Consider the following 144179-nt stretch of genomic DNA (forward strand, 5'->3'; position numbering starts at 1 on the left):
GGTCATGAAGAGCTGGACATAACTGAGACAAGTCACAGCACGATATGTCAGCTGCAGTAAATGCAATTTACCCACTGAAGAATGACCTGCAATTCTAGCTGTCTAACTAGAAATGGAATATTCTACCATGGAAAGGAGGCATTAATGGGTAACAAAAAAACTAGTGCCACTGATTTGCAAATATCTCACAAATGAGGCAATTTGGATATAAATTTAAAATGGCAACACAAAATTTGCTGGATATAATCAAAAGTATATTTAGAAATAAGTCTTATGTACAGAAAATTCATAAAACAGAATTTTAATTCCTATTATGTTTTGCTTAGACTTTGCAAAAAAAAAATTGAGTCAAAGTTCAAACTTTCATTTGAATCCTTATAATGAACGTGTAAATACATATTTACAAGAGAATAGGACAGAAAAATAAGCACACTGAGACAAGTTCAGTCTTCTCACTACAGCACATCATTTCCATTTTCCCTTACTTGAATGTGAAAGATTTGTACATCCACAAGAATATGATACGCTGTGATAACACACACAGTAAGATTTCTTTTTAATAAACACAAGTACAGTAATTCAAATTACCATTATTCACATATACAATCAATGTTTCACATATACAATCAGTCCATTTCAAAGATTCCTTTAGAAAAACATCCTGATCCGGTAGGACTGAACTTTAAAAAATGAAAATACAGTATACTGTTTCTGTACATTTATGTGCATTTCCCCTCGACATTACCAACAGGGAGTCATTTAATCTTCATTATTCATAGCCAACAGGTAAATCACATTTCATATCACATGATGTACGTGCCATCTTTGTAGTACTTCATGGATTCCATCTGTTTTGTCATAGCAAGCACGTCATGAAATCCTGTACTTAGGCCAGACATGTGTTGAAAGTATGCCTCTTTTTCCACCTGGACTGTCAAATTGTTCACTCCAGCATCTTTAAGTACTCCGGTAACCTGATTATGATTACAAGAAATTGTGAAAGTTTTAAATTAGGAGATGGCATATTAGGATGTTAGCATCATTTCCTGGTTATTTATTAGCTTTCTAAGGCTGCCAATAAAGTTAAACAACTAAATTAAGTCACAGTTAAGTCTTTTAATATCTTTCAATACTATGGTAGTTATTTTGAAATTCATGCAGTTGTCCCCTGACTTCCTCCCCTCCTTCAGGCCTTTAGCTAAAACTACTTAGGAACTCAAGTCTAAGTTGCACAAAAGTAACTTTTCATGGTGAGATGATAACACAAGTAAGATGATCCTGAGTAAACTGGTGAGCTGATGCAGTCAAAACAAGCAGAAAGAAAACGATGTTCGCAACGACTACAATGCAAAGAAACAACCCACAGAAACTGAACGTCATGGAGCCTCAAAAAGAGATGATGAGATTTGCCATCAGCCCAGAGTGATTAGTGTTCTGGAGCTTCCTCCCCACCACTTTTTAAAATAAGAGATAGCTATTTGGGAGGCCACTGGTGAAAGCAGAGTGGGAAATGTGGATGATGGCAAAACAAAACTTATCGATAAATTATTTAAATAAAAAAGACTGCATGATAATACTAGAATTCCTTGAACATTCTTCATATCCTATCCATTCTCTTTATCTTCCCTATCTCAGAATAAGTATTAAGGTTACTTGATCTATCTGAGCCCTTAGAACCACCTTTCCTCACCTTTTACAGGGTTAACCCTCGCTGCTCCACTACTTCCTTCCTATTTATCTCCAAACATGCTCAATTCTAAAAGGGCATTCCCTTGAACCCTTCTACCCCAATCAGTTCCCATCTCATCTCTCTATTCCCTTTCACAGCCAAACTTCTTGAAAAAACAGTTTACATTGGATGCCTCCACTTCCTCACCCCTGTAAGAAGGGACCTTCTCAAAGCAGAGTTACTGCCCTTTCCCAGTGCTCATCCTCTCTGACCAGCCCCTGCTTCTGGAGTTTCTCCTCCTTTGGACCTCCAGATTCCACATATCTCTTACTTTTTTCCTACCTCTCTAATTACTCTTTGCTTTTTCTTACAGCCCCATTAAAGCAGATGTTATTGAGAATTTTCTCCTTGGCCTTTTTTCTCAATACTTGTTTGCTTGGCAATTTCATTTATTTTCAAGCATCCGCTCCCACCTGCAGACTCCAGATGCACTTCACCACTTCTACTTTTCTTAGGACATCTTTTGAGCGGTGCAGCTAGCATTAAAAGTCATTATCCTTCCTGCAAAACCTGTCATTTCTTTGGATTACTATTTTTTAAGAGTGATATCATCGTTTGCATAGTTCTCAGTGTTCATAGTACCATGGAGCTGGAATCCTAGAGGGTCTTAGAGGTCCTGTCACAGAATACTTTCACTTTACAGAAGAGGAAACTGAGGCCTACAGAGGTTAAGTGACTTGAATGAGGTATTAAGACCAGCAAGTAGTGAATACCAAAGTTGGGATTTGAACCCACTGACTCCAGAACCAGTACTCTTTCCACTGTACCTTGAAACCTCCTAAACTTCCTCAAAGACCTTCTCATCTTCACTCTCTCCAACTCCATATCGAATTTTTCTTGTGGATTGTCTGGTCATGTGACAGGTTCTGCTCAAAACACTTCAATGGCTTTGAGATGAGGAAGTTCAAACTCCTGGACACAAGGACTTTCTACTCCCCTTCCCTTTCCATCTTAACTGGAATTCTCACTATTCCCAGTAGATGTCTAACATTAGCCTGTTTTCATTCATGTCTTTGTTCATACTTCTGCCTACTACTTGTGGATTCCTCGGGTAAAGTCTCAGGAAAGCAAGGAAGGCATCTTGTTAAAATGCCTCGCACAGCCCACTATACAAAGACACATAGGTACACACTCTGTGTGTTCTTAACGAAAGTTTGCTGAACTGAAGGGGGAGAAAACCCTTCCTACTCAAGATGTGACTCATTAGAATTAATATTAATTTAAGAAGACCATCTAGGTCCATGCATATGAAGAAATCCCAATGACACACCAACTTGTAAATGGGAGGGGAGTCTGCTACCAACTTCCAATAGGGAAAACCTGGAACAGGCACATGAGAACCACAGCCCACTCATTCTCCAGACACAGACTTTCTGTACTGTACACTGTCATTATACTAGCTCATAGGTTTAGCATTCTGTCACTGTCATGCCTTATTTACCTAACAAAACTCTAGTAAACTGTTCAGATAAATGGAATTTGTCTCTCTAAACATTAACTTTTAAAATATTTTAGTCATATTTAATGGAAATATCTGAAATACAAAATATCTCTGAATACATTAATACAGAATTTAAACTTTTATTTTGACAATATTAACGTTATGAACATCAACTGACTATGAAGTAAAGTTCTAACCTCTATGCTAAGTGGAGCTCAGAATGTCGGTTTCAGTTCCCATGTCTACGTACATTTTTTCTCATCCCTCCACTGTCAACTGCCACTTCTTGCTATTACTATCACCTTCTAATTTGTTTTTAATCTGTTAGAAAACCAGGCAACCAAAATTGTATGAATAACAGGTGAAAACTGAATTTCATGAAAAGTCTCTCCTGTTAAGTGGTGGAGGGTGACTACTACTTTAAATGTTAAAACTCTTTTAAAATTTATTTCCAGATTTGTGCCTGTTTTAGGAATCCACAGCTACCAGAAAATCTGACCTACATATGAATGGGGTATTACTGTGTGCTACACATCAGCTCAGAATATAAAAACGTCCTTACAGAGTCCAACTCTCTCATTTATAGAACAAGGAAAATGAGGCTTAGACAGGAAACAACTTGCCCAAAGTCACAGAGGCAGCTGGTGGCAAAGCCAGCATGCGGACCTGAGCCTCTTAATATGGTATTTTTTCTGCCGTACTAATGTACTCCTTTCGAACTCTCTCATGTATATAATTCTCATCTTCCCATAGAGGCAGTGAATTTCTTTAAGCAGGGCTTCGTCTCTTATTTCTTTAGTTTTTTTCCCATGATGCTTATCAGCGCTGAGCTCACTGACAGAATCAAAGACACTTCTTGAATTCGTCTCGTCACTCCCTATGATGTCACTTGGTGATCTCAGCAGCCCCAATGAATTCAATTATCACCTCTCTGCTGCTGATGTTAAAATCTTCTTGGGCCCTAACCCCTCTCCTCCTCCCCAGATTCAGTCTCCAGTTGTGTACGGCACATCTCAGACTGGATATCCTACAGACATCTTCAACTCAAATCTCAAAGTTTACTCTACCCTTCCAAACTTCCCTATTACTTCCAAGAGCACCACTACTGTCCCAGGCACCCAGGCTTACAATTGAGTTGTCATCCTTGACTCCTCTTTCTCACTCACCCTCCAGACATATCCAATTTGTTCCAAAGGTTGATTTTATTTTCATAATATCTATTATGTACCTTTCTCTCCTCTGACTCTGTAGTGCAGGCTCTCATCACCTCATGCCTTGATTCCTGTAAGAGTTGCTACCTGGCCTCCATGACACAAATTTCTTCCAACTCCACTCCACCTTTCATTTAGCTGTCAAAGTGATTTTCCTAAAGCGCAGGTCTGATGATGTCGCTCACCTAATTAATAAACTCTAATGGATCCTGACCGTATCCAGGACCAAACATGAAATTCTGTTTGGGAATCCGAGCTTTTCATATTCTAGCTCTCCATCCCAAATCTTTCCAGCTTCTAACACCATATACCTCCCCAGCTCCGTGGTCTATGATCCAGTGACACTAGCTTTCTTGCTGTTGTGTGCATAAGATCCTCCATCTCCTGACTGCCCCATGCCTGGAATTTTCTCCTTCTTCATCTCTCCCTTGGCTCCCTTGGTTTCCTTCAGCTTACAGCTAAAATTACGCCTTCAACAAGAAGCCTTCACTCTAGTGCCTTTCTTTTGTTATTAACTCCAATTTCTTCAGTGGATGGCTTTTTTGTACATAGTTGTTTGCATGTTGTCTCCTAACAAACAGAACTCTTAGAGAGTAGGGACTATCTTCTGCCTTGCTTGGTATCCCCAGCACTTAGCACAGTGCCTGCAACAAAAGTAGATGCTTAATATTTACTGACTCGATGAATGACACTGTTAACTGGCCATTCAATTAGTTACAACCAACATTTTGTTAATGAGCTGAGTTTGCCAAAGCAGGGGCACAGTCAAAATAGGTGGCCAACAATGTTTTTGCGGAGAGGGCAAAAGGTTCAACTACTGAAAAAACTACCATGCAAAAATGTCAGCGTTCCCCTTTCTCCCCTCCTACCTGGTCTGAAACTTTAATCACTAGAATCACTTCTTTGGATTAGATGGAAAAGAGAAGAACACTGGAAGGGCCTCTAGCTTTCTCCTATAAGCATCAGCATGCCAAATTACCCAACTGTCATCTGGCCCTGAGATAAGATACAGGACAGACAAGTTTCACTGGCATGGAAAGTACAGCAGTCACTAGTTTCAGATATGGCCGTCCACTGGTAGTTTTAAGGACAGAAGGCAGATTGCAGGCATGTGGAGGGTAAAGAGGGGAGAAGGAAGACCTACATCCACGGTTTTGTTTGTAGGGCCAACTAGCAGCTAACATGAACAACACTAAGATAATGCCAGTCTACTTTTTAACCATTAACTGCACCCCTCACTCTGGCTTAGCATCCAACAAACTGGCTCATAACATTAACCGGGAATGAGTGAGACTAGTTGAATGGATCAGTACAAATATGTCCTCACTCTGCCTGAAAGTTTTATTCATGGTAGAACCAACAGACCAACTTCAGTGCCAAAGAAGCAGTGGGAAGAGAAGATTTTGGTATTTCTTGAGTTTATGTAAATGAGTTACATAGACTTTACTAGTACTAATTTAACAGACTATGTTCCAATGAAAAACTGACATAGCAAATGGAAATTTATTACCAAGGGAAGGACTCTGGACATTTTATTTGGGAGGAGGGTGGAGTGGAAAGGGTATGGGTGGGGAAATACCTTTCATGGCTAAATGAACATCAAAAATATATCTGCTGATTAAAATGTAAAAAAACCCTAACCCTTCTAATCTACTTCTCAGATTAAAACAGTTAATTGTTTTAAATTTTAAGAATTTATGCTTATGATTGTCATTATGTAGTAGTGAATTCATAAATAAACAACTGCACAATGGCCTGATTTTGAAGGCTTGTAGTAGACAGGCTGGCTAAAACAATCTAGTTTTCACAGCTACTCATTTGCTGAAATTGTCATTTAGTCTAACAATTTCTCTATGTGTGGTATTAAATCAAATTAAAAAGGCCAATTCTAGTGCCCAATGAAAAGTCTTAAAGCCTGTGTGTAGCCAACCACTCTAGATACTCCTAGACGCTGCACATGACCCATAGTACTGTACTTTCCACAAAGAGGACCCACACAATTTTAGTGTATCTGTGTTTATACACATGCTACAAATCCCCTGGCCCTTCACGCTGGCAGCTTCTCCACTGAGTGGTCAGGTAACTGGAAGCAGTTCACACTCTTTTCTTTGTTCCCTCTTGGAAATGTCTTTATCACCGACTGAGGCCAATGAGTATTGGAAAATTCTGCATAGGTTGCAAAGGCCAGAATTGTAATGCTTTGAAAATGCATTAGCTGGTGGGTTATTCAGAAATAAGCTTAGGCTATTTTTATATTTTTGAAGAGTTACAAGTTCTTAAAATGTCTTACCTGTTGTACAATGCGCTGTTCAAGTACATCTGACATCACTTGTATGTGAATTGTACCAGCAACAACACTGGCAGAATGGCGCCAAAAATGAGGGTCCCTGTAGGAGATTAAGCCTTCAATTTTCTGAATCTGCCAAATAGAAAAAGGGTATTGATAAATATTTTTCATCTGTCAGAAATGAAATATGGTAGCACACACTGATTTAGTTATTGTCTATTGCCTAGTAATCCTTCTTGGTCCAGGAAAAATCACTTCATTGAACACCTTTTAATATTTCTAGAGAGAGATGGGGAGTTCTTTATTCAGAAGAGAAAAGAACAAAGTGTATAGTCAAAAAGACAGAAAGGTAATCCAAATGTAAAAACCACAGCTATCACCCTTACATATAGTGTCAGAACACTGAAAATAACTGACTGGAAAGTGGGTCACAGTGGCTGTCATATTTAGGTTTTTGAATCACGGATGGCAAACACACAATGGCATCCATCCCATAAAACATGACACAATATTGGTAATCAGATTTACCCTACTCCAAGATAAACTCCAACATACTTCAAAAACACTGAGCTATGCTAATGTATTTCCACCTAACTAATGTCTAGATACATTTCTTCAGATTCACACGTTATATAACCTGCAACCACCCCCTTACTATTCTACGCAAAAAACGCCATTTAGAATTATTCACCATTCATCTACAATATATATGTGTATAATATACACATGCAAAAAAAATCTGAATACATACAGATATCCACAAATCAAAAGGTTATGTTGGTAGAAGATTCACTGATTGTTGGATAAAAAGAAAAATATGGGATTCCTCATTAAATGGCTCAATAATTATGGCATATGAATATAATTAAGTACTATTGAACCACAAAAAAACTACTAAAGGAATAGTTTCCAAGAAACCTGGGATTGAGGCAGAATGAACTGAGTTGAACCAGGAGAATAATTTATACAAAAACAAGTCTAAAGAACTGAAAGGCTAAAGAACATTGTCTATGCAATGAACAATAACGATTCCAGAAAACAAACGATAATGTACATTCCCTACATCCTGACAGAGAGGGGATGGACTAAAGAGGCAGAATGACTGGATACAGTCAATGTGGGGATTTGTTTTGCTGGACTATGCATGTTTATTACAAAGGCTGTGCCCCTCCCCCCCAGGCCCCATTAGGGGAAAAGGCAGGGAAGGAAAGTAAATGCTTAATTGAAAAAAAAATATTCAAAGAAGCAGTTTTTATTATATAGACCCATCCCTTAGTCGAATTTTTGCAAACCACGTTTTTAAAATTCAGCACAGAAAGGATTTATTCAATTTTTAACTAATCCATGTTAAAATACAAAGAAAAATTTGAGTAAACTGACACACAAAATGCAGAAATTCAAAGCCCACCTTTTCTAACGCAATGTTTATTTCTTTTTCATTCTCTGGAGGCAGCCTCAGAAGCAGCACTTGACAGGCGTCTTTAATCAGTGGAATAACACTGAGAAAAATTAACACAGCGATAAAAAGAGAGCAGAGAGGATCGGCAAAGAACCATCCAAACTGTTCTATGAGAATTGTGGACACGATCACACCAATACTGCCAAGTGTGTCGGCTAGTATGTGTAAAAACACACCTGCAAAGAAAGCACAAACAGCTTTAAACACACACGTGGACACACACAATCCATTATCCAGGTTAGTTGTAGACTATAATTAGAATTCTAAAAACTTCAAGAACATTCATATATATATATATATATATGAAAATTCAGCTTAAAAATCTATGCATTTGTGTACTAAAACTACACAAAAGCAAACAGATAGGCAGACTTTGATTCTTGCCTCTATGAAGATGGTTGTATATTGGTAATATAAATTATTTAAAAATCAGAAGGAAATCATACAATTAATTTTTCCTGGTTATCTCTTGATACCTACACACATTTTTGCTCTTCGTTCTTCTCCCCAATCACTTTATATATTCATGTAAAACCCAAATAACCACATGCTTTTTCTCTTTAGGATTCCCTAATTTCATTGCTATGAAGAAACCCCTCTCCAATTTGCTACTGATTCTAAAATGTGACTATGAATTAACCGTATGCACTTAACTCGGCAGATGAACGTTTAACATAAACAGTTTTCCTATACTGAAGTGGTCACTGAATACTCTGATGTTTACATTAAAATGCCAGAATCTCTAGATGCTGGGGGGTGGAGTGGGGAGCAGAATAAAAGGGGCCTGTGAAAATTCTGAAGCAAAACTGGGGCAATTAATTAAGATACTTTAAAAGGACCACACAAGCACTTTAACATGGAATTTCTTCACACAGACACACAAAGACACACACTCTGTGACTTCACTGGTGTGGTGAACTCCCAGGGTAGAAAGAAGAGTTTCAGAGTCTAAAAGACTCGCACATGGAGAGGTTAGATGACTTGTCTACAGTCACACAGCTAGCACGCACCAGAAGCACGAATTAAACCTAGGTGTTTCTGATTCCAAGGCTAGCCCTCTGCCAATTACATAGTAAGGTAATTCTCATTTGTTATTTTAGAGGGATAATTGTCATGGAATTCCGCTCAATCATATTACACTACAAGTTGCACGGAATGGCTTGAGAGATTCTGCTCCATGCTAGACTGATTTTAATGTTCATTCTCTTCGACCTTTCTGCAATGTTTGACGCTGGCCAATCATTCTGAAATTCTCCTTTGGCATTCCTGATGTAAGAAGACTTTCTGTCATTTTCTCTTATCCCACCCCCTCGGTCTCAGTCCTTCGTACTCAGCTCTTTTTATTAGCTCCCTAGAGGCAGCTAGATGGCTCAATGGGCCTGAGGATTGGAATTGGAGTCCAGAAGACCTGAGTTCCTATCTGACCCCTGATATTTACTAGCTGTGTATCCCCGGGCAAGCCATGGAATGGCTGCCTGCCTCAGTTTCCTAAAACGGGGATAACAGTACCTTCCTCCCAAGGCTGTTCAAAGTGTTTCTAGCACAGTGCCTGGCACACAGCAGGTGCTAAATAAACGTGGTCTTTTTCCTTCTTTTCCTCCTTCCTCTGAAAAACACATTCATTTACATGACTCAATCACTGGAATCTTGCCATAATGTATCCTGATAAACAAAGAACTCAACATAGCTAATGTCTTTGTTGGCCTTCCAATCCAATGGCATCTCTTTTTTAAAAAGCACAATGATCTCTTCCCTCCTGTGAGAGGGAGGGCATTCTTGTGCAATCCTTCATGGCATAACTTTTCAACTCTTCTCCCATAAAGAGCTTCAGGACTTTGCATGCCATTACTAGAACTTTTCAACACAGAGTTGTTGAGTTCCCAATGTATGTTCTTTGTCTGGAGACTCTCCTGGAAGAATGTCTTTTTCTGAATAAGTAGACTGAGTGGGCATATTCCAGGATATCCTTTTCCACAATTAATTCACTTGTTATAGAATATCTACCCAACACTTACCTCTCATGTTAGCATTCATGCCTCCTCCTGAAGGTCCATGGGAATGTCCATGGCTATGACTGTGTCCATGATCACTGTGAGAATGATTGTGTCCATGACTGTGTCCATGGTGTGAATGGCTGTGATCATGTGAGTGACAGCCTCCATGCGAAGCTCCATGGACATGGCCATGGGCATGGCTAAAGGCACAGACACCAATAAGATTTACTATCAGCCCTCCAACTGAGACAGGCTATTAAAAGGGAAAAAAGAAAATCTAACTTCACTATTTTTTTTTCTATCATACATTGTTAAACTTCTTAATACAAAATTACCATGTGCCCAATTTTTTTGTTAATGATATCCATATGTTAATAATAACCATCTTGGAGGTGGTTAACCTGAATTAATAAGAAGTCTAAATTTTAGAAAAAAATTAACGAAATAGCGTTCTTTTACTTTCAAGTGTATAAAGTAAACAAGTAATGACCTTGAAAATGTCATAGAAGAGAGTCCCTGCTGAACCTGCTTTAATGAAGAGATAAAAATAATTCACATCTGGCACCACTGCAAATCAAAACAATCCTGAGGTTGCACCTCATGCTCAGAAAATTGGCAGATGACAAAAAACGGCAACAATCAATGTTGGAGGGGATCTGGAAGGATGGGTGCATGAACACTTTGTTGGTGATGCTGGGAAAAATGGTGTAACCATTTCAGAAAGTAATCTGGAATTAAGCATGTAAAGTGATTAAAATGCCCATACTCTTTGAATTAGAGACTCCATTACTGAGCTTCTACTGCAAAGAAGTCATCGATAAGAAGAAAGTCTCTCTATGTCAAAATACTTAGAGCAGCACTTTCCACAGGTACTACACAATGTACATGTTTTCAGATATTTTCAATGTACTGGTCAGTTGTGTTGGTTTTTTCCTCTCTCTTATTAGATTTATACCAGAAAATATGAATAAAGAACTTTTTTCCCCTTAGCATACATTTTAAATTTGTCATTTGAGAAATTAGCTTCAGGAAGAAAGTGATTGGAGATAAAAATATACTGATTACAATGTCTCTATCTCATGTTTTAAAAAGAATTCCATAAGATATGCAACACTAATATCTTCTTTCCTAAATAAGAATAATTACCTTTGAAAAGATGAAGAAAAAATAAACTGAATAACAGAAGGTACGGCCTATTTTCCTAAGCTATATTACTGTCATTACTTCCACTCCAAGTTCTGGACCACTCATGAAAAGTTGCTTTTTTTTTTTAAAGCAGCAGTATAATATCTGGCATATTAATTAGTTCTAAGAAAACATGATATTACAGAGGACAGCTAATTCCACAAATGGGCGAACAGATGGGCATCATGGTAGGATTCTGTAACACCAGGTGGGATTTGGTTATGATACATTAATAAAATTAGGGCAATGTTACACAAGGGACATGTAATGACAAAAGGTTACATGCTTTTAGAAAAATAACACCTTTTCTTCAATTTTAACTTAATTATGAGCTGGTATTATATAACTGCATGGTAAAATCCTAACTACTAGTAGAACCTTTCTGCTTAGTAATCTAGAAGTATGATCAAGGACATAATCAGACCCTTTATCCTGATGATCGCATTATTGGAATAAATAGAAGTAAAAACAATAGTAAAAAGAATCATTTTCAACAAGAAACTAACCAGAACATTCCCTTTCCTTACGCTCAATTCACCCAAGAGGCAAATCGTTAAAGAAATTCAAAGTATCAGATTTCCTTAGAAAGTCAGCTATCATGATGTCTCCTGTATACTCCTGTGTCTACAGTACGTTACATCGCAGTAAGAGACTTTATGACTGATAGAATGATTACCATGAAACACCCGATCAGAAAAAGAGTAAATCACACTCATTATGCTTACTATAGGAGGAAAAGCACAGTACCATATTTAAAAAAGATTTCCAGCAAAAGAGGAAATAAAGGTTTTCTAATTAAATTAAGCTTAACACTCCATCTCCCAGTAGTCTGGTAAACACCTATAATCAGGGACTATGTGGCAAAATCCATTCGAATTCTTTAGATTATATAAATAAGAATACACATGATGAATAGTACAGATTTGCAAATAGTCCCAGAAGTCCTTTGTAATAAGAGAGAAGGAAGTTAGAATGCAGTAAGTTACAGAATGGCACGAGCAATACGCTAAATGCACTAAATTCTGAATGGAGCTTCTAATAAGTTGGGGGGAACATTTTAAAATGGCTTCCTGGTTATATTTGTTTTATCCCCCCAGGGTGCTTAGATAGATCAGATTCTAACAGTCCTCTAAACATCACCCCACAGGTCACAGAAATGGTCACTGAATAAGTTACTGCTTGGCACAGCAAATTTTTAGAAGGTGTGGCTTTATATGTCAGGTAGAAATATGCTATATTCACTTTTATAATATGAATCACAAAACCCTTCAGACTACATTGTATATTCCAGGAGAATAGACTGAAAATTAAAAAGGTAGCTACAGTTTATATGCTAACATTTATCACGGAGGATGAAGAAGTAAAGAAATTCTCTGTGGAATTGAGAAAAGCCAAGAAAACATAGGCTTTGACATTTTGTGAGCTCAGTGTGAAAGTGGGTTCAGGATGGGACAGCAAAATGTATTAGAAAATATGGTTCCAGTTTAAAAAAAAATGACACAGAAGACCGGAAGACTACCAGAAACGTTATGCCTATATCTCATGAATGTTTTTTAAGAGAAGAGGACACTGCGCACACTGAATGTCAAACACTACCACAAAATGCCCAACTGCCTGTAACCATAAAAGAAAGCAAGTGATTCATCCCTGACATGAGTCATTTCAGAATCAGCTCTATTCAGTCAGTCATCGACAGTCAGTTCAATCAGTACCAAATTAGAAGACAGCCTACAGAAAGCGTGGGGTGAGATCAATTCAACAGCATGGCACCTACAGATAGAACTGGAAGGATGACAGCTACAAAATGAAATGGATATGGCTCATGTTTCCATAGTGACAAAAATGAAGAGACACTATTGAAGGCATCAACACTCAAAAAAACCTTTTTTTAAAAAACTAGATTTATAATTTCTTAAAGTTAGGGTCCTCAGTTAGAAGACTCCCTTTAGTAAAGCACATCAACAACTGTTCTATGGCTTAGACTCGTAGAAGTTCCTAAGGCACTAAGGGGTTAAGTAACTGGCTCAGGGCCACTGTTTATAAGAGAACCATAAGAGATGAAAAATAGTTGTTGCAGTGAGGAGGCCAAAGGAACCCAGAAATTACCTCAGGCAGCAAAACCTGATCTCCTCATCAAGCAGAAAGGATTGCTAGCCCAGGGTAATGTCAGTTTAAAATAAGAGCTCCTTTGCAAAACAGTACAGATGAGGCTGGCAGAGATCACAATTAGTATTACCTTACAAAATGATGACAAGCACTAGAGGTGAAGACAAATCTGCAGAAAAGCTGGCATGAGATTCGATTTAGCTAGATCATTCGAAAAGCATCTGTAGAGAAAACCTGGCGGAAGTGGAGCAGAAGATGCAGCCTGCAGATCATCAATGATAACATAAGCCTCAGTGGGAGTGGAGCCCACTATACTTGCATTCTAACAGCTGCAGAGGGAATGAAACTTATGGAGATGAACCTGACAAGTATATGAAAAAGAAATCTGTCCTAGAATGATGCAATTTACAGCAATGAGGGAACGATTTTTAAGAGAGCTCAAGGACAGGAAAATACTCCCCAAAAGAAAAAAAAAATCTATGTAATATTACTCCCCATATCACCAACAAAAAAGGCTCCAGAGAAGTGTTATTAACCCATCTATGCCTACTTTTTCATCTTTCTAAAAATCTGTGTGAGAATAGTCTATTAAAGGTATCCTTGATGAAAATCTAAAGAAGGATCTAATCTAAACAAGTCTTATGCCATGTCTTCAAAGTCACATAAAGTGACTGAAATACAAGAGACTTCAAGAGAATACAAGAAACTTCACTGTTGGTTACCAAATGACTAAGGAGTAAAATGCAGCCTTAAACACTCTCTTCCAGTAAGGTGTCTCCTATATATACATTAAAGTCATACAAGACTCCTTGACAGACTCATAAAGATGACCCTGTACAATTATCTTTTGATTATAGTGAATGGGACATGAAAGAATTACAAGCTTTGCCAAGATTTGTATGCTTGCCAAAGGGTTTTGCCACGGTGATGCAAAACTAAGACGGAAAAATGACAAGATTCCTTCCCTGAATTCATATTCTGATGACATAGTAGTAACTGCATCAATACCAAGAAGAAAATGGTACCGGTAATCTCATAGCGAAAGTGAGCTTTTTACAAGAGATCTGCTAATAATTAACAAGAAAAAAAATGAAGTGAAAAATGTGTTTTTGTTAGATTATGACATTCAATTCAAATGATAATCACTATGTTTAACTTGGACTTGCAGATGAATAACAAGCGGGAACCAGAATTAAACTGAAGGAAGAGATTGGGTGGATGCATTTGGGAAATTATGCAGCACTTTCAATAACTAAAAACTCCTTTAGGAAATAAAACTCCATTTTTAAAAACACAGATCCAGTTCTATGTGGCTGTAAATCATGAAATTTCACAGTATCTGAAAAATCAAGAGTAATTATTTCCCACTATGTCACTCAAACTCCTTAGCTCTCATCCCTTGGATGATTTAGCAAGAAACAGTCTCAAAGCTGCACTGGTGTGCATAAAATGTTATAAAGATCCACAGGAAAGCTGATAGGTCTTTAGATAGATTCAAGAACTAATGGGAAGGCATGCAAAAATAATCTGTCTAGGATACTGAATACTCAAATCATGGATCAACTGAATTGTTAAACTGAAAAATATATGTTTAAACTAGAGATCTGAGAAGTCAGGATAAAGTACTGCTTACATATTCATTTATTTTAGTATTTTGTCAACTCAAATACTTTAGCAACAATTACTTTAAAAAGTTATGAATATATGCGAATATGGAAAGTTATATTAATAGCAATACATTAACTGTAATGATTATACAAGTAGGAATTCAGATATAAATTAAAAACACTTACCGCTAACATGTATGTGTCTAATTCTGGAGGATCTATCAATCTAGCCACTGATTCCACAAACAAAAAAAAAGCTATTACCATCAGAAAAAGTCCATTAATAAAACCAGAGAGAATTTCTATTCTGCCATACCTGAAAGAGAATAGTACATTTTTTTTTAAAAAAGGAAAGGACTATAATATAAGAGACAAATTTTAATAACGTAAGTAACATTTCAATGCATTTTTCTTTTAAGGCTTTATTTAACAAGAATATTCTTATATCGACAAATGCAGAAACTAAAATGAAGACTGCCAGGCCCAGGCTTGTACACACTTCTATAGTTCACAATTAATGGGAATGGGAAGAGAAACAAGGCTTTAAAACACCTTCCCTACTTTTCCAATGAAGTAGCATTCCCTTACGGTCAGCGTTTCAAATACTGAACTTTCTGAATATCAAACCCAGTCTCATCTTGTGTAACACCAATTTGTGCATGGTACTTTAACGTGCTGCACTGCATGAGTCATACCATATGCCAGTTTCTGCTGCACGATACAGGCTAAGGTTTTCAGATTCACAGCATAAGAGATAGGAAAGAATTTTAAGAGGTCATCTCATCTTGCTCTCTGCTTATTGAGAAGTGAATGTTGAGAACAATCTAGAACACATATTCATTGCTCTCTACAGATGATTCCAGAGTGATTCTAATCTCGTGGTTATTCACATGGGAAATCCAGACTGTCCTGTCTATCCAAACTCTCAAGCCCACTGCCTCTTGTTTAATCCTGTGAGAAGGTAATGAGATAGCATCCTTCCTAAAATATCTCTTTAAAAATCTGCTGTAAATATTTTAAAATAGTCCCAAAGAAACTTTCCATGTTCTCTTTTTCTAGGTTAAATAATGGGAACTCTTTTCCTCTACTCTCAGTTTACCATCCTCTTATTAGCTCTTAGCACTTCTCTCTGAAAACTCCTCTACTTACTTTTTTAATAAAGCGTGAAGCCAAAACAAATCCAAAAACAATGAGTAAAATTACATTATTAGCATGATTAGCATTCAAGAATGATAACATATTTAACTATAATTAGGGTATCACTGTCCTACGTCATACCTAGTTAGTTTTAACCCTGGATCCTGGGAATCCAAAGGGGCAAATGAGGTTAAGGGCTGATAGCACCAGGTGAAAAGCCACCAACACTTTAGTGAACACAAAGACTGTGTTATTAGCAGTGGCAAATTTGAAACCTATCATCTCCTGATCAATGAAGACTTGTTTTCTCATTGCCCATTCCCTTTTCCTACAAATGGACAATTAGATCTACTGAGTCACTAGGACTCCTGTCCAAGGGTTCATATTTAATAAGGTTTAGAAACATCATTTGGATTGAGGCTGTTGCTTTGGAGAGAGAAGGGTAGGATTTCAATTAAGATATGGGCATGGTTTAGATTAAGACATGTTGAGTTTCAAATGTCAACAGACATGAACTAGGTCTAAACTACGAGTTGTAGTCTATGTGGAAATTAAAATATTTTGTAGAGGGTTGATTTACCTGTCAAAAGTAGGTCAAATACATAGGATTAGTACCTTATCTCATTCTCTCTAGATGAGCTCTAAACCAAAGGTCACGCAAAGGAACCCTCAAGTTTCTAAATAGTAAGAGTTAAGATTATTGGGAGGAAGATATTCTGAGATTTTTCAGATTTATAGTCTCATGCTGATGAGATTTTCAGCACTGAAAAAGAATAAAGTAAAATGTTCAAATGACTGGTGGTGTTTCTACCTTATCTGGTATAATTTCAAACATTCTTTCTTAGTAGCCACAACAGACAAAATTCTGCTTAGAAGTGCATAGTTAATGTGTGAATTGTAAAATTTTCCTTCATACTTAGTTATCTGCCTTTATGAACTACCATAAATGTTTTCATATTATTCCATCATCTAGACTGATACTAATTCTGTAAAACTAGGAACTATACACTAAAACAATGAGGTCCTACTGAGGGGCCGAACATATTCAGTTAAATCTTCCAGAAACCATGTTACTTCACAGTGGTTTAAACAGCCAGAAAATTCAATATTTCTTCTTGTTCTTTTTCTCTTTTTTGTATTTTACTATGCTTATATAAAGTCATTCTGACATTCCTTTTTTTGTAGGGCAACCTTGCTAGAGTAAAGCAACCAGTTAAAATTTAAGTCCTTTGGTTTTAGATTTATTGGTGAAAGAAAAAAGATCTGAAAACATCACCTTTATAATAAGATTTATGAAACCATTTTTCATGATGGATTTTGTGTTTAAGACTTAATTTTTTGTCATATTAATTCAGTAACATAATGACAATGCAAATCAAGGTACTTACCCATAGGAGAAAATACGGGTTGCTTTCCACCTACTCATTAAGGCTGCAAAAAGTCCCATAACCAAAGCAGAACAATCAAAGAGCATGTGGAACCCATCCGATATCAGGCCGAGGCTATTGGTAAGCACGCCATAGAACAATTCCACAAAGGTAAAAACCTAAACACAACAATTTGGAGTACGTTAGTAAAATATCAGCTTTTATGTAATGTCCTTAGAATAACGCAAGAAGCACTTTCAGACTAGTTATACAACCCTTACTTTATGATACTGTCCACAATGATCTAACTTTGCTCCTTTAAATGTAAGGCCACATATTACAGTGGAAAGTAGAAGTGGACTTGAAATGAGGTACAAGTATCACCTGGGACACTTTAGCTGGGTGACTTTGGGCACCTTTTTTTTAGGATTTAGTTTCTTTATCTGCAAAATACAGATGGATACCAATACCTTATATCTTACATAGCTGCTATTAGGTCTGATTGGGATATTACAGTATGTAAGGATAGGAACTAGAGTGGTGATTTCATTGGTATGTGGGACTCCCAGATGAGGAAACTCCTTCTGGTAATGTAGACTGGCACCTTTTCTGCAACTTAGACTAGAGAGTTAATTTCACTTGTCCATGGTCACACAGCCAACATGTCAGAAGCAGGACTTGAACTTAGTTCTTCCTTCTTGGGTTCTTGGGTTCGCTATTTACTAGGCTTTAACTCTTAAACTGCAAAGCCCAAATGTCTCTCAAACAAAAGCTCATCCCTTAAAAAGTCTACCAGTGCTGCTGCATGGCTGTGAAACATGCAACACTACCACGGAACGGCTGAGTATGAACAGACTCAACATTTAACACATAAGTAACTGAAGAACTGGAGTCAAGGATGTTAAGCAGGAAAGAAACGACTGAAAAAGAAGCAGAATTCTTCAAACGGTGAGGAGGCGGATCAACGCCGTGCTCCACGGGCATCTTCATCTCATCAGAGAAAGTGAGATCAGGACCTCTGAAAGTTGGGCAGACCCCCATGCTCAACTTATGGAAGGACATGGATGAGAACTGCACAGGAGAAGGAAGCCAGAATTGGTTTTGAGCCCCTTCTAAATCAATGTGCTCACAGAGCCATTGGAGTGTTGATATTAAACCACTCTCATGTCATAATTAACATTTACATAATTCACTATTCAGAAAGACAAAGATCTAACTCAAAAGGAGTTTGAACTATATTTCGAAAGGAAATGATCCTAAGTGCATGTGTTATTTATGTATATTTTATATGAGCACCTAGCACGTGCAAAGCACAAAGTTGGGTACTACGGAACATTAATCCTGTCACTTAGAATGTATGGACCTTGATAATTTAATAAGCACAGAGAATTAGGACTGGACCTTTGGTTCTGGTGGTACAGGGAACTCCCAGATGAGAAAATGTCCTTTATCAATGCTAATTCAACATTTCTGATGAAATCATCAAACTACACGACACCAGTAAAAGGGTCTCCAAGCAACGCAAGAAGAGGCGACTCCCAGAGTGAATGCTGAGCCTTTAAGCATTCTGGCTCCTTATTACTAGCACTGACCCAACAGCATCTCTGGATGTACATGCTAATAAAATGGCATTAAAAACATTAAATGAATCAAACTACCTCCTACTGTCCCACTAATCTGAAGAAGTGAGAGTTTGCCGAACTTGTGAGGGCACAATACTAAGATGTTGAATCAAATGAGATAATATAATGCACTCTGCAGTCTTGCAGTGCTATGAAAATTTCAATTATTCTCAATAATAGCATAGTGATGCATAATTCAGACTTTATTTGACAAAGAAAAGAGTACATAAAAAGGTGTAGGAGAAATAAATTTTGTTTATAATACTCATTTGAATGACAGTTGCTTTGTTACAGAGAATGCTGAGACCCTAACCAAAGTTTTCTGGCTTTCTATTTTACTTGGCTTCAAGTGCTTTTTAGTTGTGATATCCAATGATTCTATATCACTTAGAATCAGGCTAATGAAGTGCAAGGAAAAGGCAGGTCATGCACAGCTATGTACGTAATAATTTGGAATTTTTACATATATCAATCTGTAATTAACAATCCAAATAGGAATCTGTAAAAAGCCCGGAAGAATGTCCCTACAACTGGGCTGAATAAATCCCTGTTCTCTTGGTTATAGTCTTTCACCTGCTTACCAAAACTTTTTTTTTTTAAGTGAAAATACAATTGTCTAAGTATATAAAAAAGCTGCTCTGCTAGAAATGTCCAGCTTGGGCTAAATATGTACTGAATTCTTATATCAAGTTTTAATGTACAATCTCTATTTTTTTCTTCACATGCCTAAATGTATTAAAACTGGTAACGTGGAAATTAAGTAAGAACTCATTAAAAGCTGCTAATATGAAAAGACTAATAAGCTTTAAATTCTATCATTCTACTTAAAAAACTTACCAGATTCAGGCACAAGAAGTAAAAGATGTGTCTAGAATCACTCTCCTCAAGTATCTGTTTCAGTGATTCTTTAATAAACCTAGGGACTGACTGAGAGCTATGCTGTAAAGCGTCACCCATGAAGTTATAGAGAGGAGTTCCTTCAGGAGAATAGCCAACAAGAGTACCCTTCTGTCCTCTCTTCGAGGGAGAAGCTAGGATGTTAGCAGCTACAGAAGAAAAGGAAAACACAAAACAGCTCAGAATCATGGATTTTCTGTTTTGTTATAAACAAATTTTTATTGAAGTCTTTTGTTTTCTTTAGTCAAACTTTGCTCCAGTAAAATTTTTAAAAGGCTTACAAAAGCCAAATGCTAGCATTAAATAGAAGGACTTAAAACTTTAAAAATTCAGTATAAAATAATCTGATTACTGATCAATAAAAGGGAACTACAAAGCAAAACACTATTATATACAATGCACATAACGGTGCTTTCAAGAGCCAAAACAAAATTAATCCTCCATAGTAGTTCTTAATTTTGATTTATCTCATACATTTAATTGGCACTATCATTCTTCCCTAGTTTTCTTAATTACAAATTAACCTTTCTCATCTTAAACAAGTAGAAAATGAAGGAATAAAACAAGATGCTCACACAAAATGAAGAACATGGCGCTCACTACCACTCCTCCAGAAAGAACATGCTCAGTGCTCTCCTGATGTGCTGGTTTATTCATAGCTCGAAGTTGGTCTGTTATTGGATGTGTCCAAAAATTTCCAAAAAGCAGAGCACTAATACAAATGAGAAAAGATCCATAGCGGGCACTCTTGGAGACTTCCATTTTGGCTGAACAGATGGAATCCACATAGAAATCCAGGACCACAACAAAAAGGATAACTGTTGTGAAAGGCATGATGAGAGAAGACCAAGATTCCACTTTACTCTAGAAAAAAGAAAGATATTTCACTAGTGAGGGACATATTATGGAGATATTTTTTAATGTGCTAATGCTTCTTTGGGGTATAAAACTAATATCCTTTGCTCCAAGAAGGAAGGCAAAGATGTTTGAACGTGAATGACAAAATGAACTGCACTTGCACATTTCTCCCCAACAACACATTATCTATCTTGTTTTTTTCCCCCCAAATTCAGGATTTAAATACACTCAACTCTCTGGGTCAGAGGAGTATGATAAATATTTGATTCTCAATGCATTTTCTAGAAGATGGTTTCAAGTCCTATTTATAGAAAAGAATCAGAATCCTATCTCTAAAAGGTATATGAAAATGTGAAAAGATAAAATCATTAAGAATTTGATCATTATGGAAATAGAGAAGAAAATGATGAAAACAGATGAGAATATATGTAAAGTCCTTTGTAAGTCTATATATACGAGCATTCTTGATTTCAGGGAAAAGCAAAGGCTTAAGCTACTTGCACATGACTAAAACAGATTTATGAGCAACCCAGTCTTTCGCTTGCTGCTCAAACTTTGGTGTGCTGTTACCTCCGTTGTCACAGAAAGGATGACGACCCATGGGCAGAGCAGAAGCACAGAAACAAGATGGGACAAGGCGTGAAGTCTCTTGGCTCCACCCACATCCAGAGAGAGCTTTCTGGAAGCCGTGTGGAAACCGACTTTACAGCACAAAGCCAACACCAGCAATAACACTCCACCCTGTCAACAAAATGATAAGATTCTGAAGAGAAGTACACAGGATATAATGCTTACAAATAAAAAATTAGACTGGAAGGAAAAGCCAAACTGCTTTTGCAAACTCTGATACTATCCCAAATGTATTGCTTAGAAGAAAATGCTCTGAGATCCATTTTCAATGAGAAGACTGTCCTTATTTATAAAATTATCATAGCATTATAATAAGAGTTCCATTATGGAAAATCCAAGTGGAATTATGTTTTCATATATAGAATTAGGAACATTAATCTTGTTAATAACATAACAGCAATTTATCATCTTCAAACTTGATACATAAACAAAAAAAAGTCTAATCAAACAGAGAACTGTTCAAGACTATTTAACTCACTTCTGTAACTGCCAAATGGCTGCAGCCTCAGAGAAGGTATTTAGGAAAAGAAAAAGAGAAACGACAGTACAAAGTTCCTAAATCTGTTACTATTAAGAAACCCATTTAAGCAGCATCAAATGACTTTTAAAAGGCAGGCTGTATTCTAGATACTGACAATGACAGACATACATACTCATTTCATATTCATCATAATCTTAAAAAACAATTCCAGTTTTAGGTATAAGGAAAATGACCTACCTTGTGGTCTGCGACACCTAAGAAAGCGATGGCCGTGTAAAGCATGTGTGTCAGAGCGCTGTCATGACGTCCTTCAGCTGAGGAACGCAGGTTAAAGAAGGCACAAGGTATCTTCAGTCTCTGTATTTGCTCATTACTAGCTGGAGCTCTAAGTCTTTTGTTAGCTGATGTGGATGTGAAACAGAGAAGACATCTTGGTCCTTTTCTCCAACTACTCTACCAGGGATGAAGTCTTCTCTCCAACATTTAGACTCAGAAAGGTCTCGAAATGTCAAAGATATGGAGGTAACAGCATCTGAGAAATCAGGGCAATCACCACTACAGGCCATGTCTTTTGACTCCAAGGCTAGTCCACAAAAGCAAACAAGTCTGTTGTGGACTTGTGGTATGGACAGCTCAGGCACATTATGGGTTAAAAATGGTTTGGTTTTTTTTTTTGGTCTTATTTTGTTTTGAAATTTCCATCCCTCTAGCATTGTTACTAAGGGGAAAACAACCAAGTTGCAAATAAACTGCAGAAGCCCCTCACAGGACAGATGTCATATCACAGCTGATTGATGGATTAATCCAGAAGTATTGATTGGCTCCATTTCTGAGTTGTGATGGCTAATGCCTTCTTAAAGTAGCCTTCTACTGCTGTGTGGAAACCTGATTGGATTTAGCTCTACTGTAGCTAAAACCACCAGTTCAAGTGGTCTACCAGCCTCAGCCTCAGTCTCCCCAGTAGCAGAGATTATAACCACATTCTAGATAAATTTAGTTTGAAGAATCTTCTCTTTAATAGTAGATAAAACTCATTAATGCAAATTTTACTACTAAATTTTCTTAAGATCTTCTAACATTTACCAATATGGCAATTCATTCTATGAGATGACATGTAGCTGTGGGTTCAAATTTAACCAAAGAATGAATAAACTCGAGTTCCTATAATATATACGTAAAGTATGTCCTAGATATTTTGGAGGATGTAAGTATAAAACATCATCCCTACTATCAAATCATGGGATCATACATTTAGAGATGGAACCCTCTAACAACTTCACAGTTGAAGAAACAGAGGCCCAAAGAGGTTAAGTTACTTGCCCAAGGTGAGAGAGGTACCAAGTGACGAGGAGGCCCCAGGTACTAAGGGAAACTGTACAGTGAGATGGCAGGAACTGAACCCAGGTTTTCTCACTCCAAATTCAGCACTCTCTCTACTGCACCACATTACTGATTGCCACTTTCTACCCCCCAGGGAATTACTTTGTACATTGTTTTTACATATCTGCATACACTTTGTATCCTTCCTGATGGAAGGCAAACTTCTTCAGGGAAAGAACTGTAGCTTTTGTGTTTGTTGCTTATGTCAGTTCTCACAGTATCCTGGGATAAAACAGGCACTTAACAAGCTTGCCAAATTGAAGACATGCTACTTCGAAGCCTAATTTAAGAGGGTCTAATGTTCTATTTCTGGTTAGCTGTAGATTTATTAGATTAGTTGAGATCAAATGCCATTCTTCTATAGAATTTCCTATTTCAACTCCCCCCAATTTCAGAATATTTAGTTATTATGAAAGGTTCTATGATCCTGGAAAGTTATTTATTTTAAAATAAATCTATTAGTTTTATGAAACAACTTTCAATATTGAGCAATTTTATTGTTTCATTTGTGAATCTGACAAATGTTAATGATATCTTACTTTTCCTTTACCACTGGCATTCTATTATGACAGTACTAAAAATATATAGACTTGACTTTTATAAAAGGATACGGTGTTCAGCAATTTTAGCCATAAGATCATCATTATCAAAAAACAACAAACAGATCACAGCAATGATGAAAAAAGCAGCTCCTCTTGTCTGAAAATAAATAAGATTATCTTGTTAGAAGGTTCTCCAAAGGTTACCATGTTAAACGTTAAAAGTATTCTTGCAAAAAAAATTAAAATTCGTATCCATAAATAAAATGAGTACATTATGACCTTTAGGTCATTTTAGTTACATTTTACTACTAAGCAAGGAAGGAGGCAGTTAATGAAAATGAAATAAAGAAGATATAACTGAAAATTTTAAATAACGACAAGAGAGTAGAAACATTGTTTCTCATCACCAAGCCTGGATCAAAGAAACATGTAGCTCATTCAGTTGCAAATTCAATTCTGACCATCTATCAGGAAGTGAAATAGTTACAAGTACTTGTAATCTGGTCCCTTACTCCAGAACCTTACTTAAGCCCTGTTCCAGACTCCTTTGGCAAGGATGTGCCCTTGGTAAAGATACTCACGCAAGACAAAGCAAGATACATTAATTAAGTGCTTAGTATGTACTAGGCACTGTGCTTAGTGTTAGTGATACAAATACAAGCAAAAAGAGTCCTTGCCCTCAATGAACTTACATTCTAAAGAGGGAAGACAATACAAAAAGGGGGAGAAATACAAAGTTCACAAGTCCAAAGCAGAGTCAGGAAAGAAATGAAGGTTGGTTGGCCTCGGCCCCTACTCAAAATGGAGTTCCTGGGAGGCATTTACCAATGGAGAAAGGGGAGGGACATTTCAGCGTTAAGAAGTCTGCAGAGGTGGATGGATAGTGCTGCAGTGAGATGGCATCTGGGGCATGGAGGCAAAGCACAGAAAGTCAGAAGCAGAGCCATGAAATGTCAGGCTTCCAAAGTACAAGCCTAAGAACTGGTACTGTCTGAGAATCAGCTGAGTTAATTATCAATGGACATTTCTTGAATGTCTAAAGTTTGCCAAGTGCTTTATGTGCATTATCTCCTTGGAGCCTTATAACAATGGATATTACCTTTATTTTATAGCTAATGAAACTGAACCTCAGAGAGCCGAAGTGATTGGTCCAAGATCACAAAGCCAGGAAGTGTTGGAGGCAGATTAGAAGCTGATTCTTCCCGACTCCAACTCAAACCTATACCAAGGCGTTCTACAGCTAAGGTCAGAGATCAGCTACTAAGTCATGATTACTCTAGAAACTGGATTTTAACAAAAATAGAGAATGGATTAATCTAGTAAATCTGATTAGAGTTACCATATATCCATAATACAAGTTAAATTTTACCAAATGTGTAATGCTCACATCAATGTAAATAAACAGACTGATACGAAGATCACTGCATCCTGCACACCAATATCCACTGCAGAGGACGAAGATAGAGAAATTCTATGGAGAGTTCAACAAGACTTTCCATCAAAGCTGTCTATCATAACATAAAATCGGGCACACACGTTGTTCAGTGACCTCTTGGATGCTGATGCCAAGCAAAGTATTAAATAGGAAGAAGTGTATTCACCTAAGGGCACTGTCAGAAAAGATGTCCTTTGTAAAGTCCAAACAAAACTTCGAGTCTTGATTAATGGTGACATTTTCCAAATGCTCATTTGTGGATGACAGTGTGCTAATTTCCACTGAGTCCCAGAATATCTAAAATCCTCCTCAGTGAAATATCAAGTGTGATGGAGTCATAACTGCCTACAATAAAAAACAAAGTTGACAAGTGCCTATTGCCCACAATCTCTGATGCAGCCAAATATGCAGCTCATTGCATTAGCTCATCAATATGATTCTCTCTAGCCAAAGACGGATAATGATGTGGACTCAGAATTGGGGAGGAAGCCACAGGGCTGAATTGCATTTGGGAAACTGCATCATGGTTTCAATGAACCCCAATAGCAGCTACAAATACAGCTAAACTCTTAACAGTAATGTTAATTGGCAATTCATCTTGATATTTTTTCCCCTCTCCACTCCCCATCTCCCGGCTGCCCTTTTTTTTTTTTAGCATCACCAACTTGGTAAAATAAACTGAATAGTAGGAACTGAAGTAAATATATGCTATATGTATTTTTTCATTTTTACCTTTTCTTCTAATTGGATATTTGATTTTTGTTTTAACAAATTACAGTGACTAAAAAGTGACAGGTGATTCCTCCTATACCAGCGAAACAGCGGTTTTTTCTCTATAGTCAATTCTGTTATTTTAATGTCATTATATGGTGTTTGCTATGTCTCAAGATCATACCTCAAGATTTTTAGAAGGGGGAAATTACTGAATGATAAGGAGAAAAAAACCCTAAGACAGTATTATTTCAACAAATCTGTGATTTTACTAATGAGAGTATTCCCTTCACCAGAGCAGACCACAACTCATTCACATCTTCTCAATCTCTAATTTTGGTCTATATTCTCTCACAGATCCTACACTGATGATTCACCTGATTTGCTAAAAGGCCTTCCTCTGGGTCTTTTTATATTTCATGGTTAAGAATGCACAACACTTGGGTTGTCAGGCTTTGCTTTTGCCACATAAGCAACAGCTCATCTCCTTTTCAATCATATATTTCATTGATGATATACTTATGCCACTTTCTGCATGTAAATCATCACTGGAAATGGATCGCAACCCATGTCCATTATGCATCTTCCCACTGCCCCTTGAACCTGTGATTTATTTTCTAAAGTCTGCTATTGATATCAACTGAACGTGTGTTTAAAACCTTGGATTTTTGCATTAGAAAGGAGTTTTAAAAGCACTGTACAATTTCTAAAATTTAATCTACATTGTGCTTTTCTTCCTATTCAATTCTGAGACCAATTCTTCATCTACTTTCAAGGCCTGTACCAAGTATAGGCAAGTCTGGGGAGCAGGCATTTTGTAACCATTTAGTTTTTCCTGTATGGACTGTTAGGCTGAGTTTTTGAATAATCGTGGACTTCAGTGAGGAAGTCCTGTAATGCTCTGGAGTTTGATGTAGTCAGCACTGTATTATCTGCCAAGAGAAGACTTGAAAGGCTAGAGGAAAGAGTTATTCTATTTGGATCTTCCATAGGACATCCTCCATGACAGTGACAAGCACCTTTGGCAAAGTATATATTTATTTTCCTGTTTTAAGCCTCATCTAAGGTTAATAATCAGAGGATTTTTAATTGATGCTCTCTCTACAGTTACATTCAGGAAAGAATCTTGTTTTGATTTAACAATTGTATGACATATTCAGCTGTCACTAAAACGATGATGGTTAGAAAATCAGTAACTATTGACTGACACTTCCTGCTTTCTTGTTTCTATAAAATTTTCAAGAAAATAAGTTAAACACGTATTGAGAATATACTTGATGAAAATATGAGAGTAGGACTAGGAAAAATTTCACAGTACAGCAGAATATCTCCAGCACAAGTGGCTGAAAAATGTGGAGGAAAAAAATATCTCAGTACATTTAATTTGTAAAACAAGCACTTGATTCAGGAAAACAAAATGCAACCTTAAGGGATGTCTCTCATGAAAATGTTAAGATCATACAAGGTTCCTTCACAGATGCAACTCAATTAAGATAAATTTGTTCAATGATCCTCTGATAATCACCGGGAGCATGATATGGAAACATCAGACAGGTATTTGCCACTGTTATCGAGGCTACCCAGTACACAACCCAACAGAAGTGTGACTCTCCTAGTTGACAGATAACATGCCAATAGCATGAAGTTCAGAAAATTACAGCTAAATGAGATCTACCAGAACTCAAGAGTTTGATCTAACAATTCACACAGCAAAAAACGAATGAAGAATATCTACTGATATGTAATTGCATATCTATAATATGCAAATGGACAGAGAGTTCATTGACTCAGTCCATCAGTATGCATACCTTGCACAGGCATTTCAGAGGGACAACGAATTAGGTCCAGAATCGGCCGTGGGCTAATTTGGGAAACCATTTAATGATGTTAAGCTTCTCTCTGAAGCGAAATCCCTACCTCTAAACACTGATATTCTTCCAGTGATGCAAGACTGCTGTAAAACATGAAATGCCACAACAGTCATGTACTGAAAAGTTCTGGTAACTCAAAAGTATAATCAAGAGGTACACGGCAGCATAAAAGGGTTACTGCACATCACCAAAGATGACTTCTATACAAAAAGTGACGTGGCTGACCAAAGCAAGAGGGTAACACAAATTGATAATGATGACCATACCCCTTGTGAGTATATAGATCTTTATATGCAGCATTTTATCTTCACAACAATCCTGTGAAACAGGCACTAGAAGTGTTTCTATCCACATCCGACAAATGAGGAGACTGAAGCTCAAAGGGCTTCAATGACAACTCATAGTCAGATGACTGGTGGCAGAGTGGGGATTTGAACTCATTTCAAATCTAGTGCTCCTTCCACTGTAATGAGTAGATTTTCAACAACATGGCTTTATTTAGAAAAAAAAAATTAATATTTTTTTGTTATTCTGAACATGAAGAACACTAAACATACAAAGAGAAAAGGAGGATTGTACATGAAACCATGAACCTCCATTACTCACAACTCATTTTCTTCTGTAATAAGATAGTAAATTGAACATGTAAGTTTCAAAACTATCCCAACAATATTGCTTTATTGTTGTCTTCAATATTAAATCAAATTCTTTATAGATAAGAGATACAACTTTCAACACTGATGGACCCAGAGGGAGCCCGAAGCACACTGGGTGATTTTCTCCTGGAAGACTGAACAGAGTACCCGAGAACAAGTAAGAAGAGATGGTCTGCAATCTGTACTACTGGAGGGAATATCTACACTGATGAGATTATCCATTGGAATAATGAGAAAATATGATGTGGCTGAAAATCATGAAATATGATCATAACTATTAAAAACAAAAAAGTAACCCAAGGATCGAAGAAAAGCTACAAGGTTGGTGTAAGCTGACTATAGCATCTGATGAGCTGTGAGCAAGAAGAGGCAAAAAGGACTCTACCAAGGACAGGATCAGAAAGGCAGATGAACGGAACAAGCCAACAGACTTAGTAATACATCAGGAAGCCCTGAGATGCTAAAAGGAAAAGAGAAAGCCCCCAGATTACTGGCAGATTGTAATTTGACAGGCTGAGGCGTAACAGTGGAATTACTCATACCAATGAAACGATGACAATTTTTAAAATATGAAAATCTAAGGGGATAATGTTAATGATATACAAATTACTTCATAAATAATTTAATTTTTCTTATGACTTAGAAGGTATTTTAGAATCTCTTCAGTGTTTCAGGGTCATAATTCTGAACGATGACAATATCATACTGCTGGAGCTGGGAAGTCTGTCAAATGGGGAGAGTATTTATTTTGATAAACATGTTCAAATAACAGACTGCTAGAGAGCAGAGAGCTGCTTATATAAACTGGTTTTGTTCCACAAATTAAACCTATCAAGTATTTTTCAAATATGAATTATGATTGGAAATGGAGGGATGCCCAACAATTGGGGAACAGCTGAACAGATGATGATATATGAATGTGATGGAATAACACTGTGCTGTAAGAAATGATAAGGGGGCTGGTTTCAAAAACACCTGGAAAGACCTATATGAACTGATGTGACCTCCACAGCGACAGCAGTACTGTAAAGATGATCCGTGAAGGACTCAGTTACTCTGATCAGTGCTATGATACACTGTGATCCCAAGGACTCACGACATAGACAGAGAACTGGCTAAGACCGCAGACTGAAGCAGAGCTGCTTTCACTTCTTCCACTTCTCCTGCCCTTTTGGGGGGGGAAGCGGGGCGGAGGGAGCGGGGAAGCAGAAAGACACGGCACAACTCTGCGTGTGTAACAGGGAGCATAATTCTTGCTTTCTCAATGAGTGGGGGAGGAGCAGAGGGAGAGAATATGGAACTGGGAGATGAAAATAAAACGAAAACTTTGAGAGATCTGTATTAAAGTATAACATATCGGTTATTTACTTAAACCAGCGGCAGGCTACCTGAAGCCTTGAGGCCACTTGTGGCCTTCCACATCCTTAAGTGCAGTCTTTTGATGGAATCCAAATTTTAAAAGACCAAAGATTCATGGAGGATCTACAAGGCCACAAGTGGCCTCAAGGCTGCAGGCTCCCCACCTCGGATTAGACCATTAACACATTTGCTGTAGCTTTTCTAGATGGCGAAGAGATAACTGCAGTTGCTATTTTACTCTTGAATGACAAAATTTACATTTATCATTTCAGTTTTGCTGGAAAAAAATACCTTTGCTGGTCCTCCTCCAGAACTAGTGAATAAAACATTTAGTAGCGAGATGACAACAATATCGCCGTGTTCAAAGAGCAGCAAAGTCCTATAAAATCCAAAGTGAACAGCAATTCAAATGGCTTTCCTATGCTACTTTTCCATATACATAAATTGAGGTAGACTAAGAAAAGGAGTCAGGTAATCTTCTCTGGCTTTCATAAAATAGTAAGAAAAAGGAATATTTCAAAACTAAAAATCAATTAATTAGTATACAGATTCCTAACTGCTCTCCATAAATCATGGAATTTGTGCTGAAAGGTATTTTAATGACTATGACCAAATACTTCAGGGTAACTAATCAGACTTTTATCTGAGAACAAGAAGCTGTATAAAGAAGTTGCTACATTACTTCATAAAACACTGATTTAAATGTTTAAAAAATTTCCCTTATGAACTTAACATCTACAAATATGCATGGTCAAATAAACAAATAGGAATAAAATCCTAAATAAAACTTTGAACTCTAAATGATTTACATTTAGATAAGAGGAAAAAGTACTAATTTAATGAAACAGCAATAGTCCTTTCATTTTGTATACTCTTTCTGATCTTTTTTGTGAGTTAGGAATCTTTGTTGCTGTTACCTTAAAAAACAAAACAAAGCAAAACCAAACCTTAACTTTCAGCCAACTTTCTGATAATCTGGATGTCTCTGAGAAAGTAAAGGAGCTGAGAAATGAAAAAGATGTAGGATTGAGCCTGATTTTTTTCCCTTTACTTCACTCCCCCATCAAGTAAGGTTTATATCTGAAAACAGCTAGAAAAGCCCTTGAAAATGAGAGAATAATTTCACTCCATGTAAACTGAAGACTGTGGATCTTCTTAATTCACTGGCTTGCAACTAGATCTAAAACATGTGCCAATTTTAAAAAAAGGTATCTGCATGTTAAAACTTTAATGTATTCTATAACTGCTTTGTGAAATTATTAAATGGATAATTGCTAACTATAATCAATAAAAATCCTTAAAATCAGAGATTTCTTTTTTTTCCCTTAAAGCAGAGATACAGCAGGGGTTCTTAAAGCATTTTGTGACTGCTTAGACTAATCTAACCAGTAAACTGTCAATGATGACAGATTAAGAATGGAGCAGTGCTTTCAATATAAAGTATTAATCCATCAAGTATGCATGCATGCCTGAACTCACTGCAACGAAAGTATTAAGATTTTTAAAAATATAAAACTACACTTCTGTATCAATGCTTGACATAAAATGAGTTAAATAAAACCGATATACCAAACCAGATATTAATCAATGCTGCTTCACATAATAAACTTGTAAAAAAATCTATACTTACCTTAATGGTCCACAAAGAGTGAGACCAAAAAACCATAAAAGCGCAATGATGCACCCAGCAACAGCATGTTTAAATATTTTGATCCACTGCAAAAAGTGAAAATTAAAATTTTTCAGTTATAGAAACCATTAAGATAACACTATAGCCTTATATTAAAAATAGGAAGATAATGAAAAATTTTAAATGGGCAAAATATAACACTCTCAAAATAAAAAAATTAGGATCATCTGTTTAGCACATTTTAGAGCTGGGAAAAAACAGCCTTCTGTATATCTCGTTTTCATAATTTTTGGTTAGAGCTTCAAGTATTCTTTCACATACTTATAAATTTTGAATGGTTAAAACTTCCATAACGTTCAAACGTTGGTATGGCAGTCCTTAATACTACCTGACAGCTTTTTTCTTTTGTATTTCATTACTACGTGCTAGTATAATTTTACCCAAAGAAGGGGAGGGAGAGGAGCAGGGAGGCTACAGATGAAGAGAGAGGAAGGGGAGAAAAAAATTGCGCTAATGGTCTTAAATGCATGTCAAACTATAATATGCTGGAAATATCTTCTGTGCTAGACTGCAGAAAGTACCTATCAATTCGAACAGAATTTAGAGCTTGCTCAACAAGAATCTGACCTGAAGTCAAGAAAACTTGAGTTCAAACCAGTCTCAGATAACAGTTGTGTGACCTGGGGCAAATCTCTTAACATCTGTTTGCCTGAGGTTCCTCATTAGTAAAACAGGATAACCCAACAGCAGCAAGCTCCCAGGGCTGGGGTGAGGTTCAAATGAGATAATGACGGTAAAGTGCTTAGTACAGGGCGGGTCAGCTAGGATCATTACTAGCTCTTACAATTTGTGTTTTATTGAAGTCCACAAGCACTCAGGGAGAGGCAACAGGAAATACCAGACTCAACCTGAGGCACCAACGCTGGGTCCTGGTAATGGGCACAGACATGAATTAGCATCTTTGTTGTGCACCCCAGTTCTAGGTTACAGATTCTGGGTGAAGGGAGAAGACTATCCAAGGAAGCAGCATTCCCTGGCAGGGAGGTCCTGGACTATGTGTATGGTGGAAAGAAGTTCAGAAGTTGCCAGCAGTAGCAAGCAGCAGCAGCGCGGCTCAGACCTTCAGAACAAAGTAGGGTCTTACTTGCAGCGTCTAGCCCAGCCTGCATAGTGATAACCAGAGCAGAAATCCCAGACCAAAAGGGAGCCTAAAATTCTGCCACTCTGAGCCAAGAGCTTGCCAGTTGTCTGAGAGCGGCGGAGTCCAGAAACAGTTTACTCTTGGTCAGACCCAAACCCCGGTCAGGAACTTACAAAGCTAATTAAATCAAATATACACATGCATGCCCAAATATGTGCACATGTATGCATACACACAGAGACTCTGGAAACCTCCCTGAACTCCCCTTGAATTTCCCCACCTGGCCTTTCATACTCAGATTTGCAGACAGGCTCCCCCTGAATCGTGCCACTTCACCTGGCCTTTCATACTCAGGTTTGTAGCCAGGTCCTCCTGAATCTTTCATATTCAAATCTGTTTCCCTAGGCCTGCCTGGCCTTCCATTGTCAGTTACCTCTGGATTGCCCCACCTACATCCCACTCAAGGCCATCACTAGTTACCCCAATCTCCTCAAGACCCTCCCTAAACCCCTCCTCCCATCACCCTAGACTACCAGACCACTCCCAGATCCCTCCTACAGTCTTTTCTGTATTTAAGTCCCATCTTGCCTCCATGAAGGTGCTCAGATTCAATCCAGCTCAGACTCTGTCTAGCTGAGATTCCATCCAGCCCACTTGTGAATACAAGCGTTACAAATGCTTAGGCTCCTTAAGAGTCGACCCAGTACGGTGAATCTTTAATAAACTGTTTTTCTTTGGCTTTAAGAAGGCTTGTGTTGAGTATTTCGAGCAGGAACCGGCATGTCGGTATTTTGAGGTCCCCAGCGCCCCTCAACCTCATCAGACACAGAAAAATCCTGGAAACTGATCAACTACAATTCCTGAACACTCATGATGAAACATATCTGAGAGAGTTCAGATTAAGATGTGCTTTTACTTGACTATATAGGTTTGTAACAGGTTTTGTTTTTCTTGACAGGAGGGAGAGAAGGATGATCTTCATTTGAAAATTTAAAAAGAAAAAACATAGGCCAGTCTGGTTAAGTTCTCTGCTCTAAGTTATATAGGTGGTAGAAGAACCAGGATTTAAAACGAGATTTTTTTTTTTAACCCCAAATCAAATGTTTTTTTCCTCTACTAGAACAATGCAATGAACAAGAATAGGTTAAAGACATTCTAAGATGGGCTCCAAAATGTCAAATGTATATATCTTAAATTTATAAATGCTGCAACTGAAAAAGAACAAATCAGTTTGCACATCTTATCGAAACTTTTACACTTTGTACATTTTTATATATCCCATTTCTTATTTTTTTCCAGCACCTTTATCCTTGAAATCTTTATCTTGACACAACAGAATTAACGTGTTCTTGACCTGAATGACAGCAACAATTACGCTGTACTTGACTTCATTATGGAAGATTGGGGAAACTAAAAACAATGATAATCATCAGGTTTAAATATTCTCTACATATTAACTACATTCAGTTTAACTTCCAGTACGTCTTAAGGTTTACTGAATTAATTTATTTTGTTTTGTATCAATACATGTTTAGTTTCATTTATTCAGAAAATTTCGTCAGTCAAAATTTTCTTGAGTCTAAAATCTTTTAGCTTTTTACTCAAATCATCTGGTATAGGAACTCTTAATAAATGAAGACAAATGATGGACATTTTTATCCTGACTTACCTGGCAGGGAGGCAAGACAAAAATGCTTCCCCAACACAGACAAGGCAACTCACCTGGTGTTTTGTAATCGTTTTTCCAGAGGAAAATGGCTTTTGAAACAAAACCATGAAAAATGCAGACCTATTGAAGCAAACATGAAACATTATCACAGCAGATGTGAAGGTATCAGGAAAACTGAGGACAGGTTTTAAACAACATTGCACAACATATGAACACTGGGCATAACTGCTCTTCAGACCAATCGTCATGGGGAGGAAGGTACACTGGTCCTAACGTTCATTACTGCTCAAGATATAGAAATCAGCTTATAACTTACTCAAGCTGCTAGTTTAATTATCTACTACTTTATAATCACACCTTGTACTCAAAAATAACAAGTGTAATTAAGATAATTTATGTATTATGGCCTGCATGTAACAGAACGGAAGAATGGACACACGCATCTGTTATTTAATAAATGCAGGGATGCACCAGCGTGTTATCTGAAAGTAATACACTGATTCATTTAAATTATAGAATTTGTGTAAAAAAAAAAAGCAATTATGTCATTTTATATTAAATATATGTAATTATACTAATCAGAATATTCCATATAAATAGTAAAACTAGTTTCCCGAAAAATGATAAAGCACAAAGATTTATATTTATTTTCTATGTATTGTCAATAACAATAAGAAACCTGGCATTTCAATTTAGGCCCCAAAAGGTCAATCATTTTGGCATGACCTCTAGCAAAATATCTTTCTGTTAAACAAAAAACAGCGTTTTGCTTCACTTTTTGCAGGGGAGAGGAAAGGGCTTCTCAACCTATAGGTATTAATTCAGGTGTAAGACTTTTGGAACTTTGCCAATGACTTTTCAAGAGGTATCCAATGGTTTTACAAACTGAATAATATAGTCTATTCTGAATTTCCTATCAGATTAAAACCTCGGAGAAAATTCTGAATACTCACCCAAGTTTTAATAGAAAGATGAATTGTACAATGTGAACCACTTTCAAGAGATCATAGGATTCAAAGAGTCCCAAAGCCTTTAGAAACTTAGTGAAACACAGCAATACAATGTATTTAGTGAATCTGAAAAAGAAAAAGGGATACCAAGTGTTAGTGTTACTAAAGCCACTCGCACAAACAGTTTAGAATAACAGATTCTGAGAACTCAATAAAAGAAACAGGCATCTTATCCACTGGTCAGAGCTGCAATGCAATCTTACAATTACGATGTATTTTAAGAAGTACCTTCTATGTCTCAGCATCTTTTGAAATATTTCAAAAACATTACATTTCAAAAGCAAATTTCCAAACTCCTTCCTGTTACAAAAAAGGGACCAGAGGCATCTTACTGACTGAACAGAACGGTAGGAACTGTTTTACTTTTGTCTCTGTATTCCAGTTGTCTAGCCAGGTACATCAAAGGCACTTACTAAAAACAACCGTTGATTTTGAGTGATCCAGAACACACAGATGGGAGCAAGTGAGTGAAAAGGGCCTTTCAGGCAGCCAGAACCGTCTATCAGGTTTTCAACCTCATAAGGAATCATAAGCTGCAAATCAGAAGGACGCAAAGGGGTTGATACAGGCAGGCAAACGGACAAACAGTCATCTGCAGGCATTTAGCAGAGGGTCAAAGAGCCCAACAAAGCCAAACTCTCCCTGAAGCTGACCCTTGCATTTACGACCCTTTATCACTAAGAACAAATTCAACTGCACTTAGTATATTTTAAAAAGTGGAAGCAAAGTATATGTGTATATATACACACTGTTTAGAAAGATTTCCTTCCAAAATGACTAAAATAAGTTCGGAAATTCATTCTACTATAGAGAGTTTCAAAGAACCAAGCTTTAGTACTATTACATTAAAGAACACTGGACTAACATAACTTTCATATCATGATATTTAATAAGTTAGGCCTCTGTCAGGGATATTCCCATAAAATACCTTGCCAACAGGTCCTAAAAATGAAAATCTGGGGACTATTATCAAAGGATAAATAATAAGATCCTGTTTACTGGGTAAACTGGGGCAGGAACACTTAGGTGTTATGGGTTAATCTGGGTCCAAGATCTACACACTGAGAACAGAGATCCAAGTTCACAGAGGCCCTCTGCTGGGAAGCCTTTCTTGAGGGTTGAATGGAAGAAGCACTTTGAACTACAGCAGGGAAGAAGGGAGGTGAAATGATTGAAAAGATCTTGATAACAGAATCTGTTTAAGAGGATGAGCCAAAGGGGATAGAGGTTAGGTGCTAACAATAACAGTGATTTCAAAGGATCAGGAGGACAAGGACGGAGTCTAAGGTAGAAGTAGATATGAGGCTTAGATTCAGAGGATTTCTTTTCAGAAGAGGTTTTAAAAAAAATTTTTTTATTAATCCTTTTTTTACATTGTTTCCCCTAGTATCTCCACTTCTTCCCCATCCCACACAACAAATAGTATTTCCTTGACTCTGAGGTGACAATAAGCACTTTCCTAGGTCATATTTGGGAAGTCAACATGATGTATTCTGAGAAATATGGAGCTAGAGGACTACAGAGCAGAAAGAGCCCAAGACTCCTGCCACCTAGAATGAAGAAACACGTTTTGGAAGGGTGAAATATGGCAGCAAAAAGAGCAAGGCTGCTAAAGACACTAGACAAAAAGAAGTCTAAGCCATACAGGCTATTGTCTTAACCACAAGTGGCCAGACAGCTACCAAAGGAAGCTCTTAAAAAAATCTTCTGGCACTTGCAGCCCACACATCCTGGGTGCAGAAGAGCAGGTCTGTGAGATATATGAGGGAAATCCCCCCAAAATGAGAAAGAATAAAACGAAGCTCACTATGAAAGAGCAGCACTTCTCTCAGAGGTGGGCTAGCCTGGCCTACAGCATGAAAGTCTCTCTCTCCTTCTCTGAGACAGGTACCAAGCAGGTCAGTAAGCGTGGCCACAAGAAGCAATACAGCTGTCAGTATGATGGCTCTGTCAGGGAAGTATGGGGGGCTGGGGAGGGGGGGGTAATGACCAAGATGGTCGGCCAAGGAGATATTTCTCTCAAGAAGTTTCTTGAGATACTTCTTGTGAATACAAGGAAACAGAAAAAATAGATATGATCCCAGAATATCAAAGGCCACGTAATGGGAGCTATAGGTCAGTGTACCCACATGATTAAGCTAATACAGAGAGAACAGCCACAGATGGTCTGGTTGTATGGCAGGGATGCCTGTTTTTCTTCTTTAAATAGAAGTCTGCTGATGCTTTTTGTTTACTCTTATATCACAGTAATACCTGAAAATGCCCCCTCTCTGTTTCCAGGGATCATTCTTGTTTAACAAAAGAAAAAATAAATGACACATAAACCATATCTGATAATATTTCACTCTGATAGTCTCCCATCTCTTCAATAAAGGGAGATGAGCAAGGAGGGATCTACTTTATGTCTTGTTCCTTGCTCTTTCTTTAATAGGCCTAGACCACTGTATAAATATCCTTTGGTTGTCATAGAAAGCCATGATGAAACCATAGGAAACTTTGTGACTTGCGTTACTGTTACTTTTCATATTTGTTACTGCAATTTTCCATTTCTTCTCCAACTGCCTTAGAGCTTTGGGACCAGCTATAGGGCCCTAGGCAACTCATGGTGAGTTTGCCTCAACTGTAAAATGGGGTTAATAACAGCATTTACCTTGCAAGGGTGTTGTGAAGATCAAATGAAATGTAAAAGCATTTAGCACAGTGCCAGGCACAAAGTAAGAACTATATAAATGCTTATCATCTCTCCCCCTCACCCCGCCCCCAGCAAAAAAAAATCCCATGTTTCTGATAGTGCTACGTAGTAACTCTCAAATTCTCATCAAACACATAAATTGGTGTACTGTTGACTGAGAAAAGGGTGAAGAATCTGTGATCTTCCTTTTTTTGGGGGGGAGGTTCTTTGGGTTTAGGAAACCCTAGGAAGCCACGAACAGTTGTACCAGTGAAAACCAAGAAGGGAAGTGAGGTAGGTACTAGAAAGCTGGTAGTGGGGTTCTTCTCTCTACCACTAAGGCCATGGGACATTCCCACTTCATTAGTAGTAAAAAAAAAAAAAAAAAAAAAAAAAAAAAAATTCACAGTATTTTTTCTTAGTTTAACAAAAAGTGTATAAGGAATTCAACATACTTTCAAAGTTGCACAGACTGTATATATTTCCTTCTGTTTTGGAAAGCAATTTAGAATTACAAGTAGAAAGTACCTAAAATCTTAATACCCTTTTCACCTAGTGATTCCACTGCTAAGTATATACCCCAAGGAATACAAAGACAAAATGAAAGGCCCCAAATATATCAAAATATTTAGGGCGGCCTTCTTTGTAGTAGTAAAGAATGGGGAAAAGTAGTGGTAGTAATGATAACAACAAGTAATATTTATATAGTTCTTCATTATATATATATATATACAGTGTGTGTGTGAGTGAAATATATTCATTTCCACTTATATCCATCCTGCTCTGCTGTATATACAATTTTTGGAAAGGCTATTCACAGCCCATTGGTTTTCATAAACCAGTTATTAAAATGTCTCTGACTGTTAGGAAGTATGATGAGCAACAGTAAATATCAACGAACCCTTGAATATTTTCATGTCAGGGCAGCACTCACTTCTCTCTTCCTTGGGGCCAAGCATGGTCATCATAATTTTGAGTATACAGTTCCAACTGTTTCGCTGTTATTCTTTCCATTTACAATGCTGTAGGGCTTTGTTTTACTATTTTTGCTTACTTGACATTAGTCCATGTAAGTCTTTCCACGATTCTCTGTATTCCTCACCAGGTGCGTGGGACTACCCCCCTCACAGACCTACACTCTCACACACAAACATGAGGTCTGGAGCCACAATCAAATCAGCAACCACTGTTCCTGTAAAGGATATGTCTCTCCATCTACATTCCTGGGATCCCACTCAACATTCCTGTAACTTTTTGAACCAAAATATACTTCCCAGGCCATCTCCACTCATCCTGATCTATATTTTGCCACTGGGCCCAGATGGCTCAGGAGGAGAAAGTGAGGCTGGTGACTCTTCACAGCCTTTCCTCACTTAAATCCAATTTAACTGCAAGTCATGGCATCATCTCCCTGATGTCATGGTCCTCCTTGAGAACAAAAGACAACAACTTCTTAGGTGGCTGCCATATACTATTTTTCCTTATTAGAATGTAAGTTTCTTGAAGGTGAAGACTTATTTTTGCATTTGTATTTCCTGTGTTTAGCATAGTGACTGTCACATTATTATTTAATAAACGCTTTTAAAATTCATTCCTACAGCACAATAATATTCTATTACACTCATACACCACAACCTATTCAGGCATTTCTCAGTCATGGGTCATACATTTTTTGGCAGGGTAAGGTGGGGAAGTAAGGTGATATAATGGATACTGGAAAATTTGGAGTCAGGAAGACCTCCCTATGAATCCTGTCACCCCAAAGCATCTGGGCAAGTCTTTTAACCTGTCTCAGTTTCAATTTCCTCACCTGTAAAAATGGGAAGAACAATGGAGCCTACCTTTCAGAGCTGTTGTAAAGATCAAATGAGATTAAAAATATGTGCCTAGTACATGGTGGGTGTTTAACAAATGGATCTTCCTTTCCCCTTCCCCACTTTGTTACATAAATTTGTTACATAACCGCAAACCAAGGCCTTACTGCTGCAAGCAATCCTTTTACACTTTCCCAATTCACAATTCCACTTACCACAGAAGCACGTCCAAACCTTTCATCCCCACTGCCCCACCCCCTTCTCAGCTGAGAACTTTGCCTCATGTTTTACAGAAAAACCAGGCCGCTCCTGAGAGGTCCCTCTTTCCCCCTTCCCCTCTATGTCACACCACCCAGATACCTTTTGCACCACTCACATTAGGAGGCCCTTCTCCTTGCCAAGGCAGACGCATCTACATGCTCACAAGATCCCATTCCACCCCATTTTCTCTAGCAGACTGTCCCTTTTATTATCCCTGCTCTCTAAGTTTCAGCGTTTCCCTGTCTACTGAAAAAATGTTCAAAATTGACCTCATTATCTCCTTCCCCTGCTCCTCTTTCTAACTTCTCTGTTACAGTTAAGGGGCCCACAATTGCAAACTAGGCATCCTTCTGGACTTCTTTCACCCCTCATCTCTGTTGCCAAAGCCAATTGATCCATAACACCTCTTGCACATGCTCCCTTCTCTCCTAACACTGCTATTACTTTGGTTAAGGCCCTCATCACATCATGCCTAGACTATTGCAACAGTCTGCTGGGTGGTCTACCTGTTACGAATCTCTCTGCATCTGCTGTCTTTGTCACTTCGCCAAAGGTCTCTGAGGTAGGTATGATGGTAAAATGGTGTGGGTGATGTCTTTGGATTTGTGTGTAAACTGGATTTCAGTGAGGCAGAGTTGCACGAAGTCATCAGCCTCACTACTCCAGAATCATCACAGTCCAGTGGCAGGACTGTATTAAGATGACTGCTGATGGCTCAGGATGCAGTGGATGACCTTGGTGTCTTTGATGTGTAACCAAGTTCTAAGTGTGCCACAGAACCACTGGCTTCATGGTTGTTGGAATAAATTGTCTCATCCATCCATTCCACCAGGGGAAGTTTTCACATGCTTGGAGTAGATACCCCCCCTAACTTAACAATGGGTTTGAGACCCCTTGATTACCCTCAATCCAGTTTAGTCCATCTGCTGAAACGTTTTACCAGGGTATGGTTGTTGTGCATACTATAGCATCTTGGAACCCCAAGTGAGAGTTGGGTAGAACAGGTAGACACCAAAGGCGGATGAGCAGCTCTGAAAAGGGCTTGGCAAGCATACACTAGAGGTATTAATTCTCCCTAAACACACCCTACCCCCCCAAGTTATATGGCAAGAGGAGGTTATCCCCCAGAAGTTCAAGGATGCCTCCACTGTCCATCTCTATAAAGGTAAAGGAAATAAATTGTCCTATGATGATGTATGTGCATGTGTGTGTGTCTCTCTCTCTTAGTTATTGCTGGCAAGATTCTTGCCAGAGTCTTTCTTAATAAACTGATCCTTCATCTGAAAGATGGTCATCTACCTGAGAGCCAGTGTGGCTTCAGAAAGGGCCACCAAATAGTTGATACAGTGTTTGCTGCCTGACAACTCCAGGAAAAATGCCAGGAGCAGAACAGAGGTCTGTACACAATGTTTGTGGATCTGACCAAGGCCTTTGACACTGTCAGTCATGAGGGCTTAAGCAAAACTTGGTTGTCAGGAGAAGTTGATCATTACAGCATGTCAATTTCACGACAGCATGGGACCTACGTTCTGGATAACTGACGATGCTCTTGTGCTTTCTCGTCACCAATGGAGTGAAGCAGGGCTGTGTGCTTGCTCCCATGCTTTTTTATAGCGTGATGTTGTCAAATGCTTTCAATGAGAATGAACACACTATCAAAGTCAGTTACTGCACTGATGGTAAATTCTTCAACCTGAAAAGGCTCCAAGCCAAGACCAAAGTGGAGGGAGTGTTGGTGCATGATTTTGTTTGCAGATGGTTGTATACTCGATGCAGCCTCTGGAGCTTGTAATTGATCTGCAGGACCAATTCTCTGCTGCCTGTGATAATTTTGGTCTAACAATTAACAACAAGAAAACACAGGTGCTCCATCAGCCATATGTGGAACCATCAGTTACAGTAAGTGGAGAAGTTCTGAATCCTGTGGATAAGTTCACTTATCTTGGTAGTGTACTTTCCAGGGATGTACGCACTGATAATGAGCCGACACACACACTAACTCAGCGTCTGGGAGGCTCCAAAGGAAAGGATGGGAGAGAAGAAGTATTAGACTGATCATCAAACTGAAGGTCTAAAGAGCCATTGTGCTGACCTCACTGTTGTATGCCTGGGACACCTGGACAATCTACCAGCACCATGCCAGGAAACTGAATCACTTCCATTTGAACTGTCTTAGGAAGATTCTGAAGATCCTTACTCGAATTAAACTGCCAACCATTCAAACTCTGCTTCAGAGTGCAACTCTGATGAGCTGGCCTCATTGTCAGAACGCCAAAAAGACTATTTTGTGGAGAACTCACACAGGACAAGCATTCACATAGTGGTCAGAAGCGATATAAGGTCACTCTCAAGAACTTTGGAATTGATTGTGTGACATGGGAGACACTGGCACAGGACCGCTCAGCAGGGTGTGTGTACACAGAGAAGGTGCTATGCTCTGTGAGCAAAGCAGAACTGAAACAGCCGAAAGGAAATGCAGGATGTGCAAAATGTTCACACAGCCTATCTGGGCCCAACCCATGGTAGAGCATTCAGAGATCATATTGGTCTGATCAGCCACAGTCAGACACAATGAAACTTGACTCTAGCATAGTGATATCATTTTGGTCCTTTTTGAGAATGAAGGACAACAACCAACCAAACAACAAACCAGCCTCTCCTCACTCCAATCCATTCTTCACTTAGCCATCAGAATGGGTGTCCTAAAGCACAGGTCTGACCATGTCACTCCCCTCTCCTATTTAATAAAATGGCTCCCTATCACCTCCAGGGTTAAATCTAAAATCATCATTTAAAGTGTTTCATAACCCAGCCCTAACACCATACCATGTACTTTCTGATCCAGTGACACTGGCCTCCTGGTTGTTCCATGCAAGGGACACTCCATCTCCCAATTCCAGAGATTTTTATAAGCTGTCTCTTATCCTTGAAATATTTTCACTCCTCATTTCCACCTCCTGGTTTCCTTCAAGTTCCAGCTGAAATTGTACCATCCATAGGAAGCCTTTCCCAATCCTCCTAATGCTAATGCCTTCCATCTGTAGATGTTTTCATCTGTAAATTATTTCCAACTTATCCTGAATATAGTTTGTTTGTAAATAATTGTTTGCATGTTGCCTCACCTATTAGACTGTAAGCTCCATAAGAGTAGAGACCGTTTGGGGGTTATTCTTTGCATTCTCAGTGCTTAGTATGGTTTTCTGGCACATAGTAGGTGCTTAATAAATGTTTACTGACTCATTTTCCTTCATTTTTTGCAGCACAGTTAAATTCCATCACAACCACATAACACAATTTGTTCAGCTGTTCCCCAGTCCAATGGGCATCTATTTCTCCCCCTGATGCTTTATCACAAAAAGTGCTATTATAAGTATGTTAGTGCATATGCAGACTTTCTTCTTATCAGTGGTCTACTTGGGTCTAGTAGAAGAATCAGTCAAAAGGTATGGACATTTTAGTGATTCTATTTATATATTGTATATAATATAAAAAGATACATTATACATATTTACATAATTCCCAGCTGCTTTCCAAAACAGCTATAGTGATACACGGCACCAACAATATACCAGTGTGTCTACACTGCCGCTCATCTTTGCCAATTTGTAGCATATGAGGTGAAACCTCAGTGTTCTTTTGATCTGCATTTCTCTTATTAGTGACAGAGCATTCTTTCATCTGATTGTTACAGTTTACAATTCTCTTGAGAACTGTTTGTTCACATTCTTTGACCACTTCTCTACTGACTTTTGGGAGGAGGTGTGTGTAAATAAAATTATTTATAAACCTTGGAAACTAAATTGTTACACAGAAATTTGACTGTGTATTGTTTGTATAGAAGCATTTAATTTGATGTAATCAAAGTTGTCTGCTTTATCTTTTGTAACTGCTTCTACTACCTGTCAAAGTTTATAAAACAATTTTTTTTGGTAATTGATTCTACTACATCTCCCACCTAGTTGCAATCCTCTTGACTTCCCCGCTACACCCTTGAAAATCACTTCAGCCCTGCAACTCACACCTCTAATACCCTCTGCCTCTGGGGTCTCTCTACCTTAAAAAAGAAGGCAGAGAGCTCCTAAACCCTCCACTAAGGAGGGTGCCCAGGTCAGCCATCTTTTCATTTCCCACCCAGCTACAGCCTTTGGATTTCTCCATCATACTCCTATGACAGGTACTTTCCCTCACCTTTCTCTACAGTTTCCTTTAGTGTGTAGTCCTCCCCCATGAGACTGTAATCTCTTGAGGGACTGCCTTTTCTCTTTGTATCCCCAGCACTTAGCAGAGTGACTGAAATGTAGGTGCTTTAAAAATGCTTACTGACTTGACTGAATTAAAATATGGAGTAAGGTGTTGCCTAACTTCTACCACTCTGCTTTTCAGTTTTCTCAAAAGGAATTCTTTCCTAAGCAATTTATGTTTTCAGGTTTATTAAACACTAGATCATTGAGTTTCATTGTTTCTGATTCTCTCATAGATAATCTGTTCCACTGATCTACCTCTCTATTTTTAAACCAATAGTAGAGATGGTTGTCAAAGACAACAACAAATTACATCATAACCTTGTCTGTAATACCTTTGAAACAAAGAGGAGGGAACAGTTATAAGCCATATATCATCTCATAAAACAGAAAGAAGCAGTGGAGGGCTAACACTTGTTAAAAAAACACAACAAAACTTGGCAAGATATCCAACTAAAAATCAACCTCAAGGCATTCAAGGATAAAAATGCAAGGACTATATAAACAGACTAAAAATGAAAAATATTTACCCAAAAAATCATCTCCATAAATTCTTTTCTCCATCATGAACTTAGACCCTACATCCATAGTACTGAATGTGCTTACAAGAGTTAGAAATGGCATTACAGAAAACACTAATGGAGAAATACAGAAGAGATCTGTGCTGGAGCTGACAGTTTTGAGCACTTTCAGAAACGAAAGGTATCTGAATGATGGGAAGGTATCAGAGGTCACAGACCTTATTAATAACAACAAAAAAGGAACTGGGAAAACATCAGAAGCAACCCATCTATATGTCTACTCTCTCATTTATACAAAATTTTTATAAGTGTCATTTATACATGAATTGAAGACATCTTTAATGAGAGTATTTATGGGGAATATTCACAAACTATTTAGCAACGAATCACATCTTGATCATTTAACAACTGAAAGATGTAGAAAATATAAGATCATTATGCTTATCGTTTGTTGATTATGAAAAATCATTTTACAAAACAAATTACTACTTTACAAGTTTTTTTTTTTTACACAGTGTGCCTCATCCAGACATCAAATTTGAGATTCTTTTGACAGTAGAAATACCTTCAATGACCTTCTGATAATAAACATCGGGGGGAAGGAGGGGAAGCTTCTAAAGGAGTTTGGCCAATCAATTCGCATAGGAATAACCAAATAAAGGAAGAATGTTTATTGCTCAAATTTCAACATCACTTGGACAGCTACCTTAGAAAATCTGTTCATCATTGTGCATGCCTGGGATAGAAAGTACAGCCTAACCCTAAACAAGCCCAGAGGTGGAAAGGAAGAGTGAGCTGAACTGCTTTTTGGAAAAGGCAAAGGTCCTTTTTGGACCCCAAGTTTCCTGTGAAAGTGAAGGCCAATCTTTCTAATACTAACAGTCTACCGGTGTTGCTAAATGGCAGAAAATTGTGGGATACAACTGTCTCTAAATAGTAAAAATGAGTATTGAACAGAGAGGGCAACGGAGGGGCATGTGGTGGTTGCAAGTGGGCTGTAACGTATAAACATTGAAAAATTCTGAAGAAAAGGCATAAAAAATGTCAAGATAATGAAAAGATAACAGCCAGCCAGCCTGATCCACTGATACCCTCGAAATGTCAGGAGAAAGCAAAGAAGGCTGTCAACCTGTTGAATGGAGCCTCTGTGATAGAATGTAGACAAAAGTCAGAGTGGAGGGGGATGCATGGATGGGTTGCGTTCTGCATTGTTGGAGGGAACTCAATAAATGATTATAATCCATTACCATATTTTAGGATCTGATAAAGAAGTTACTGTTACTAATGTGGGAATTATTCCTGAATAAGCTATCTGTATATGGCTAGACTATTAACTCATTAGAGGCAAAGATGAAAACACACAATTAAAAGAATAAAAACGAGAAGGTATTCCATGCCACGAAAACAAATCTAATCTGATCTATTTAAAGTAGATGATTAAAAAAAAAGTGGGAAATGGTTGGAGGAACAGACATAAATGCCAATTATAATAATTTCCTAAAGAAGTTTCACATACACATACATGTATGTGTATATATCAACAGTCATTAATAGGCCAAAAGAGCCTTGCTTTAACACCAGACGTGATCTACTTGCCAAAAGGAAGCATAGGAAAGCTAATGGCACTTTAGAATATCAATTCATGTATAAAATATGGAGGATGACAGAAGATTATGAATAGTACTGAGATATACACAGTAAAAAGTAGTGAATCCAAAAAGTTTACAGAAAGCTTAGTGAAAGATTCAATTAGGCAAGTCATGTCCAGGGCATTTAAGGACAAAACTGGAAGCAGACAACAAAAGACCCATAGAGACTTATATAACTTTTCATCTTCAAAGGCAGGGGAGCAACCACATTTAGTTGCTAAACTGACAGATCTGGATGCTCTGCACAGGAAATGGCACTAAAGAAAGTAAAGCTGGGGAAAACAGGAAAGACCAAGCATGAAGAGTGTAGGTCCGCAATGGAGGTGACAATTTTGAGGAGCTGAGTTACTGATTCTCAGCTTATCTTTCAGAGGGGAAGGCAGGAATGACGTGGAAAAACCCTGAACTTTAATATTATCATAAAGACTAATGATCCACATGCCTACTTTTATCCATATAATAACACCAGGAGAATCTGGGGGTCTTTAGGGAAAGACTAGACCTGTGGCTTCCTTTGCCAATGCAAAACTGGTACATGAGACTTTTATGAGAATAATTTACAGATTATTGGGGGTTTCTCTGATCAGAGTATGGGAAGGGAACTAGTAAGTCTTCATAAACAATATTCTACAGTGGATCATAAGTTCATCATCACACAAGTGACTGAAAGGGAAAAGAGAATACGAGATTCTACTGTGCTTGTTGTTTATTGACTATAACAGTGAGTTTGATTTAGCAAAGACGCTCTTCTCCTAGGTGTCTTAATACACATTTCTCACGTATAAAATTGTACTTGACTCCATAGAAGATGCAACAGAGGTAAAACTGATAGCAGCTTCTCATTATTAATTTTTATTATTAATATTTAGCCAGATATAAAACAAGGGTAAGCTTGCCAAGTGTTTTATAACTGTCATGGACATGACCAGCACAAAGTCCCATGGATGGTGAGGTCCTTTAGATGTTCCTCTTTTAGCCATGACATTATACTGACTAAATCAATCTCCAGAACATGACAGGATTTCCTTCACTCAAAAGAATTTGACTTCACTATCTACGCTAAAAAAAAAAGTAAATAAAGAATGTCTATTGTTGAGACTACATTATTCAGTAGAGTGGCAAACCCAGAGCTCACCTGTCAGTACATATATCTTGGATAGACACTACACGATAAGCTGAGCTTTTTGTGTAGAACAATACTGGAGAGTACACAGTACCTCGAAGCTTACTGTATAGAACTGTATTAGAGAGCCAACTGGTTTGCTGCTGAGAAACTATACAGACTTTTTATGACCCCAAGCCTTTCCTGAAACAAAGGACCATATTCTTTCTGTGATGAGAGGCAGCATGGGTTTAAGTCCTGCCTCTAACACACATTGGTTGTTATCCTAGGCAAGTCACTTCTACTCAGTACCCTAAAAAACTCTAAAGTTATAACTTCAAAAGAAAGCCCTGATTTGCAATGACAGAGGAAGGTCCTCACCAAGAACTCTGTGAATAAAATTACAAGGTCAATCTCTGCCTAATGGGCCCCAAATTCTTCTGGTGATATTGAATACATACAGGTTATGGAATGGGACAGTCTCCAAGTAAGGGGAGCTGAGGATCATTCAAAGGGCAATGAAAGGTGTGTGGCTGCTGTGAGACTACAGCATACTATAAAGAATCATACAGAAGTAACACAAGGATGGTATCCAAGAAATACATGACTAGAAAAAAGGCATGGGCTAATCATGTAGCAAGAATGATGGACAACTGAAGGGCAGCCTGTGTGCAATCTAGTGTCCAGTCTGAGTGGAAGGTGTAATGTTAAATAAAGACTGGGAAGGTAGATTGTACAGGGTCTTAGTTGCCAGGCTAAGAAGGCTTTTTATTTTATTTCAAAATACAGTAAGGAGCAAATTAATAGTTCTTGATCAAGGAAGTCAGATCCGTGCCTTCTGAAGATTATTTTACCACCTTCATGGGGGAATGGATTGGTGAGAGGAAAGACTGAAATAAGGGAAGTCAGTTAGGAGTCTGTTGTAATAGTACCCAAAGAGTTGATGAGGCCTTAAACTCTGATAGTGACTGTGGAAGTGGAGAAAAAGGGACAGATTTACAGAAGTTGTGCACATGGACTCTTCAAGACTTAGAAACTGGGCATGAGAGGAAACAACAGACTTTCAGAGTTAGAAGGCCCTTAAGAGGCTATTAAATACAGACCAGTAATCCCTTTCACCATGGGGCTAGCATCTAGCCTTCAAATAATCTCTCAACTCTCACAACCCTTCTTTGTACCCCTCCTTCACAAAGCTATTCTAATTAGTCTTCATAGTTATTTTTATATTAATTACTTCCCCAACAAGACTGTAACAATAACTCATATTTCCACTGCACTTGAAAGTTTACAGAGTAGTTTCTTCACAATGGTAGACTTCTTATCGACAGTCCATAAAGTAGTATGCAATTAGGAATAAATTGACTTGACTAGATGATATCAGAGGAGTAGGGACTGTGCCTTAGATCTGTAGAGACCACTGGTACTAGATTTAAGTCAGCTGAATTATTTAATATTTAAACTAGCCCTATAAAATTTGGAAATTTTGATATATATATATATATCTAGAAGATGGATAAAGAGTACAGAGATTATTTCCCTGTTTTTACAGAATGAAAAACTGAAGTTTAGAGAAGTTAATCACTTACCTTCATGTCACACAGTGAAAATCCATCATCATGAACAGATGTCACGGGTGACTGTCAGAGAGGCATCACATGCAAAGATGACTTTGAAATTTTGCTATTTATTTGCTTAAGCTTCTTTGTTCCTAATGATATTCCAAATTTCAGCAAAAGATTAATTTTTAATTGAGTCCAATAACATGCTTAAACTAAAGACTAAATGCTGATGACTGTCGGCAGCAAAGAGGGACAGTTATCAAGTATGTGGATTATGCAGAATCAGTACTCCCCATATATAGTTTTAAAAAAATCTCCAAATACACTAACCTGTGGGGAGGATAAGGAGCTCTACTACATGGTATAAAATGTCTTCTCAAGCTCCTAATAACCATAAAAACCTCTGAAAAAAGAAAGACTGCACACAGGCTGACATGACTGGAACAACGGCAAGCACAGTGTCCCTGGACTGTAGAGTATGTGGGGGGAGGAGGGTGTAAGAAAGTCTGGAAAAGGAGGAAGATGTCAGGTTATAAAAGGCCTTAAAAGCCAAAAAGAATATTTTGTGTTTGATCCCAGAGGTCAAGGAGAACCACTGGTAGTTTACTAAAGAGGAGTGACATGGCCAGATCTGCACTTTAGGAAAATCATTCTGATAACTGAGGGGAAGATAACTTGAAGGGGGGAAGGGACTTGAGGCAGGAAGACTACTCAGAAGATTATTACAATAATCCAAGCAAGAGATGATGTAGGCAGGCACCAAGGTGATGGCAGTGTCACAGGAGAGAGGAGGGTATGTATAAGAGACGTACAACTGATAAGACTTGGACAACTGATTGTATATGTGGTGCCCATGACAGTTATATCAAAGTCAGAAATGGAAAGTTTGGGGGGAAGGATAATGAGTACAGTTCTGAACATGTTGAATTTAAAATGTCTAAGGGATCTCCAGTTTGAGATGTCCAATAGGCAGCTGGAGATGCAATACTTGGTGCTGACAGAGGTAATGACTAGCTTAGTGGATCTGAGAATCATCTCCATAAAGAAAATGAATTCATGGCAGCTGATCAAATCACCAAGTAAAACAGAAAAGGAAGAAAGCACAAGAAAGATTCTTGGGGGACACCCTTGGTTAGTAGATGTGACCTAAAGATCCAGACTGAGTGGGTCAGACAGGCAGGAGAATCAACAGAAAAGAGTATGCCAAGAGAAGATAATATCATGGAAAAGAAGGTGACTGACTATCAAAAGCTGAAGAGAGGGCAAGAAGGATGAGGATCGAGGAACGGTCGTTAGATTTGGAAATTAAGGGATCACTGGCAACTCAAGCCACAGCTTTGGTGGAAGGAAGCCAAAAGCTAGATAAAAAGATTATAGAAGACAGTGAAAAGAAAAGAAGTGGAGGGTCCTATTGTGGGTGACCAAAAGGAGTGTAGAGGCTCCTATTGTTGAAGCCCAAAAAGGAGTTTAGCCACAAAAGAGAGGATAGATATATGATGACTAAAAGGGATGGATGGATAAAGTGAGAATTTGATGAAGATAGGGGAAATATGAACACAGTTGGGAAGAAAAGGATGATAAAGGTAGAACAAAAAAAATCTGGAGAAGAAATGGCAGAAAGGGGGTGTTAAGGGGGAGCCAAGATGGCAGAGTAGAAAGACAGACCTATAGAAGCTCCCTCACACAGTCCATAAAATACCTGTAAAAAATGACTCTGTAGAGCAGCAGAAACCACAAAATGACAAGTAAAAGAGATTTCCAGTCCAAGACAGCCTGGAAGGCGAAGAGGAAAGGTCTGCTGCACTGGGCACGGAGCAAAGCCCAGGCGGCAGAGACAGGACCCAAAACAGGCTTCAGGGTGTGATTAGCAGCAGCTGCAGTCCCAGATTGCTCAATCCACAAACACCACAGACAGTTTCAAAGGTCAGTGAGAGGGCTCCTTCACCCAGGAGAAGGGAACCATTTACATTCCTGCATGGAAAGATAATATTTGTAACTCCTGAGACTTTTCTCAGTATTTGGGTAGTTGGAGGGATTGTGCGTGCGTGCGCGCACACACACACACACACACACACACCACAGTGTGAGTTGAATAAGAAGGGATGATATCTAAAAAAATAAAGAGGTGAGAGAGGAATGTATTGGGAGGAAAAAGGGAGAAATGGAATGGGGCAAATTATCACTCATAAAAGAGGCAAGAAAAAGTTTTTTCAATGGAGGAGAAAAGGGGGGAGGTGAGAAGGAAAAAGTGAAGCTTACTCTCATCCTGTTTGGCTTAAGGAGGGAATAACACACTCACTAAATATAGTATGAAAATCTTCAGGAAAGTAGGGGAGAAGGGGACAAGTGGGGTGAGGGGGATGATAGAAAGGAGGACAAATGGGAGGAGGGGGGTAATTAGAAGTAAACACTTTTGAGGAGGGACAAGGTCAAAAGAGAATAGAATAAATGGGGGCAGGATAAGATAGGGGGAAATATAGTCAGTCTTACACAACATGAATATTATGGAAGTCTTTTGCAAAACAACACATATATCGCCTATATTGAACTGCTTGCCTTCTCAGTGGGGATGGGTGGGGAGGGAGAAAGGAAGAGAAGTTGGAACTCAAAGTTTTAGGAACAAATGTTGAGAATTGTTTTTGCATACAACTGGGAAATAAGAAATACAGGTAATGAGGTGTAGAAATCTATCTTGCCCTAGAAGAAAAGAGAGAAGATGGGGATAAGAGAAGGGAGGGGTGTGACTGAAGGGAGGGCCTATGGAGGGAAGGGGTAACCAGAATGCAAGGGTTATGGGGGGGAGGGGAGAGATGGGGAGAAAATCTGGAACTCAAAATTTTGTGGAAATGAATGTTGAAAACCCAAAATAAATAAATGTTAAAAAAAAAAAAAAAGAAACAGCAGAAAGAGGAGAAAGGCACATCAATGATCCTCTCTAAACCATCTACAATGTGATGACAAAGATGAGCTGTTCCACCCTCCTCCAAATCCATTCCCCCAGATATCAGAAACCCTTTGCCTGACTCCCACAGTCCCAAGCACAGTGGGAAGGCTGGGAATTCTTCCAACTACGTATGAAGTGAGAATGTAGACAGACCTTAAGAGACCAGGCTTTGCTTGAGGTTTCACAGCAGGATTTCTGAGGGGAACACTGCTGGGGCGCTGGAGGGGAGCTGCACATCCCTCGCTGTCCCACTTCCCATCTCCCTCCCATGTCCCACCTCATCTTCCTCTTCTTTGCTACATTTCTTGGTAAAAACTGCTTTCATTCTTAACGCCCCCATGTCCTCCCAGGGTCACCCTGCCAAACACAACCCTAAGGCTCCGAGCCACCTTCTAATCACGAAATCCCGCCCCCTCTGCCCAGTCCTTGTGGACGCCCACACAATTACCGATACAATGTAACAGCGGCCCTCTGACGTCAGCCCTACTAGACACCCAGGGCCCTCTCCTCTGCTCTCCAGCTTTTCAGCCTCTCCCCAGGCCCCAGTGGTCTCTTGGCAGATGCCCTCGCCCTCAGCATCCCCGTCCTTACCGAATTAAAACGTCAACAAGAGATGATTTAACAGATGTACTGTCAGAACTGCTACGGCCACCTTCACGCCCCAACTTATCCCCCGGAGGGTCCGACACGAGGCAGGGGCTCCTCGGACACACCCCCTCAGGATCTCCGTGCCGGCCCCGGCCGCGCCGGCCCTGGAGAACACAGGCCCGCCTGCAGGCCGCGGGGATGCTGTCAGGGGCGAGCCGCACCAGACCACAGGCACATAACGGACGGCAGGCCAGGCCGGGCCGGCTCCCGGGCCCGGGGGAGGCCCCTCCTCTGAAGGAGGGCAGCCATCCCTTCCAGACCAATTAGGGAATAATTAATCGGAAGTCCACGTAGCCCCGGGGCACGCACGTGCACACACACCTCCCAGCACCGGCTGTGCCCCCAGGACGGGCAGCACTCGGGTTAACGGGAAGGGCCCACGGCCGGGGGAGGGTGGCCAGAAGGCCCCTGAGGGCACTGTTCACGGAGGGAGGCCCCGGAAGTTATTGGCCTCTGCCCCCGCAGGGTCACCGGTGGCGCTTCGCCCCGCAAGGGATCGGGGGAGGACGGGCGTCCCCAGTCACGACCAACCACCGGGGACGGGGCAGAAGGTGAAGGAGTGTAATAAAATAAATACGGTAAATCTGGGCGTGGCGACAGCGGAACCCGGGGCCCCAGCCGGGTCCGAGCGTTTTACAGCCCGGGCCGCCGAGGCAGGGCGCGGACGGGGCGGGGGTTCCCCTCCCGGGGACGCCCAGGCGGCACTTACCGGGCGCTGGGCACGTCCACTGGCCCGAGGCTCCCGCCGCCGGCGAGCGCGTGGCTGCCGTATTTCTCCTCCATCCCGCGCGGGTCTCAGGGGCCGCCGCCGCTGTCGCGGGCCCCGCCGCGGCCAGGCCTCATCTCCCGCCGCCGCCGCCGCCGGGCCGGCCCTTCACTCGCCCATGGCAGTTCGCGGCCTCGCAGGCCCTCCCTGCGCGCCTTCGGAGGCCGGCCTCACTAGGCCGCGAGCCGCGGCTCGGGCTGGGGCTTCCGCTCCCGCTCCGGCTCCGGAGGCGCCGGGTTACCTCGAGGTGGCGGCGGCGTGAACGTTACCAGGCCACGTCATCCGGCCGGGCCGGCGGCCTCCTCCCAGTGCGCCTGCGCCGAGGACTAGCTGCTCCCTACCCGCCCTTCCTCCTTCCCCGACCTTCCCTAACTTCCCCTCCCCCTCCTTGGGAAAGACTCAGAGTTACCGGCCCCGCCCGGCCTCCCTACTTTCCCTTTCTACTCTGGCAAGGGGTCACTGTGAGCTAAGGACCTGGAGAGATGGATGGATGATGGGTGGATGGATGGATGAATGAATGGATGGTGGGTGGATGGATGGATGATGGGTGAATGAATGGATGGTGGATGGATGGATGGTGGATGGATGGATGGTGGGTGGATGGATGGATGGTGGGTGGATGGATGGATGATGGGTGGATGGATGGATGATGGGTGGATGGATGATGGGTGGATGGTGAATGGATGATGGGTGAATGGATGGATGGTGGGTGGACGGATGGATGGATGGATGATGGATGAATGGTGGATGGATGGGTAGATGGATGGATGGTGAGTGGATGGATGATGGGTGGATGGATGGATGGATGATAGATGGATGGATGGTGGATGGGTGGATGGATGATGGGTGGATGAATGGATGGGTGGGTGGATGGATGATGGGTGGATGGATGGATGGATGGATGGATGGATGGATGATGGGTGGATGGGTGGTGGGTAGATGGATGCTGGATGGATGGATGGATGAATGGATGTGGGTGGATCGATGATGGGTGGATAGATGGGTAGATGGATGGATGGTGGGTGGATGGATGATGGGTGGATGGATGGTGGGTGGGTGGATGGATGATGGGTGGATGGATGGATGGTGGGTGGATGGATGATGGGTGGATGAATGGATGGGTGGGTGGATGGATGATGGGTGGGTGGATGGATGATGGGTGGATGGATGATGGGTGGATGAATGGATGGGTGGGTGGATGGATGATGGGTGGATGGATGGATGGATGGATGGATGATGGGTGGATGGGTGGTGGGTAGATGGATGCTGGATGGATGGATGGATGAATGGATGTGGGTGGATCGATGATGGGTGGATAGATGGGGAGATGGATGGATGGTGGGTGGATGGATGATGGGTGGGTGGATGGATGATGGGTGGATGGATGATGGGTGGATGGTGGATGGATGGTGGGTGGATGGATGGATGGTGAGTGGATGGATGGATGATGGGTGGATGGATGGATGGATGGTGGGTGGATGGATGGATGATGGGTGGATGGATGATGGGTGGATAGATGGGTAGATGGATGGATGGTGGGTGGATAGATGGATGGGTGGGTGGATGGATGGTGGGTGGGTGGATGGATGGGTGGGTGGGTGGATGGATGATGGGTGGATGGATGGATGGATGGATGGGTGGGTGGATGGATGGATGGGTGGGTAGATAGATGGATGGTGGGTGGATGGATGGGTGGATGGATGGATGATGGGTGGATGGATGGATGGATGGTGGGTGGATGGATGGATGGTAAATGGATGGATGGATGATGGGTGGATGGATGGATGGATGGTGGGTGGATGGATGGATGGTGAGTGGATGGATGGATGATGGGTGGATGGATGGATGGATGGTGGGTGGATGGATGGATGGATGATGGGTGGATGGATGGATGGATGGTGGGTGGATGGATGGATGGATGATGGGTGGATGGATGGATGATGGGTGGATGGATGGATGGTGGGTGGGTGGATGGATGGATGGTGGGTGGATGGATGGGTAGATGGATGGATGGATGGTGGGTGGATGGATGGATGGATGATGGGTGGATGGATGGATGGATGGTGGGTGGATGGATGGATGGTGAGTGGATGGATGGATGATGGGTGGATGGATGGATGGTGGGTGGATGGATGGATGGATGGATGATGGGTGGATGATAGATAGATGGATGATGACTGTGGAAGAACTGAGCAGAATCATACATCTCTAGTATTTATATGACAATGATGAAGTTGGTAATAATAGTAATAACTCGTATCTCTGTAACATGATAATAATGATGATAGCATTTCTATAATAACAGCATTCCCATAATGATGATGATGATGAGAACTAATATTTCTATAACAGTAATAGCAAACATTTATAAAGTATACTAGCACTGTTCTAAGTGCTTTACGATTCTTATGTCATTTGATCCTCATCACAGCCCTGGGAAGTGGGTGCTGGGACCATCCCCAGTTTACATTTGAGAAAACTGAAGCTGATGGAGATTGACTCCAAGATTGGCTTGGCCCAGAGTCACCCAGCTAGTATTTGAGAGAAGATCCCAGGTCCAGCACTCCAACCACTTTGCTGTCTAATCCAGGCCACAACTAAACAGAGCCTCCCCTCTCTGTTATCCCCAGCTTGGGATGGTGAACTTACTGCTCCACATTTGTACAGTGACTTCTTATCCTCCGTTCCTTGTCCCCCCTCTGTGGAGGAGAAAAATCGAGCTGGATCTTGGAGGAAGTTATGTACATAGAAAGATAGAAGTGATGGAATCCTAATAAAGCTGCTCCCAGCCCCAGTATTCCTTATAGGCCCCACTGAACAAAAGGCCCACTGCCCCTACCTAGCCACTCTCCCCACCGCTCAACATCCTAACTTCCTCATATAGGCCTCACTGCTGGCTAGAACGACAGGTGTGTCCATGAGCTCATAGTTCCCACAGAAACAGCAGGCATCTCCACGTAATGGGGTCCCAGCCACTGCCCCCAGACCCATGCCTCATATTTCCCACAGAAATAGCAGGTGTGTCCATGCACTCAACCACAGCCACATCCATCTAGCCTTAGACAGGATCACAGTATTCAGCCAATTAGAAAGCAGCACTACCAGGATGCCTAAGTAGGATGTAGACCCCAAAATAATAGAAGGGACTTTCCCTAAGTAGGCCCCTGTGCAGTAATAGTAAAGAACTGATCTAGATTGAACTTATGACATAGAGAGGCTTATTATAATACCATTATCATATATACATACCCCCCCAAATGAATTTTTCTGTATGTAGTGTGGGTAATCACATGCATACTTCCACTGTCGCTGGGATCTCTCCCCTATTACCTAATCCCTTAACAAACCCCTCCTGAATTTTTAATATTCATAATTTCTGTTGTGTAATTGCATTTTTACCCTATTAAAATTCATCTTGCTTTCCCTGAAGTTACTGGTTCCTCTGGGAACTTAGCCTGCTTCATGAGAGGCGTCAATCTCAATAAATGCCTGTAGTTGGATTTCAGGTGGTCTCACTCTGAATTCTTTAAGACAGTTCCACCACAACACATAACGAAACCCCAGCAGAGCAGTTCAGGTAAGGAAATTTAAAAAAAACCATGGAGGCAATAATTAATAGATGGGTTCCGGCAATGTAAACATATTGGCGTGGCTGGAATGCAGATAAGATTGAAACTCAGATACTCTCATATCTAAGTGGTGCAAAACTATAAAATAAAGGATTTTTCTCTAACATTAAAAAAATATCTACAGAGCCAAAGGGATTCTCCTGTAAGGAGGTCCCTATGGTCTGGATTTAGGTACTATATGTTATACGGGACTTTGAAGCATTTCTGATGAAAAGACCAGAGCTGAACAGAAAATGTGATCTTCAAATGCAAGGCTCAGTGGAAGAATAAAAAGGTAAATAGGAAAGAGAAAACAAAAGGCATTGAGTAAGGTTAAACTGCTTACATCCCTACAGGGGAAGATACTTTTAACTTTTTTAAAATTTATTTTTTTAAATTTATATTTATTTATTTTTAGTGTTCAGCATTCATTTCCACAAGATTTTGAGTTCCAAATTTTCTCCCCATCTCTCCCCTCCCCCTAACCCAAGACACCCTGATTACCCTTTCCCCAAGTCTTCCTTCCCTTCTATTACACCCCTCCCTTCCCTTATCCCCATCTCCTCTATTTTCTTGTAGGGCAAGATAGATTTCTATACCCCATTACCTATGTTTCTTATTTCCCACTTGTATGTAAAAACAATTTTTAACATTTGTTTTTAAAGAATTCCAACTTCTCTCCCTTCCTTCCTCCTCACCCATCCTCACTGAGAAGACAAGCAATTCAATATAGGTTATACATGTGTAGTTATGCAAAAGACTTCCATAAAAGTCATGTTGTGAAAGACTGACTATATTTCCCTCCATCCCATTCTGCCCCCCATTTATTCTATTCTCTCTTTTGACCTTGTCCCTCCCCAAAAGTGTTTACTTCTAATTACCCCCCTCCTCCCATTTGCCCTCCTTTCTATCATCCCCCACACCCCACTTATCCCCTTCTCCCTCACCTTCCTGTAGTGTAAGAAAGATTTTCATAACAAATTGAGTGTGCCTGTTATTCCCTCCTTAAGCCAAATATGATGAGAGTAAGCTTCACTTTTTCCCTCTCACCTTCCCCCTTTTCCCTTCCATTGAAAAATCTTTTTCTTGCCTCTTTTATGAGAGATAATTTGCCCCATTCCATTTCTCCCTTTCTCCTCCCAATATATTCCTCTCATCCCTTAATTTTATTTTTTTAGACATTATCCCTTCCTATTCAACTCACTCTGTGCCCTTTGTCTATATGTATATAATCCCTCCAACTACCCAAATACTAAGAAAAGTCTCAAGGGTTACAAATATTATATTTCCATATAGGAACGTAAATAGTTCAACTTTAGTAAGTCTTATGATTTCTCTTTCCCATTTACCTTTTCATGTTTCTCATGATTCTTGTGTTTGAAAGTCAAATTTTCTATTCAGCTCTGGTCTTTTCATCAAGAATGCTTGAAAGTCCTCTATTTCATTGAAAGACAATTTTTTTCCCCTGAAGTATTATACTCAGTTTTGCTGGGTGGGTGATTCTTGGTTTTAGTGCTAGTTCCTTTGACTTCTGCAATATCATATTCTAAGGCCTTCGATCCCTTAATGTAGAAACTACTAGATAGACACTTCTGGGCGACCTGCCAGGCTTTCTTGGGCTAAGGATTTGCTTCACTCCCTCATTCTGTGGGTTCTGCAGCTCCAGAGTGCGTGCTGTTACTCCGATCTTGGCTCTACCCACGATACTTTTAACTCTTAAGAACTGTATCATTATTAGGGCAATTAGATGGAGTTAATTAAAAGAACATGTGGGTATAACTTGACTATGATGGGATGATATCCACCCCCTTCCCCTGCAAAAACAAACAAGCAATTAAAAGTTGAGAAAGAGGGTTGCACTGGGGAGAAGAGGGAAGGGAGAAGCTGAATGGGGGTCAATTATCTTAAATGAAGACGTGCACAAGATCTATTACCACGGAGAGAGAGATGGGGATGGCGGGTATCACTTGAAACTTGTTCTCATTGGAATTGGCTCACAGAAGAAATAACGTGCACACTTAGTTGAGTATAGAAGTCTCTTACCCTATGGAGAAGTAAGAGGGGAGGGGAATGCAAAAAGGAGGATGGACTGACAGAAGGAAGGGCAGATTGGGGGAGATGGTCAAAAGCAGAGGGGACAGAGAGAGAGAGGAAAAATAGGATGGCGGGAAGTACATATTTAATCATAACTGTGAATGGGATAAACTCACACATAAAACAGAAGTGAATGGCAGAGTGGATTAAAAACTAGAATCCTACAGTATGTTGTTTACAAGAAGCACACTTGAAGCAGACAGACACAGAGTAAAGGTAAAGGGATGGAGCAGAATCTATTATTCTTCAGCCTGAGTAAAAAAAAAAAAAGCAGGGATAGTAATAATGATGTCAGACAAAACAAAGATAAAATAGATCTAATTAAGAGAGATAAGGTAAGAAAGTACATCTTGCTAAAAGGTACCATAGGCAATGAAGTAATGTCAGTATTAAATATATGTGCACCTAATGGTATAGCATCCAAATTCATAAAGGAGAAGTTAGGTGAGTTACAGGGGAAATGAACACTAAATCTATACTAGTGGGGGACCTCAACTTCCCCCTCTCAAAACTAGATGCATCTAACCACAAAATAAAGAAGAAAGAAGTTAAGGAGGTGAATAGAATTTTAGAAAAGTTTGATGTGATAGTCCTCTGGAGAAAGACTTAAGGAATGGAAAGGAATATGCCTTTTTCTCAGCGGTATGTGGCACCTACTCAAAAATGGACCATGTATTAGGGCATAAAAACCTCAAAATCAAATACAAATATTAAACACACCCTTTTCAGATCATAGTGCAATAACTACATTCAATTGTTGTTGTGTTCGTCCTTCGTTGCCATCAGAGAAACCATGACATGCCTTGCATTTGACTTTGTTTTGAGTGAGTGAGGGTTGTGCTGGTCACCAGTCTCACTTCTCCTTCAGAGCCATCTGAATCCAGTGACCAGATATTCATCAGGATGACTGGAGATGACCCAGGATACACTGGGAGACCTTGGGCCCTATCAAACTATAAAATACTTAAAGAAGAGATAGTGAACCACCTAGTCCAGTATTACCAGCCTCTCTCACCAACTGAATTGGAGGGGGCAGTCCTGGGAGGACAAGAGCCAAAGGCCCCTCACCTGGTCCACCAAACTAGGTTGGGTGGGACTGACAGGTGGCTGGGGCAAGAGGGCAACTTTTTGCAAACAAAGCCTTCCACACCCTGGCATCCCAATCCTCATTCATTCAATTAGCCACAATCCAAGTGGGGCAAGGCAGTGGTAGGCCCTGAGCATCCAAAAACCCAAAAAAAAGGGGAAATAGTTCCTGCTCTCAGGGAGCTTATACTTTATCAAAAAGAAGCACCTTGAACATGTGTTAAGTCAATTACAAAATAGAATGTAAAAAGAAAGTGTTTTCCCCAGTCCCGACTCCTTCAGTCTGAATGACTCCTTAGGGCCTCACTTTCCCCTTCAATCTCCTCAGATCAGTTAATAAAGCTACTATTTCATAGACCCTGGTCTGGGGATCAATGATGTAAACCGCCCCCCCACCCCAACAATAGCCTACCTCCTGGACCTCGGGTGTGGCGAAGAACTTAATGGGAAGCTGGCACTTCTCCTGCCAATCATAAAGAGCAATGGAAAGGCATATTTTTTTTTTCCCAGTTTCTATTCACAAGGAAAAAGCTCCAGAACATCTTTTAATTCTTTTTGAAAAATTCCCTGACATTACAGAACTAAACTGAAATGTATTAGTATTCCACTTTTACATTTCAATGACAAAAACAGAAAAAAATTCATGAGCCTCCCCCAAACATCCAACCCCTCCAAAACAAAACAAAAAACCAGGAAGAAGCTCATAAAACTAAATATGGTTCTCTGCATTAATGGCTGAGCAGAGAAAGGAATTAAAACAATCATGAGTGGATGATAAAGTTGTGCAGAAACCGAAAATTTACAAACTATTTTAAACCTGGAATTGCTGACGGTTCAGAAAGTACACAGATGTATCATGGGTGGTGAATAGCAGAAGGGGGTTATGGGTGAGTCTGCATTGTTCTAGTTGCTCCCCATGCCACCCATCTCTGAGGAAAGCCTGACATTGATTAGATACTAGACCAGGCTCATGCTGGCAGCAGATCCAGTGATGGGAACCTACCTAGCAGTAGATCCTTTCACTGGATTGGCCATTTTGGTCTGAGCCCCAGAGATCTGATGAATCCTTGATGCCCGATTAAGTCATTTGGAATGGTGAGTTCATGAGCAGTCTGAGGAGATGCATCCAAACCACATAATCGTTGTTGCCATGCGTCATGGGAAAGGGAGATTGTTGCATTGCCAACTGGTGCAGCTTGGGCAAATCTGGCTGTGGAATGGCATACTGTCCTTGAATGGTATAGGCCTCTAGAGGTGGTCCTTCCAGGTCAGGGTTGAAGCACATGGACAGAGTGGTGTGGGGAAAGCTCGCACTGTTGCTGCCAGTGCTGTACCTGTCCTGACCACCTGCAAAGATAACTGGAGAGCTGGACAGTTTGGGCCAGTACGGGATGGTCACACCCTTCGGGGGAGACTCCAACATGACCATGCAGATCTGTTTCATGCACTCCATGATAGATTGAGAGATGCCAGCAATAGTGATGGCCCACTCAGTTGCATTTGGCAACATATCTCCTGCCACCTGGATCTGAGCCCCAGTACTCTTTCTTATTTCCTTGATCTTGCATCCTTCTTTTTCAGTGAGAGAGCCATACTGGCTAGCAGGGACCACAAGCCTCGGAGTACCTCGGGGTCTGCTGGTAACTGTACTATTGGTCATAGAGCTGCTGATGTCCTCTTCCAATTTGTCAATAATCACTGCAAAGGCTTTAAAGATGACATTGGTGGATCCAGCCAGAGGAATTATTTTCTCAGGACAATTCCCTTCTGAGATATTGATACGCACACCACTCTCTTCACCCATCTTCTTGACCTAGTCTTCTTTCTTTCCATTAATGCTTCCTACTTCCTTTCCATGCATAAGTAGTCTGATGGTGAGAGTGATATTTAATCCACGTTCCATCACACCAGTGTCCATGTTGAGCAGTGTTCTGGGGAGCAGGACTTTATAAAGTGGTCAAGTCTTTGGCCAGTGGTGGGAGTGGAAGCCAAAAACTTTGGGCCCGAGGAGAGTGAAGGGAAAAGGTGGAACAGGTGGGAAAAGGAAGGGCGGAAGGCTGGGGCCAGAACAATAGGGGCGGGTAGGAAGGCGAGGGGGCCCCCACGGGCAGACAGAGGAGGAAGGAGATGCTGGAGGAGGAAGGGGAAGTGACCCCGGGCTGGTGGAGGGTGGGAGAGGCGTGCTGCTCCAGCTGCTGCCTCTGCTGGTCTGGCAGCAAAAGACAGATTAAACATTAATGGAAACTAAAGAAGAATGAGCGAGTCAAAGAATCATAGAAACAATAATTTCATTAAAGAAAATGCCATGGGGAGGGACGGATGAAGAGAAGTTGGAACTCAAAGTTTTAGGAACAACTGTCGAGTACTGTTCTTGCTACTAGGCAATAAGAAATACAGGTAATGGGGTATAGAAAGTTATCTGGCCCTACAGGACAAAAGAGAAGATGGGGTCAAGGGAAGGGAGGGATGATAGAAGAGAGGGCAGATTGGTGATAGGGGCAATTAGAATGCTCGGTGTTTTGGGGTGGGAGGAGGGGACAAATGGGGAGAAAATTTGGAACCCAAAATTTTGTGAAAATGAATGTTAAAAGTTAAATAAATAAATTTAAAAGACAGCAATAAGACAACATACCAAAATTATGGGATATAGCCAAAGCAGTATTTAGAGAAAAATTTATATCTCTAAACTCATAAATAAACTAGAGAAAGAGCAGATCAATGAATTGGGCATGCAACTAAAAAAAATAGAAAAAAGATCAAATTAAAAATCCCCAATTAAACACCAAGTTGGAAATCCTGAATATCAAAAGAGATTAAATTAAATCAGAAGAAAGTAAGAGAACTATTGAACCAATACAACAGATTAACCATTGATTGATTTGATCAAAGTGTAACCTCCCAGATCCTTTTATGAAGTTTGGACACTTCTCTGATTGAGTACTGAAGGGTGCAATCTACTGGCTTAGCAAACAAATTAGCCACACCTCTGGGGCTTTCAATTACTAAACCTGGACAGATTTCTGAAGTTCAGAAATAGGAGGGTTAAAGCAAAGAGCTGACTGAAAGGAAGGAGAAAGTTTCTGTCTCCTCCATCCTAGCCTCCTCAGTCCATCAAGCTTAATCTCTGAGCTAAGCATTTACAGGCATGAACTCCTCTACAACTTGCTTTCTGATTACTAACTCTGACTTAAAATAAAATTCTTCTGGTCCTTAAATGCCCAGTGAACTTTCTGACAGTGTTTTTCCTTCAGTAGCCAGATGGAGAGACTTCAACCTGGGTCAGGGAAGCTGCTTAGCTCTGACAATCTCTCACCCCTTTCTAGTACTATGTCTGGGATGTGTAGCCTGAATTGTTGTGTGGTTTGTTCTTCGTTCTTGAAGAGGACTATGATATCAGGAAGATGATGCCATGATTTGAAAGTAAATTGGATTTAAGTGAGGGTGGGCTGTACAAAGTCCCCAGCCTCACTTTCCCTTCTGGAGTCATCTGGGTCCAGTGTCAAGATACAGATCAGGACAACTGGAGATAGCCGAGAATTTAATAAACTATGTCATTGTAAAGAGAAGAGACAGGATGTGAGTGATGAAAGCAATGTGCAATGTAGAGTGCTGGACTGATCATAGACTTATCCTCTCCAAGCTAAATATTTGTATTCAACAAAAGTAGCGGCTCCAAGGCAAAATGACTTCCAAAAGAATGAATGCCAATAGATTACAGCACTTCTCTGAGGGGGAATAGTTTATTGCTAACTTGGAGGAGAAGTTGAGCCAACACACAGCTGGTAACAGTAGAGCAGAAAAGACTGGTTTGATGAAAATAATGGGGAAATTCAGAAGCTGCTAGATTAAAAATGAGACCTCCACAGGGTTTACCAGCAGGGAAGTTCATCTATCTCTAAGAAGATGCATTTAATGCCATCGAAAGTAAAGTGCACACAAAGCTTAGGGAGACGTAGGATTTGTGGCTCAGTAAGAAGGCAGATGGAATTCTGTTTTACATTGAGAGTAACAATCAAAAACACTTATCGATGCCCTGAATAAGCCACAGGTTTTTGGTGCATCTTATCTACTCAGAGCTGATGGAGCCACATTGATAAGGACGTGATCCTGGGGAGGTGGGTTGAACGCTTCCACAGCGTTTTGAAAAGACCACCATCAATCAATGCTGAAGTCATTGACCGTTTACCTCAGGTTGAAGTCAGTCCCTCCTGAGCTGCAGTTCCAACCCATAAAGAGGTTTTGAATGCCGTTAGGCTCCTTTTGTGTGGCAAAGCACTTGGTATCGATCGATTCTATTCCAGCTGAGATTTACAAGGTGGGAGGGGATGGTCCATTGCTCTTACAAAAGCTGACTGGAATTTTCTGGGTTACATGGCAAGAGCAGGTTATCCCTCAGGAATTCAAGGATACCTCCATTGTCCATTTCTATAAAGGTAAAGGGAATAGATTGTCCTGCGACAATCACGGGGGTGGGGGTGGGTTTCTGTCTTAGTCATTGCTGGCAAGATTCTTGCCAGAGTCCTCCTTAATAAACTGATTCTTCACCTGGAAGATGGTTATTTACCTGAGACTCAGTGTGGCTTCAGAACAGGCCACCAAACAGTTGATATGGTGTTTGCTGCCTGACAAGTCCAGGAGAGATGCCAGGAACAGAACAGAGGTCTGTACGCAACATTTGTAGATTTGACCAAGGCCTTTGATACTGTCTGTCATGAGAGCTTATGGATCATTATGTCAAAATTTGGTTACCAGGAGTTCATCAGCATTGTCTGTCAATTTCACGTTGGCATGCTTGCCTGGGTTCTGGGTAATGGTCCATGCTCTTGCACTTTCCCAATCACCAATGGAGTGAAACAAGGCTGTATGCTTGCTCCCATGATGTTAACCACCCCCTCCTCTGAAGGTCTCTTATCAGAGGCTGGATGATCTGTGTTACAGCGGGAAATTCCTTTTGGGAATGGATTGACTAGGGGGCCACTGAGTTTCTTTCTACTTTTCAATTCTTTGTGAACCTGTGATTCTCCTCTGTTCTATACTTGAAATCACTCCGCCTTCTCTTCTTGTACCTTTTATCTTCTCTTTTCTTCTTCCCTCTGATTCAGAAGTTTTTCTCTTCAATGATTCCTTTGTTAATATTTTAAGAATTTCTGCTTAAATTTTTTTACCTGACCTTGACAAATATCAACAAACATGATCATTTCTATACACAAATATAGTACCCTCTCTGGGGCTAATTGACCAACTTGCACTGACACTCATAGGGCTGGGGCCCCCAGAATTCTCCCAGAAGGATTAATCTCTTCGAAAAAGTCTTTTTTTACTCATTTGCCTCCATTTTCTGTGTTGGGTAGGAATGTAGTCCCATTATTTTCATAAGAAAATCTGATTGAATTTAAATCATTTTGACTTATAACAACTCTTTCAAGACTGTAATGAAATCTGACATAGTTTGTACAGCAATAACAAAGTAAGAAAAAAGGGAAGTAGCAATTCTGAAGGTACAATTTCCTCCTGGGTTGCTCCCTCTACTACTAGGTAGGGTCTTAAAAACATATTCTCAAGTCTGAATCTATAGTATCTAAGTGACTCAGTAGACAGAGTGCTTTCTGTGATAGTTATTAAACTTAAGGTCTGATTTGTAGAACCCTAGGTCTGAATGAGAAAGTGATGGAGAACTCAGTAGGATTTGTTTTGCTATAAAACTTTACCTCTGCAGTGTTCAGTGGCTAGGGATCCATTTCCCTTCCATTGGGAGTTTGTGATTATCCTTCAAGGACAGCATTCTAGGTATTATTCAAAGGAATATTTTGAGTTTCTAGTATAAAATTGGTGATCAAGTAGTGAGTGCTCCCTCGCACAAGGGGATTTTGGATTCACATGGAGCCTGGATTAAATGCTGGAGGATCCTGACTATAGAGAAGGGAGGTTAGATTTCTCTTTTACTCTCACATTATGTCCCCACTGCAGAGTGGAACTGTGAGGGGCAGGGAAAGTTCTTTTAAACAAAACTTGGGTACGGCTCATTTCTAGGATCTCTCTAAAATTTATTATTATTAACCAAGTCATTTCTAAAAATGCATTCCCCTTACAACATATCTGGGGCCATCTCTAGTCGTCCTGATCTTGCCACTGGACCCAGATGGCTCTCTAAGAGATAGTGAGACTGGTGACTGACAGCCCTCCCTCACTTAAATCCAACTCACTTGCAAGTCATGATGTCACCTTCCTGAGGTCATGGTCCCCTTTGAGAACAGGCAACAAACAACAATGAATGAGTAGGTATCAGTTATAAGATGGCTATTTACTTCTTTCATCACAAAGGAAATTCTTAGAACACAAAGATCCCCAAGTGTGCATCAATACACACTTACAAACTACGACTCATCTCTGTACTCTTCTTGAAAACTGGAAAGACTACGAAGAGACTTGTGGGATTGCTGAATAAATATTTCATATTCACCACGAGTCTGTAATGCACAAGCAGTAATTCAAGGTTCATATCTTCTGGCCAGTCAGGCATCCATGGCTTGTACATGGCCTTCACCTCTTAGAAAAATATGTTTTCAGGAAACACTGCCCAATCAACCATCATTAAACTCACAATGTTGCTGCCAAGCCTAAAAACATGTGTATCAGGATAGCTGTTAAGTCACCTGTGCTCTGGAAAAGAGGCACAAAGAAGTACTCAGAGATCCAGTCTTAGGATCACCTAAGTGAGCACATGGTCTAGTTTACACGTGTCCATATTGGCTATGGCTGCCAGTGGGGAAGAAAGGGGAGAAAGCTCATCTTCACCCTCCGTTCCCTCACTAGAAGTTATGGGAGAGCAGATTTCAAAGAGAGGGGGAGAGAAAAAGGTAGTCCTTTGTCCTTTTTTTTTAAAGCCTAAGGAGTAGGTAGGTAATTCTTCCTGGCTTAGTGACCAGGCCTCTTTGATGTAGTTCCCAGTTTCAGAAGACTTTAAGGGATTGCTCTGTCATCCCAAGACTCAAGTCCCTGAGGACCAATAAGATATTTATTTAATTCATATTAAGATGTTTATCCCAAGGTGCACATCCTTCCACAAGGCATCAGAACACAGGTGGCCAAACAGCAGGGGCTAGGGAACAAGCTCATCCCCATGTATGCTCCATACTCCATGATCTCCTACCCCTCTACTACACTAGGAAAAAGAATTTTCTTTCAGTGTGCACTCTCTGTGTGTATATCTGTGGAACTGGAGAGATTTGGAAGCAAGTGTTCATGTGATGAAGTTATACAATTGCTGATGAGAATTGACTTCAGGTGCATCTACAGATTCCAACCTGAGAGTATGTTTCTGGTAGAGGCAGCAAGCCAGGAAGATACTGTGCCTTTATGGTTCCTCCTTTGCACTTTTCTTTGTCTCTGTTGTATAAACTGTGGGTCAGATCCCAAGGCTTACAGGATTTGAGGCAGCCCTGAACAAGTACTTATAATTCATATTCATAATTATTCAAATTCAATTATATTTTCTTTGGAAAACAACAGTGTTACATTCCTGGCCAAGGTACTGATGCTCAATTTATTATAAAAATTACTACTAACAATATATATGAATAACAAATGGTATATATCTGACATACTGATAGAAAGTTTTCTAGTGTATATAAAGTTATTAGGAATGTAATAACCAATTACATACCACTGTAGCCACTTTACAAAGCGTATTGTAATCTCACACTTTTTTGAGGGCAGCAACAGATCATGAAATGAAGGAAGACTTTCGCCATGATCTTGGAATTCGGAAGCACTTCCTTGGGTTAATTGTCCACAGGCATTTTTGGGGGATAGAGATAGGCAAGTTCATATGGTGGCTTTCTGAGAAGTCAGTCCAAAGATATGAATTTTATTAGCCTTAGTAATCATAAACACTGGAGATTGAGTTGTTGGAATGTGATTTTTTGTCTTGTAGTTTTTTAAATAGTTATATAGTGATTACTATATGCCAGGCACTGTATGAAGTACTTTATAATTATTATCCCATTTTATCCTTAGAATAATCCGAAGAAGTAGGTGATATTATTAACACATTTTACAGATGAGCCAAACAAGGGTTGAGTGACTTGCCCAGAGGCACACAGCTTGCAAGTATCTAAGGTCAAATTTGAACTCAGGGTTTCCTGACTCAAGGCCTATTGTTCTATCCTCTATGCCATCTACCTGCCCATAAGTCCTTGAGGGCAGGGATGCCCTTCTTTGTACACCTCTAGCTCTTAGCACAGCACCCAGCACTCAATAATTGCTTGCTGTCAACTTGATGGTTCTGCTGCCTTTGAGTTACCATTTTATCAGACTGGCAGCTTCACCTTACAATGCGTTGGATCAGTGCTTATTCACATAGATATTTTTTTCTTCCTTTTCTTCCTCATCAATCTGTTATGTCACAATGTCACATAATCTCAAAGACTAAGTGGTAGCCGGCTATGAGTCACACAGCTCCAAGTTTGATCCTCAATCCACAGAATCAAGTTTTTTGTTCTATGTCAACAGCAAGTCCTATAGTTTCCTTATAACAGTGGACTGTATTGTTAATAGATGAGTGCTTGTTTGTTGGAATATATACATATGTGAGAAACATGGTTGTGGGGATCACAGGGCTGCCCGCATGCCCTTAGGAAAATTCATGTGATATACCCTTTAACACTACTGTGGAGATCACAGGGCTGCCCAGGCAAGGTCAGAGAGTTAGCCCAGAACAAGCTACTGCTGCCCTTTACTTCCCATCCCAGAGTATCATCTGGAAGACTCATGTGATAGACCCATTCTCATTGAAATAATTCAGAGACAGTGGGCAGAGGAAGGCATTTATTTTTACACTTCTCAGGAAGAAGAGGATGTGGTGCTCGTTGGCACACCCACACCAAAACAGCTGCAGGAGTGAGGTTATACAATTCTGTCCTTCCTGGTAGAGTTAGGGTTAGTTCAATTCCTCACTTTATTTCCCTACATTCCCTCCTTATGCAGATTAAATAGGTATGGTAGTGAGGCTAGGGTCTGAGCTGTTTGTCATGACCCCACCCTTCTAGTTTCCCCTGAGGCCAAGATGTGCTCAACCTTGATCATCCTTGCAGAACAGGTTCTGCATGCTTATCTTATCACAAGCTCCCATCAGTCTAGCAGTTTTACTATTTTTCAAGAACATTTGTGGAAGCAAAACAAGATACTATAATATCCCTTCTTGCACACACACAGAAATCCATGTATATATGTATGTACCTATATCCTTTGAATGTACAATGGGAATATCTTGCTTTCCTTTATGGAAGCTTCGTCTCTCTAGACAGTTCTCCTGGGTCTCTGTATTTTCTGTCCTATTCACTTGAGGACAGATTCCTGCCTTTATTCCCATCATTGTGAGCCTTTTGACCAATCAAATTGGTGCACACCAAATGTATATCAGCTTAGATGTGCAATATGGAAAGAAGTCTTTCATTGTATTTTCCTGATAACACAAATGCTAATATTAAAAACATCAGCAGAATTAAAGAGGAAATGAGCCACAATGGTGGCCAATTAGTGATGGTGATGACTTTATACAGACTGATACCTTGAAGTGGAAGGGAACAAGTATTTATTAAGTAACTACTGTGTGCTAAGTACTTTACAAGTATCATCTCATTTGAGCCTCCCAACAACCTTGGGGGGTGGGTGCTACTGTCCCTATTTTACAGCTGAGTACATTGAAGTTAACCTTCAGGAAGTCACAAAGCTAGTCAGTCTCTGAGGCTGAATTTGAATTCACATCTTCCTGACTCCACAACCATTGGAATCTATTCACTCTTCCAACTACACAGTTTTCATAGGGAGTCCCATATCTGACTGGATGCTATGTTGACTTGTGGATCACATTAGCTGGTCTTGCTCTGACCTCATGTCCTGGCTAGTCTGCTCGGTCTAGTCTGACCTGCAGTCTTGGCTCATTGTCTTGTCCCACTGTGCTTGAGTCTTTCTGCCTTAGTTGCCTGCCTAGCTCCCTAGTTCATTTAGTATTTTGATCCTCTCCTAGTTCTACAAAGGACTAAGGTCTTTCTTCTGAACCCAGTCCAATTTCCTGCTGCCCCAATTCCTTAGTGCCAACTATCTATCAGGTTAACCTCTAACCCACTGACAGCTTCCTGTCTCCTGTGACATTCGCCTGTTGCCTTTTGCTGATCATAGGCTGCAGTCTCCCTTCTACACTACTCACTATTTTGGACTTGCGTTTTTAGTGTAGTAGAAGGGATAACCAATCAACTAGCATTTATTCAACACCTGCTGTATGCCAGGTACTGTGCTAGGTCCTGGGAAAACAAAGACTGAGGTAAAAACATCACTGTCATCAAGGATCACATACTCTAACAGTAAGGAAGCATAAACACACCCAAGTATTTATTAAGTACAGAAACTAGATACAAAGTGACCTTCGAATAGGCAGATATTAGCAGTTAAGGGTGGGGGCGTGGGGAACCAGGACTGGCCACCTGGAGAAGGTGGTATTTGCACTGACCCTTGAAGGAAATCTGCGGGTTCCAAGCAACAGATGTGAGAAGGGGGAACATTACAAGTATGGGGGACAGCTGGTGCAAGGCATAGGGCTAGGAGATAGAATGTGAAGTCCCGAGTTCGTGGAAGAGAATTATGCGTAATAATGCAAGAAATCTGGAGTAGAGTCAGGTTGTAAAGAGTTTTTTTTTATATTTTAATTTTCTTTATTATTCAAAAATCATGTCCTTTTTATTTACTTCTTTTGACTCTGTGCTTGTGCCTTCAACACCTTCGCTAGAATTTTCTGCTCCTCAATCAGGAAAGTACACTTGATCCTGTCATGGACACATTTAGCACACATGGAGCCACCATAAGCCCTGCTGACATGCTTTTTTGTCTTTGACAGCCTCATAAGAACTTTAAGTCTCGCTGCACAAATACCTCAAAGTCTTGCCACAGGCTGATTTTGGTGTTTTTCCAACTTTCTTGATATAAAGGTAAATCATTCGGTTGCCTGGGGTTTGTGACAGCTGACTTTTGTCGGAAGGTGATTTGTAGGACAGACTATACATCAGACACTGAACCATTTTTAATTTCTGTCAGGTCAATCACCAGAAGAGGAAAAAGCTGTGAAGAGTTTTATATGACGAGATCTGTTTTCAAATCCCAGCTCTGCTTCTAACTCCTTGTATGACCCAAGACCATGGCTTCATTTCCCTGGGTGACAGCTTCTTTCTCTGTAAAATGAAGGCATTGTACTATCTGTTCCATTCTCACTCTAAATTTCATGATCCTGGGGCTGGGATTTTTGCAGATTGATTCCTTTCCCTACTATACAGCTAGTATGCCTAGTTCTTGGATCCTGGACCTCCTTGGTTTGGCTTGTCCCACTGTGGAGTAGTGTTCTGGCTCTGACACATTCCCTCCTTTGTTGGCAGCCATGTTGGCTCTTAAAGACCAGTCTCCTGATAGATTAGATTCAGGAATGCAAATGAATGAGAAAATTGTAATCATTATAACCATTACCAATTTATTAAGCCATAGAAATGGAAGGACAGAAGCTGGGTGGCGAAGTAGATAGAGTACTAGGCCTAGAATCAGGAAGACTTAATCTTCCTGAGTTCAAATCTGGCCTCAGACATTTACTAGTTGTGCGACCCTGGGCAAGTCATTTTAACCTGTTTGCCTCAGTTTCCTCATCTGCAAAAATGAGCTAGAAAAGGAAATGGCAAAGCTCTCTAGCATCTCTGCCAAGAAAACTCCAAATGGGGTCATGAAGAGCTGGACATGACTGAAACGACTGAACAAGGAAAGAGAAGATAATCAATAAAGATGTTCAGTGAGGATACTGCGTTGAGTCAGTTGAATATCCCACTTCTGCCTCTGAGCTGTCCATGGTAGCGCCCCATCCAAGCATCTGGGGCCAGTTGGAATACCTCAATGCTTTTAATACGCAGGTGATCAGAAAGCTATGTCAACAGCCCAAGCCTTAGCCTCCTAAGCCAGTTATACCTCAAAGACAGTTATTTTTTTAAGGAAAAATTAACTTAACCTGCATGGAGCAGGACCTTAGGATATTGGTCTCATTACAAAAGTGGTGCCCAGTAGCTGAAGAGACCCTAAAGGAAACAGGGGTTACATAGGGAGTATTTAGGACTGAACCAATGAGGAAGCAAACAAACCTGTATAACTTCTTTGTATACCACCTACTTGTTGTAAGTACCCTAACTAAATAATATGGGTATAGTTGGCTGAGAATTAGAAATAAGAATCTTGGGAAGTTGAAGCTCTTTGCATTGAAAGACTGCTCGTAAGAATAGGTTCTCTCTGACTGCTCCTTCACTGTATTCAGGCCATGTTGACAGGAATTTATGTGCCCAGAATGGCACTAGCCAATGTGGGGAAACCAGAATTACAGATCAATTCTGACTTGAGATGAATGGGTCATTGACTGGGAAGCCATTTTGTAATACAAAGACTGTTACAAAAAGGTTGGTTTGTAGGTGTATGGCCTTTACAGCATGTTTTAAAAGAAGTCAAGGATCACTTTAATTTCTTTTTTTATAGTTTGAAGTTTTATTCAACCCAGATAAAAATGTCCAACATAGTTTACTCATCCGCTTCACTCCTCTCAGTCTAGCATTTGGATTGGTGAGCTTGGGGGTCAGTTGAGCTGCTCTCTGAAGCATCACTTTGCAATTCTTAGGGGGAATGTTGTGAGCAGCTTCTCTATGGCCAGATATTCACCATGTCAGGAACACTTAGCTCTTGGACGTTGTGCACCAACAAGGTCCTGAATCCTCGGGTTAGTGTGTGCTTTGTTTTCTCACTGCTTCCATAGCCAGTATTGGGTATAAGCTATGGCTCTTGAATTGTCTTTGAACCCTGCTGTCCATGCCTTTGGTATGGACCAATTTGGCTTGTTTGTGACATACATTTGACTGGTTTAGGATGAATTTTTTGGTTTTCTTCTTGACTATTTGAAGTTTCATAAGAGGTTTGAGGATAAGTATGTTGCCTCCAAAAGGAGAGAGGCAGAGATAGATAGATATATGACTGCATATTTACTACTACAAAAATATTTTTCCCAATTACACATAAATTAACATTCATTTAAAAAAATTTGAGTTCCAAATTTTCTTCCTCTCTCCTTTACCTCCCTTTTCCCTAATGTGAGGGAGTAGGTAAGTAAAGATGGGAAGTAATTTGATATATTGTCATATGTGCAATTATGTAAAACATTTTCATATTAGTCATTTGGTGAAAGAAGAAACAGACCAAAAGGGAAAAAGAGTGAAAAATACGATGCTTTGATCTGCTTTCAGACTCCATTAATTCTTTCTCTGGATGGGGATAGTATTTTTCACCATATGAATCCTTTGGAAATGTCTTGGATCATCATTTTGTTGAGAAGAGCTGTCAGGAATGACTACATTTCAAAGATGTTCATTCCACTATTTCCAATTTTGTTCTTGAAAGTACCGTCATTCCTTCCACATTGTGGGGTTCAAGAACATAGTGCCCCTTCAATTTGGAAAGTCTGCATAAAAATTTTTGACCTTCCCTTTAAAGCAGAGAAGTCTGCACTATTATGGTATTAAAAGACAAATGCTGGGAGGAGCCAAGATGGCGGAGTAGAAAGATACACATATGCTAGCTCCAAACCCACAGCCCATAAAATACCGGTAAAGAAGAACTCCCAACAAATTCTGGAGCAGCAGAAGCCACAGAACAACGGAGTGGAGGAGATTTCTGTTCCAGAGAGACCTGAAAACAGACACCAAAGGTCCATCGTGCACCAGACCAGAGCAGAGCCCAGCCCTGCCTCGGCCATTCGGCACCAAGAGGAGCAGATCTGAGCAGGCTTCAGGGACAGAATCTCCAGCAATTTCACAGGTCCCTCCACCCACAGGTGCCAAAGGTTAGTGAGAGGATCTTTTCAGCTCGCTGAGAGGGGAGTGGGGTGTCCCCATAACTCAGGCCCCCTCGGGAGGTAGCAGTGGAGGCAGCAGTGGACAGGGGCTCCCAAAGCAGGCAGGAGCCCAGATCCATTGTTGAAGGTCTCCACATAAACCCCCTGAGGGAACTGAGCCCCATGTGGCGGCTCTGCCCCCACCTGAGCACCTGAACTTAATCTCACACTGAATAGCAGCCCCACCCCTGCCGAAAGCCCTGAGGCTGGGAAGCAGCATTTGAATCTCAGACCCCAAGTGCTGTCTGGGTGGATCTGGAGGCGAGGTGGGTGTAGAGAGGACACTCAGAAGTCAAGTAACTGTTTGGGTAAATGCCCAGAAAAGGGGGAAAAAAATAAGACCATAGAAGGCTACTTTCTTGGTGAACAGATATCTCCTCCCTTCCTTTCTGATGAGGAAGAACAATGTTTACTATCAGGGAAAGACATAGAAATCAAGGCTTCTGTATCCCAAACATCCAAAATAAATATTCAGTGGGCTCAGGCCATGGAAGAGCTCAAAAAGGATTTTGAAAATCAAGTTAGAGAAGTGGAGGAAAAACTGGGAAGAGAAATGAGACAGATGCAAGAAAAGCATGAAAAGCAGGTCCACACCCTGCTAAAGGAGACCTAAAAAAATGCTGAAGAAAATAACACCTTGAAAAACAGGCTAACTCAATTGGCAAAAGACATTCAAAAAGCCAATGAGGAAAAGAATGCTTTCAAAAGCAGAATTAGCCAGATGGAAAAGGAGGTTCAAAAGCTCACTGAAGAAAATAGTTCTTTCAAAACGAGAATGGAACAGATGGAGGCTAATGATTTTATGAGAAACCAAGAAACCACAAAACAAAACCAAAAGAATGAAAAAATGGAAGATAATGTGAAATATCTCATTGGAAAAACAACTGACCTGGAAAATAGATCCAGAAGAGACAATTTAAAAATTATGGGACTACCTGAAAGCCTTGATCAAAAAAAGAGCCTAGACATCATCTTTCATGAAATTATAAAGGAAAACTGCCCTGAGATTCTAGAACCAGAGGGCAAAATAAGTATTCAAGTAATGGACCAATCACTGCCTGAAAGAGATCCAAAAAGAGAAACTCCTAGGAACGTTGTGGCCAAATTCCAGAGTTCCCTGGTCAAGGAGAAAATATTGCAAGCAGCTAGAAAGAAACAATTCAAGTATTGTGGAAATACAATTAGGATAACACAAGATCTAGCAGCTTCTACATTAAGGCATCAAAGGGCGTGGAATAGGATATTGCAGAAGTCAAAGGAACTAGGACTAAAACCAAGAATCACCTACCCAGCAAAACTGAATATAATACTTCAGGGGAAAAAATGGTTTTTCAATGAAATAGAGGACTTTCAAGCATTCTTGATGAAAAGACCAGAGCTGAAAAGAAAATTTGACCTTCAAACACAAGAATGAAAAGAAGCATGAAAAGGTAAACAGTAAAGAGAAGTCATAAGGGACTTACTAAAGTTTAACTGTTTACATTCCTACATGGAAAGACAACATTTGTAAGTCTTGAAACTTCTCAGTATCTGGGTAGTTGGTGGGATTACACACACACACACACACACACACACACACACACACACACAGAGCACAGAGTGAGTTGAATAGGATGGGATCATATCTTAAAAAAATGAAATTAAGCAGTGAGAGAGAAATATATTGGGAGGAGAAGGGGAGCAATGGAATGGGGCAAATTATCTCTCATAAAAGAGGCAAGCAAAAGACTTTTTAGTGGAGGGAAAAAGAGGGGAGGTGAGAGAAAAACATGAAGTTTACTCTCATCACATTCCAGTAAAGGAAGGAATAAAATGCACACTCATTTTGGTATGAAAACCTATCTTACAATACAGGAAAGTGGGGGAGAAGGGAATAAGTAGGATGGGGGGATGATGGAAAGGAGGGCAGTGGGAGGAGGGAGCAATTTGGAGTCAACACTCTTGGGGAGGGACATGATCAAAAGAGAGAATAGAAGCAATGGGGGGCAGGATAGGATGGGGGGAAATATAGTTAGTCTTACACAACATGACTATTATGGAAGTCATTTGCAAAACTACACAAATACGGCCTATATTGAATTGCTTGCCTTCCCAAAGGGAATGGGTGGGGAGGGAGGGATGAAGAGAAGTTGGAACTCAAAGTTTTAGGAACAACTGTCGAGTACTGTTCTTGCTACTAGGAAATAAGAAATACAGGTAAAGGGGTATAGAAAGTTATCTGGCCCTACAGGACAAAAGAGAAGATGGGGACAAGGGAAGGGAGGGATGATAGAAGAGAGAGCAGATTGGTGATAAGGGCAATTAGAATGCTTGGCGTTTTGGGGTGGGGGGAGGGGACAAATGGGGAGAAAATTTGGAACCCAAAATTTTGTGAAAATGAATGTTAAAAGTTAAATAAATAAATTTTAAAAAAAAGAAAAAAAGATAAATGCTGACATTATACAATACCATACATATATTCTATGCATTTCTGAGTTTCTAAACTCTTTTTGTATCATCTACTGACCTTTGTGTGTCATCTATGGCTTTTGCAAAACTCCCCCAAAGTTCCCATTTAATTTCTTATGTCTATCTGCAACATATCAAAACCACGATGGGTAAAGTCTCAATGTGGAAGGGATAATTGTATCATTCTTTGTTGTTCTGGGTTGTGGCTAATGAGGGGACAATGTCTCTCTTGAAACAATGATCAATCAATCAACAAATGTTTACTGAGCACCTACGGTGTGCTGGGAACAAAAATAAAGCAGTTCCTGCCTTCAAGAAGCTTACGTTCTAGTGGGACAGACAACACTTACAAATGTAAATCTAGCATAGAGGCTAAAGGCAACTGCTTAGATGAGGTCCCAGGACTCATGACCTGTACCAGTCCCTCTCTTTTACCTGAATTTTGCAATCTACCTATGTTCAGTCCTGAAGAAGCTGGACTTCTCAGTATGGGAAGCAGCTCCCTATTCTCATGTTTACTGGTTTTTCACATCCCAATCCTCACTTCTTCAGGGACAAATCTACCTTTGACTAGAGTCTAGGGCGTTGCCAAAAAAGGGGATAGTAGAAGAGGTACTCAGAATACAATATGTCATTTCTTTTCACTCCACAAGTTGTTGTTGTGTTTGTTCTTCGTTTTTGAGGAGGACCATGACGTTGGAAATAATGACATGACTTGCGGTTGACTTTGATTTGGGTCAGGGAGGGCTGTGCAAGGTCACCAGCCTCACTTTTTCCTCCAGAGCCATTCATCAGGACAATTGGAGATGGCCCAGGATGCAATGGGAGACCTTAGCCTTTTAGGCTAACGCCTTTTCAGGTACTCACTTAGAGGAAGGTAATGCTCATTCAGGGAATAGGCCTCTTTAAAAAGTAATGCTAAGAACAAGAGAATAAAATAATTTAAGATTAAACAGGATTCGTTAGCTGAGAGACGTATATTCAAACCTTGTTAGGTCATTACACAGTCTTGGCAAGGCTGCTTATTAGACATCCACAACCTGCACTGCTTGCTTGTTTCCAGTGTTTTCTTCTTAAGGATGCCTTTTCCCTCAGTGCTAGCCCACTCCTGCTCCTCTTTCTCTCACTCCTCCTGTTACTCTTTTCTGCCTTTTTGCTTTGAGTACCAGGGAAAGAAATGATCCCAGCTCTGACACTGCAGTCTCTCCAGACCTTTATACTTACTTGGACTTTGTTGGCGCTTGGGTCCTTTGGTTCTTATAGGTGAGTTTTTACTTTATTTTGCCTTGAGCCAGGCTTCTACATTGCTTCCCAGGTATTTCTAAACTATGTCAAAGTAAGCATTCCCCTTTCTCCTCCAGCTTTTCTTTATATGTTGTCTTTCTTCATTCGAGGGACAGCTAGGTGGTACAGCGGATAGTGTACCTGGCCTGGAGTCAGGAAAACTTGAGTTCAAATCCAGCCTCAGATACTTTCTAGCTGTGTGACCCTTGGCAAGTCACAACCTTGTTTGCCTCAGTTCCTTATCTGTCAAATGAGCTGGAGAAGGAAGTGGCAAACTACTCCAGAGTCTTTGCCAAGAAAACCCCAAATGGGGTCAAAACTGAACAACAACCTCTATTAGAATGTGTACTTTTGAAGATAGGATCTGTCTTGTATTTGGCACTTAGTAAGTGCTTAAATGCTTTTTCTTCCTTCCTCCCTCCCTTCCTTCCTCCCTCCCTCCCTTTCTCCCTTCCTCCCTCCCTTTCTCCCTTTCTTCCTCCCTCCCTTCCTTCCTTCCTTCCTTCCTTCCTTCCTTCCTTCCTTCCTTCCTTCCTTCTTTCTTTCCCTCCCTCCCTTCCTTCCTCCCTTCCTTCCTTCCTTCCTTCCTTCCTTCCTTCCTTCCTTCCTTCCTTCTTTCCCTTCCTTCCTTCCTTCCTTCCTTCCTTCCTTCCTTCCTTCCTTCCTTCCTTCCTTCCTTCCTTCCTTCCTTCCTTTCTTCCCTCCTTCCCTCCCTCCCTTCCTCCTTCCTTTATGAGGTTGATATTAAAGGAGGAAAACATGTAAGAGAAACAAAGGCAGTCAGGGGCCTAGCAAGACCAGCTGGTTGAGTTAGGACTCCACGTGGGGACAGCAGCTCTTACTCTCATTTTCTTGGGGGAGAGTGCGACTATTCTATCCTTTTCTTGCGATGATGATGACATTCAGTCTTTTCAGTTGTGTCTGACTCTTCATGATCCTATTTAGGATTTTCTTGGCAAAGATACTGGAGTGGTTTGCCATTTCTTCCTCCAGGTCATTTTACAGATGAGGAAACTGAGGCAAACAGAGTTAAGTGACTTTCCCAGGGTCACACAGCTGCTAAGTGTCTGAAACTGAATTTGAACTTGTGTCTTCTGGGCTCCAGTCCTAGTGCCCTATCCACTGCACCATTTAGCTGCCCATTTTTTCTCTTAACCCTTGCTGAAAAATCATCGTTACCTAGATCCTGTATCCAAGAGAGCCACCAGCCAGAAGGAGCCTCATCTTTACCAGGTATAATTCTCAGTGCCATTAGTTGTCCCAGTCAGGGTATCTCAGCATTGAGTCATACATGGCAAGACGCTAGCCTCCTACAGCGCCCACATGGTCCACTGAAGCAGATAGAGAATATCTGTTTGCTCAGTGAGTGTGGGAAGGGCCTCATTACATAAAGCACGCACACAAAAAATTGCAGGTAATTCCTTTTTGGGGGGCAGTGGGGAAGGGGCTAAGTAGTTGGGGTAATCAGGAAAGCCTTTGGGTGGGAAAGGGCCTGCATTTTTTCAGATGAGGGAGGCACTTTTTTCTGGAGGCTCTGCTTCTCACAGTGATGCTAACTGAAACAGAGTCCCAGTGATTATTCAAAACTGGGGTTGAATCTCCAGCTTTGCAGGTTTAGAAATCGTTTTGTCCATCTATCTATTAGGCTCTAGGGGCCAGATTCAAACCAAACCTACAAGATATGGATTTGATAAACTATAATAAAATTACAATTTCTTAAAGTATCCACATTAAAGTGATAATGGAGTCACACAATATTAACATATTGTTGGTTTCAGGGCTGATTCTCCTCTTCCTCCTCCTTCTCCCAAAATGGCATGCATACTGGCTAATTTCAGAGTGTTGGCACTCAATGAGGCATCCAAAAAGGCTCTTTAAATTTAAAACATGGCCATTTTTCCAAATTGATGCCAAATGTGCCTGCGTTCTGAACAAGGCAAAAATATGAATATTAAGAACAGCTGTTTTAAACACATGGTAAATGTGAGTAAAGGAATCCATTTTCTGTGCACAAAGTCATCAGACTCAGTCTCTCTTCCATTGTCACTGAAGTCCAGTGACAAGACAAAAGTCAAGATAAATGGCAATGGCCTAGGATGCAGTAGATGACTGGCGTTTTTGATGTCTGACCAGGGTCTAAGAGCCACACAATGACTGCTTCAGTCACCTTCAGGGCCATCATCCCATTCCACTGGGGGAAGTCTTCATATGCTTGGGTTTGAGCCCTTTTGGTGATGCTTAATCTGGGTTAGTCCATCTGCCAAGAAGCTTTTTCTGGAGTGTGAGCCCTGTACATGCTACAGCTTGTTGTTGGAGCCACAGGTAAGAGTTGGGTGAAGGTGGACATCAAAGATGGATGAGCAGCCCTGAAAAGGGTTAGGGTTAGGGTGCTAGTCCTCTTTGAACACCTCATTCATACTTATTAATATATTCAAAGGATAGGGTTTTCTTATCCTGAATGGATGCATTTTGTAAAGCATATCTTAGTCAATCCATCAGCACGTATTTATTTCTCAGTGATGAAGGCGTATGCTCTCTGGGCAGTAGGTTTCTCACAGACAGTCTGCAAAGCTAGCCACTCCCTAGGGAGATCTTGTTCCTTTTTTTCTGAGAATTATTTCTTGTTTTGTTAATCTAAGTATTTTGTGCTTTTTAGGTATTCATCCATTTAATTTACACTTACGTAATTAGTTTTATTGGCATAGAGTTGCCCAAAATTGTTTCTCATAATTTTCTTTATTTCTTCTTTGGTCATTCCTTTTCTTAGTTGGCTCTTACAGGTGCCATAGCATATCCAGGATCAGAGCAAAATATGAGAACCCAGTGTAGGAATTGTCATATACCTCAATATATCCTTTGATTTTATATCAAGAAATTATCATTAGGTAAGTTCTTTGAGGGTAGTCCATATCTCTTTCCATGGAATTTATTGCAAAGTCTTAAGAGCTGTCCTTCCTAGCTTTAGCCATCATCAAATGTGATAAGCATTCTGGCCGCATCCAAGTCAACAAGTGCCAGGCCTAGAGGCCTGAGGGCTACCCGAGTCTTACCTTACCTATCGCAGGTCTTCGGCTGGCCAAACCGGATAAACGTATGAGAGAAGAGACTTTCCGGAGTCGAACAAGGGTTAGGCTTTATTCAGGGTCTTGGTTACATGTGCAGGGGGAACTCTTCCTTAGGAGAGAGGGAAATCTCCCAAGGAGGCAAAGATCTTACAGTAAGAGAATGAAAGCAGAAGTGGAAGTGGGGAGAGAGGGGAGAGGGGCCTTCTGTCCTGTAAGGGTCCCTCAGCGCTGAGCGCCTTCAGGCTTTCCTGACCCTACTTAAGCTCTCCTGCCACATAGTTTGCACCTGAATACCGTGCCTGTTAGATAACAATAGGTGTGCTCAGATCTGGGCCAATCTCGAGGGCGGGGATGCTCTCTCCCATCACGTTTCCCATGGGAAGAGGCAGAAATGCACGAGATATCCCGGTCTCACACCTCAATTCCCTGCTGTTCCCTGGGGGGCCTCATGAGAACTCTAAGGTTTAGAAGTCCTCACTTTTACCTGCCCAAGACTGTCCACATGGAACTGAGCTTACACCCCCAACAAACAAGAAAAATGGTGAATGCTAGGATCAAAGACCTGCCAGGGGGATACTCCAACTCCTGGGGTGATGTCCTCAAAATCACTACTGCTATTTATCTAACATATTCCAAATTCATCTAATTTTCTAATAGTTCATCTAATAATAATGCAAGCCCTTTATATCTTAGTAGACAGTCTTGGTGAGTGTTTGTGGTAAAAATAAATAATGGCCAGTCTTCTGATATAATCAGTTTAGTAACTCAGCTTTAAAAAGGAAATGGGCTTAGCTTTGGTGTAAAATCCAAAAAGAAAAGAAAGGAGTGAAAATTGGTAAATTGATAGAAGTTTGTGCTAAGAATATGTTTGGTATGGCTACTACTATGAACAAAATACCAAAGATTTTATTATAAAAGATAAAAATAGTCAATGTTGGAGGAGTTGTAGAAAGATAGGCTCGCTGAAGAACTATGGAATTTAGAATTACTCTTTTAAAGAAAGTGTGAAAATGTCCATACTCTTTGTCGTAGAGATCGCACTGCTAAATATAAGCAAGGAGAGCAAAAATAGAAAGAAAAGTCCCACAGACAACAAAATACTCAGCGGCACTTTTGTGGTAACAAAGAATTGGCAAAATTGTAACACATGAATGTGACTGAATATTACTACATTGTAAGAAATGAACTCAGAGAAACACATAATGCTGCATATGAACTGACGAGTAACATAAGCAGAATCATGATGACAACAAGGTAAAGGGAAAATACAACAACAGCAAAAAGAAACTGCACACTATAATAAGAAATCCATTTAAATCCAATTCATGAGCTGGTCAAGACATCATCTGTGAGGTCATCAGTCCTCTTCAAAAACCAAGGATGAACAAAACAAGCAGCCCAGATAAGAAAGCACAACAGGGGGATGGAATGTGATCATACCTCATATAATCACCAGTCACTCTGGCTATCAATATGTTTCTTCCAAGCTGTAGTGCCAACGCAATACTCACAGGAACTATGGCAGCTGTGAATATGCCAGTGTAATTCTGAATCGCAAAATACAACAGACTCTCCACATGGAAGACAGAAACAAAACATTATTCAAATACCAGAAAGTCAAATCCCAACACCAGAAAGCCACATTCATCATAGCAACAAAGAAATGCATACACAATAAAAAAATGCAGAGGACAGCACCAGACTTCCCACAAACCAGTTCCCTTTAACAAATCACAAACAAGCTGTTTCACTTGTGCTAATCAGCTGCCTGTTTTCTCTCTCTCAGTTCTGACTACTCTGACCAATTTCCTCTTAACTCTGCTCTAGCCATTCAGCAAACTCCTCCTACCACAGGCTCCATGTGACTCAGACTTCCATGTGACCCATGTAGATCACATGGGCCTATTAATGAATGGAAAAGCTCTTCCCATTTAAATTACCATTACATTCTTTAAATTACCATTACACAAGCTTCCAGATTTCAGTCTCCAGTAAGGGCTAAATCTGATCAATCTTCACCAAAAGTTAGCACACGGGATGATAGAATTGGGATCCAAAAGAATGTGATTGGTTGAAAAAAGATGAAATTTATTCATGTGTGAAATAAGATGGAATTTAATAAAGGCTAATATAAAGTCTTACACTTGGGTTCAAAAAGTCAAAAAGTTCAAAAAGCTCAAGGATAAGATGGGTGGGATGTGACAAGATAATAGTATGGATAGAAAACAACTGATGGTATTAGGGGATTGAACTCATTATACACAAATAATCTATCATGACAGACAAAAAGGCTAGGAGGATCTTAGTCTGAATGATAAAGTATCTGGGAGGAGGGAGGTGACAAGTCCTTTGGCACCCTGCCCTGATCAGACTACAGAAGGAATATTAGATTCAGGTCTGGGTGCCACTTGGAGTGGTGCATCAATCAGGATAGTAAGGGGACCAGAAACTGTGCCATGTAAGGATCATTTGAAGGGACCTGGGATGTTTAGCTTGGGAAAGAAAAGGCAATGGGGGCATGATATTTGACCTGAAGTATTCTAAGGGCTGCCATAAGGAAGTAGGATTAGACTTGTTTCGGTTGGCCCAAGAATAAGGAGGAACAGATGGAAGCTGCAGAGGCAGATTTTAGCTCAATTAAAAGGAAAAAAAGAACCCCAAACTTTCCTAATAGTTAGACCTGTCCAAAAGTGACATGCGGCTTGCACATTTTATCATGAGTCCTTTGGAATTGTCTTGAATCATTGCAACATTGAGAAGAGCTAAGTCATTTACAGTTGATCATCATATAATATTGCTGCTGCTACAGACAATGTGGTCTTAATGCAGCCTGTGATAGTGATAACAGGGCATTGATGTTTGGGAAGTGTTTTATATCTGTTATGTCATTTGATCCACACACCAGCCCTAGGAGGGAACTGCAGCTAGGTGGCACCAGGGAATACAGCAGTAGTCCTTGACTCAGGAAGACCTGAGTTCAAATTTGGCCTCAAACACTTACCAGCTGTGTGACCCTGGGCAAGCCATTTAATCTGTCTTCATTTTCTCCATCATTTGTAAAATGGGAATATTAACAATACCTACCTTACAAGGTTGTTGTGAGGATCAAATTTGTAAAAAGTGCTTAGCACAATGTAGACACTATATAAATGTTTACTTTCTTCCCTCCTTTCTTATTTTACAGATGAAGAAACTGAGACTCAGATTAGCTAGCGTTGAGGTAGGATTTGAACTCAAGTCTTCCTGATTTTAAGTTCCACACTCTATCCACTGCACCACCAAGACTGAATAACTTGGCTCTGGTATTGAGACTGCTGTTTGCTAAAACATCCAGAAAGATCAGATTATCCGATAGCCTCTCCTACCACATCTTGCATTTATGAAAGTGATTTTTTTTTTTAACCTAAGTGCAAGAAGAGAGAGGAGATTGGAAAAATTGCGGTGTAGATTATCCAAAATGAAATGGATCAGTATGGTAATGAGATTTCAGATAATCGGCTTATCCCGGGTGGGGCATGGTGTTCCCCAGAGTCCAAGCCAAGCAGAGATGCTGATGGAAAGCAGAGAATAAAGGGAAGAAACTGACTACCTTTAGAGATCTCAAAATCTTGTCCTGGAGGAAAGAAGACACAAAGAGGAGGCAGCCCCATCTCACACATGTGCTTGCCTAGGAGGCAGCGTACCAAGGGCCTGGTGTGTAGAGGAAGTGGCATTCCTTCCACTGAACATCTGGGGTTCAGAAAGTCATCCTTATCAAGACCAGACCTGAAGTTCAAATCTGGCTTTAACACTTAGTAGTTATGTGGCCCTGGACAAGTCATTTAGCCCTGTTTGTCCCAGTTTCCTCATCTATAAAATGAACTGGAGAAGGAAATGTCAAACCACTCCAGCGTCTTTTCCAAGAAAATCCCAAATGGGGACATGACTAAAAAAACTGAACAAAAAACCCCCCAAAAGTTCAAAGACCTATGCCTTGCTTTTCTTACTATCTTAGCAGATAAGAATGCCATTTTCAATCTCATTTCTCTACATGCATTAAATTTATATAAAAAAAAATTGGATCAATGATTTCCCCTCTGATTATATCTTCAACTATAAAAGAATGAAACTGTCAGCTAATGAAGAGAAAGGGATGTTTCTGGAGCACATGGAAAAGAAATGTCTTTCTTATCTCATTTAAAACTTTCAGCCATTGGTGAGAGAAATGCCTCAATTTATATTCAACTAATGTTGAACTGAGAGGGCTTTCGCATGATGGCAGCCCTGGCATGAATTCTCTTCCTAGGGGCACAGGAAGAATTAAGTTGGAATGGTTCCACAAATGACATAAGGAGGGCTTATGTTTTTAAACTACTAAGCGAGGTGTTAAGTTAATAGTGATATCTTATCAATATCCATCATCTATTGAAATTCTTCACGTTAAACTAGAGTTCTTGTGGGGAAAAAATCCTACCCCCAAACCTGGAAAGACTTCTATGAGCTGACGCTGAGTGAAAGGAGCAGATCCAGGAGAATGTGATACATCGTAACAACCACAGTGTGCGAGGACAGCGTCCGATAGACTCAGCCCTGCACAGCAAGGCAAGGACCTAAAATGTTCCCAGAGGACTCTGGATGCACCATGCCCTCCACACCCAGAGAAGGAACTAGGCAGAAGGAAGCAGACTGTTTTCTCTTGGGTTATGTTCTGGTTCATTTTAATTCTTCTAGGCAACGTGAGTAGAGTGAAAAGATGTTTAATAAGAACATATGTGTAGAACCCTAGAAGATTGCATGGCGCCTCGGGGAGGGAGGGGGAGAAAACAAGTCGGGTATAAAAAAAGATATTTGAGGGTAGTGAGGATGAGATCATACTACGCGAGCAGGAGCCTTTGTCTTCCTCGTCTCTTCTTATACCACAGCGCCATCTGCAGCGGGCTTGAAATAACTGCTCGCTGGAGTCTGTTCAAAGGCAGTCAACGTGTACGTATTATCGGCTGTTATTTATATTACGGTATTATATATTATATTTCTATTGAATTCATGCCCCGCAGCAGAACCATTACCTGAGTGCCTGGGAAGTGGGAAACTCCCTTACCAAATATCCTGCTCTTTGGGTGGAGAATTGCGTCCTGTCTGCTGCACATCTCCTCAGTCAGAATGGTTGAAATGCCCATCTGGGGCATTGCACCGAAAGTCCTTCCTCTAAGAAATGTTCAGAAGGAGGGGAGAGCGGCTCCCCTGCATTTGCGGGAGATTTCCCGTCTGTTTTGTTGCATGGGACATCATTTGTGAGAAATTCGGGGAAGGAGGCTGCTTACCGCGCTGGGTCAGCTGATGATCCAGATGGTCTGATGCTATCGAGCTTGGTCCATGGGCGCACACCAGTAACCCTGGCTGCCAAGGGAGGCTGGGGCTGCAGGATCTCTTGGGCTCTGGAGTTGAAACAGGCTAAGCGCATTTATCAGTTATCCACCCTAAGAGAGGCGTCAACAGGGTGAGCCCCTGGGAATGGCTGTACGCCAGTTTGTCTATGGAGGGGCAAACTGGCTCACGTTGGAAACAGATCGGGTCAAAGTTTCTGAGATAATTAGTAGTGAGACTGGGTCTGTGAGTGACGTGGGGAGGATAGGGAAACCCATCAAAACAAAACAAAAAGCCTCAAAACCCTAAAAACCTTTGGCTCACTAAAGTCAGAGATTAGATGTTTTACAAATAATGTTTTTCCCCTTACCAAACCAAATGAGAAATTTTGCTTCCTGTTAAAGAGATCTATATGGAGATATTCCTGATATGCAATAAATGTAACAATTTTCATTTTAAAATTGTGATGGCCAAGAACCCTTCTCAGACATTCTGGCCTTTGATGAGATTATGGGGGCCAAATCTGACTTCAGAGTATTCATACTACTTCTTCAATTTATTTTTTCCCCTCTTCCCTCTCTCAGGCACTGGATGGTTCCCCCATGTTCTTTCCATCGTCTCCCCTCCCCCACTCCCTTCCTCCTCACATTTCAGACTTGCTTCCAGCAAGGCATTTATTTATTAAGGTGTAAATGACTGATAAGAATTTCAGGTGTTATCCCTTCCATGGATGCAGGATGTTAAAGTAAAGGAAGGGATCTCTAACGGAAACGTTTGGGATGTTAACCAGAAGGTAGAGGAATTATTTTTTCAGAATGGTTGGGTATCTCTCAAATCATACTACTTCATCTATACTTTAAGAGTGGCACTTCTTCCTTTATCATTGAGATTTTTCCTTTCAGCTTTTTGGATACAAATGAAACAATAACAAGCTCTCTGTTGTTGAAGAAAAGGCTTTGATACTACACTTTGCATCTTCAGCACAAGTGTGTCAGCAACAGTTTTGTCAAGTTATCATTCTACAGTCAAGTTATTTCTAGATTAGAGAGAGAAAAATCCAAACTGGCTTGCTCTGAAAGCCCATGACGTCTGATTTGCCTCTTCCCCAAGATGATTAGAGGTCACGTTTATAGGACTACTAAATAGGAAAAATATCCTAAAATGTGAAAGACAATTTCCAGTTAACATGCCAGGATAGTGGTCACTATTAAGTTCCTTTCTAGATCACTACCCTCTAAAGGATTGAAAGGAAAGGATTCTTTCCTTCAGTCGACATCCCCAATAGCAATTCTTTCTGAGTAACAAAAGAAAGCACTTCCCTTGCATGGGTCACAGGTCAGTTGTATCAGGAGATGAAGAAGACAAGGAAATGAACAGTGAGAGAGAACTTTTCATCCTCAGTCCATTTTTTGGGGGGGGCCTTAGCCTTACACCTATCTATTTTCCTAAAGGAAAAAGTCTGGAGAGGGTTTTAGACTGGAGAAAATACTTATTTCTGAATATTTTTAGAGAAATCAAAGAGGAATTTTTAAAGATGCTTTCTGCGTGTTTTCTTCATTCACAGGTTTCTCGGTATCTTTTCTTTCCCACTGCCCTCTGTTCTTATATGTGTTCTTATATGTCACCTACTTTCTTTTTCTTTCACTGTCTGCAAATTCAGTAGACCTGTGATTCCTTGCCCTATACACGTAAAAAACAGAAGGGATGTTAAAGATCTTACATTTCAAATCCTGTATTTCACTCATGTAGAAACTTAAGGCCATAGAGGTTAAATAATTTCTGACTTTCTTCTTCCATGACTGTCAAGTTAGTTGCTCAAACAACAAGAATTTATTAGGTGTCTATATTGCTAGGCACTGATGATTCAAAGGCAAAAAAAAAAAAAAAAAAGGAGCAATTCCCCGCTCTCCAAAAGCTTGCTACATTCCTTTCACAGATGAGGAAACTGAGGCCCCTCAGGTTGTGATTTAAGGTTATACAGTAAGCTTTTGGAGGAGGGGAACATTTAGACCCAGGACCTCTGACTCCAGATTCATGGCCTTTTCATTATATCATACTGTCTCCATCAATTCCCTTGAAAGGATGAAGGGCACATGTAGTGGGGTTGGCCTTGACAAAGAGAAGAGCCATCTGTCTCATTATCAGACTGGAGGAGAACACAGAGAACGCATGTACCATGCTCTAGGTCCCCTTATGCTCCCTCATCTGAAAACAGGCAAGGAAGATCTCAGAAAATGCCTTATTCAGATAAGATAAAATATAAGATAAAAAATTCAGATAAGAAAATCAAATCTGAACAAGAATGTCTCTTCACTGCAGGCACATTCACTGTGTGGAAGTAGGGAGGGAGTAGAACCGAGACTCCCCAACATGCAGTTCCTCTCCAGGCAGGGTTCGATGCATACTCAGAGTTGGCCAGATCACCCACCATCCTGACTCACTTCCTCTCTGTTTTCTGTACCACGCAGTGAATCTTCTCTTTCTCTGGGTCCCACTGTCCTCACTCCTTCCAAGTTCCATAACAATCCACTCCCTTTAAATTCTTGCTCTGGATCAACTCAGAAACTCTCCATCACTCAACATGGGTGTCAGGTCTCTGTCAGCATTCCCTCCTTCACCACACCCAAGTTAGCTTTCAACCTCCAGGACAGCCAGTCTCGGTGCCCTTATATAGTCTCAAGTGTGTAAATGGCAGCTAACCCTACATCTCCCTTTGTCCCGATTCCCTCCATTCCCATAGCCTCTCCTTTGCTTCCAACCATAATCTCTAGCATTTTTCCTCTTACTGGTTTGGGATGTATCATGAGGCTCTGAACAGCTCTCTGCTTTCCTTCTTGTTAGAGGCCATCCAATCACCCTTGATCCTTTATTATCTCTTACTTTTAGCTGGATGCTGCGTTTTTAAGATTGAGAAGAAAAAATAAGAACTGGTTCCTTTAGGAGTAGGAAAACTCCTTAAAATCAGGAGTATTTCAGAGTCTTTCATGAGGACATTTAAATGTGACATTAACTTGAGTTAATGGTAGCTGAAATGAAAGATCCATTTCCTTGCTGAGCTGGTGTTGAGCACAATGGACCTTATTCCATTTGTATAGTCTAGGCCATCTTGCATGCACTGAGAACAAATTTCAAAACATCTGTCCACTGATAGCTTAACATGTGTGCGATTTCCTGTCATCTTAATTCCTTCCAACTTTTGCTGAAGGACAACCAGCTCCTGTTTCTCTTTCTTAAAACCATGAGACTACAATAGTGCCACTTTCTCTCATAATGTCCTGTCAACTCCCAATAGGTCATGAAGCAAAAAGAATAATTGCTTTTAGCTGTGACAGGAAGTCAAGATGGTATAGGAAGTCTTCCCTGCTGAACCCCTCTGGCCCTACTCACTCCATCACTCTAGTCGTGGCATTTATACCTTGCAGTCTATTAATTTATCCATCTTTATATGCTAACTTTTCAGAGAATCATAGGCTCTCAGAGTTGGAAAGGACCTCAGTGTTTGGTCTAACCTGTACTTGAATATTTTTGTCTGCTTCTTTAACTTGATAAGGTCTGAAACATGACCCTGGAATGCTCTGTGCTATGCTCAGCAAACAGATGGAGCTCAATAAATGTATTAGACTGCCTGGCTGACCATTGGATCAACCTTTGCAAGAATCGCATTAACACACTTATAGGAGTCCAAGAGAGGTAAAGTAACATGCTTACTAGCTAGTTAGTGGTGGATTAGGTGCTAGAAACCAGCTCTTATCACTCCTGGTCAGGGCTTTGTTCATTATGACATGTGGCATACAGGTAAGTGGCATGCAGCTAACACGTATGTGTATATGTGTTACATGTGTGGTACATTATGTATATTTTTGAGATATATATATTACATAGATGTTTTATGCATCTACATATACATATGTATTAATGTATAATTATATAAATGTGGCAGGGCATAGTGGATAAAGCTCCGGACTTGGAGTCAGGAATAACTGAATTAAAATATTCCTCTGACATATACAACTATGTGACCCTAGACAAGTCACTTGACTGCTTTAGGCCTTAGTTTCCTTATCTTTTAAATGAGGAATCTGGACTTTATAATTTCTGAGGTCCTTTGAAACTCTAAATCTATATTTACAGTCTCCAGTCTTATAGAGTTTCTTTTACTGGATGATTTAAAAATAACTTATGAATACTTTCTCTGTCTTTCTCTTAGTAGGATGACTGAGGCTTAAAGGAGAAGTTAGGGGATTTATTCCCTCGTGTAGATAGTGTGCTGGAAGAAGAAAAGTCTTCCCCCTCTATGCATGATTTCCTTCCTAACTCTCTCTCCATAATGATACCTCTTTGAGAAGATCAGAATGGATGGCTGGACTCTTTCCTCGCCATAGGTCAACTCCCCATAACAGAATTCTTTAAGGGAACATGATTTCCCTTTCTTTGATATATTCTAAAGAAAAAACGACTATTCAATGAATCAACCTACAAAGCCCCCTTGTGGTCTCATTGAGTATAAAGGTAGGAGTTAATAGGTCATTGAAGGAACTGTTCATTCAGTGATCATTTCTTGAAGTTCTACCCTCCCTTCCCATCTCTGATGAGGATAAAACAGGGAATAGCGCAGCACCCCAGCCCCTGTAGGCCCAGATGTGGTTCCGGTGCTAGACTTAGAACAACATGAAATACAGCCAAGTAGTGACTTACCCATGGTCATAGAACTAGCAAGTGGCAGAGTGAACTTTGAACTCAAGTTTTCTGAATCAAGAGTAAAGGTTTTTCTCTATATCATGTTTCCTGTTTGGTACTAACAACTGCCATTTTATAGCACTGTATGATTTATAATTCCTTACGATAAGTAATGCAAGTATTAATTTCCCCATTTTACAGATGAAATAACTGAGACGCAGAGAAGGAAAGCAAAGGATTAAATGGCAGGACTGGAATTCTGAACTCAGATCCCCGACTTCTAAACTGATGCCTTTTTTACTAAACTACACTAATCTTTCCTTAGGTCAAACTTTATGAGTTAATTTAAGCCATTTACGAAATTACTATTTCATTCACTGACTAATGTAGGGGCTGGTCAGTGTTTAATGCTCCTCCCCTAATTTATAAGCAAAGAAGAATAGACTCTTAAAACTACATCCATCTGTATTCTCATTAATTCTCAATTTCCTAAGATGTACAAATACACACAGAAACAGATTTTTAAAAAGAGGGTGAAGTGAAAAAGATTCTTTGGAGAATAGGTTGGGTATTCTTTCAGGTCAAGAATCAGTGACCCAAAGAAATAACTGAGAATTTCACATAAATAAAAGACAACTTCTTTCAGCTGATTATGTCTGTTTTTAAAAAAATTTTTATAAAGGGCCTTCTATATTAAGCAATTTTATTGGTATTTTTTCTATCACCTTCATTTCCTAACATATTCCTTCTCCCTCTCCTACCCAAAGAGCCATCCCTTATGAAAAGAATAAAAAAGAAAGAGAAAACGAGAGTAGTTCAGCAAAATGCCATCTGTCTCTATTTTTTTTTAAAGTTCTGATTTTTCCCTCTCTTCTACTATAAACACAATGCTATGTTTTTTCATTTACTTTGCTTTTGACCTTTAAGGTGACCCTACTCTCATTTATTCCTTCCCCCGAGCCTTTCCTCTAGTTTCTTAACCCTTTTCCATTGATATTTTGTTATTAGTTTTTTTTACTCTCCTGCTTCTATCTGATTGTTAATTCTTCACCACCTTTCCCCCCTCTCAATTAGTCAAATAGATTCCCTCTTCCATTCCTCTTCAATTAGTCTTGTTCAGTATTTTTTAAATTTTCATTTTTTGTACTCCTTTCCAAAAAGAACTTCGCTCCCTCTCTTTATTACCCACACTCTCTTTTTATCTACTCTAGACCCCTCATTCTCTGATTCATGATCAGATCCCTATAACTATTTGGTTTCTCTCTTTTCTCTGCATTCCTCTTGTAATCAATGCTTTGAAGGTATCCATGCTAGGCTCTCCATTCTAGATGGTTTCTGCCATTGCTTTGTAGAGTTTTTTACCCTAGTAGAGCTTGCCCCAAAGATTTCCCTTATTCCCAGAACAAGGCCAACATCGCAGATATCAGAGAGGATGATGTATTGTGGTAGGGCTCTTTCACCTTTGATTATGTAGCCCACCACTGATCTATACCCTCCTCTGGTTATTTCCTCCTCTTCCCTCCCTTCACATTTTCCCAAAATCTCCATGCTCTCTTACTCTCTCAGATATCATCTGCCCCAAGGGGTTTCAACTACCCCCTCCTTTTCAAGCACCTGTAAGGCCAATGTGATACCCATAGCAGCTCCTATGAATATACAGGCACATCTCCATGATTGGATCACAAAATATAACAAACTTTCCTCCTCTAATACAAAATCAAAAGATTTGAGACATCCCTCTTAGGATACCAGAAGGCAAGGTTTAGTAAGGTATTCATCACCAATCCAGGGAGCTCTGACATTTCTCTCCTTCAAGCCTCCCCACAAGCAAGTTCTTCCTTCAGCCTCTCTCTTCTCTCCTCAGCTTTCTTTCTCTGCCTGCACCTTTTCTTCCAAACTGTACAATATATACTGTTTCCAAACAAAGACTTAGCACTGGATTGACTGAGAGCCGAGAAGCTTGGATGTCAGCACTTAATTAGGACTGTGTGGGAATCTCAGTGGCCAGAGCTTAATTGGCTCCTTGCCAGGGCTCCATGTGAGGCCTTTTAATTGGCAGGGAAGATGTTATATACCCTTAACCTTACAGCACCCCATCCTCCAGGCCATACCCAACAGAAGGTACCCATCTCCCTTCATAGACCATCTTTTTCCATCCATAGCAGCATTTATCAGTGGAATCTCTTCTCACCACCAAAGTAAGGTGTCTTTCCTCCCCCCATTTAAAAAATGTTTTAAATGATACTTTCTGTTTAGTCCCTCCCCATCCCAGAGAGCCATTCCTTGTGACAAATAGTACTTTTTTGTAGAGGGGGAAAATGTTAGCGCATCTGATCAATACATTGAAAAAGTCTGAAGATGTGCAGTGTGTAATACCTGTGTACCTTCTACCTCCACAAAGGGGTGGGTTTGGGGTATCTTCTCCTATCTCTTCATTTGATGTAATTTTGTTGCATTTACTTTTTATTTTTTTGGTGTCTTTTTTCCCATGTACATCATGTTTTCTTGTCTTTGCTTACTTCACCTGCACGAGTTCATAGATCTCTCCATACTTCTCTGTATTCATCACAGACTTCACTTCTTACAGCACAGTAGTATTCCATTACATTCATGTACCACAATTTGTTTAGTCCTTCTCCATTTGATGGGCATCTACTTTGTTTCCAGTTCTTAGCAATAATAAAAAAGTGCCATCTTTCCTCCGCGTATCAGTCTTTCCCACCGTTTCCTCATTCGCTCCCCTGTAGGCTCTTCTCTTTCTCAGACCACAAGAGTCACCTTTCACTCCTTACTAGCCCTAGATTTGACTCCAACACACTCCCTTTCTTCCCTCCCCTTTTTAGGTACCCTCTCTTATTGTAATGTGGTCCTTTTAAAAAACAAACAAACAAACAAACAAACAAACAAACGAATGTTGATTCCTTGGTAGGCTTCGTGTAGTCAGACTGGGTCCTTACTGCTCCTGGTGTGCCTTTTCACTTTTCCAGATTTCTGCTTCTCTCTCCCCCCTTTCCACTCCCCTTGTGCACATTTTATAAGAATTCTCCTACTGGTTTCTCTTTTGTTACTGTAATGGTTGCTGTCCTCACCTGCTGAATTTATTCAGTCCTGTGTGTCTGTTGTCTCTTCCTTTTTATTTCCCCTAGAAATCTTTCAAAGATTCTTTATTATTGAACATCCTTTCCTTCCCTCTTGGTCCCCTTGGACTGAATCTAAACTTCCCCCGAACAACCCTGTGCCCTGGCTGCATCCTGAATCCATCACTCTTGGAAAACATTGTTCCTTTCCTTCCAACATTTACTAGTGGGAGCAGAATAGTCTTGTTTTATTTGAATTTCCTTCATTTTGTATTCAAAGGCTTGCATGATGGTGTTGAGTATTTTTAATCCTGATGTGTTTTTCTGAGAGAGATATGATTCTTATGTTGTGCCTATGCATTCTGTCTCCTAGACCAGTGTGTTTTGCTTGGATCATGAACATTTGTTTTTGGGTTTGTTTTTTTTGCTTCTCTTCTAAGTTACTTTTCACTTCTGTCCATTTTCCTTTCTGATCTGTTGTTCTCTCTTTTGTTTCTTCAATGAGGCTTGCCTTTGCAGACGCAAGTCTTTCAATACTATTTATTATTTTTACTTTACAGATCATAAATTTTGTTCTTAGGGTTCTTATGTTTCTTTTAAACCCCTTAGAAACAGGGTGCTGTGGTTCTATAGGGTCCTCTGTCTTCTTAAGGTTTGGGTCATTTTTCTTCATTTTCTAATATTTATTCATAGATATTGGAGCTTGTTTACCAGGTCTGGAGGCCTGTTTTCTTCTGTTGTTACTGTTTTCCCTGTTAATTTTTCTGCTTATTCTCATGGTCTTCAAGTTTTCTTTTTCCTGAAATCTCTGATAATTTCAATCTCTCCCCCCTCCCCCCTTATTTTTTGCCTTTTTCTCACTTTATGGCTCCCTTCCCTCTGATGATGGATTCCTTGGGGACTGCATCTCAAAGCATCTGTCCCCTTCCATGCTGGGCAATTCACTGTTTACTAGCCTCGGTCTCTGTCCCAAGGGACTTTTCTTTTTGTCGTCATCATGTCTTCTGTTTTCTTAGTTCTTCTCACTGCTGTTTGTGTTATATCATAAAATCTTCCCATTTTTTCTATTTTTCCTATTCATTTTTTTTATTATTTTATTTGTTTTCAGCGTTCTACAATCACTTCCATGTGTCTTGGATTTTTCCCTTCCTTCCCCTTCTTCCCCCCTCCCTCCCTCCTCCCTCGCTGAGATGGCATACAATTTTATATAGGTTCTACACAGACATTCCTATTAAATACATTTTCACCATAGTCATGTTGCATAGAAGAATTAAAATGAATGGGAGAAATCATAAAACAAAACAAAACATAATACAAAAGAAAATGATCTGCTTCATTCTACAATCAAATTCCATAGTTCTTTCTCTGGATATAGAAGGCATTTTACCTTAAGAGATCATTGGTATTTTTTTGAGTCCTTGCATTGCAATGAAGTTCTAAATCTACCAGAAAAATTCCTTGCATACTGTGGTTGTTCCTGTGCACAAAGTTCTCCTGGTTCTGCTCCTTTCACTCAGCATCAGATCATACAAGTCCTTCCAGGCCTCCCTGAAGTCTTCCTGTTCATCATCTCTTACAGCACAATAGTACTCCATTACATTCATCTACCACAACTTATTCGGCCATTCCCCAACTGAAGGGCATTCCCTTGATTTCCAGTTCTTGGCCACCATGAAGAGAGCTGCTATAAATATTTTTGTACATGTGGGACCCTTTCCCATTTTTGTGATCTCTTGGGAATACAGTCCTAGAAGCGATATTGCTGGGTCAAAGGGTATGCACATTTTTGTAGCCCTTTGGGCATACTTCCAAATTGCTCTCCAGAATGGTTGGATCAGCTCACAGCTTCACCAACAATGAATTCGTGTTCAACTCTCCCACATCTTCTATAACATTTATCATCTTCCTGTTTTGTCATGTTAGCCAACTGATAGGTGTGATGTGATATCTTGGAGCTGTTTTGATTTGCATCTCTCTGATCAATAGTGATTTAGAGCATTTTTTCATATGACTATAGATAGCTTTAATTTCTTTCTCTGAAAACTGCCCGTTCATATCCTTCGATCATTTATCAAATGGGGAATTATTCTTTGTTTCTTAATAGTGAAGTAATAGTTCATCACATTCATGTGCCCTGATTTTTTTCACCATTCCCTAATACATGCAGTCTATGCAATGATACGTTTTCTCATTTAATAAACAAACTGGCATGAAAAGTTATGTTGGATACCGGTGGTTGATGGTCTTGAGTGCCATTTAGAAAGGTATTTGGAATCTCCTTAATAGACAGTGAGGGAGACATTAAAATTTTTTGAGTGAGGGAGTAACACATAATGGCTCCTGGATCATTATGAACAGATTCTGGGTCCTTTTCACTCAAACTCTGTTAGGGATGACTAAAGAAGGTACTTAGACTAGGTGAGCTTGAAGGTTCCCTCCAGATCTAATTTTTAGTGATAACATTACTTTTGTGACACATACCTGCTTTTAAACTATGTTCAGTGTTATATACCTAAGGAGGCATGCTGCCAATACTGTAATAATGGGACTGATAAACACTTGTCTCCTCCATGTGACACTTTTGTAATGTGCTCTGGTGACCTTTCCAAAACAAGACTAAAAATTAAAATCTGAGTGGTTGGAACACATCAGTACTTCTATTGAGTTTTGTTGACAACTGTGGTTTATTTATATACATCTAAGTTTTGTTACTGGATTGTTAGCTTCTTGAGGACAAAGACTGTGGTTTTTGAGCTGGGTAATGCCTAGTGTTTTGGATAGAACAGGTGTTCAGTACGTTTGTTGAGTGATTAATGATCTACTTCATGTGTGGCTTGTTGCTTAATGCCAGAATTAGTCTTTGACTCACACTTCAGAGTTCTAAAGGGGCAAAGATCTGAGTCTCATGGAATTGGCTTGCTGACTCGATAACCCTTGTTAAACGGCACATTAACAAATATTCCCAGAAAGAAAATGGAAAAGCCTGTTTAGTCCTTTGGTTTTTGTCCTGTGGTCCCAAGATAGTTTGTGATCACTTCCAGAATTTTTCTGTAGGAGTGCTGTATAGAAAGAAATAGAAATTACTGCTTTGCTTAAGCTCCTGCTGTAATGTCAGTTTAGAAACAGAACACGAGATTTCATAGAGTGGGTCTAGAATTTATTATGCTTTTTCACTGAATCAGTTGGAATTCTGGTCAAAAGCAAATGGAGAAGTTAATTTCACACCCTTCCCTCCCCCACAGTGAATTTTATTAAAAAGTATCATATTATAGGCATTCTCTATGTAATTCCAAAGATGGAAAGAAATGAATAGACAGCCTGAGTGTAATCAGAAGATTATAGATGAAAGTGTTCCAACCAGTATGTTACATTAGTGTGATATAAAGATGCCCTGAACTGACCACATGTAAATAAATACAGGGTGTCCCCAAAGTCTTAGTGTAGTTTAAGCTTATTGAAAGATAAACTTTTAGGAAACCATGTAGCTTGTTAAAGCTCAAACTGTACTAAGATTTTTGGGACACCCTATATACTACATAGTAATCATGGTTAGGAGCACGATCACCCAAACAAAGAAAAGCTACTCCATATTCAACTTGAATTTCCAAAACCCCAAATTTTCTCAAACATACCAAGATTCATTTCATAGCAAAACTATACTTGATTTCAAAAGCAAGCTTTGAATTTTAAAAATAAAGCATTTACTCTTTATAACAAAGTTGCCAAAGTTTTGCCAATAAGGAAAGTGAACTGTTCTGTAGTCCCAGAGGTGGCTGTCAGAAAGAGACAGGGAGGAAACCCATTTGAATGTGGCAATATTAACGTCTAGTTTCCCAAGAATAAATACAATCCTAATCACTATATACTATTAGGGCGGCTAGATGATGTACATAATGGATAGAGAACTGGGCCTCAGGAAGACTCATCTTTCTGAGTTCAAATCTGGCCTCAGACACTGACTAACTGTGTGACCCTGGGCAAGTCACTTAACCCTTTTTGTCTCAGTTTCCTCATCTGTAAAATGAGCTGGAGAAGAAAATGACAAACCACTTCAGTATCTTTGCCAAGAAAATCCCAACATGGGGTTTGGACAATACGATTGAAAAAATGACTGAATAGCAACAATATATATTATTAAATATGGCTTTGGGGCTATTTCTTCTGTTGGTCTTACTTCACGATATATTTATTGTACCTTCCAGTAGTTTCATGACAATGTCCAAGAATAAAACATGTGGGAAAACATTGATGTAGGTCAGATTGGCAGGGCGTGTTTATACTAGGCTTAATTCTGGTAATTTTGAGTGAATACAAAGGAAAATCAGAAAAAATATGAGAATTCATGATAGTAATAAGCATTCTAGAAAAATGGCATATAACACTCTCTTAATTCAACAAACATGTGAAACCCTAGGAAAATGAACTATGCTATATATTTATGTTCTAGGGGAGTGGAAGATACAGGTAGTGGTCCTTAACTTCAAAAAACCCATATTCTAGTTCTTAATATGACTAAGAAAACAACTTAAAACTCTGTAGTATTTACTAGTATGGTCAGGAGCCCAAAAACTTATTGTTGTTTTCTTAAGTGACCTCTTTGCTTTCCTGTCCTGAAATATTTGGAACTTGAATTGCTTTTCAGGTGTTCAGCTCAATTCTTTTTGAAAGTAGATGGCAGAGTGAATCGTAACTAAATGTGATAGTTTCCAAAGACAACAAATACAGCAGAACCTCGGTTTAAGAATTCCGAGATTCTGTTTGTATTGCAAAGCAAAATGATCGGTACCACATCCCCAAAATATTCATATGAAAATAATTATCTATAATTTTAAGTAAGTTTTTTGTCCCTAATGCACCTGAAATATAATAACAATGATTAGTACACAATATAAACCAAAAATAAAATCAATTAACCTGCACTTTACCTTTGAGAAGAGTCGTAACTGGTCTGTGGGAGACGAGGGGGAGGAGGAGGAGGAGAGGTTATTGCTTGGAAGGAGAATCTCCTTCTATGAGAACACGGGGATTTCAGCATTGGGAGTGTTCTCTCTTGTGTCACTTTCACTAAAAGTAAGAAGAACACTACTGTCTTCACTTATTTTTCGTTTTAGGATCACTTTTGTGTTTTGACTCGCTGATTTTTTGCTTCTTTACGTTTGCTTCTGACTAGGAATCTATCTAATGACACTTGTTTTTGACTTTTTTAAAAAATTAATTTGTTTTCAGTTTTCAACAATCACTTCCAAAAATGTTAAATTTTCTCCTTCTCCCTCCCCCTTTCTCCCCAAGATGGCATTCAATCTTATATAGGTTAAAAACAAAACATTGCCCTAGTTGAGCGATATCCATTCATGAGCTGTTCAAGTCCAAATGTGATGCTCATATTGCAAATTTTTGTTCGTCTTGCAAGACAAATTTCGTGAAAAATTTTTTCATCCAGTGAAGCATCCATAAACCTGGTTACTCATAAACCAGAGTTCTACTGAAATGTCTGTCCTCCTTAATTTTGGTGTAAACCAAGCTTAAGTGACTGGTTGGCTGATCTGAGTGAGCAGGGAGTGATGCACAGTGGGTAGGTGCAATGAGACTCAGTGCAGACTTTGGGGCAGGGAAGGAGGTTGCAGCTGACTCAGGTTCTCCTCCTCAACCCCATAGGGACTCCGGGTGACATTGTTATCTTTACTTCTTTTTCTCTAGGACTCTGTCACCCTCCCTCACGGGTACCCCAGGAACCTTCTTATAGTGACTTCTCTTAGTGACTCTATAATGCCCCTATGCTGACTCCATGACACCACTTTCCCTTTCCCCCAAACACTGACCTCCTCATAGTGACTCACTATGATAAAGCAAGAGACTTACAGTTAGGAGACCTAGGTTTGAATCCTGCCTCAGAAACTATCAATTTGATCTTGGGCAAGTCATTTAATGTCTCACGGTCTCAGTTACTCATCTGTGAAATGGGATACTATTACTTACACTACCAACCTCACAGGACTATTATGAGAAAAACCCTTTGCAAACCTTAAAGTTTTAATTGGTCATTTCCAAAAATACCTTTCTCCTCAGGAAGCTCTTTGTTTTCTACCCTTCTAATGCCTGTATTCTGTTTTATAGCCATCTATTGTATGTATCTTAGCTTCTTACCAGAACACCATTTCTTAAAGTTTTTGGTCTTAGGACCACTTAAAAACTACACTCTTAAAAATTTTTGAGGACTCCCTCTCCCACCAACTTTTGTTCACCTGGGTTGACTCTATTGATATTTACCATATTAGAAATCAAAATGTCTTAGAGTGGAGGAAGTAACTTCTACAGTCACTCACTATTTACCATGTAAATTACTAGTGTAAATAAGCCCTTGGTTAATAATCGGTCCATTTGGAAACTAGCTTTACCATTTCAACCTTTATTAGTTCATGGTTACCTCTCATCTTGTTTTGCACTTCAGTAAGTTTATCTTGCTTTATTTGGATTTTGAGAGGATAAATAAGGAGCTTCTATGACGATGTACTGATCTTGCGTAACTTCATTGTTAGGAGAAAAGTAGTAGGTCTGCAACGTATCAGATGGTGGATTAGCATTACCTATGGTAGGAAGGAAAGTTAGGTTGGAGAAAGTGACAATAGGCAGGGAAATGGAATTCAATAGAAAACCCGAGCTTCTTTAGTGTACGTTAAAGAGTTATTAGTTTGTTGAGGAAGGAGAAAGAGAAAGGCATTGTTCATAGGTAAGAAGAGTACCTGGAGCTTGGCATGGTGAGGCAAGCCTGTTACTGGGGGGGTGAGGGGAGGAGAAACTGAGGTTGGTAGATTACTTGAGTTCAGGAGCTCTGAGTTGTAGTAGGGTTAAAACCAATTGGTATCTGCTCTGTTTGTCACCAGTACGGTGAGACTCCTGGACAGGCATGCCTGTGAAGGGGTGAAATGTTCCAGACAAGAAATGAAGATGGTCACAATTTTGGGACTGAGCCCACAGTAATGAATTGGTTAATAGTCTAAAGAAAACACAAAGGGCCATAAAGGGGAATTCCTTCACATGGGGAAAAATTCTTTTCATGTTGTAGTACAGGGAGAGTTGTGGTGAAATTTTCAGGGCATAAAGATGGTGCAAGACATTGAGGTGTGAGGTGTGGGGATTGGACTATGGGAAAGAATATCTCCTTGGTAGTTGACACCTAGAGCAAAGCTCTGATCACCCTACCCTAGTTATAAAATCTGGAACAATACAAAGTTGCTATTGAATTAAGGTGGATTTACGCAGCTCAGGCTAAAAAAAGCTAAGAACTGGAAGAAGTAAGGTTGTGAACAAATACAGACTTTATTTTTTAGAGAATAAACAAATTAAAGCATTCTTGTACTTCTTTAGGCTTCTTCAGTCTGTTGTTGTCAAGTGTATCATTGCAATAGCTTTGGTAAGGATTATCGGAAAGATTTTTGCAGGTGGATTAGTTAATTAAAAAAATGAAATTATAAGGTTGGACAAAGTGGTTATGAAAAGGAAGGAAGAGCAAAAAACATGGAAAAAAGGAATTGAAATTAAAGAAGAGTACTGTGGAAAAGGATCTTCCTCAATTTAAATAAAAATCAGATAGTTTTAACTTTTGGTTCACTATATCTTTTGTTGTAGAAATAGCAGCGCCTTTTTGTCACAGAAAGTTCCACGGCTCAGAAACCAGATGGAGCCAAAACTTTAATTTATTAGCATTAACGAAGATTTCCTGAGTTGCCACAAGTCATTTGCATTGTGTTTTTATTTCTACAGCACTTTCCCACACATTATAGGTTAATTGGTGTTTTTACAAATGCCATTTTAACATCAGATTTCGTTCAGAGAAGCTATTTTCATGGCTCAGGGAATAGTCCATCATAGCGGTGTAGTGCTCGTTTGATTCCAGAGAATTCTATGGAGTGAAAAGTTCCACAGAACAGATGTGTTTGTTCACAAATCTCTGTTCGCAGAGCAGTTGTTCTTTGTGAGAACAATGTTCTTTTGGTTCAATATTTATGTCTTTTGCTCTAGCTGTATTTGTATGCTAGGGTCTCAGTCAGGTGCAAAATCAGGAGGTAAGTCAGAATAATGTTTTATATTTGTATGGCATTTTATTATTTTCCCCAATTATCTCATTTGATCCTTGTAAACTCTGTGAGGCAGGTAGGTATCATTATGCCCATTTTATAGTAGGCTGAAAAAAATAACATGCCTCGTGTACCTTTGCTTTACCTTCTCCCCCCCTACCAAGGTGTCTAAATGCTGTTATGATGGCTAAATTAATATTCATTAGAGGTAATCTTGAATTCATAGTAATTTTTTGCTGTATAGTTTCTCAATCAAATTAATTAATATTGCAACAAGAATTGTGTGTGTGAGTGTTGGGGAAGGTGTCTTTGAAAGAGTTTTTGATGTTAAAAGTAGGGCTTAACACTTAATCTAAGAATTGCTGATACCAAGTGTTGCCACCAGTGGGAAGGGCACAATATTCTGTGCTAGTAGTCTAACTGTTCCATTTTTAAAAATCCCTGTAAGACACAGATGCAGGGAAGTCGGCCAAAGGCAGAACAGGTGGTGTCAGACATTCATCAGCTGTGTGACCTTGGACTCCACAGAGGCCTCTTCCTTAATGCCTAACTTTAGTGTGGAAATGAACGTGGGTTCCCCCAAGCAGAGGACAAGCTCTGGCAGGTCCTGTGAGGGGAGAAAGGCTTTGAGATCCTGGCAACTGACTGAGCTTGTTTTCCAAGGACCATAGTAGCTAAGTACAGAGGTTTTATTCTCACTTAGCGATGAACTCTTTGTCATGGCAACACACAAAACAAAGAAAAATACAGGATGGCCCTTAGTCCTGTTTCTGCTTTAGTAGAGAGGGATAGTATTGAAAAAAGAGAGAAGAGGGTTCTAATAATCACATGGTTATAGAAATTTTAATTTAGCTCCGGGCACTTTCATGTGAGATCCATGTCCATTGACCAACAAGAGGGCATACTCCTTGAGAAACTGAGTCACATCAGTCCTCACATTCTTCTTAATTTTTTTAAAATGAAAAAGAAGGAAGTTGCCACTAAATAGAAAGATCACTTACAGATCCTCCTTGTAGAGACAAATACAGGAGTTGAAAGAGTTGGTTTAACTTTCCCTTAAAGGGCAAGAAATATCATTTCATGGGCATTTGGTCATAGCCTATTGCAATGCTCATGATAAGTATTTCCAAAAAAGACCACCATAAAAACAATTGCAGTGTATGCACCGATGCCTGTTGTACCAATATCTGATGAAGAGGCAGAGAAATTCTATGTAGAACGTGAGAGAATCCTGCAAATGAAATCCACATATGCTATGAGACTCAAAGTTTTTTATGGAAACAGGGAGAAGGGTAAGGCCTATTTTGGAAAATATGTCTCAGGAATAAAGAATGAGAGGCCAGTGATTTATAGACTACAGAGAAAAGCTCATGTCTATATATCATGAATACTTTCTTGAGAAAAGAATGGATGGGTGTGCCAAACAAGAACAAAAAAAGGAAATTGATTATAATTTAACAGACAAGCAATAACTAATTACTTACATAGGACCTGTATGAATCAGTCACCTGAGTCCAGTCAGACGACCGTTCGAGGAAAGATAAAAATCAGTATAAAAATAGAGAATTAAAATGAGAGACTATATGATGTGAAATTTAAACAATTAAATGGTCTCCTATTTAAGGAAGTTATCCATGGGAAATGGACAGAAGAAAGAACACAGACAATGACTACAATAACTTTTGTATAGAAGGGTGAATGTAAATCAATTGTCATAACAAGCAGAACAAAAGTAATTTAAAAAGTGATTTGGTCAATGTACATTTGACTTAATTGCCAAGTGAAGAGATATGGCAGCTAAAGAAAACATGTTTAGAATGGAAATTTATTGGTAGAAACCCTACTGGGAAAGATGATGAAAGACTATGAATAGTATTGTTTCATAAAAGCAGTATTATCATAAGAGGGAGAGAAGCAGCAGAGGGTAATAAAGTATTTTTAAAGCACCTACCATGTGTCAGACGCTGTGCTAAGCACTTTGCAAATATCATTTCCTTTGATCCTCCTCACAGCAGCCTTGTGAGGGAGGTGATGTTATTATCCCCATTTTACAGTTAAGGAAACTGAGGCAGACTGGACTTAAGTGACTTGCCCAGGGTCACACAGTTAGTAAGTGAAGCTAGATTTAAATTTGTGATCTTTTTGAGTCTAGACCCAATGCTCTATTTTCTGAACCATGTAGCTCCATCCAAAAACTGGGAAAATCAGTTTAAAGAAAGCTTGGTGAGAATCTCAACTAAGCAAAGTAATTCTGAGGGCATTTATGGATGAAAACAGAAGTAAGACAACAGAGAGAATAAAAATAGAAAAGATCTGCAAAGACTTTAAAACAGTTTTTGTTTTTAATCATCAAGGAGAGTGAAATCACCATGCTTGGTCTCTAACATTATGTGTTTATAGAGGAGGCAGAAATGACACTAAAGAGTATAAACAAGACGAAAGCACATGAATTAGATCAAATGTTAGTAGAAGAAACGCATCCTGGGGATAACCCGATTTGGGTGTGATTATGTGATTAAATTAATGATTAATTATGTGCTCTACTGCGGAATAATGCTAAGTAAAGTCTATCCATTCCCTACCAATGCCCTCATTAAAGAGGTCTTCTATGTATCTGCCAGTTATCGTCATCAACATTTCATATAGATGGGAAAATAAGCCTATAGACTGGTATTTATAGATGTTCTCTGTTGCCCTTGGGGGCATTAACAAGAGCTTATATTGTCTTCCCTACTTTTGGCATTTTCCCCTCTTTCAGATGCCTTGTGAATTGATTCTTTGTGCTTATTGTTTGTTAATTATAAAAAAGTTGGTATCTTACAGCAAAGTTCTTCATTTAAAGCTCTCTTTTTTGCACACATCAACTTTATTTGAGTCCTTGAAAGATAGAAACAACAGAAGTAACTGTGCTGGATGACCCCTTACCTGCAAATATCAGGTGAGGCACATTCTATGCTTGCCAAAGATGTCTGCCACTCTCACAGAAGAGATTCAAGTTAAATATGGGTTTCCCTGTGGGTGGTGAAGTCCTACCACCACATGTTTGCAGATAACATTCTGCTGGTTGCATTAAGACCTGAAAAACTACAGAACCTCCTGGAAGGGGATCATAGACACTTGAAAAAATTTGGCCTGACCAGCCATATAGAAAAAAAACAAGTGGATGGAAAATGCCTGTTGTCTAGATTATGATGCATAATTATATACCATGAACTATGGTCATCCAGCTATATTTGTATACATGAATACATATTGGTTGGTTGTTGTCCTTTGTCTTTGAAGAGGACCAAAATGACATCACCATTGTAAAGTGAAATTTCAGTATGTCTGACTGCGGTTGATCAAACCAATGCGAGCTTGGAATGCTCTACTACAGATTGGGCACAGATAGTCCGTGTGAATATTTGGGGTGGATACTCCAAATTTGTGCATCCTATGTTGACTTTGTTCTGTCTCAATTCTGCTTTGCTCATAGAGCACAGCCCTCTTCTGACTGCCCATGCTGAGCAGTCCTGTGCCAGTGTCTCCCATGTCCCGCAATCAAATCCAGAGTTCTTGAGAGAGACCTTGAGAGGGTCCTTGTATCGTTTCTTCTGGCCACCATGTGATCGCCTGCCCCATGCAAGCTCTCCATAAAATAGTCTTTTTGGCAAGCGTACATTTGACATTCGAACAACGTGGCCAGCCCAATGGAGTTGCGCTCTCTGATGCATAGTTTGAATATTTGCTCAGCTTGAGCAAGGACTTCAGTGTCTGGTACCTTATCCTACCAGGTGATCCTCAGAATCTTCCTAAGACAGTTCAAATGGAAGCGATTCAGTTTCCTGTCATGGTGCTGGTAGACTGTCCATATTTCACAGACATACAACAATGAGGTCAGCACAATGGCTCTGTAGAACTTGTGATTGGTAGTCAGTCTAATACCTCTTCTCTCTCAAACTTTTCTTCAGAGCTTCCCAAACACTGAGCTAGCTCTGGCAATGCATGCATCGACCTCATTGTCAATGTGTACATCCCTGGAAAGTACACTGCCAAGGTAAGTGAACTTATCCACAGCATTCAAAACTTCTCCATTTGTTGTAAGTGATAGTTCCACATATGGATGGTGTGGTGGTGGCTGATGGAGCACTTGTGTTTTCTTGGTGTGAATTATTAGACCAAAATTAGCACAGGCAGCAGAGAATTGATCCATGCTTTGTTGCATCTCGGCTTCAGAGGCTGCCTTGAGTGCAAAATCATCTGCAAACAGAATCATGCACCAACACTCCCTCCACTTTGGTTTTGGCTTGTAGCCTGTTCAAATTGAAGAAGTTACTATCAGTTCAGTAGTTGACTTTAATGCTGTATTTATCCTTATTGAAAGCATTTGTCAACATGGCTGAAAACATGATGCTAAAAAGCATGGGAGCAAGCACACAGCCCTGTTTCACTCCATTGGTGACTGGGAAGATATGAGAGTTCACTCTCTAGAACCCGGCCAAACATGTCATCATGAAATTGATGTACAATACTGATGAACTTCTCCTGGTAACCCAATTTTGACATAATTTTCCATAAGTTCTCATGACTAACAGTGTCAAAGGCCTTGGTCGGATCTACGAACATTGTGTACTATATATTTTGGACGGGCACTACAAATGGACAATAAATTGAGTCCAGAATTTAACAGGAAGAGAAGAGTAGGTTGGACTACCTTTGGTAAATTGAATAGCTACTTTAATGACTCCAAACTCTTCCCAGAGACAAAGGCTTATCTTTTTTTTCAAACCAGTAATCCACTGGTATTGTATGGCTGTGAAATTAAATATGAAATTAAAAATGAATATCACTCAGTGGGAAATCTGCAGCATTTGACAAGGGAACTGCAAAAACAAACTTGAGTAAAGGATGTCATCGGGGAAATGTATGATCAAAAAAGAAGATATAAGTTGAACTGTTGGCAAAAATGAAGGATAATTAGTGGACAGCTTTTGTGCTCCATTGCTGCCTTTCTGATGTGAAGACAAAGTAAAGAAGGCCCTTTACATGTTGGGTTGACCTTTTGTTGTGAACTTTTGGGAGAACATGGGACAAGAATTAGCTGGGTAGGCATGGATGGATGATAATTGCGATCACAGATCCATTTGAGCAAATATTCCATTGAGTACTTAAGCATTTACAGAAAAGGAAACTGAGACACTGGGCTGTCACATGTATAAAGTCATATAGCATATCCATCTTGAAACTAGAAATAAACTCTAATACTTCTGCTTCTAGTTATAATAAAACTGAGAGACTGAAGTAGGCGATATTGTAGTGACTGATGTCTTAGTAGGGTACAGAGTGGAAGTGAATAGGCAGGTAGTTATTAGAACTGAGTAGGAGTCAAGAAAATTTACTTAAAAATAGGAAGAGAGAATGCTCTTTATATTCACTGTTGCAATATATTTTAATTTAAACATAATTTGAATTTAATGAAGTCATTTTGATGTCCTATCAAATTAGTTCAAATAAGATTTTACCTAATCTTATTTAATTCTTATAATAACTCTGAGATGTAGGAAGAGGCCAGTATGATCTTCACTTTTATGATGGGCATGTTACATGGTTTCTTGAAGGTCACACAGTCAGAGACAGGAGAAGCCTGAGTTCAATATAGTTGTATCCTGTCTACTTTCTTGAGGTCTTCCTAACTCAGAAAACTAGCTCTCTACTCAATAGGCCAAGCTACCAATCTTCACAACACTGGGGAAATCTGGACTTGTCCTTCTCCTATCTTTACCTCCCTCTCTCTCCAGAACCCATATGCTTAAGGCATTTTTAAAATCATAGTTACTTAGAATTATCTCAATTTGTCAGAGAATCAGATGTAGCTAAGGAATCATCTTTTGATCCCTTAATAGAATTTGCACAAAGCAAGGTTTTTTGGTTAAGGGTATCAGATTCTTTTAACACCTGAAATCAGCTACGCTGGTTAGACATTCAGCTCAACTAATGACTCCCTTTCACGTAACCCTATGTGTGATGAGACAAGATGCAGCAATGGTTCCATCAGCAGTTGTCCTTACGAGTAATGAGGAGGAGTCAAGCCCTGAGAAGAGGAAAGGGTTTGGATAAAATTTTAGAAACACATTAAAAATTAATTGGTTGTATTTTGACTTGTGGTGCTGTGAAAATCACAGCTGCTGTGCTTGTTCTCCATGATGCACTTTTGAATGTCTGTCTCTTCAGGAGAAGCAGTTTCTAAATTCAGGAATGTATGTTGTTTGTCCTTTGTTCTTGAAGAGGACCATGACATCAGGAAGGTGATGCCATGACTTGCAAGTGAATTGGATTTAAGTGAGGGAGGACTGGGCAGAGTCACCAGCCTCACTTTCTCTTCCAGAGCCATCTGGGGGCAGTGTAATGGTAATTTAAATGGGAAGATCTTTTCCATTTATTAGTAGGCTCATGTGACCTACTTAAATCACATAGAAACTTAGGTCACGTGGTAGGAGGAGTTGCTGAATGGGTAGAACAGGAAGGGTGGAGCAGAACTGGGAGGAAGTTGGTCAAGCTAGTCAGAGCTGGGAAGGACACAGGCAAGCAGACAACTTAGGCTTGTGAGTGTTTGTTTGTGGGAAAGTTCCTGCATGGGAGGTGGGGGTTGGGAGGGAACGAGCTTGAGAATGGCTTTGTCCTCTGTAGTGCTAATAGGTTTTGACTTCTTGGCTACTATGATAGATTTGGCTTTCTGTTTTTGGAATTTGGCTTTCTAGTGTCTGAATAAATGTTTTTCTTCTGCCTTCCATATGGAGAGTCTGTTATACTTTGTGTTTGAGAACTATGCCAACATGTTCATAGCCACCAGTAGTGCTGTGAATATTGCCTTAGTGGTACACAGATATAGGTCAGGATGACTGGAGATGGTGCACATGTACCAACGATCACGTATAGGTGGAGAAGGAACAGGACCTTGAACATGGTAGGAAGTGTCTCAATTAATCTTGTATTTGCTTATCTATTTTTTCTCTCTCCCCAGTAGTGTGTAAGCTCTTAGAGGGCAAGGACTCTATTTTCTTTCTGCCTTTGCATCTCTTGGAGCTAGCGTAGTACCTTATGCATTTACTGTTTATTTCTTCCATCCGTGGGGTTTTCTTGGCAAAGACACTAAAGTGGTTTGCCATTTCTTTCTCCTACACATAGCAGGCATTTAATAAATGCTCGTTGGGCTGAACAAGTAAACAATCAAACAAATAAATGAAACTAATTCAGCCATGCAGTATTGAGACTGGGTGAGTCGTGAGGTTTGACTCCTGGGTAGGACCCATCTTTTCGTGTCTGTGCGTGCCCATTTGATATGACCGTCCAGGCTTGTTAGACACCTACCTGTAGCAGTTTTGTGGATGCCTTCTCTTTTTTCTGTTTAAATTTTTGGAACAGATGTGTGATTTCATTGGCAGAAGAAACGCCTAGTAAGGAAATTCCCTCCACCAGTGCAGACCAGCAGCTGTTCTAGGACTTAGTAGTCTTGCCTGGGATGCTCAGATGAAGCAACTTGCCCAGTGTCACCGGGCCGGTGGCTGGCAGGCACAAGTTGGCCCAGGTCTTCCTGACTTTGAGGCCAGCTCTCTAGGTACCATGTTGTCTTATTTTTTCTGCATTATAATTTGTACATTTGTACATCATCCTTTAGGTGAAGGAAGGCTTTCCTCATAACAGCCCTGTGAGGCAGTGAGTGGGAGTACCTCCCTTTGCTCTATAGTAGGGACATGGGAAAAATGATACTGTACTTTTACAAGATGTATTTAAAATAATAGCTCTCAGGCCATTTGATGATGTCAGCACCGTCAGGATTGCCAAGGATTTGCCTCAACATTTGCAATAAGATTTATCAAATGTTTTTGTGGTATTTTTTTCTGTTTTAAACTTTGAATGATAGAAACTTAGAGCTGAAAGGAACTGGAGAGGTCATCTGCTTACTCCAGTCCCCTCATTTTTGACTAAGGCCCACCGAAAGGAAATGGCTTGTCCAAATGCCACAAAGATAATTAACACAGAATCAGGAATCATGGCCTGAAGGATAAGGGCTGTTTCTCCTAGGTCACACTGCCTCTCCTTTTCAGTTCTTTCTTTAAAAAAAACACACCAAGTATTATTAGTGTTTTTATTAGTATAGAATAATTTCTCAACACATCATTTAATTAATGACTTCCTTGTAACAAAGAAAATTAGTTAAGCAGAACTGGCCAAAGGATTGTGTCTCATAACAGGTGCAGTGTTGAGCGCCCAGATGCCCCCACCTCGACACTGAGAGGAAGGAAGTGTGCCACATCCGGTTTTGGGGACCAAGACTGACCATCATGGTTAATCTGAATCTCTACCTTTTTAGTGCTGTTTTCATTTCTACTCTTGTAGTGTATAGTGGATAGAGCACTGGGCCTTGAGTTTGGAAGACCTGAACTCACATCCAGCCTCAGACGTTGATTAACTCTGCCATCAGAGGCAAGTCATTTAACCTCTGTTTGCCTCAATCCACTGGAGAAGGAAATGGCATACCCCTTCCGTATCTTTGCCCAGAAAACTCCATGGACAGTATGGTCATGACCAATCACTGAACAAGTGATTACAGCTACCTTTCCACACTGTGACTTTCTTCATTGCAGTTTTGATACATTACAGGTTGGTATAAGAAATTAAATGGAAAATTTTTGGAAATTTTATGGAAGCTGCATCCAGCTCCCGAAGGTCAGCAGATGACACCAAGCCTATAACCAGATACTTAACCCAAATTTGACAATAAGGCACCGTAAACACCCCATAAAAGAAAAACAACAAATTCAGACTTCTCTGCTGTGAAGAGGGTGAAAAAGTTCAGAAACTTTTAGGTGGATTTTCCAGATTGGGGTGTGTGTGTGCGTGTGTGCGCACGTGTGTGGGTGTATGTGAGTGTGTGGGTGTGTGTGAGTGTGCATGTGTGCGTGTGTCTGTGTGTGTGTAGTGCAGTGCCCCAACACCCATGATGTGGAAAGGATAACTGTGTATATATTTTCCTAGTTTCTTGGTTTGACTTTCTGAAAAGGCAGCTGGGTGTGGCAGTCCACACCTATAATTCCTGTTGATAGAGCTGGTTGGATTGCTTGAGCTCAGGTGAGCTGCATCAGTGCTGACGTTGATCAGGTATCCATACTAAATCCAACACCAGTATGGTGAGCTTCCAGGAGCAGAAAGTGGCCAGATTGAGGAGGGGGGACTCCCTACTCCCCTTGACCCCAGGTTGCAAACAGAGCAGGTCAAAGCTTGTGTCTATCAGAATTTGGCTCTGACTTCACATCCAGCCTGGGCAAGATAGGGAAATCCAGTTAAAAAAAAAAATGGATCATTGGCCAGAGGAGGTTTCTTTTTTTTTTTAATTTTTTTAATTTAATTTTTTTATTTTTTAATGTTTAACAATCACTGCCATACAATTGAGATTTTATCCCCCCACCTACCCCCCACTACCCCCCTCCCTCCCCATGACTGCATACAATTCTGTATGGATTCTACATATACTTTCCTATTGAGTATATTTTCACTATAGTCATGCTATGTAGTCAGACTAAGATAAATGAAAGAAATCGTATAACAAATCAGAACATGATACACAAACACATACACATACACAAACATGATCTGCTACATTATGTGAGTGACTTCCATATTTCTCTCTCTGAGTGTGGAAGGCATTTTGCCTTGAGATCCACCATTGGGATTTTTTTTTTTTGTAAGAAGTTCTTGTGTTATTACAAAAATCTAAGTCTACCAGAAAAAACTCTCACACACTGTGGTCGTTGCTGTGCATAAAGTTCTCCTGGTTCTGCTCCTTTCACTCAGCATCAGGTCATATAAGTCCTTCCAGGCCTCTCTGAAGTCTTCTTGTTCATCATTTCTTATGGCACAATAGTACTCCATTCCATTCATATACCATAATTTATTCAGCCATTCCCCAACTGATGGACATCCCCTTGACTTCCAGTTTTTGGCAACTACATAGAGTGCTGCTATAAATATTTTTGTACATGTGGGACCCTTTCCCATTTTTATGATCTCTTGGGGATATAGTCCTAGTAGCGATATTGCTGGGTCAAAGGGTATGCACATTTTTGTAGCCCTTTGGGCATAGTTCCAAATTGTCTCCAGAATGGTTGGATGCGCTCGCAGCTCCACCAACAATGAATTAGTGTTCCAACTCTCCCACATCCTCTCCAGCATTTATCATTTTCTTATTCTGTCATGTTTGCCAATCTTATAGGTGTGATGTGGTACCTCAGAGTTGTTTTGATTTGCATCTCTCTAACCAATAGTGATTTAGAGCATTTTTTCATATGATTATAGATAGCTTTAATTTCTTCAGAGGAGGTTTCTAATCAGTTGTATCAGATAGGTCTCCAAATCTATTTCTCTGTGAGAAAAATTTGCCTGAATTTTATTGTCTAACTCTGACAGAATTATTTGTTTGGATGTATCAATTACAGGGCTTGACAGACACTTCCTACCTTTTTGGTTGTTTTTGAATTTTTAAAAAAGAGAAAAGACTAAGCATTTGGGGTCTACCATCATAAAGGGCATCTGGGGGAGCTGCCCCTTTGGCTTTTGGACAAAACTGTCCTGAATCCTGCCAAAAAAACTCAACTAACCAACAGGTATTTATTATGTCTATTCAAATGCAAATACTTAATATCTTCGAGCTATTATCAGCCAATTATACCTTGACTTGGATAATCCAGGTTAGCCATCCGGTCACAGGCTCTGAGAAAGCAGAATGAAAGATTCAAACACATTGAGTTATTTTTATGAATTTCATAATCATGGATGGTCACAACTGAAGTTTTAGGAGGAATAGGGGAGAGGAGTGGATATATTGGGGAAAGGAGAGAAAGGTCTAGAATAGTTCTTGGTCTATTTCTCAGGAGGGTGAATTGGGTGGAAGGAAAGACTGAGTCTCCAGGGAACTACACTGGGTGTCTGGGGGAGAAAGGAAGGATGGATAATGGAAGGGAGAAAGAAGCATATGAAGGGAAATGGAGGGACGTTAAAGACAACCTTACTTCACGTTTTCCTGGCATTGGTCTGGGTCTTCTGATGGTGAGATCGAATGTAATATGCTTGAAGCCATTGTTGAGCTGCTTCATGTCATGTTCGACTCTCTGTGACCCCATTTGGAATTTTCTTGGCAAAGATACTGGAGGGGTTTGCCATTTCCTTCTCCAGTTGATGTTACAGATGAGGAAATTGAGGCAAACAGCGTTAAATGACTTGCCCAGCTAGTAAGTGTCTGAGGCCAGATTTGATGTCATGAAGATGAGTCTTTCTGATTCAAGCCCAGTGCCTATTAAATGGGAGGCAGAGGGTGAATCTGGGCTCAGCGGAGAGAGGAAGCAGAGTCAGTCAGTAAATACTGAAGGCACAAAACAGCATCCCAAGTGCTTGAACCATAAGCCCGAAAGCCCAGACTAAGAAAAGCTAAAAACCAAACCAACCTGTGTGGACTCTCTAACATTCCTGGGGGAGAAAAATAGAATCTAAATTTATCTTTAATGAAAAACAAAAACAGCACTGAAACCCGAGTTTATCTCCTTCCTATTCATCTGTAGGTTCCTCTTTATTTACTGTTCATCGCTTGTTACTACAGTTCAGTTATATCTCATCAAAAAACATCTTTATCTAAATTTTATTTAAATTTTTTTCTGAAAAAATATAAAAATCCTTTTATTTTATATTACCTTGGTTTCCAAATCTATTTCTCACCCTTCCTCCTCTCCAGAGAGCCATCTCATAACTAAGAAGAGAGAAAATAAAAAATAATTCAGCAATATTAATCCACGAACCAGAAAAATGACTATAATATTATGTAACCACAGACCCCTATCTCTGCAAAGAAAACCAATTGTGTTGAAATCAGTTACAAAAAATATTTTAAAACACATTCACAGATTTCAGGTTAACCATCTCACCTTTAAGGAGTAAGTTACAGAGAAGAAAAGTAGGGAGGAAGGAAACAAGCATTTAAGAATATGCTGTAACGCTGGCAGGTGCTGCACTGAGCCCTGGGCGTACAAACACAAGTAAGAAGTGACAGTTCTTTCCCTGCAGAGGAAGTCCACCTCTAATGTAAAAGACAGCTGAAAAAAGGGGTGGGTTGGGGCGATGAAGGTATGGTTTTTAGAGGTCAGAAGTCAGGAACAAGGCCCAGAGAAGAATGAAAACAGACCAGCCTGAGCCCCTCAGGAAGAATTGACCAATGGAAGTCATGGGGTGAGATGCTCCAAAGGGAGAAGGCTGCAGTGGGAGCTGGATGCTCCTGGGCAAGAATGCCCCAGGACCTGAGGGACACCCCAGAATGAGAAATCATGATTTGGAAATTGGGCCAGGAGGGGAGTAAAAGAGCCTGCATGGGTAAAGAGGCTTTTCTCATCTGGGCGTTCCCTATGTTAATGGAATCACAGGTCTAATGCCTGGTCATATCCCTGTCTTAGGCTCACTTAAACCTGAAGACAGAGTGCAATCCTGATCACAGCAATACAAAAACAAGAGAAAAGCATTATGACTTCCTCCATTTTCTTTAGTCTTTCTAAAGAGGTTTTTAAGCTGTAGAAAAACTCAATAAATATCCCACGTAGGAGCCTGGGTGAAATAGCTTAGGTTACTTGTCTGCTTGGAAGGAGTTGGTTCTTCATGAACTTTACTTTGACTAATGATTCTAAAATTCCTAATGGAAGTCAGCCTAATCCTTTCAGTTTCTGGAGCTTGCTTGCCTAAAGCTCCACATTTGGTCCCGGTTTGCTGGAAGGATTTATGAACCTGGACCCAGTGTCAATTCATAAAGCAGTTCAGACAGGTTCATTTAGTTCTGAGTTTCAGAAAAGAATGATTGTTCATTTCTACTTAAATACCACAGGAAGCATATGTATGTAGCGTATAGACTGCTGGTCTGGTAAACAAGGAATCTTCCTGCTTCTTTGGGCTTTCTCAATATGTCAATCCATCAGCAAGCATTTATAAAGTGTCTACTTTGTATTAGGCAGTGTGCTAGGCTCTAGAAATATGAAGACAAAAATGAAATAGTCCTTCCCCTCAAGGAACTTATATTCCATTGAGGGAGGTAACATATATGCCTAGAAGCCCATACAGAATAAATATATGGAGCAGAGAGGGGTCTAGGGTGTGTTCAGGGAGGACCAGTACCTTGGTGTGATGGCTGCCGAGCCCTTTTTGGGGCTCTTTCCACCTTTGGTGTCCACCTGTTCCACCTAACTCTTACCTGTGGCTCCAAGAAGCTGCAGCATGCTCAGTGGCCACACCCTGGTAAACTGTTTGGGCAGATGGATTAAACCAGTCTGAGGGTAACCAAGGGTTCTCACACCCATTGGTGAGTTAGAGGGGTGTCTACTCCAAGCATGTGAAGACTTCCTCTGGTGGAATGGGCGGATGAGAACAATTTGTTCCAATGGCCTGGAAGGCAGATGAAGCAGGCGATGTGGAGTGCTTAGAGCTTGGTTAGACACTGAAGATCCAAGGTCATCCACTGCATCCTGAGCCATTGCCAGCTGTCTTGACTCTGTCCTGCCACTGGACTATGATGGCTCTGGAGGAGAGAGTGAGGCTGACGACTTCGTGCAACTCTGCCTCACTTAAATCCAATTTACACAAGAATCAAAAGACATCACCCATGCCATTTCACTATTATGCTTCAAAGTCCTGTGGTGACAGACAAGTGATGGAGCAGCAGGTGGGGATACACTGGGAGCTGTAGTCACAACCCTGCACACAGGTGGCCCAGGCCATAGGGTCGTTTCTCACTGGAAGCAGCAGTGGAGCTCAGCAGCCCCACCGGTGTCTGAGCAGCCTTTTAAGGATCACAATGCTTACCTCCTGGTGTGAGGAAGGGGGCTAGAAAAGGTGCCCTAAACATTGCCTGCTTACTCAATGGCACACGTTGCCAGAGCTAACTCAGTGTTTGGGAGGCTCTGAAGAAAAGTCTAAGAGAGAAGAGATATTAGACTAACTACCAAATTGAAGGTCTGCAGAGCCATTGTGCTGACCTCATTCTTATATGCTTGTGAAACATGGACAGTCTACCAGCGCATTTAGTTATTTGGCTCTTTGATAGCTAGTGTTCCAAGATCCACGATCTTTAGCGTTGCCAGTGCTAGATCTTCTGTGATTCTGATTGTGGGACCATCATATGTTCATATGTGAATTCTGTTTTTTCTTGTTGCTTGTAATATTTTGTCCTTTATCAAGGGGTTTCAGAATTTAGTTATAATATTCCTGTGAATTTTCCTGGTACGATCTCTTTCAGGTGGTGAATGCTGGATTTTTTCTATTTCTATTTTTCCCTCTTGTTCTAATGCTTCAGGACAATTTTCTTTAGTTATTTCTAGTATTATTCTGTCAAGATGCTTTTTTTTATTAGGTTTTTTATCAGGTAGTGCAATTATTTTTATGTTTTCCCCTTTTGATCTCTTCTCTAGATCTGTTGTTTTTATCATGAGATGTTTCACATTCTCTTCTACACACACACACACTATACACACACACACACAATTTCTTCATCTTTTATAACTTCGCTGGTTTCCCTTTGCCCAATTCTAATTTTCAAGGAGTCATTTTCTTTCTTAAGATTCTGGATCTCCTTTTCTAATTGGTTTACTTTCTTGTCATAATCTTCTTGTTTTTCTTATATTATTCTTATTTTTCTTTTTAGTTTTTCCTCAGTCTCTCTCATTTGATTTTTAAAGTCTTTTGTAAGTTCTTCAATGAGTTCTTTTTGGGCAGGTGACCATTTGACATTCCTCTCTGGGGTAGAAGAGGGTTTTTTTGTTTCAGTATCCTCCTCTGAAGACAAACACAGGTCTTTTCTATTCCCATAGTTGCTCTTTATGGTTGGATTCTTTCTCCTTTGCTTGTGTATTTTTGGTAATAGTTTAGTTTTTATAATCACTTCTATCCTGGGGTATAGGGAATGGTGCCTATGGCCTCTGACCCTCTTTAGTTGTCTCCTCTGACCTTGAACTCAAACTAAGACCTCCAGCCTCCTGTAAGTACCCACAGGCAGCAGTGTCCCTCCCCACTGCTTCTGCACTCACTGGATGTGGGTCTGGTTCCTTCTCATCCCGTTGCTCTCAGAAACACAGCTGGGTCTGGCATTCCTTGTCAGCAACGTTTCCCTAGATCTTCTCCAGGTCAAAAGCCCAACTCCCTTCCCTGTCTGGAGGTGGGGTAGGGGGTGTAAAAGTTCCTATGGCTGGGGCCAAGGCAGCCTCCCAATCCAGCTAACCCTAGGGCTTGCCACTTATTGTTAAAGCAGAAGCTAATCTGGAGGGTGTTTACTTTTCTTCAGGAGGAAATCTGATTCTAAGATGTTTTCTTCACATGTTCTCCAATTGTCTCTAGAGGACCCCGGTTCTGTCCCTGCTCTTGTTTCCATGGCTTTATGTTCACCAGAAGCTCTACTTTATCTCTTTTGTGAAGCAAAGTCTTGAGAGCTTGAAATTTTCTTCCCAGAATCCTCTCCTCTAGAAGGATCTTGATGCACAAGGACGAGTTTCATACCTTATTACCTCTTTCTGAAGAGTGAAAGTTCTTTGGGTCAAACTAGAAGGACTTAGAAGGCAGTCAGCCATTGACTGGCAAAAGATTTGCCACACCCCTGGCGGTTTTTTTTTTAAACCAGCCTTTGAGCTTAACACAAGTAGCTGAAGGAAGAGACAAACTTTAAGAATGTGACCATCGGCAGAAGAGATGAGAAGCAGTTATGGAAGAAGTAGGCCCATACGAGGGAATCATTCCTCAATTCTAAGGGAGAGGGGATTTCTTTCTCCTACTCCTGAGCAAGTCATTGAGTCTTTCCTAGCCCAATTTCCTCACCTATAAAAGAGGCACCTGCCTCCTAGGGTTGTTGTGAGGATTTGAGGTGTTTCAAATCACATTGGCTCTTTCTCCCTTCTGTAAAAAAAGGGCACTAATGATGGGGTGCATGGGTGCGTGGACTTGGGTTCCAATTCTAAAATCACATTTTTCTTTAAAAGTCACATTTCTCCTTAGCCTCAAAACACTGTCCCAGTCTGTTTCTCCCCAGCCCAAGGATACAACCTGCTCCAGCAGCAGCCATTATCTCCCTTCCTGCTACAGCACCTAGTTGCACTTAGTCTGAGCCAGCTGTGTACTGGCTGAACTGGCTGTGCACTGGATCACAATGACATTTACCACTCACTGACCAATCATGTGTATCCTAGACTTAGACATACGTATACTCCCTTACATTTACCTTGTCTAACAAGATGTTGATGAGAGCAGCCTGGTATTTTTGAGCCAGCCCTGACTGTTAATTGACTTAGTGACATCTCAGGTCTAAAACCACACTTCCGTGTAGCCCCACCTTGGGCTATTTCCCAACGAACTCTGGGTAAAATACCTGTGTAGTAGATACGAAAAGTGCATGTTCCTTTAACAACTGACCACTCCTTAACCACTCCCTAATCCCACCCCAAGACACCTACTTAGCATATTTGGCACGTTTCCTGTAGAATATCCTATATAAATTTTACCTGTACCCCTCTAAAGTTGCGGTTTCCCTAAGAACTCTTGCCTGCTAAAAAGGGTAATAAATCTTGACCTTGACCTCAACAATGCTTGAGTCCATGAATTCCTTCCAGGGGACATGACCCTGGTACCCTGGTCTTTGTGGGGGTCTCACCCCCCCCTTCCAGCCCTTATTACTAACATTTGCCCTTATAGATATTAAAGTATGTAACTTTGGGATTCTCAAATCATAGAGTAAGAGCTTTAGCCCTGGAGAGGAGTCCTTTTAGATAAAAATGGGTTAGACAGCCCACTCTGCTCATTTTCCAGGACAGAAAACTGAGGCCTAGGGAGATAAGATGACTTGTCCAAGGTGGCACAGCTGAGTAGCATCAGATCCTGGAGTAGATTTCAGGTTTGTGGGATCCCAGTCTAGTGCTTTCATGTTATTTAGGTATATCTTATCTAATAGGTCTTTGAAAATATATTAGGTGAAATCATGTGACAAGGATCACTTCAGGCCAGATGCTATAATTTGGGGGACAGGCACAACTTGGAGGTATTGCAGGTTTGGTTCCAGATTACTTCAGTAAAGAGAATGTCACAGTAAGAGCAAGTCAAATGATTTTTTTTTTTGGTTTCTTAGTGCATATAAAAGTTGTGTTTACACTGTGCTGTAGTCTATTGTGTGTTATAGTATCTAAAAAATTCCAGTGTATATAGCTTAATTAAAAATGCTTTATTGCTGAAAAATGCTAGCCATCGTCTGAGCCTTCAGGGAGCTGTCATCTTTCTGCTGGTGGAGGGTCTGGCCTCCGTGTTGATGGCCGCTGACCGAGCAGGGCGGTGTTGCTGAAGGCTGGGGCAGCTGAGGCAGTTTCTTAAAGTTTGTTTCCTTGATTGTCTCCTTCTTTTTACTTAAACACTGAGAAGGCATGGTAGGGTTCCTAACTGGTCTAATTTCAGTATTGTTGTATCTCAGGAAATAGGGAAGCCAAGGAGAGGGAGAGAGATGGGAAGGGCAGGCCAGTGGAGCCGTCAGAAGCCATACAGCATGGACTGATTGTTGGCAACCTTCTATAGGTGCAGTTCATAGCACCTCCAAACAACTTCAATAGTATTTACATTAAAAATCACTGATCACAGGCCTAATAATAATGAAAAAGCTTGAAATATTGCAAGAATTACCAAAATTTGACATAGAGACAGGTACTGTTGGGAAAATGGTGTCAATAGATTTGCTTGACCCAAGGCTCCCTCAAACCTTCAATTTGGAAAAAAATGCCATATCTGTGAAGTGCAGTAAAGCAACAAGGCATGCCTGTATGTAATCCAGGCTTACCAAAATTCAACTATAAAAGTTTAAAATCTGTCTTTCAGAGAGTTGTCACTGTAAAATCTGGAGAGGGATCTCAGATGTTGTCTATGTCAGCTCTCACTGAAGGCATTAATTCCATTGACAACCTTCTCAACAAGTTGCCATCCAGTGACAGGGAACCAAGCACTTCCTAAGGAAGCTTGTGCTATCTTTTAGTAATTTTAACTACTAGTATATTTTTTCCTTATACTAAACCTCATGGATATCTCTCTGCAGTGTTTGCCCATTGGTTATGGTTTGGTTCTTTAGGAGCAGCTTTTTGAAGGTACCTATAATGTTCTGTCTAAGTAGGGCTGAACATCCCATGATTCACTGACTGTTCTCAGATAGGGTGACCTTGGGATCTCTTCAAGTTCATGTTGATGGTGCTTTTGTCAGCATGGGTGTCATTCTTTGTATGTAATCCAACTTATTATTGTCTCTTTCAAAATATGGCGTCCAGACTGCACCCGAAAGTTTGATTTTACCTGTTCTTGATAAAATAAGGTGCTCACTTCCCTTTCTCTGTAAACTATACTTTTGTCAATGAAGTCTAACATTCTGTTAACTTTCTTATGGCCACATCCAACTCTTAGGTATTTTTTTCTCCTATGAACTGATTTCTAGCAATCTTTTAACTAGGAAGTAGATTTTTTTGAACAATAAATTTTGAATAAAATTTGAATAAAAATAAAAATGAAAAAAATCCTCTATATGATGATCTAGCAAAAAGAAAGAGGAACATCGACACCTCCCTCACTCAGACTGGAAATGCAAATGGGTGGGGCAATACTTGGCCTCCTGAGAGGATAATCAGAGAGTATGGGCCTGCAACTTGGGCTCAAGATGGGAGCTGGGGTTATAAAACCCCTATATATCTATTGAACAGACTAATCAGACTCCAAGCAGTAAAGGCTTTGGACTTATTGGCTGATCAAGCCACACAAACTAGCGAAGCAGTACTGTAACATAGGTTGATCTTAGATTATTTACTTGCACAAGAAGGGGGAGTTTGTGGAAAGCTCAATTTGTCCACATGTTTCTTGAAAACTTGATGATAATGGAAGAATAGTGAAAGAGATCACCAAGAATATCAGGAAGGTTGCTCATGTTCCTGTACAAACTTGGAACTCCCTTTTCAATACATCTTGGTGGTCCTGGTTTGAAGGGAGCTGGTGGAAGAGATTACTGTGGTTTGGCCTTATAGCAATTAGTGGTATTGTATTACTTCCTATTTGTTTACTTTGTTTGATTTCACTAATTACTAAAATGGAAATTTTTTTACTAAAACTTGCTAGAGTAAGAGAAAGGGCTGAAGGAGCCATTCGACTGATGATATTAAAGAAGGAAGGTTGGGCACCTGTGGAGACAAGAGACAGGAATGATCCTGATTGGGATGAGGAGATTAATAGACAGTATGAGGTTATGTTACAGAACTTTGGTTGAAACATCCGTGAAAAGTCTTCAGGCTGATAAAATAAGAGGAGGGATTGAGTGGGGTAGACTTAGTGAAGACTCCTCAGATTGTAATTTTTCTCCCAGGGGTGAGGTAAGGCCTAAAGGCTCAAGGTTACAGTATTTTTAGAATAGAATAGTTCCATATAAGGATATAAAACTGTGTAGTGTATTAGGGTCTCAATGATTGGACAAAACTTACATAATTCCTCGATGTCTTCATTTCAAAAGGGATTGGTTAGATTTCGTGTCTAGAATGTAAGACCATATTCTCAGCTAATGAGGATAATGGTCAGTGGGAGGGGGGAGGGACTTGCGTTAGGGTCTATATAAATCACTGTCCTTTTCTTTGTCTTCGGCTTTCCTACTCCTACAGGTGAGCCCCGCTTCTCAAGAATTGAATAAATCACTTTTCTGTCATCACTTTGAGAGGCCTCTGAGTAATTGATTTATGTAGGGACCTGAGCCATCCCACACACTTGTTACATCTCATCTTACTATATTTGGTCTATCAATCCAGCTAAAGAGTAGATTAGGCAAGTAACACTGTATATACCTGGGGAATCTGGATACCAGGAAATTATAAATATGAAGGGATTTTATGGGATCTAAGATAGCATATTTTTCCAAAGTTAAAAAGCAAAAAGTATAAAGATTCACAGCAATTAAGGTTTTGTTCTAATTCTTCAACAGTTGCTATTATAGACTTAGAGGTGGATAGAACCCCAGAGGTCATTTAGTCCAGTCCTCTAATTTCACAGATAAGGAAACTGAGGTACAAATGACAATTATATAGAAAATCTATGGTAGAGATGGGATTCCGACTTAGTTCTTCTAACCTATTCCTCTTCCTAACATGCATTTTTCCTTACAGAAAGGGGCTGTGTTTTTGGAGGGTCCTTTGAGGAGAGGCTGGTATTTTCATTGGCAGTGGAAGAGTACCTCTTCTTTCAATCAGAATCAGCAGTTAGTAGATTAGTATACTAGCCTACTAGTAGTAGACTCTCCTTGGAGTCAGGAAGACCTCATTGGAAATCCTTCCTTGGACATGTACTAGCTAGGCAAGTCATTTAACCTCTGTCTGCCTCAGCTTTCTCATTTGTAAAATGGGGATAATAGTAGTACCTACTTTCCAGGGTTGTTGTGAAGAGAAAATGAGATGATACATGTAAAATGCTTTGCAAACCTCAAAGAGCTTACATAAATGCTAAGCATTGTTTTTTATTATTGTCAGACTCATGGGATTTCACTGAAAGGGACCTCAGTGGCTGTTTAGTCCAGTTTAAACCTGAAAAAGAATTCCCTTTATTACACAGCAAACCACTGGCTTTTGCTTGAAGTCCTCCAGTGAGGGAGAGCTCACTCGCTGTCTCCCAAAGCAGTTCATTCCACTTTTGGCTAGCTGGAATTTCTAGGAAGCTTTTCCTTATGTCAAACCGAATTTTTTTTTTTTTTTTAGCTTCTACTCATTTCTTCTAGTTCTCGCTCTGGGGCCAAACAGAAAAAAAAAATTAGTCTCATTTTCAAGGTACAGCTCCAGTTTTTGTTTTTAAGTAAGGAATGGTATCTAGAGAAAGAACGCTGAGGAGTCCCAAGGTTGCGGTGTTGATGGAAAAGCCCATGCTTTTAAATAGAGAGAAAAATGGACGTTAGGAAGAGGAATAGGTGAGAAGAACTAAGTTGGAATTCCCATCTCTACCATAGATTATTTACATAATTGTCATTTGTACCTCAGTTTCCTTATCTGTGAAATTAGAGGACTGGACTAAATGACCTCTGGGGTTCTGTCCACCTCTAAGTCTATGACAGCAACTGTTGAAGAATTAGAACAAAACCTTAATTGCTGTGGATCTTTATACTTTTTGCTTTTTAACTTTGGAAAAATATACTAAAATGTTTTCCCTTCTAATTTCTGCTTTCTGACTTCAAGACTTCCTTCAAGACTCAGCTCAAATTATTTTGAGCCCCTAAACGTATCCTGTGTACGTGTTGTATATTCACAGTTACTTGCATCTTCGTTCGCATTGACCTAGAAACTCCTGGAGGACAGGGACTGGTTTTTGCCTTTCTTTGTATCCCTAGCACTTAGCACAGCACCTGGGGCATACTCAATCCTTAAAAGACTGAGAAAGTCTCTGAAGATCGAGCATTTTCTCAAAGGGAGTAGCTTTTCCTTCTCTAATAACTCTGACTGTTCACATCCTACAAACTAAAATTGGCATTAGACTACAGGTTTACCAAACTGTGAATGGTTTTGAAAAAAGTTTTATTTCAAAATATGACTCTTGAAGGTCCTTTTAGTCTTTTCAGAGGAGTAGTGAGATGGGGAAAGGTTCTTAGGCATGTGATTCTATATCTGTTTCCACATATTTTCCACTGATCAGATCTCCTTCCAATTTTGCCCATTTGAAGGGCTTTGTATACTTCCTTTTTAATATTCCATTTGAGAAGTCACCAACATGTAAACGTTATTAAAGGATCAATGTAGCATAAAAGATGGTCATTAGTAAAATAAAACCTCCCTTGCTTTTTGGCAATTACTTTATGATATTTCTGATTAATGATTTCATTTTGGCCATTTCAGTGTTCAGCAGTCTCCATTTGGGAGTGTTGATGATGGGATGCCGCGCTTCACCTGAATCGGACTCATTTTGACCAACAAATGTGAATTCAAATCAATAGAAATGTTAGCATCCAATTAGCATCCAATACTATGAAAGATAACGCCACCATTTCTCAGGCATTCAGTTTATTAAAATTTGCTAATGTGTAAAATATGTACGACGAGTAATGATGTTTTAATCTTTCGCCAAGGTAACAATTGAAAGCTGATTGATTTCATTCAGTAATTATAAGATCAGAATGATGGAAGATTGTAATCAAGTAGGATTCAGTCTCATACTTTGTCACTCCTCCATACAAGATAAAATTCTCATTTGCATCATCTCTTTTATCTGAAAAGAAATCAAACTCTTATTTGTTTCAGTTTAAACTCTCAGAGGTAGATAACGACCTTTTCTGACTCTGGTGAGGAGCATGAGGCAAGCCATGCTTACTAATCGCAGGGTCCAAGAAAGGATCATGTCTTCAAGGTAGCTTTTCTCTCTACCACGGAGGTTGAGTTGGCTAGAGAAGCAAGCTGGATCAGATGGGACTGAAATATTTCATCTGAAAAATGCACCAGATTCATCCAGACTGGGGAGGCTGGTGACTCAGTCCCCAACTATCCCATCTTGAGATGTGTGTGTGCCATTTAGACAATCCCAGGTCAGTCTGACTGACCAGACGTTATAGGCCTGCAGGCGATTCACTTGTGATGTACAGAACTCACCCACAATTCCTCTCTGTGACAGACAGGACTACCAGACTCATAATCTCCTTTCCTCTTCAAAATAACTGCATTAAAGCTGCTATTTAATTAATCCTTTACCAAAACATATAATAGTCCTTTGCATTTTCCCTGAGAACTTACGGCTCTTTTAAAATGACTAATTAGCACTCATTACACTTCTCTGAGGCATGTCTCTGGGAACTTAGCCATTTCCATGACTCAGATGGGGATTACAAAGGCCAAGGCAAGCCAGATTAGAAGGGAAAAGAACCTACTTATCTGAGCAGTTCAGCAAGGGAACATTGAGGGGCATCATCTCATGGTACTGCTTGCAGCCCACACAGAAGAGCTTTATTCTCAGTCCCTACCCAGAGTCTGACACACTGACAGAAGGAGCAAGACTTCATGCCTACTTTCTTTTCCTTCTCGCCCTACATCTGACATCTGATTGACTTGCTCCTTGAGTTTTCTGGGGTTTCCTGTGACTGTCAGTTCCCTCTTGCAGGGTGCCTTCTCAGGCATATTGCCATGCCTCCAATATCCATGAACTTCCTAGCTTGGGGATAGTTGGGATTCGAGCACCTGGGAAACTGCAGGCAGAGACACCTGTCTGCTCTCCTCACTGACTGGTTCTTCTGCTTCCCCTCTCCCCTGTAATCTCAGTCCTTGCTCTTTCTCAGTCACTAGCTGTTTCTTGTCCCTCCTTCCAGCCTTGTGGAGCCTTCCTCTAGTGTATTGACCAGAGAGTCAGAGGACCCAAAGTCACTTCCTATTTAGACAAGCCACTTTGCCTCAGTTTCCTTCACTGTTAAGTGAAGGGGGTTGGACTAGATGACTTCAAAAGCCCTTCCAGGTCTAAATTTATGATCATAGATCTTTTCTTCTGACTTTCCTTCTTGTGTCTGCTGCTCACTGAGTCTAATCTTTCTCCTGAAGTCTCCATATGTCTTGGCACCCTCCCCAAGGCTGGCTGCTTCTTCTCTTAACAAGTTCAAAAGAGTGATTGGGAACACTGCTCCCCTCTCCCATTCCTAAGAGTTTTCTTTGCCATCGTTACTCAAGAAAGCTCTCTCATCCTTTAAACAGCCCCCTGCTCCATTTCAAACACTTAGCCTCCCAACTCCTCAAAGTCCTCATGTCCCATCATCTCTTTTTCTAGGCTAGTGCAACCACACAGAAGACCCTCCCTGCCTCCAGCTGAATTAGTACCTGGTGCCAGAATTCATATTTATCCCCTTATCCCTTCTCCAGTAACTTAAGCCTTTATTACTATTTCTAAGGACTCATTACCACAACATTCCTGCACATCCCCAGCCTAATCTTTTCATTGGAACAGGCCTCAAAATTTTAGCCACTTACAAGTAGGGGTATTTAGATAGAAGGGTGTGGTTAGGGGGATATTGTTTGACAGCCTTGAACTGGAAATCCTGACATCACTGAGAAGAGGGAGCCAATTAAAAAAAAAAATCACTAAAACCCTTTATGTGGTAAAGGGTTCTGGAAATGGGATGTCAAGATGTGTCATTTTAAATGCTGAGCTCTTAGGAAACACTTTCTTTAGGCAAGTGCATTCAGAGTACTTCCCGTGGGCCTTGTGGCTTGGCAGCTTCACAAGCAACTTTCATCTGACTACCTCCCATCTCAATCATAGTTGGGTGTATTAGGACCATCTTCAACTGTAGGTTGCTTTTTTATAGGCTATAGACAGATAAGGGTCAAATGCCACTGTTTTTTGCTGAACTTTTACTAGACCTGGGTGGACAACATCTGTGGCCTTAGAGGCAATTCATTAGTGACTTGCTAATACTTCCTATTATATGCACCTCTTCCATTTCTCTTTTGTCCATTTTTCTGCCTTTCTTCTTCCTCCCTTTCCTTTTCACCCTCTCTTCTCCTCCTGTATAATTCTTGTTTATATCTTTCTATGAATCTTCATGGTTGCAGAATCAGATGGGAATGCAGAGGACACTTAGTCCACACTGTACCTGATTGAGGATGCCCTCTATTGTGTCCTTGACTAGGGGTCATCTTGCTTTCTCTTGGAAACCTCCAATGAAGGGGAACTCACTACCTCCCCCTTCCACGTTGGATAGATGTAATTGTTAGGAAGTTTTCATATCTGACCAAACTGCCATGAATTGCTTCTAGTGCTGTCTGGCACCACGTGGAGCGGGACTAATCCTTCTTTCATATGTCAGCCCTTCAGGATTCCTGGCTTTTTGGTTCTCCCTGCCTAAAGAGCTCATGCCTTAGGTCTACCAGGGCTATCTGTGACTTTCAGGGATTTTGAAGGGATAATAACTGCTAAGAGCTTGGATTTTTTTGGACTTTTTTTTGGCTATATCCCCATTGCTTAGTATAGTACGTGGCACATAGTAAGTGCTTATTAAATGTTCATTTATGGGTTGATTTTGTGTACACACATTAAGTCAACTGTTCAGAAAATTAATTAATAAAAAACCTCAAATCAATGGAAAGGGGCCTTCCAGATCTTTAGAGAGGCCTAAAAAAATCTTCACAGATGGCAGGAGAAAACAGACAGTTAGATTCCAGCAGGAAAACTCATTTGAAGAAAAAATTCTCATTGAATCTCAGCAGGCTAGAGCTTTATCCACAGGGTGGTTATTGGCTGCCTGGGTTGAATCATCTCTCTTTTGATTCATTCGATTCGAAATACTGGGAATTCTGTTGATGAGGCTCCCTCCACCTCTACTCCCCCCTCTTTTTTCAGTTACTGTCAAGTGACATAACTTTGGAACAATACTTTCCACCTAAGGATCAAAGAAGTTAAATAAAAGGAAAGAGAGTTTCATTCAAATGGCAGAGCTGAGTTGGTATCCCCTCCCAATCCACTGAACATTTTCCAAACCTGTCCTGGTAGTTAAGCACGAAATGGAGAAAATGTACTAATCTGAATTTATTCTTGGCCACTCCTATCCTGGGAATGGTGAAAGTGACTTATAAATACATACTTTCCTTTCCTTCTCCCCTCAAAATATTTGATAACTAAATGGCTTGCTCCTTTAATTTTCTGGAGTTGCCATCCTTACTCCTTCCTCTGGCTGTTAAACCCCTCTTCCAGGATACCTTCTCAGGCAAATTGCCATGCCTCCAACCCCCATGAACTGCCTAGCTTGGGATACCTCTTATGAAGCTGTGAATGTGGCAGAGGAGAAGGAGGAACATGCTATTATGTCCCTGTGAAGGGATAGTGTAAACGTTGAAGTGGGCCTTGGTAGGTATTGAGTCATTGTTGGGCAGTGAATGGGGGCTGGGGGAGTGATGAAGTAAAGAGCAGGGGAAAGAAAGGGAGGAGACTTCATCGGAGCTAAAAGGATCTGAAACTTATATTCATATAGGATATGACAGAGTCAAAACCAGGGCAGGACTAATGGGGTTTTACCTCAGTGAGTTGAAATTTAGAGAGTACAGAAAAGTAACATATGTACCCATTTTGCAGCAGAAATCATTATAAATAATGGACAATTCTGTCCTGCTTGAGTGAATTTTTCTTCTTGAATTATTTTTACATTATGGCTTACAAAATTGATTTAGGGTATATTTTATGCTGTATGCATTGGGCATTAAAATTGCTAGTTGTAACTCTGGTATGTATCCTATATCCTAAGGTCTTCCTCCCTTTGGAAAAAACCAAACCAAAACAAAAAGTCACTCCAAATCCAAAACAACCCTATTTTGTGGAAAGGATGATTTGGAGACTGAGAATTCAGGTAAATAATTACTTTATGAAGTAGAAGTACAAGTAAGTCTTGCTTCCCTCTATCTTCCACATACTCTATGAAAAGCAGCTTGAAAGAAGTTCTGTTGGTTCTGATAAGATCAAAGCCTCAAAAGAAGGGCTGTCTTTATATGTTGAAGGACCCACACCTGGATTTCTCATCAACCTAACTGGGGAGCAGAAGGTAAACTAAAGCTATCTCTGCCTTGGTATCTTGGCCAGTTGTTATGCAATCATGTCTGACTCTGTGACCCCTTTTGGAGTTTTCTTGGCAAAGATACTGGAGTGGTTTGCCATTTCCTTCGCCGGTTCATTTGACAGGTGAGGAAACTGAGACAAACAAGGTTAAGTGACTTGCCTAGGCTCACACAGCTATCAAGTGCATCTAAGGCCAGATTTGAACTCAGGTCTTCCTGACTCCAGGTCTGGCACTTTATTCACTGTGCCACCTAGCTGCCCAGAAACAACTTCAAACACTTTTGCCACTCAATTATTATTAAGACAAAGCAGATTTACAGGGTTCCCCTCCTACCTTTTATAACCTTCTCTCAGATTGCTTGTTCTGCGTTTTAGCTCATTAATTCAACAAATATTTGTTCAGTACCTACCAAGTGAAAGGCATTACTCTAGGTACTGGAGATACAGACAAAAACCAGAATGGTTCTTGCCCTCAGAGAGCTTGTTTATGTTATCTTGGCAGGTAGAATGTAAAAGATGAAGGGACTAGTCCAGACCCTTTATTTTACAGATGAGACTCCTGAGGTCCAGGGCAGATAATGAGGTCTCCAAGGTCCCACAGCCAATTAGTGGCCAAGCCATGGCAGAATTCTCCTGATGTTTAGTCCGGTGATACTTGTATGATACTACGCTGAGTCATGATAGGTTATTGATGAGAAAGAATGAAATAGACAAAAAAATATCAAGTCCTTTAGGAACACAAGCATACTTCTAAAACTTGAAACTTGCCAAGGAGATAAAGCAGAGTCTTTTCTGACATTTCATAGGACCATACATATAGAAAACATTCAATTCAACCCCCTCATTTTACACATGAGGAAACTGAGGCTTTGGGAGGAAAAATGATTTGCTGAAATTTAAAAAATTTGTAACAGAATGGCGATTTGAACTAAAGTCCTTTATCACCAGAGTTGGGAGGTCTTTCCACTACACTATACCCCTCATGGTCCTACTCTGTGCGCCAGTCTAACTGGCCTTCTTACTTCTCATTTACAATCCTCTGTCTCCCATTTACATGCCACAAGCTGTTCCCTAGGCCTTGAATTTACTTAGAATTCCTAGTTTCCTTCAGAGTTCAGCTCAAGCATCACTTTCTACGTGAGGCTTTTCTTGATCCCTCAGCAGCTAGTGCCTCCTCACCAGCCTTATACTGCATTTGTTTGTTTATGTGTATGTTGGTAGAGAGAAGGAGCTTGGCATAACAGAAAGAGACCTGCCCCGAGAGGCTGGAAGACGTGGGCTCGTGCTTTACCTCTGACACATCCTGTCTATGTGATTCCGAGCAAGGCATTTAATGTCTCTGTGTCCCGGGTGATGTTTTAAGCCTTGGTAGAGGGATTTTTCTCACGACAAGTTCCCAAACACCAAGGGAATCACAGTTCCATTGCCCTTACTTGTATTTTGTACATTTGCCACGTTTGAACTCCACTGTACCACCTAGCTGCCTCCATTTTGTACACACTTATAATAACAATAGCTAACATTAACAATAACTCTTATTCTGTGCTAAGAGCTTTATAGTTCTTATCTCATTTGATCCTCACAACAACCCTGACAGGTAGGTCTCCTATCATTATGCCAATTTTATAGATGAGGAAACCGAGGCAAAAAAAAGGAGTGGACTTGTCTAGGGTCACATAGCTAGTTAGTGTGTGAGGTTAGATGTGAACTCAGGTATTCCTGACTCCAAGTCTGGTACTCCACTCACTGCACCACCTAGCTTGCCTTTTCTGTTACAATGGAAGGTCTTCAAGGAAGGGATTGTTTCATTTCTCCCTGCTTTTTCCTTAATGTCCAGCACTCAGTTGGTGCTTAATAAATGCTTGTTGGTGAATATGTTATATCTGGATAACACGCAAGTCATACAGATGGCTCCCCTGAACGTTTTCTAGGTGGGAATGATGTGACTCTTTGGAAAGTGTCAAGTCTCTTAGAGACCAGGGACAGAGTCCAGTCCTAGGTCAATACTGTCCCCAGCTCAATCCAGACTAGACAGTGAGAAAGTCTACAGAATGGGAATGAAGCCAGAACAGCACCACCTACTGTCTAGAGAAGAGGAAACCTCTACCCAGCTGCCTGGCCTATGGACCATTTCACCCTAGCCCGAGAGCAAGGGCCTTCCCTGAATCTGTTTCTTGGCAATGTATATCCTTCGTGAATTACTCCCAAATTCAAAATTCCTCTGGCACAAAAGGTGCACTTTCTTTTAAACTCATTGCCAAGATTCCCAAACTTCTGATTTTATGATCCATGGAGCTGGCAACAGTGACAAGATGCTTGATCCTATCCAATTTGTCACGGCAATCTCTTCCACCATGAAGCTGGAATATCTGGTTTCACTGACATGACAGAAAAGGTATTGAGAAAATAAAGATAATGCAAGACTGAGTTTAGCTGGCTTTTCCTCATTCTCCTGCTTGGAGGAATAGATTGGGTCAATGATCTGAAGGAATAACAAATCTGTTGGAATGGTGCTATGCTTTCTTTCCTATCAGAAATCCCAGTCAGGATTGCTTTTCACAAAGCTTAGCTCGACCGTTTACTCTAATTTGTTTCTTGGTGCCATAGCTGGCTTATTAGCTCTGTTGTTTAGAAGATGCTAACTTGGTCTCCTGCCCTGTGCTTCTGTTAGCTTGATAGACCTCTGTGAAAATGTAAAGATGTCTGTGAGGCAGGAAAAATGATGTCAAAATCATGTGGGTACATAAAGCGAGATTGACAAAATGGAATAAAGCCCTCCCGGGCTGCAGAGTGAAGCCGCATGGGGAATGAAAGACTTTAGGATTACGTCACCATTTATATAACATCTGGCAGTGACTTCTCTGAAGAAGCAAGGTGCTTTTTTTTTTTAATTCTTCCCAAAGACAATTTCTTTCTGCAAGAGGAAAGAAGGATCTGTTACATTTTCATGCGAGGAAAGCTAAGGCGGCTAGATGACTTCCTTAAGGTAATGGAGAAGAGAAAAAAAGATATTGAAAAGGTCAGGTATATAAAACTGCAGGGAAACAGAGGGTTATGGGATTATTCAGTGACCTGGGGGCAGCAGCAGAAACAGCTAATCTAGGTAATTTGGGCTCAGTTCACCTTCTGGGTATATCTGACCCAAGATAGAAAAGATTGCCCTTCTCCCAGCATTCTATCTGGAGTCATTATTTACATGGATAAAATGGACTAAGACAATTAGATAATCTGGGAGAGGGGACCTTTCAATATTGAGAAAAAAAGCATTTTTTTTTTTGGCATGGGGGTTCAGTTGTTTAGATTTATCTCTATATATCTTGTATGTGCTTAATTACATACACATTGTCTTCCCCATCAGAATATGAGCTCCTTGAGGGCAGGGATTGTGCTATTGCCTTACTTCAAACCCCTACCTCTTAACTTAGTTCCCTGGACATAACAAATGCTTGTTAACTGACTGACAATATGAAACTACCTGGATAACACATTTCCCTTTTTCAGTTTGATAGTATAGATATTAACCAAACAGACTCAAGAGAATTTGAGTTGGAATTCATTTCTTTGAGTCCAGAGACCTTGGAGGGAGAGACCTCTCCGTAACTCCAAATTCCCTATTCCTCCTCAGGTCCTATGCCTTTTCACCCTGTGAACAGCCATTATGTGTTATACAGCGGAGGAGAGCACTGAATTTGAATTCAGAGAATTTGGGTTCAAGTCTCTGGTGTGCTACTTATTAGTAGAGTTTCTTCTTTTTGGAATCTCTGGTTTTCCTCAGAATTCAGCTCAAGGGCCAGCTTCTGCATGGAGTTTTTCTAGGTCTCCCAGGCTGATAGTACCTTCTTTCACCTCCCCTCTCTCTAGGTTACCTTTATGTGTTTTGCATATGTGCATATTACCCATTAGAACGTAAGCTCCTGGAAGACAAGACCATTTAAATTTTGTCTTCCTCATCTCTGGCACTGAACAATGATTGGCATACAGTAGGCATTTAATAAATGCTTATTTGTTTATAGTTTGGTTGGTCGTGTGATCTTGGGCAATGCCACCTTTCCAGGCCTTATTTTCTGAGGTCCTTTTCTGCTCCAAATCCCGTGATTCTGTTACTCCATTGGTACTCCAAGCGTGAGAGCATGACGCTTATTCAACCCTTTATCATTCTCCATTTCTGGAAATGCTCATGTAAAAATATTTGTTAATTTTTTGTTATTTTTATCTTGGAAAACATCAACAAACATGAACATCTTCATATGTGAAAGACCGAAAAAGAGTGTTGCATACAAAAACCCGCTTCTCCACAAATGTAGAGCTTGTAAAGAAATGCTCCTTTGTGGGAAGATACGATCACATCTGCATTTTATAACAGAGCTACTGCTGTTGATATGTTACCTTCTTCTCCCTGTGGAATGATACACTTATATGTAAAGGGGGCAGGGGAGCGTAAGGGGAGGCTTTAGGCTTGTCATTTTTTCTGTCACTGAAAGAAAATATTTATCCATTGTCAGCCTTAGTTGGAGTTTATGTTCCCTTTTGTGCTTTCTGAGGTTAAAAAAGGGCTATTGTTTAAATGCTTAGGTGCTATGGTGGTTGGTGCACTGGAAATGCACGAGAAAATAATGTGCATGTGACCCTTTGGGGAATGTAAGGGCAACTTTCCAAAGGAAGAGTCAGGGGCATTTCTCATTGTCTCCACAGTGTAACGCAGCTGTGCCAATGACTGAAAGAGTGATGGATGGGACAGTTCTTGAAAACTTGCCACGTGTGTGTGTGTGTGTGTGTGTGTGTGTGTGTGTGTGTGTGAGCACAGAGCTGGTGGGAAAAATGAGATACGAGGTTTTTCTACATAATTTAATTGCATAAATTCCTTGTCTTTAGAATTAATAGCAAGTCACTTCTCCTGTTTGGATATTGTATGGCATGTTGGCCCGCATTGTGAACTCTTGTACCTTCCCAGTCACCAGTGGAGTGAAACAGGGCTGTGTGCTTGCTCCCATGCTTTTTAGCAGGATGTTTTTAGCCATGTTGACAAATGCTTTCAATGAGGATGAACTTGGCATCAAGGTCAGCTACCATACTGATGTTAAGTTCTTCAATTTGAAAAGTCTACAAGCCAAGACCAAAGTGGAGGGAGTGTTGGTGCATGATTTTGTTTGCAGATGGTTGTATACTCGATGCAGCCTCTGGAGCTTGTAATTGATCTGCAGGACCAATTCTCTGCTGCCTGTGATAATTTTGGTCTAACAATTAACACCAAGAAAACACAGGTGCTCCATCAGCCACCACCACACCATCCATACGAGGAACCATCAGTTACAGCAAATGGAGACGTTTTGAAAGCTGTGGATAAGTTCACTTACCTTGGTAGTGTACTTTCCAGGGATGTACATGTTGACAATGAGGTCACAGTCTCAGAAAGGATGTCCTACAGTCAGAGCCTCATCTCCTAATTATGGAATAGCTTTTTAATCATTTGAAGCTTCTTTTTTTCCTTCATGGTTGAATAAAACCTGAGTTTGTTGGTCTTCAGATGAATAACCAACTAATTTGGTCAGGCCCTTGCTAGAATGTCACATAACTCATCATTGACAGTAATTTGCTTCCCAGGATTCATTAAAATCTATGATGTGTGGATGCATTATTTATAATAACATATACTGTGCAGGGTATCCTACTTAAAATGAACCATGTGTAAAGCCATATTGAATTAAATGGCTTCTATTTTATATGAATCATCCTACATAACTCACACACTGACAGAGCCAGGACTAGGTCTCAAGAGGGCTCAACTTTTCCAAACAGGCCAGGGGTAGGGTAGTAAATGTGCTCAGACACCATGTTTACATAAGTAGAGTGAACTGCGCCCCTCTTCACCACCTCCACTCCTGCCCCCTCCCTCTGGCCCTTACTCCAACCCACACCTCTACATTTTAAGGAGATATCACTCCTGCAACACTGTCTTGAGTGTGCTGCTTTGAAAGTGGGCAGTGTGCGCTGGGTAGAGTAGGTGAGGAAAGAGGCCTAGAGGTACCCATACAGTGTTTTCATGGGCTCTCAGCTCTGCTATGATCCTCTCAAGAACCATCTTTATATCCACTTAGAGTTGGTCTAGGAAGAGCCAAGATTGGAACTGTGAAGGCTGGTTGGAGTGAACGATATGGGTGTGAGTGAAGGAAGGCTCATGGTCATTCTGAGTCTGAAAGTGCTTGTTGCTGAGATCCTTCTAAATGTGAGGGAGAGAAGGGAGCCCAGAGAATCTGAGAATTGGGATCTTGTAATGATTTTGTGTTTGAACCTGCACAGTCTCCCAGTGGCTCAGTTTTGTTAGCTTTGGAAACATGGGAATGGTGACACCTTCTTAGGGTGAAGGAATAACAAACAAAAAAAATGATAAAGCACTTTGTGAAACTGAGACTATCTAAATTTTTAATCCTAACATTGTCAGTCAGATTCTCTGAGGGCAGAAGTCATTGTCTGGGAAAACCTGGCCCACTGGAAAACAAATCAGCAACACTTATCTGTGTATTTTGTGACAGGACCAAGCCAGAGAAAAACCTCCTTTAAATTTGTTGGGCTTCCTTGGAATGAACAGGAAGGTGGGTGGAAAAGACTTGGAAGACATAATTTATTTAGGTTTAAATAAAAATTGTTAACAAACTTTCTTCTAAGAACCATTGGGGCCACTCAATAGTTAGGGTTAAAACTTGAGGTTAAAACTAGTGTTCAACATTTAGAACAGAAATGAATGGCCGGTTCCCAAGGTAAAGACAAATGACAGGTGAATTTCCATAGAGATGTGTCCTAGGACCAGTTTGATTTATTGGATTACTTCTTTTGCCCGTTTGGTCATGAGCAAGCTGATATAAACTCCCATTTTTTGCAGACTACAGGATCTCTCCTGAAGTAATATAATTTAAATGCCAATTGAACGTACAGATGTATACACCAAATGTACACGAAAGAATACCTGCCCAGTCCTATGAAGTCATCGTTTCCCTCTCTTTGACAAGCCCCAGAGCCAACAAAGGCAAAGGTCTTTACACAACATGGAGGTTTCTAGGATGCTCATAAAGTTGTTATTGCTGTGTGGGATGGCCTGCTTAATTCACTCATGACTGTGCAGTTGTTGAGTCACTCAATTCTCCACCCCCATAGCAAAAGGACTGTTACAGCATCCCACATGGGCACACCGGTTCTATTAATGGATTAGGAGAAGTGTTGAGGAGACTGGTGAAACTGCATAATTTTTTGATTAAATGAAATGTTCTTGGATAGTAGAGATTAGGTAGGATTAAGAGATTCCACAGGAATCAGATATAGGCTTGCAGGGAGCATAGGCTGGTATGCCTGCACACCATGGGGGAATGTTTCTATTGGCTCTTTCCCTTCCCCTTGGGGTTTGGGGGTCCCTTTCCCTCTGGGCCTGTAATCTCATTAGGGAAGGGTCAGTGGGGATGCTCCACCAGGATTTGCTATCATACTTATGCAGGGCTATAGAAATGAGGGAAATAAATGTCAGAACATTTTCATTTTCAACCCAAGATACCTTCATGACTCCTACATGACTACTGGACACACAGACTCCCTGGGACACATCTCTACACCAATACATTGCTTCTAAACTCCAACATGGGATCCTTCCATGTATGTGGGACACTGTTTCCTAAAAGCACTTTTCATTTATCTTCTGACCCTCTTTCTCATTGAATGTCTACGAAGTCTTGCTGTGCCTCTCATCATCATGTGGAAATGACTTTGGACTCATGAAGTAGAGTATTAATTCTGGTAGATTTGGCCAAGTTAGAAAATTTTTGAATGACAGACTACTTTGGTTGCCCAAGAACCAGCCCGGCTGAATGTGGAGAAGTCCAATACCACAAACTTGGCCACTAAGTGATGGATTCTCTTGGCTGTGGTGGCCCATGAATATTTTAGACTTCAATAAGACTTGGTTTATAAAGTTCATGTGTAAAAGCTATTCCATAGTTCTCAAATAGTGGGGCTCAATGCTGTAGAAAAAAAGTTTTGAAAGGATTAGGTCGTTCCCTGAGGTAAACATTAGAGCCAATGAACATTTTACAGATGTTACTTATTCTTGGAAGAGTTGGAAACTGAATCAGACAAAGATTATTTTTTATTTTTCTTTTGTCCTGCTCTGTATGCAAACACAGTTAAGGAGTCAGGGAGACTGGGGGATAAGGCATTTGAACTGTAAGAGCAAGAGGCACCAGCTGTTACCAATAACCTTAATAAGATCATCAGTTTCTTTCATTCTGCTGCTGCTTGCTGGTAGTGGTAAAAATAAGGAGAACCCAGAACTTCTGGGTCCCTAAACTGGCTGAATACTTGGACATAAGACAGGGCAAGAGAGTGGGACAAGGGCTCTCTGTGAAAGAGCACTGTGACTCATATTCCTGATTGAATAGCCTTCTATGTTTGTATTCTGTGCTGCGCATATTTCAGGGAAATCGTTCTGCATTGGGCCGTACTGTAAACTTCCTGAGGTCTTAGGCACAGAGAACAAACAGCAAAGTTTTGGGTGATAATGCCTTGGGATCATAAGAGCTAGGAAAATTTAACAATACTTTCTGCACTTTTCCCTACCCTCTTGGGCATACCTGACATTGAAGAACTCTGACAACATGTCATTATTGGAAACAAGTAAAATGCATCATTTATATTAATTTTCGATGTAAAAGTAATAGGAATTTTTCAGATACAAAGAGATTTCTGTATTTGTCTTAGGGTGCTAAAGTTTAAGGAACTCAGTATGAGTTGGAGTCTTCTGTCACTTTCTTCGAAGATACTGAATGTAGCTGTTCGTTATAGAGAACAAGGAGGGGTGAGAGGTACACAGGGACAACCATTAATTTTTATTTTGTTTAAATTTCTTAAAAAATGCACTATCTTGGCACATTATAGGACAGGGAAAAGTGACACGTTTACTGTCTTTGATTGACACTAATCTTACAGTGATGGACCTGTTAGAGCAAGAATAATAGGAATGGTTTTATATATATATATATATATATATATATATGTATACACACATATATACATACACACATGTATATATGTAAGAGTTGTGCATGTAAGTGACACATAATATATGTGTATATGGGTGTACATGTAAGAATTGTATATATATATATATATATATATATATATATATATATATATGTAAGAATTGTAAGGGCTTCCTGAAGGTGACCTCAAAATCCTGAAGGTTACTGCCATTTAGGATATAAGGAGGAAAACCAAATTTTCCCTTTGGCTATATCATGGCATTGCATTATGGGACAGTTCCTTTGTCTTTCTGAGATACCTTAAGTGACCAGTGCTAGAGACAACATGCTAGATGAGATTCATAAACATTCTTATTTAGTCTAGGCAGTGTGTTTAGATCCATGAAAGGAGGTGGGAGGGGAGGAAGCCAGAGAAACTGACTTTTCTTCTCTCCTTACTTTCCACCTTACAGTATTCAGATTATTGCCCTTGATAAGACATAACACAAAATAAAAACACTGAATATGTTTTAAAGGATTTGGAGGGTTTTTTTTTCTGCACACTCCAGGGCAGGAGAGAGAGAGAGAGAGAGAGAGAGAGAGAGAGAGAGAGAGAGAGAGAGAGAGAGAGAGAGAGAGAGAGAGGAGAGAGAGAGTTTGTTGGCTTGATTGTTTGGATTGGTTTTGAAAGCATAGATGCTTCCAAGTCTGTATGGAATTTTCATGAGTACATGCCTATCAGAAAACACACAAAACAGTTCTGGTTATGCTGCAAATCTTGTCCTGCCAACTCTTCAGTGAAGGATTGATTACCAGGTGTCAGCAAAAATCTCCTAGCAGGGAATCATAGCATGGCCATAGCATATTAAGACTCCATTCCCTCTCAACATTATGAAAGGCTGTACTTGATTCTCTCCTATTAGAACAGGAACAAAGGGAGCGATTGCATTAGGATGTTTTCAGTGTGTTTCTGTGACATTTACTTGTCTTGTTTCCCTTGTTAACTAAATAGGACTGGGTCAGACCTTGGAATGTATATGTAAAGCACTCAGGACATAGTTATACAACCCACTGGGACATTCACTACATGGTCCCTTTGGGAAGATGAATTTTGAAATTGACATTGGTGGCATATATTAGACTTCATCCGTACTTTGCTGGATTTGTTACCTCACTAGCATGGGAACTTCCTTCACTGGGACAAAGTGCAACCCTTTCTTATCTGCTCCTTCAATATTATTTCTGCCCATTCCTTTCTATAAATCCTATGAAGAGGCCTCATCTCAGTGCTCAGTGGAGCAGTCAGGTGCATACTTATTATGTTCCACTCAGTATGATAAGCCCATGGCCACGTCTTCCTATGCATATGTTTCTGATGGTTTTTATGATATGTGTGTGCAAGTCATCATTGGGAATGATACTGAAGCTTCTGATGCCTGCCATGAATTTCTTCATTGTCTTTGAGTCACTTTGAAGATTTGAATCTTCTGAGACTAGGTTATGGTACTCCATGATTTGAAGCCATATACCATCCTTGGAAGGACAGGACTATATACCTTTCACATCTGTTACACATAAAATACACATAATGTGTCATATATACATGTATGCATGTACATATACATATATGTGCATATACATCACATGTAAATTAAGTAAGTCAGTAGAGTAGATGACATGGATTACTGTTGCCTAGAATGGAATATGTTGTAGATCAAATTTCTGTGTGTGGTTTAGTGTCCCCCATTTCCATTTGAGTTTAACCCCACTGCTCTGTGACATAAAGGGACTGAGAGGTGTGTTTGGAAAGAGTTCCTAACAATAATGATAACACCAGTAACCACTTACACTTGTGCAGTGCTTGAATATTTATAAAGTGTTTCAAAACACTTCATTTGATCCTGACAATGATCCTGGGAAGTATGGATTATGGGAGCAGATGAGGAGAGTGAGGTCCACTGTGGTTAAGTGACTTGCCCAAGGTGGCGCAGTTAGTGTCAGAGGCATGATCTCAACGTAGGTTTTCTCTGTACACCAAGCATTTATAAAATCGTGACTCCTTCAATTTCGTTAACATTTTTTAATTTAACTTTTAATTTATGAAATAAAACAGCATTTCTATAACATCGTATAATAAAAAAGATGATCACACATGAAGCTACAAATCTATTATATACAACTGGCTATTTCTTTTAAATATATAATAAAGCTTTTATGCAAATTTTTTCCTTTTCTTCTTCCCTCCCCCTTATCCCACCCTAGAGATGGCTACTATTAGATACAAATAAGCATATCTATCTATCTATCTATCTATCTATCTATCTATCTATCTATCTATCTATCTATCTATCCATCCATCCATCCATCCATCCATCCATCCATCCATCCATCCATCCATCCATCCATCCATCCATCTATCTATCTATCTATCTATCTATCTATCTATCATCTATCTATCTATCTATATCTCTATATCTCTATATCTATCTATCTATATCCCTTCTCTGGATGTAGATAGCATCTTTTTTTCCTATGTCTTTTATTTTGAATTTGTGAATTTATAATAGTCCAAATGACTTAGTCACTCAAAACCATTCTTAAAACAATGTTACTGTTACGGTATTCAGTAATCTCTTGGTCCTGTTTACTTCCCTCTAAGTCTTCCCATGTCTATTTAAGATCATTGAGCTGGTCATTTCTTACAGCACAGTAGTATTCCATCACAACCATATACCACAACTTGTTCAGCCGTTCCCCAGTTGATAGGGATCCTTGCAATTTTGCCACCACAAAGAGAGCTGCTATAAACATCCCATTTACTTTCAAAGTTATAATTACTATTTATTAATTTCCTTCCATCTTATTTTTACTCATCCATGATGAAAAATGCTTTCCACCTCCAGAGAGAGAACTGATGAACTCTGAATGCCAATTGAAGTGTATTTTTTTCACTTCATTTTTATTTGTATATTCTTTTGCAACATTGGAAATATATTTTGCATGACTTCACATGTATAATAGATATCATATTGTTTGTGTTCTCAAGGGATGATGGAAGAGAGAGAATTTGGAACTCAAAATTAAAAGAAAATGGATGTTATATTTTTAAAAAATGTAATTGGGAAATATTTATGAAATAAAAAAATAAAAAATCATGGCTCTTTCAGGCAATATGCCAATCCTTATCACCATCATTATGTTATTCATCCTTTGTTTTCAAAGAGGACCAGTGACATCATGGGGTGATATCTTGACTTGCCCTTGAATTGGATTTAAGTGAGGTGGCGTTGGGCAAAATCTTAAACCTTACTCTCTTTTCTAGAGTCATCAGAGTCCAGTAGCAAGATAAAGATTGGGACAGCTAGTGATGGCCCAGGATGCAGTGGATGACCTTAGCATCTTTAATATCTGACAAAGACAGTGCCTGCTATAACTGCCTTCATGGCCTTTGGAACTAATTGTTTCATCCACCCATTCCTTCAGGGAAAGTTTACTTGGGGTAGACATCTTCCTAATTCACTAATAGTTTTGAGACCTGTTAGTTACCCTTAACCTGGTTTAGCCCTTCTGCCAAGACAGTTTTACCTGGGTGTGGCTGCTGTACATGTTACAGCTTCTTGGAGCTGCAGGTGAGAGTTGGGTGACAGGTGGACACCAAAAATGGATAAGCAGCTTTGAAAAGGGCTCAACAAGCGCTTATACCAGAGATGCTAGTCCTCCCTGCACACCCCATACACCTTTGCCATCATTATAAGTTATCGGCAAACCAGTTTGATTTAATTATTTCAACCATTTTCAGATGGTATTGGTTGCTATGGGTGAATTGATTAGGTGGCAGCCCATGATTCATATAACCCGATCACCTCACATGCATGGATACGATACTGTATTTGTGAGCAGTGTTCTCTTGGTGACATATAGGAATGAAGACCAGTCAGTTGATTAAATGCCTACTTTGTGCTAGGCACTGTAATCATTTATGGGGATTGTGTGTTTGTCCTTCGTTCTCAAAGAGGACCATGACATCAAGATGATGACATGACTTGCAGGTGACTTTGATTTGAGTGGGGGAGGGCTGGGCAAGGTTGTCAGCCTCACTTTCTCCTCCAGAGTCGTCTGTGTCCAGTGGCCTGAAATTCATCTGGAGGTGCCTGGAGATGGCTCAGGCTATGGAGATAACTAAAAAGAAAGGCAACTCCCCCCCCCCCCCCAAAGACCAGTCCCTGCCCTTGAGGAGCTCCCAATCTAATGAAAAAAGAGAACAATGCTAGCTCTCCACTTTGGCTCTCTATTACATCATGCAAGCTCAAAATAGATCTTCATCTTTTTTAGAAAATGCATGATGTGATATTATTCCAAGAAATAATGTTGGTTTTCAAATAGCAACTACTGGGAATTTTATTCTTAGACAAATGTCATAAAGATAAACCTCTTTTAGTATAATTGGCCTTCCTTCAAGGATTTTCATGCAGGGTATTTATACAGAAGTGGGAATCTGCCTGGTATATAAACACAGTTAATTACAGCTATTATGCTCCTCTTTCCACTTCTCAGGGACTGGATAGAGCATAAGACCTCGATATGTTCACAAGAAAAGTACAGTTTTAAAGTTCAGTTCGAAAAGGGGGAAATGATAATGGATGTTGTGTGGGCTGGATAAAGTGGTTAGTGTTCTAGGAGCCCTGTTTTGGTAGAGAGCTTGAACAGTATTACCTTTCTTAAGTAAAGAGAAAGAAATCCTGCCTGTTTACTTGGGATTCAGTAATTCAACATCACCTTTCTTTTTAAAAAATTTCTTGACACGTTTTGTTTTTCTGTCACTTTCGTTTCCAAATAGATCCCTTTCCAACTCCCTCAGCCAGTCAGACATTCTTCGTGATTAAAAAAAAAAGAGTAAAGCAAAATCAATGAATGTCTCAACGAAGTTGTGTGACATATAGGCAGCCCTGCTCTCCAAAGAGGGGAGGGAGGGGTTTTTTACTCTTGCCTAGCACCAAGCTTCTTCGTCTACATAATGACATCATCGTCTTGTTCTTTCTGTTTATGTCGTCATCATTATGCATACTTGTTTTCCTGGTTCTGCTTCTTTCGCTCCATACTAATTAATATCCCTTCCCATATTTCTCTTAATTTATATGTTGATTTTTTAAAAATAGAGCAGTAATATTTCTTTATATTCATGTACAGCACTTTTGGGGACCATATTCTAATCAGTTGGTACCTACTTTGTTTCCATTTCTTTTCTATTCAAAAAATTTTAAAATTATCCATCTCTCTCTCTCTCTCTCTCTCTCTCTCTCTCTCTCTCTCTCTCTCTCTCTCTCTCTCTCTCTCTCTCTTAGAGTAGGTAGGTGGTGCAGTGAAGAGAGTGCTGGGCCTGAAGTCAGGAAGATTCACCTTCCTGAGTTCAAATCTAACCTTGGAGACTTACCAACTGTGTGATACTGGGAAAGTCACTTAACCCTGTTTGCCTCAGTTTCCTTACCCATAAAATGAGCCAGAGGAGGAAATGGCAAACTCTTCTAGTATCTTTGCCAAGAAAACCCCAAATGGGGTTATAAAGAGTCAGACACAACTGCAATGACTGAGCAACAGAAACCACAAATATGTGTGTATGCAGACAGACAGACAGCGAGATGAACTTCTGTTTTTCACTTCCTTGAGGTATGTATCAAATGATGGGATCGCATCTGTTTCTTGAAAGCATTCGTCATTCTTTTGCTTCTTTCATCGTGCAGGTCTGCCTTGGGTGTCTGTGTTGCAGGAGGCTCTGTGCAGTTATATAATCTCATGTCTACTGGACAATGGTTTTATTTTTTTTCTTTTTAATTGAATTATTTTATTTGTTTTCAGTGTTCGACAATCACTTTCATATATCTTAGATTTTTTTTTCCACTCCCTTCCCGTCTTTCTCCCCTCCCTCTCCACTCCCTCCCTGAGATAGTATACCATCTTATATAGGTTCTACATGTACATTCATATTAAATGCATGTTGCATAGAAAAATTAAAATGAATGGGGAAAACCATAAAACAAAACACAACATAATACAAAAGAAAATGGTCTGTTTCTGTCTGTGATCCAATTTCATAGTTCTTTCTCTGGATGTGGAAGGTGTTTTGCCTCAGGAGTCCATGCACTTTTTAAGTCCATGCATTTCAATGAAGTGCTAAGTCTACCAGAAAAATTGCTCACATACTGTGATTGTTGCTGTGTATAAAGTTCTCCTGGTTCTGCTCCTTTCACTCAGCATCAGATCATATAAGTCCTTCCGG

At 40.1% G+C, this 144179-nt stretch overlaps 1 protein-coding gene, 1 long non-coding RNA gene and 2 pseudogenes across 3 annotated transcripts; 1 reads left to right on the plus strand and 3 right to left on the minus strand.

Moving 5' to 3' along the window:
• Positions 1-285: 285 nt before the first annotated feature.
• On the minus strand, positions 286-53886 carry SLC30A5 (solute carrier family 30 member 5). Of its 2 annotated transcripts, XM_072606454.1 has the most exons (16): positions 53535-53886; positions 35359-35481; positions 34459-34525; positions 31596-31681; positions 30257-30344; positions 24003-24090; positions 22249-22325; positions 21471-21641; positions 20618-20906; positions 19983-20191; positions 17545-17702; positions 15206-15335; positions 10143-10374; positions 8077-8303; positions 6672-6800; positions 286-974 (listed from the first exon to the last, which is right to left on the minus strand). In XM_072606454.1, exons 1-16 carry the CDS (start codon positions 53606-53608, stop codon positions 804-806), a joined length of 2319 nt encoding a protein of 772 aa, XP_072462555.1. In that variant the 5' UTR covers positions 53609-53886; the 3' UTR covers positions 286-803. The 2 variants fall into 2 exon arrangements, with proteins under 2 accessions (XP_072462555.1, XP_072462556.1); XM_072606455.1 differs by lacking the exons at positions 30257-30344; positions 35359-35481; positions 53535-53886.
• On the plus strand, positions 15853-30257 carry LOC140502113 (uncharacterized). The gene is made up of 3 exons (XR_011966534.1): positions 15853-15980; positions 25046-25178; positions 28666-30257. It is a non-coding gene; the product is annotated as an uncharacterized lncRNA (long non-coding RNA).
• Positions 53887-61209: 7323 nt separating the features above from the next.
• On the minus strand, positions 61210-62327 carry LOC140498678 (poly(rC)-binding protein 2 pseudogene; annotated as a pseudogene).
• An 8751-nt stretch (positions 62328-71078) lies between these two features.
• LOC140498679 (large ribosomal subunit protein eL34-like) lies at positions 71079-71451 on the minus strand (annotated as a pseudogene).
• Positions 71452-144179: the final 72728 nt, after the last annotated feature.

The sequence above is a fragment of the Notamacropus eugenii genome, chromosome 4 (assembly GCF_028372415.1).
Source record: "Notamacropus eugenii isolate mMacEug1 chromosome 4, mMacEug1.pri_v2, whole genome shotgun sequence".
NCBI lineage: Eukaryota > Metazoa > Chordata > Mammalia > Diprotodontia > Macropodidae > Notamacropus > Notamacropus eugenii.

Bases quoted from the DNA above. Each gene is read 5' to 3' on its own strand.
- SLC30A5 (XM_072606454.1), bottom strand. From the start codon at position 53,608: ATGGAGGAGAAATACGGCAGCCACGCGCTCGCCGGCGGCGGGAGCCTC. The intron at 31,682-34,458 runs GTGAGTTGCCTT...CACTTTTTGCAG, and splicing joins AAACGATTACAAAACACCAG to TGGATCAAAATATTTAAACA. The intron at 22,326-24,002 runs GTATCCTTTTAT...TGCGTTCCTCAG, and splicing joins GGCTAAAATTGCTGAACACC to CTGAAGGACGTCATGACAGC.